The 144179-nt window shown below is 36.8% G+C and overlaps 1 protein-coding gene and 1 pseudogene across 1 annotated transcript; both read left to right on the forward strand.

The window, feature by feature from the left end:
* Positions 1–38636: 38636 nt before the first annotated feature.
* LOC124974122 (zinc finger protein 883-like) lies at positions 38637–102684 on the forward strand. The gene is made up of 7 exons (XM_047537636.1): positions 38637–38699; positions 39180–39306; positions 62770–63840; positions 64009–64185; positions 64270–64346; positions 74611–74740; positions 102254–102684. The coding sequence occupies exons 1-7, from the start codon at positions 38637–38639 to the stop codon at positions 102682–102684; spliced, it is 2076 nt and encodes a 691-aa protein (XP_047393592.1).
* Positions 102685–103174: 490 nt separating this feature from the next.
* LOC124974123 (inhibitor of growth protein 1-like) lies at positions 103175–104022 on the forward strand (annotated as a pseudogene).
* Positions 104023–144179: the final 40157 nt, after the last annotated feature.

Genomic DNA, 144179 nt, shown 5'->3' on the forward strand with positions numbered 1-144179 from the left:
GTTAAGTCATTTAGTTGTTGACTTTTCATTCTTTTCTGGAATGCACTCCATGCAATGAATTTTCCTCTTAGTACCACTTTCATACTGTCCAACAGATTTTGATATGTTGTATCATTGTTCTCATTGATCTCTAACAAATTTTTATCTCCTCCCTGATGTTTTCTGTTATCCATGATTTATTCAATAGCATATTATTGAATTACTCCAGGTGTTGGAGTAATTTCTTTTTTTTTTTTTTTTTTTTTTTTTTTTGGTGCTGGGGATTGAACCCATGGCCTTGTGCTTCAAGGCAAGCACTCTACTGAGTGAGCTATCTCCCCAGCCCCGTAATTTCTGTTTTTGATTTTGTGTTTGATTTCTACTCTTAGTCCATTATTATCTGATAAAACACAAGGTAGTATCTCTATTTTTTTGCCTTTCCTAAGGACTACTTTGTTGCATAACATATGGTGTTTTTTCGAGAAGGTTCCATGTGCTTGTGAGAACATGAATTCACTCATTGATGGATGGAATATTCTATGTATGTCTATTAAGTCTAGGTTATTGATTGTGTTGTTGTGTTCTATTGTTTCTTTCTGTGGTTTTTGTTTGGAAGATCTATTTAGTGGTGACAGCATTGCATTAGTCACCCAGAATTAATGTGTTGTGGTCTATTTGATTCCTGAAATTGAGAAAAAAGTGTCTGATGTACAAGGATGCACCACTGTTTGGGGCATAAATATTTACTATTATTATGGCTTCCTGATTTATGGTTCCCTTAAGCAGTATGAAATGTCCTTCTTTATCCTTTCTGACTAACTTTGACTTGAAGTCCACTTTATCTGATATAAGGATGGAAACCCCTGCTGTTTTACTGAGTCCATGTGCATGGAAGGTTTTTTTCCCATCCTTTCACCCTTAGCCTGTGGATGTCTTTTTCTATGAGATAAATCTCTTGCAGGCAGCATATGGTTCGGTCTTTCTATTCAATCCATTCTGCCAGGCTATGTCTCTTGATTGATTAGTTTAGGTCATTAACATTCAGGGTTATTTTTGAAATATGATTTGTATTCCCAGTCATTTGGGCTTAGGTTTGGTTTTTAATTTAGCTTGGTTTCTCCTTTGAGTGGGTTTTTTTTTTCTAAGGTAGTTCCTCCCTTTGCTGACCTACATTGTCATTTTTCATTTCCTCCTCATGGAATATTTTGTTGAGAACATTCTGTAGTGTAGGTTTTCTATTTGTTAATTCTTTTAACTTCTGTTTATCATGGAAGGATCTTATTTCATCTTCAATTCTGAAGGTTAGTTTTACTGGGTATAGGATTCTTGGTTGGCAACCATGTTCTTTCAGAGCTTGAAATATGTTGTTCCAGGTCCTTCTAACTTTTAGACTCTGAATTGAGTCATCTGCTGCTATTCATATTGGTTTCCCCCTATATGTAATCTGATGCTTTTCTCTTGTGGCCTTAAAAATCCTAGTTTTATTTTGAATAGGAGGCATTTTCATTGTAATGTGCCTTGGTGTGGTTCTGGTGTGATTTTGTGCCTTTGGTGTTCTGTAAGCCTCTTGTATTTGATTTTCCATTTCATTCTTCAGGTTTGGGAAATTTTCTGATATTATTTTGTTGAATAGGATGTTCATCCCTTTTTTTTATCTCTGTGCCTTCCTCAATCCCAATAATTCTTTAATTTGATCTTTTTATAATGTCCCATAGTTCTTGGAGGTTCTGTTCATGATTTCTTACCATCTTGTCTGTTTGGGCAACTTTATTTTCAAAGATTAAATATTTTGTCTTCATTCTCTGAGGTTCTGTCTTCCAAGAGCTCTAGTCTTTTGGTTATGCTTTCCATTGAGTTTTTATTTGGTTTATTATTTCCTTCATTTCAAGGATTTCCATTTTTTTTGAGAATCTCTATCTTTTTGTTGAAATGATCTTTTGCTTCCTGTAGTTGTTCTTTCAGCTTATTGGTATTATCATTCATTGCCTGCAATTCTTCTCTTATCTCTTCCTTTGCTTCATGAATCATCTGAATCATGTATAATCTGAAGTCCTTTTCTGACATTTCTTCTACCATATTGTCTTTAGATTCTATTAATATAGAATCTAGATTTGTTTGAATCATTTTCTTCCTTTGCTTTTTCATGTTGTTCATCTGTCTTCCTCTCTAGCAGTCAGATCTGGGGTATTGCAGTTTGCCCCCCCACACACACATAGGCTTATAGAGCCCCTATAGGTTTCCAAAACCTTTACTTTAAGGGGGAGATTATTATTTGCAGTGACCAATTCAGACAGTATGCATCCCTAGACCAAATAGCCCCTATGAGTACATTAACAATATTGTCATAATAAACAGAATGAGTTCAATTATTATCTTCAGTATAACACATAGATTTACAATAAGGTCTGGAGTTTCTAATGGAGGACAAAGTGGGTGCAGAGGGATGTATAATGTGGCTGTTAATGGGATAAAAAACTTATATACAGAAGTTCTAGGTAATAGAAATGGTGAGAATAAAATCAAAAGAAATTGGTTGTTAGCATGCAAAAAGGAGAAAGAGACTCTGAAGGAACAGGTATACCAAAGGAAAAGAGAGCAAGAAAAGTAAATAAATAAAAACTTAAAATTTTCCAATAAGGAGAAAAAAAGAATATCTACACTATAACAGTCATATAGTATTCAAACCTCCCAGTCTTCTGTAGCCTGATGCATGAGAGGTACCTGACATTGAGCTTCAGGTCTCCAACAGGTGTCTCAGGATGGGATTTGCCCCACCTAAAGATTGGAGCTTCAGCTTCCAGGATTATCCAAGATGGCTGCTCTGGCTTCCAAATGTGTTGGCAAATGGGGAGTTGCAGCTTGGGGTGTGGGACATGGTTGACTGTAGTTCCTGGAGGTGGGGTATGGTTGGTCAGGCAGGGCTCCTGGAGGTCAGGTGTGATTGGTGTGGTTGTGGGATCCTGGAGGTGGGGTGTAATCAGTCAGTCTGTGATCTGGGTGATAGGGCACAGTCAATTGGTTAGGTTTCCTGGCAGCAGGGAGCAGTCAGTCGATGTGAGTGCTCTGGAGGCAGGGAGTAATCAGTTGGGCTGAGGGTTCCTGGAGACAGGGCTCAGTCAGTCCAGGCTGGGGTCCTATGGGGCCTGGCTCTTGTCTCAAAATAGCAGTAGTCACAAGTAAGCACACCTGCAGGTACTGTCACAGTGAACTTCCAGGCAAGAGCAGGCAGCTGGCACTCCACTGGCAGTCGGCGATCAGTTTGCTGACTGTTGTCGGATGGGAGGTGAACCTCGCGCGGGGGGTGATGGATAGGTGTAAGGCAGGCAATGTATAGGCAAGAGGCAGGCACAATGCAGATGATAGGTGCCTGACAGTGAGCAATAAGCACTCAAAATAGGCATTGATATGCTGGGAGACTGCAGGAGATTACAGTAGACAAATGGGGTAAACGGCAGTGGACTGATAAGCAGCAAAAACTGCCTCACCAAGAAATAGATATCCTCTGCTTGAAACCAGAGTTAAGGACTGACAAGGAATGCAACCTCCCTCCAGTCTGCCATCTTGGATCCTCCTGCATTTGATGTTTTATAACTAAAGTAAACTGTTGTCAATAAGTTATATGTCCAATTTTGTGTGACTCTTCACACTAAAATTGGAATGTAAATGCATTTTTGGAAGATATTAAAGAGAGCCTGATCTGTTTAATGGTGATATTGTAAAATATGGAAGGATTCTGCCACTTTTTTTGAAAAATAAAGTTAAAAGCTGTCTCAGACTGTCTTAGATTTATGTTTTCAGATGTAATGTTGTATTGTGTTAGTTGTGAAGAGTCCTACCTTACCAGAGATAATACACTACCTCCCATTTACTCCATGTTAGAATGTCACCAAATCAATCTAGACATCAGCTTATTTAAAGTTGTGTTCAAAACATTGTTTTTTTAGTAAAGATTATTTTTATCTCAGACAGGGAATGTAATATACACCTAAAGGTTCAAGAATATAAAATACATTATCTTTAATTCATAGCCATCACAAAAACTGGACTTATTTTTTTCTGTGTTATTTTTATTTTGTATTTTACATGTAATCTGTACAGTATAAAATGCTTACTTCTAGTACTAATACTAACCCCAATTAAATGAAATGGGTATCTGTATATTCTGAAATTATAACATATTACTCTCTCTTTAAACAGGTGGAATTGTCTTGCCTTTTGTTTACACTCAAAAACATGGTGAACAATGCAAAAAAAGTAAAAGGGCCATGGAAAAAGAAGTCAGTATTTTGTCTTTTCAGTCTAAGGTTTTGAATCCAGGATTCAAAGAATGACTGGATCCCTTTCTGGACCCTACATCTCTGGTGAGTCACCTGATCTGCTGATAAGGGAGATTGAGAGAACTGTAGAGGACAGGAAACTGGCCAGTACACATTAAACTAAGAGATGGGTCAATGGCAATGGAAATATACCTGATGCATCCAAAAGAAGCCACATATGGTCAGCCAGACCTGGACCCATTCTGACAATTGGCACATCTTGTAGAGGAAAACTAAAGAAGCCAGGATGCTTGGTTCCTATTCCCCAAGAGTGATCTCTGAGGAATCTCAGTTGACATTTAAGAGTATATAAGACAAAGGTCAGTTTTGACCAACATGTTCTCAAACACCTGGCAAAAGAGTAAAACCTGAGCACAGTCCTACATGGTCATTTAAAAGGAAAAGCAATGGATTTTCATATAACTTAAGAGGTACACTTGTGTGAGTCCTACCAAAAGTAAGAAAAACTGGAGGTTTTCATGGAAATGTTCTTATGTAAGAGAGCCTAATAATAATGACAAGAGTTGTGAATTTCTCCTGAGTCAATTTCAGTCTGATTTCATAGACCTATAAATCTTCCTATCCTCCTACATTGATGAGTTTGATCTGGTTTTCACTGGTAAGTTTATGAGTTACAGTCCACATGGTTTTCGAAGACTGAGTGAAATACTAATTTTTTGTGCTTATTATTCACAAAAAGTAGTGATTTGCTGACCTGTTTATTGTGAACTTAGCACAAACCCTGGGCTATGTATTACACTCACATGCCATCTGCCACTGTGAATCTCTGGACTACTCTGATACTGAATGCCCTTAACTGTCCATGTCCCACCTGATAGAGAACAAGAACTTTGGGATATTTCCCTAATTTTTCCTGCTTTCAGGAGAAAAAAATATTGGAGATATTGTTGCCCACTTTCCATAGAAATAGAAGCTAGAAATTCACAGTTGGGCAATGTAACAGAGAATCACTTGATGCTTTCAGTATATCCCTTGTAATTTTCAAAAATTATATATATATATTTATATATATATTTTCATATAACTTAAGAGGTACACTTGTGTGAGTCCTACACAAAAGAAATATATATATTTCTTTTTCCCAACCATTTCTCTGATGTTCTCCCTAATCATCTTTCCTCTGAACTTCTCCCTGATCTTAACTCTAAACTTCTCCTCCCTGATCTTCTTTTCCTTGATCTTCTCTTTCCTGAACTCCTCTTCCTGAACTCATTTTCTCTCAATCACTTCTATAAAAATGCCAGTTTCTGATTATGGGCACAATCACAGTCATTGGAACAGGTGTCCCCTGCATTTCTACTTTGCTAGCAAGGCAATAACCCATCTTTTTCCTTTTCTGAAAAACATCCTCATTATTGGATTGACATATTAGGGACAAGAAATGATCTTCTGGCAACAACTTCACACCCACTTAACCCATCACAAATATCAAATTTTATTCAATAAGCAAATTAACAGCAACAAATTATGTGTACATAAGAGAGATTTTGAACAAGCTTCTGATTATTAGTTTTCACTACAATTTTAAATGGATATTTGAGGCAAATTTGCAATTTCTATCACAAAATATAACCATAACACCTCTCTATATAAAAAGGGGAGGGTGAGTACTATTTTACAATTTTTCATGGTATTTCCTTCCATTATACAGTTCCTAACCTACCCATCTTAAAATTTTGAAGCAATAAACTACATGTGGAAAATAGTAATTTATTTGGGGATACTATTGTTTTTATTTTAATCAGTTAGTTTATCCTCAGATACATAAGTTAGAAAAAAGGAATGAAAAGGGAGCATCTCAGATAAATAGGGATGTCAGTAGAGGAGAGGTAGGGGATTAAGATGGAGGTAGGGAGGTAATGCGAAAAAACTGGCCAATACTATTGAAAAATATACTGTATAAATTGTGGAGATACCATTGTGAATTCCATATTTATGCATAATTATAATGCACCAATAAAAAATGTAAATAAAAGACCAGAAGAGTAGAGGAAGGGGAACAAGACAAGGGAGGTAAAGAGGACAAGGGAAGTACTAGGGAATGAATTAGAGTAAAAAGTACATGCAAGGAGGAATATGTCACAATGAGACCCACTGTTATATAAAATTATATTGTAATGATATTACATAAAGCTAAAATATTAGAATTTTATTTATTTTAGTGTAGTGCAATTCCAGATAATAATAGCAATACTGTAGCAGCTAAAAGACAGATTCATGTTTCTTAATGTTTATAGGATAATACTATTTCAGATTGAGAGTTAAAATTTGAAGAAGTACACTATGACCCCTGTACTGTTCACTTTAGTATAAAGCTTTATTGGAATACTTGTTTTTAGCACTTGTGAGATAGACATTCTACCTTAACATCCATAAATGTTCACAATTTTTCTCTCTCAAACCCATAATAAAAATAATCATGTCAGTAATTATTTTATCTTGTGATGTCCAAACGCAGAAGTCCTCAGACCAAAAAGTGACTTCCATCCATTTGGTACATAGGGATCACAATTTTCTGGTCTTTTGTCAGGCATGTAGGAATTCAGAACATAAGTAAGCTCAGGAATGTACTCTCTCCCTTCTCAGATTCTAGCATTTCTTCTTTAAGCAGTTTCATTTTGGCAAGTTAATCTATGGTTCCATTTGTTTAGGCAAATAATATTTGAGAATTAAACTAAATAACATTATAGACCTTTACACAATAGCACCTGGTAGGTTTTCAGTAAATACAAGCTATCATTTTTAGTTGAGAACAGAAAATATTGTTACACTTGCTAACATCATTTTTCCTGATATCAGGAATGGATATCCTTTACACTTTTTGATGTAGAAAAATGACTATTGAAATGACTTTTTCTAGGTCAATAAATATTCAGGTTTGCGCATGATATCTAATTCAGAGACCTGAATAAAACATAAATATACAAAAGAGTTTCCCAAACAAAGAAATTTTAGTTTTTCTTCTGTTACCTAGATTTTATCAAGAAGGAAGATTTTTGTCCATCTCATTGTCTTCTAAGTATTTAAGTCTCAGACCCATCATGAAAATTCAAGCTGTCCATAAAATCAATTACCTGTATTAATGGCTTGATGGAAGTTCAGTAGAAGTTTCTGAAAAGCAGTTTTAGTGATGATTTTTCAAAAGGCAGCTACCATTGATGCTCACAGAGATGACAGATGATTTTGTTAACTGTATTCTTCCTGTTTTTATCTTAGCTAGCTTAGTTTAAACTGTTTTGGGTTCTAGGTTTTCAGAATTTTGCCATAATATATGAGAAAAAAGTTAATAAAATCATAAAATGTAAAATTTTAAATGACCTACACTTGTAAATATTATAATATCTTACAATCATGAAGCTGAAAATCATATAAATTGTATTTATCATGGTAAATGACATGATAAATTTCTCTAAGTTGAAGACATTTTTGAACATCTACTTTAATAGATATTTGTAAACAATATAGTATAACTTGGTAATTCCAAACACTTAAGACTTTAGAAAGTAACTCAAGTTGGAAATAACTCATGAATTTTTATAACCACAATAAATTTAAGTTAGGTATTTGATCAAAATGTATTACATACAGAAGACTAAAATACTTATGCTAAAATATTGAAAACAAAATTTCTATAAATAAAAGCATGAGGTTGAAATAGTTGCCCAAATATTGCAAAGAACTTCTTGGGATTTGGTATGCAACCACATTAAAACATACTTTTCTAGACACTTAAAATGAACACCAGAGACATTCTCTGACCATGCTTGTTTGCAAATATCCTATTATAACAAATCCAGAATTTTCTATAAAATTTAATAAATAAAATATCAATAATTTTGTTTGGTTTTTATCTTTCTAGAAATAATAACTTAAATATAAAACAGAATAAAACTAATAGATATGTGAACAGCAAGCCCTGTGGATGATATTCTCTTTTTTTTTTTTTTTCTTGTGGTGCTGGGGATTTGAACCCAGGGCCTTGTGCTTATAAGGCAAGCACTCTACCAACTGAGCTATATCTCCAGCCCAAGCACTGTGGATGAAATGGGAGAAGGCAACATCAATTCTGTAACATTTTTTGTCTTGGACCAGCACACAGTTAACTACACTGCCACTTCTAGGTATGAAGTGCTACTTTTCCTGTATTTGCTTGACTTCACCACTGTAATAATGTCTATGAAAGAAAGGAAAGATTCAATCAAATTTTCTTGCTATAATTTTTGAAACATTTCATTCTGATTTTGTTTCAACACCTTTGAAATGCACACCTAACAAAAATACTCATGCACGTCTTTTTTTTTTTCCAATAGACCTTTGAATTATTAACCATGAAATTCATGTGGCAATATTAGAAACACTTCATTCACTTATTTTGTTTTCAACAGTGATTTTAAAAAGGTTTAAAGTGCCAAATCAATTTGTCTGAAGGATAATTTTAGAAATAAGGATATCAAATAGAGTGGTAGGATCTTTAGAAATCTGACTCCTCTGCATCTCTCTTCTAATGGATTACTGCTTCTTTTACATATTGAGCTTTTAGACATCACAGTTTTTTTTTAACTTAAAGTAGACCTTCATTGAGGCAAATTTCATAACATATTTTGATTAAGTTTGAATAATTAGTTTATACTATTTGTATTTTTTAAATTATTCTTTTAGTTGTCAGTGGACCTTTATTTTATTTATATGTGGTGCCAAGGACTGAACCCAGTGCCTCACACATGCTATGCAAGCACTCTACCACTGAGCCACAGTGCCAGCACTACTATTTGTATTTTTAACCAAATGGTTTTTCATATACAAATAAAATGAATATTTTAAAAATTCAGTTTTCTAAATTGTCTCCAGTTTTGATTTGGCATCTAGAAATGTGTCAATGAACATCAAATTTAGATTTTGTTTGGTAACTAGTTTTTCAAGTCATATTACTACATGAGACTGTGGAGAATGTATAAAAATGAATATTCATGATCTTAATCTGAATGTATTTATTGGGACTGTTCATCTCAGGGTGAGTGTATCATTTCTCACACCTGTAATTTTCAGCAGCTCTGCCCCAGCTCAAGTGTTCATTTTACAGTTAAAGAGTAAGTCTTCATCACATCCTCTTCAGATTTTTATTCTTCTTTACTTCCCACTACCACTCAACTACCTGGGCAAAGTTCTGAAGTCAGATAACTATAATCCAAACACTTGTTCTTCTAAGAAAGGAGGAGGTAGCCACAAATATCTATAACCATATCAGGTAATGAGTGTATCATCAATGCTGTTATAATAATCCAGTAAAAATTTTTATTTCTTGCAGCACTTCAGCCTTTCAATGCTGTTGGAATGTGAAGTGATTTATTTGTACCTTCATTCACCCATGATGCAGGTACAGTGTACATGTGTCCTAGTGGACTCCAACAATATCATTGAGCTGTCATGAAAATGCCACAGATGTGTCAAAACAGAAATATATTTGTTCCAATTCTGAGTCTCTATATCAAGATGTCTCCCAGAATGGTTTCCTTTGAGACCCACACTTTGACATTTATATTGTCATCTTTTGGCTCTGCTGCATGACATTTTTTTCCTATTCTTCTGTATCCTTTTTGCTGGTTTTGACAAGGAGAAAATTTTAATTGGTTTAGGCTTTATACCAATTAACTGGATTAGCATTAACCTTGACTTTAGGAACCATTTATTTAACTGGGGATATAGCTCAACTGGTAGAGTATTTGCCTCACATGCACAAGGCCTGGGTTCAATCTCCAGTGACACATAAAATAAAAATAGAAATTAAAAGGTACCATATATTTAAATGAAGTCATAGTCTGAGGCACTAGGTATTTGGAACATCAACATATAAGATTTGGAGTTAGGATACAATAGAGCTGGTAATATATACTAGTGGGATGCTGAAAACAGACTCCTAGGAAAGGGAATACTGAATGAAGAGATGTGAACATGCAACATTTTAATAGATACAGGCACATAGCATCACAGATGGGCTGCTGAAGTTTAATTGGCACAAGAACACTCTGATTGTAGCAGCTTCTCTCAGTCAGGATTCTCTTGGTTTTCACATTTAAATGTTATTTTTTTTTTGTTTTTGGTTAATCTCTTGTCCATGAGGTAAATAAGATTGCATTGTTCCACTTTTTTTCAATTGCCCAACTGAAAAACTGAGTTACTTCTCAGTTGATTTATCAGTCACATAGATTATTTTCCTCCCTCAGTCCTACTCAGATTTTTTATCCCAAATTGTGCTTTCTTTCAGCAAGTAGTCTTGAAGTATTTGTCCCAATGTAGAACCTGGATTGAACTGTTACTGAAGACTTTCCTTAACATGAAAGAAGGGCAAACAATAGTCTTTCAATTCAGATGGAATGCCTGGGATGTTTTCGCTAGGCTCTCTCTTTACAATGGAGAGTAAATATTATTTCTCTAAACAAATATCCCCTCTATCAGGAGTAAAGCAGACTTTGAGAATCTTAGAAGGAATTTTGTACCATTCTGTCCTGGGAAGCTGTCAGTCTGACATATGATGCTGAGAAGTCATTTGATATCTAGAATCCTGTGTTTTCTCATCTCTACAATTGGATATTTTTAGAGGACTCATTTGAATCAAGGCTTCATGGAAGAATTGATATAAGTTGCTCCCACAACTGTCAAAACACCTTGAAATTACTCTTTAGATAGTGCTTAACCATTTTATGACATATCACCACTTTTTTTTTCAAAATATTTTAAACTTTTCATCAGGGTAATTCATGTCATCCACATGCCCAGACACAATATGCCAACTCTTGCTTGTCTGAAATCCAGAATCAATTTCTTTGATATTTTATGGTACTTCCAATAATTGTATGCCCTCCTTGGCCTGCTTTTGCTCTATGCCCTCCTTAAAAATTCTGCTTCATTACTCTGTAGTGTATGTCCCTCTTCATTTTTAAAACATAGGACTTGGTGGTCCTTTATATTCCTCTGTACCAGCCTGTTTTATAATTGATAAATCCTGATTTAAATTCCCACATATTTAACAGCAACCTATGTTTTGATATGTAAAGGGGTTTTGAGATAAATATTAGCTGGTGTGTGCTCTTGAGGTAAACCAAATCAGGATTCCCTGGATTCTGGAATGAGAGACCCAAGATGATACAGTTATATGAAAATGTTCTCTTTGTATTGTGCTATGTAATACACAGGAGTGGATTTTATATATATGTATCACATATCCTGCTGTTTTTGAATTATTGTCATTTTTTAAATCTGATGAGAATAAGAAATATTGCAAGCATTTTGTGATATGGTGGAGATATTTTGGCTTTGGAATCACATACAGTTTATCCTGAATCCCAGTGCACCTACTTATTGATTGTGGGAATACGGCCATAGGAGGAAATATATAATACATCTTGGCCAATAGATCTAACCTCAAATTGCCAAATAAGTTTGCATTTTATGTATTTAAACATCAGAGTCAGTGCTGTGGATGATTGCAGGCTATGTGTCCCTAACCCCTAGGCATCTTTGTTTTTCTGCTGTATGACATCTGCAGTGTGAAAAACCTGTGGCCAGTATGAAGTGAGAAAGAATAATCTACTTTTTTGACTCTTCCTGGTTAGTACTTCCTGTTCCCACTCAGGGTATTTTTTCTTCTAATTTGGGGCCTGAGGATAAATATTATTAGGGAACTCTATTCCTCAACACTAGCATGTAAAGCGATATACCAGTCCCTTTAAATCCCTGACATGAGGGGACCCATATCCCTCAAACCTGGCATGTGGCTACAGTAAAATGAAGTATGTTGGAGAGAGTCAAACTTGAGGTTGTAGTTCCAAAAGCACATGTTCTTCATTGGTAGTGTTTTATAAAACACATGGAGGTAATATTCTCAAAACCTTCATTATGTTATTAATATCAATTCCAACTCTTTCTTTTTATGCTATCAATATAAGTATTAGAAATATTTAAATTACCCTTGCACCTTAGGTATTGTTTTCATTGCGTATTCTTGCCATAAGGGGTTGTTCCATTTAAAGTTTAGTCTGTCTCCTAAAAAGAACAGAGAGCAGAATAGTAAAATAACATTTTATATTAATTTCCATTGTATTATTTTCATTCATGAATAATATACTGGTGTATATAATCCATAAACTGAAATGGCAACGTGCACCAAGTTAAATGCAAATGTTCTGCTGGTTGTTCTGTGGTTGCATTCCTCATCTGGAAGAAAATATTGTCTTAAAATAGCAGCAGCCTGAGGCTCTGGGCGTTATTCCCAGACCCGAAAAGAAAAAGAAAACTGCAACCAAAGGCCTATCATTCTGTCCTTATTCATATGCATTGGCCATTATTCACTGTCACTCACAGAGTAGGCTCCCTTTCTCTCATACCCCAGAGGCACGGTTTGAAGCCCTGTCCAATCAGGAGCAGTTAAAACTCTCCAATCCTGTGTACTGACAGGGAATTGGGGGTGGGCTTCCGCTGCCTTCTCCATTTCTCCCAAGTCCGCCATATCAGCAATTTAGTTCTTGGCTTCACTGTCCTGCTTCTGAACCCCAGGTTGCTCTGTTGTACAGGGGCTGAAGATCCCTAGGGAGAAGGACTGGCTCCTGCACACCCAGAAATGGTGAGTGAGCAGTGGCATCACGAGCCTGAAGAGGGAGGTTGTTGGAAGGGCGGGGACTGACTGTGGCAGAAATGAGAACTGACAGGCCGAGACTCTCCACAGTCTCTGGAGTCTGCAGGTCTGAGCCTTTCTGTGGGGCAGTGCACTCTTCATTCTACTGGTCATCCACGTGGAGAACATGTTAGTGGCAGAGACCACTCACTGCCTTCCTTATGCTTGCAGGACATCCTCAAATATTATCTCACAATTGTGTGTCTGTGGCCCAGCCTGTTGGTGATTGACAGGGGTCCCATTATTGTAATCAAATCTCCACATGCCATTTTCCTGCAGGAGAGCATCTGTGGTCTGTAGAGACTACGTTCCCTCCTGAGTTAGCTAATTTCCATTTTTACTTTTCTTTCTTTCTTTTCTTTCTTTCTTTCTTTCTTTCTTTCTTTCTTTCTTTCTTTCTTTCTTTCTTTTTCTTTTCTTTTTGTGTGTGTGCATTGCTGGAAGTTGATCCTTGGGATACTTTACTACTGAGATATATCCCTAGTAACTTTTATTTTTTTTTTATTTTGAGACAGGGTCTATCTTAGTTGCTGAGATTGTCTTATTATAGTTTGATTTATCTGGACTTTTCTATTGCAATTAAGTATATGATTTTTAAATACCTATGGATTCATATATGATTTAGTTTATAATATAATTCCTTGTTGAATATTGTAGTAGTGTAGTTTCACAATATACATGAATATCAGAAAATGAGAAGTACTCCTTTTGCTCTCATAATTGAAAAATTTCCTTGCTAAAATTATATATAATTTTGTGGATGAATTTGAGAACTTTATGGTTTCTTATCTCATTAAAAGTAAAGCATGTTAATTTTTTTATTATTACACTATAGTTATACATAATATTTGGGTTCATTTTTACATAATCATATAAGCATGGAATTTAGTTTGCTCCAATTCATTTCTCAGCAGTTTCTTTTGCCCTGCTCCTCCTAACTTCTCCTCTCTTCCATTTATTTATAGTTTTATAAATTACTGATTTATAGATACACATAAAAGTAGAATTTAATGTGATATATTCATATAGGCACATAGCAGTTTTACTGGGTACATTGTAGGTAAATTTAGGGGAAAATTGTCTTCCTTGTATTGATGAGTTTTTTCATCTACACATGGGATATGTGAGTGTTTCATGTGCTTCTGCTGATACTTATTTTCTTGTAAGTTGTACATATTTTCTTTCTAAACATGTATACATTTGAAATATCACATGCATATTGCACACATAAAACTTAAGTATGGTGTTTATACTCTTTCTTAAACAAATATACTATAACTAAAAATTTGACTGGCTCCTAGTAATCATTTTTCCCACAGATAATTATTTATCTCTTTCAAAATTTACATTCATGTGCACCATGCCCCTGGGATTGTTTGGTTGGTGTTTGGATGAGTACTCTTGTGTTCTTACCTGTTATCATGGTCACACATGCTGTAATTTTAGGAAGTCTGTGACAGTGAGCATCATATATCTTCAATAGCAAAAATTTCCACAAAAAATAATAAATTCCTTTAGTTTATGAATATTCATGTGTTTTACATCATCATCATCAATATTATTTTGTATGTGATGGAATTTTATGTCTAAATATTTTTAATATTCCTTTAGATTTTGAATTTTTATGATTATTGAAGACTTAGATATAGATATCCCCTGTATTAATTGGTAGTTCAAGGCATTTGCCTGCATTTCTTTTGTGGTTTCTGGCTTCAAAGTTAAGAAAATGTATCTAAAAAATGCAGATAGAATTGGATTTCAAGGAAAAAAATGGTTTTGCATTTAATTAATAAAAAAATTTACAATTTTATTCCCCTGAGTTTGTATTGTAGATATCTTGTATGTTTTATATTTGGAGGTTATTTCAAATGAAACTCCAGGGCTTATCTTTTGAAATTCTAACAGGAAATATAAATAAGAAAAATCTCACTTCCCTACAGCTGCAGGAAAATGAATATGTTTCCTCAACATCATTTTTAATGAAATTGTTGAATGACACATTCACAAAAACATCCACTCCTTCCTTGAAGATTTTTTAATGTTTTTGATAGTGAATCATGCATTATTTTATCTGGAATTTGGGCTTTAGTATAAAATCATATAGTATACGTTTTGGCATTCCAAGAAATATTCATTATAATCTATTGTTTTCTGAATGATATGTTGTAGAGATAGCAATAAATGGACATTTAGCTTTAGAAATAGTTACACATATTTTCTTTAAAATTTATGAGCCTTTTAGATTTATTTCTCTTCTGAGTCATACTCAGACTCTGGACCTGTGATGTGTTTTTTTTTCACTCTGCAATCTCCACACACTTACCTCATAAGTAATTGAGGTTGGTAGCTCAGTTTTTTAGAGTTACTTTACATAAAAGTAGGAAAAAGCATTTATGTTTATCCTGGGATGTCTTCTCTAGGTACACTCTTCAAAATGGAGTGAAAATATTTCTTCAGACACATCCTGTACATCAGGTGCAAATTAGCCTATGAGGAGCTTTGAAGGGATTTCATATAGTTTTCTCTGGGTAGTTCACTTTGTGTACCTGAGTAGCCATTTAATATAAAGAAACCAATGTTTACTCATCTTTATAATGAGAAATAATTCTAGAGAACACAGAAGGAAAATGCTTTTCATGAAGGCTAATGATACATGTATGTGCTATAGCCATACTTGACAAACCACCTGGAAAAAACTGCAGATACTAATTGTTTAACCAGTATCTGACACTCACCTGAATTTTCTTTCCAAAGTTTGTAATAACCTTTTCACTGTAGGCACCACTGTCATCCACATTCTCAGCATAAAAGGTTTTATCTTTCTTGTCTGAATTCCAATTTACAATTCACTGGTGGTTCAAGGTGGCACAACTAATTGTGTTTCCTTACACTACTTTTACTTTATGTCCCCAATAAAAGTGTGTTTCATTCCTCTATCAGCTATGTTTAGAAAATAACATAGAAACCTGTATTTTTTGCTGATTTGTACAAGAAGGTTTGGATTACTTCTGGCTGGTGTCATTTCTTGTTATAAACTGAACCAGATTTACCCCAGGTCCTAGAAATGGACCCCATAAACAATCAGGTATATAAAAAGGTTTTGTTTATATGGAATATATGTGCATATTCTATATATGCACAAATGTCAGGCAATTTTCTCACCTGCTTTTCTTTCAGGTGAGTAATACAATTCCATATCTGTATTTCTTCTCAGGTTCAAAAAACTGGAGAGACACTGCCCTGGATGAAAGCAGGGAGTTTTAAGCAGAAAGCTTCCAGACATAGATTTTTTTCCCTCCAAAGGCTGACCATGGTCCATTCCATTACAGAAAGCAAGCAAAGTATATTAAAATTATACACACACACACACACACCTTTAGAAATCCTGCTTTTATTTAATAAGAGACACTAACCAAGTTCTAAAATAATAAGAAAAAATGTAAGAGTTATGTGATGTGGAGGTGTTTGGGCTTTTAAATCACACACAATTATTTTTGTACTGGGGATTGTACCCAGGGGAACTTAACCACTGAGCAACATCCCCAGCACTTTAAAAAAAATTTATTTAGTGACAGGTTCTTGCTAAGTTGCTGAGTCTGGCTTTGAACTTGGCAATCAACCTAACTGAGCCTTATAAGCTGCTGGGATTATAGGTGTGTGCCACCATGAGTTGCAAGAAAATTCATATTGATTCCAAGTCCACTTGCTCATTTAGGGGTTTCCATCATAGGAAGAAAAGTATCATAGAGTTGCAGCTATGTCTAAGGCCAAGTTGCAAAATGAGGAGTTGATATTTAATCCTGAATCCTCACTGGCCACTCAAGTGGGGCATGTCAACAATAGGCTTTCATGTTTCTGAGAAATATTTTCAGCCACTATCTGAAGTCCTATTTGAGCACAAATATGCCAGCATTCCAGCACATTCCAGATTTTGTGGTGGATTGTGGAGAGGGAAGATCATCAGAATTGCAATTCCATGTATTGTTTTTCTGCATGAGGAGAGTTGTGATCTGTAATCTGTCTGTCTCTCAGCTCTTCCTTCTTCCTGAGCTCATTCTTCTGTTTTGGTGGGATGGTGATACTGTGCTTTGAACCCAGAGGTCCTTTACCACTGAGCTACATACCTGGTACTTTACATTTTTAATTTGAAACAGATGCTGAGTCTAGTTTTAAACTTTTACCTAGCCTCATGAGTTTCTAGGATTACAGGTGTGTGTGACCCTGGTTGAATCCTCCTGAATGTTCTAAATGTATGGAAAGCAAAATGGGAAATAATGGTGTGTGTGTGTGTGTGTGTGTGTGTGTGTGTGTCTGTGTGTGTGTATAATTTTAATATATTTTGCTTACTTTCTGGTATCTAGAATGGAATGGACCATGGCCAGCATTTGGAGGCAGAAAACCTGTCTCAGAGTTTAAACCTTTATATACATGCCAATAAAATCCTAAAATTTTAGTTCCCTGTTCATGTTTTCAATAACAACATTCCCCAACCTCAATATTATCAATTATTTTCCCTCATTACATTTCACAAGTCTTTTTTTTTTTTTTAACAGAGACCTAGATAGAACTTACTAAAAGGTTTGTTTTCTGGCTGGGTGCAATGACAAATGTGTAAAATCCCAGAGACTCAGTTGGCAGAGGCATGAAGGTTGCAATTCCAAGGTTAACACCAGAAATTTAGGTTGAGCATAGGCACTTTAGAAAGACCTGTATCAAAGTTTTAAAACACAGACTGGGTATGTGGCTCATATTTAACATGAACCTGTGTTAAATCCCCAGTACCATAGAAAAAGACAAAAGCAAAAACTTTTGTTGTTGTTAATATTTATGAGAATTTCACTTGATAGAAAAGTAGTGAAAAATCACTTGACCTTTGTGAAAATGACTCTCCAAGACCAGATACCTTGTCAAAATATATTTTTGTTGAGAGTTCCCCTGATGGAAATCATGTGAGAAAGTTCTCCTTCCTAGTCTCATATTTTGCTGGTAATGTGTTTCAGAACTCTGATATGAGGATCCCAGAGCTAGCACATCTAATGTTTCTTGAGAGTCTAGTGAATATCAGTACTTGGGTCTGATCTTGTTAGACAGCAGATTTAATTTAGGTGGTATAGTTTTTCAGGGAAGTAGCTGAGTGCTCTAAAGCTGGAAGAAATCTGGGGTACCATTCATCCAAAATACAATTCAGTCATTTCCTGACCTTGGCTTCTGTGAATACCCTACAGTGAAGATGAGAATGCAACCATTTATTTAACATACTGGTTTCAAATACTTTGGAAATACACCCAGAATTATTATTATTTTGTTAGTTTTTAAATAACTTCCAACTTTCAAGGCTTTTTAAGAATTGGTTTTACTAAATTCATTTCTAGCAATTTAAAGTGTTTATTTCTTCCATATCCATATAATTGAGGTACTTGTTATTCTTTCACTTTTTGAAGAAGTCATTCTAACAGTTGCACTCATGTCACAGAAGCTCTTGTAGTTGAATGGTGCACTAAATTATTATGCAAGTTTGTTAGAATCAGGGCTGCCTTATACTCATTGAATGAAGGTGATGTGACCCTATTTTAGAAATAATCAGGGATCTGTACTTTTATCCCTTTCTCTTCACTCCTGGCGGGAATTTTAGTCAATGGAAATGTTTGCATACCAATATGGAGCCTCTTCTTTGTGATATACTGAGATACACACATCTGTATTTGTCATTGCTCCCAAAGCCTAGAAGTTTATGATGTAATCCATTGAATGAAAAAATTTGAATTCCAGACAAATTTCTTACAGAAAGTATTGCTTAGTCCTTGAGTTATTAGTGAGGTGAGCTGAGGAAGAGGGTTCATAAAGTACTTCATTTCCACTTGGGCTGCCAGTCATGGACTGTATTTTGCTTGTTAACTCTTTAGTGCTGGGAAGATTGAAGCTCAACTGTTAGCAATAGCCTTTTGCAGATTATGCTGGAAAAAAGCTTTTAGGGAAAATTGGGACCCTTGAGATTTAACTCTTCTTCTTCCCTGTTCCCATGAAATAAAACCCAGGGCTTTTGCATTTTCCTAGAATCCACTCCTTTTCTTTGATCTTTATACTCATGTACATATAGACTATTTCTCTGTGTACACCAGTTAAATTAAAATTCAAACTACAGGGAATTTAGAATTAAATATGTTATATTTATGACCCTAAATGTCTTACTCTACTCAGGGTGACAGTAAATTTAAGTATTCCATGCCAGTTATAAGGATCACTGCTCAAGGAATGCTAATGTCCAAGTACAAACCAACATTTCCTACTCATCTGATGGTAGTTTTTTTGTTTTGTATGTCTCTAATTAATTTATAAGTTCAAGACAGATTCAAAACAGGAGTAAATATTGATTGGTGTATCCATGAGTGGATCAAGAATCAGGAGGTTCATATTTTGTTATATTTTTATAATCATTCCTCTTAAAATCTGCTTCCTGGTCAGTGGTACTGGGGTATCATTCAAGTATTACACACATTCTGCACACAATTACAACCAGTGATCTGGGCCTCTAGTTCTATTATCTACATTTTGGTTGGATTGTATCATTCATTCACATTGAATACTTTTCTTGATATGATTGTATTTTATACACCTTTTATTGCACTTAACTATAAAAACAATATTTAGATACATATGGATTTACCTAATTTTCTCTATTTTGATTTCTTGGTCTTTATAGTATCAAAATTTTATAATTTTATAACATATTAGTATCAGGTAATGATAACTGGTACTTTGCTTTTATATTTCAGAGTTCTTGACTAATATATATGTATAAAATTCCTGGGGCATTTTGGATGTTTTTGCATTGTTTCCTTCTTTAATTTCATTGAGGTATTATAGTTGACTTGGAGAAAATGGTCATCCTTATGATAGTTTTACCATCTATACATAAGGTGAGCAATTGCTTCTTTGATGTGCTTCTGTGTATTTTTATTTTCTCAAATTCTGCACATTTTTAAATATTCTTACATATGAAATACAGTATTCATGTGACAACTTTGTAATATACATATTGTTTTTTTTAGTATTTGTCAAATTGAATATGACAAAAATGTGTCTAGCTTCTAGAACCATTATTTTTCACAGTTTATTATTTATTTCTTCCTAAATATACATCCCATTTAACCATGCCCCTGGGTTTCAACTTAGGAAGAATATGGTTAAGTCTTCATATGTCCAGGTATTGTAATTTTAGTCTCTGTTTCTGGTGGTGATGTATCATGTGCGTTTGATTAAAAATAATTCTGCACATGGATAATAGCAGTTTAAACTATATCTTTTCTTCATGAGAATGGCTTTCTTCCACATGTTCATCAGTACTCTTTAACTTTGTGTATATGATGTGATTTTATTTTATATTACCTAATTTCTAAAGATGTGTAGTTTTTCATGATTATGGAACACTTAGACATTGCCTATTTAAAGTGACTGTTCAAGTCTCTTGCCTGCTTTTCTTTTTGCAGTCTGCATGTTTTTTCTTCTAAGTGTTTGATTATATAGTAAGCAATTAGGTAATTTGTCCTTGCACCATTTCATGGAATCATTTGATAAATGAAATTTTTATTTTAATACTATACAATTTATGAATTTAAATATAATTTTGTGTAATTTTGAAAAGAAATAACTTTTTTGTTGTTCTTTTCCCCTTTTATGATATTGGGGATTGAAAATGGTGGACTATTACTGAACTATATCCTCAGCTCTTTTCTAGATTTTATTTTCAGACACACTTTGTTAAGTTTCTTGACTTGGTCATAGACTTGTGATCCTCCTGCCTTAGCTTCTAGAGTACTGGATATTTCAGTTGTGCACCACCATAAGCATCCTGTCTCACTTTCTTAGATCAACTTTTGGATGCTTTATATTTTCTGTTAAATTTCACTTTTCATAATTTTTATATTTATATTTAGTATGTGAAAATGGGTTATGTGGTATGAGTAAAGGATACAATAGCATTTTTACTATCATACAAATATACCCATATCATAGCATCTTTCTTGGGAAAGAATATCATTTTTCCTCTTTCCTACACAACAATCTCTATGATTTAAAACTGTGTAAATAGCAAGAGACTTATTAAGAGGTTTGTCTTGAATTCCACCATGTATTAATTTTATCATGAGGTTTACACTGACTGCTTTAACTTTATAACATCAGTCTACTGTTGCATTATGGTGATTTGGTCAGTGGTAGACTTCATGTACAACAATGGAATAGATATATCAAAGAACCTTACCATTTAGTAGACTGTTCCAACTAGATTATTGTCATTACCCTCAGGTATTGGGAAACTAGCAGAATCATCTTAGAATGAATTTCCCAGAATGTATTCACATCCTTATATGTATTCATATATATGCAATTACATAGTATATAATTGATATAATTTTTACTTATTGAATTATTGAATTTACCAGGGTCTCTCTTAGTTACTAAGTGATTCACTAGGTTACTGAGGCTCTCTTTGAACTCTTTATTTTCCTGCTTAATCCTCCTGAGTTGTTTGGAATACGCGCATGCTCCACTACATCTGGCCCATTTACACTTTAAAAGCACCACTATTGACTTTGGTGATACTGTGTTATATTTATTTTAAATATCTTCTAATTTTACTCTTCTGTTTAGGATTTTCTTTGCTCTTATTTCTATAAAATTTATTTGTTTCAAACTGTTGAGATGAATGATTTGCTAATAAATTCATAGTCATTTTATGGATTACTAGTTTATTTCTCTGTATTTTATTTTTAACCTCAGCTTTAGATACATTACACATTTTTACAGTCTTATGGAGTTTTAATTAGCACATATTAACCTGTATATACCTTAAGTGTATACTTTTATCTTGTGGCATATGTACATATACATGAAGCCAGCACCAAAAGCAACAAAATTGTCATGTCCTTTATTAAAATATGTTCCCAGAAGTTACATTCCTTTTTTGCGTGATCTTCAAAATGTATAAATACATTCTACTGCCATGTACAAGTAATTAGAAAAAATAAAATAAATTAAAAATAATATCTTCCCTAATGTCCTTTTAAATCTCTTCTTTGGCTCTTCCTCACAGCCATTCATGGAATGAATTTTATTTTATTAAGCACAGCAATAATAGGCAATCATTGAAATTATAGAGTTCCTTGAATAACCACAAAGGGAAAATACCATGTACTATTGCTTACATAAAGAAATGGAGGGCTGGGGAGATAGCTCAGCTGGTAGAGTGCTTGCCTCACAAGCACCAGGCCCTGAGTTCGATCCCCAGTACCGCAGAAAAAAAAGAAAAAAAAAAAAAGAAATGGAACATTAATGGTGTTCTGAGAAAACCTTCATGCCCTCTTCCTCTTAGTACCCTTCCATAATGTCTGATGGTAAGTATTCTTTTCCTTTTCTATATAGTACTATTTATCCTTTTTTAAAAAAATATCAAATAAAAAATAAAAGACAAGCATTACTCCCTCTGAACATCTCAATGCAATAAGTGGAGGGCAAAGTGGAAGTTGTGAGTTTGTTCCTGACCCTGACCTCACCCCAGCCTCCTGCTCTCTGATAAGAGAAACTGTGAGGTAAATCTAGACATGAAGAAGGAAGAGGAGGGCTGAGGCAGAATTCAAGGCTGGGGACCACTAAGAAAGGCTACCAGAGTATACGTGGTATGAAGAAGCAAAAGAGTAAGTAAGGAGAGAAGTACAATGGTGACCAGAGGAAAGCTCAAATTGGGCAGGCCCGATGATGCAACAATGGGAGAGTTAGCAGGGAGTGTCAGCATCTAGACAGGTGAAAATGAGAAGGTTGGAATAAAGAGAATGGCATCTCTTATGCAGTTCTCCAAGCTACAAGCAGGTAAAATGTTTACACCCTAGTTTTTTTCCCACTCTCACTTTCCAAGAGGCATTCCATCTCAAACCCATTGGAAATGTTCTCCTGTTGTCACCTCATTTTCTGATTTCTGCCAATTGGAATTCACTTCATCTTCTTTCTTGTGTTCTTTCTCATCTTCTGCATATTGTTTATTTCCCTCTTCATACTCAGCAGGTACTATTTTCTCCTCAGCCCCCTTCTTAGCCTCCTCTACCACTTCTTTATTCTTCTCTTTCCAATTTGCTTTATCCTTCATGTCCTTAGTGCTAATTAGACAACTGCCCTATGCTTTTTCTGAGATGGTGCTGGGGCTCTGTATATATGGGAAAACTGGGTTCCGTCATCCAGGTTGAAGAGTCCTAACTTGCATAGTGTGGTGGCAGCTGGAGGAAACTGCCAGTGGTAGAGGGAGCAGTGTTGAATTCCAGTTAGAGCATTTTCATATAATCATTGTTTCCACTTATTTTCTGTCTAGGGGAATTATTAATGTTTCTTAATATGTGCCTGAGTAGATAGCAACTTGCCATTTTCCAAAGTAACTTTAATTTTTACCTTACCAGAGCAGGCCTAACAATTCCTATCACTTAACACCTCTGTGACCATTAGTTTCATGCATGTGAGTGATTGTTTTTCTTTCTTTCTGGTGAGTATACAATCATCTTTTAGCTTGCATTTAATGTCCTTAAATAGTATTGCTTTATATTAATATTCATTTTTTTCTCATTTTAATGTTTCCTCCTTTGTGAAATCTTTTGAAATTTCTCATTTGTGCTGTACTCTGTTGTGATGTATTTTTTCCCAAAGCAAATGTTGAGAGTGGTTTTCTCAACCTCTTGTGGTAGATGACAAGTGGTAATCACAGCACAAAGAAAGGAGAAACCTCCTTTCACTTTATGATGAAGCTGAAATTTTCAAGGACTGTACCTTGTTTCTTATCTCTATTATATAGTCTTATAACCTTTTATGTTAGGCAGTTGTAGGGCAGGGAGTGTCATGAGTCTCTTTTAATTTCTCACAGGCAGCTTGGAATTCTAATGTACAAATCAAAAGTTTTATTTATTCCTTTTAAGGCCTAATACAGGAGTTTACATATTAGTCCAAAATTAAGGACCAGTATCTGAGTGTTTTAGTCAGATTTTTTTTATGACTGTGACCAAAATTCTGTAGAAGAGCAATTTTAGAGAAAGAAGAGTTTATTATGGGGCTAACAGTTACAGAAGTCTCAGTTCAGAGATGGTTGGTTCCATTCCTCAGAGACTGGGAAGAGGCAGAATATGGCAGGAGAGTGTGGCGTATAAAAGCATCTGGGAAGATGGTGCCAGGAAGCAGAGAGTGCTCTGCTCAACAGGGATAAAAGATAATCCTCAAAGACCTGCCCCTAGGGATCTTTCTCCTCCTGCAATACCCTACATGCCTGGAGTTACAATTCCTTCCCTAACTGAGGCTTAATGCACTGAATAGGCAAGACTTTCAAAACCAAATCATTTAATATCTAAACCTCCTTGCATTGTCTCATGCATGAGCCTTTGGGGGACAACTAATAGCCAAATCATAACATTGACATTTACAGAAACCCATATACCCATCTCTGGTTCCTGACTTCTATAAGGCTTAAGATAGTCTTCTTTAAATCTGACATCAAAATTCAGGTCCATTATATAATCTGGAATCCCAAAGAGGTGACATGTTTACAAAACTCAACCATCTTAGTGGACACCTCATATCCCCATGACGTGAGGTGTTTTACTGCAACAATATAGTATTTGAAAATCTGAGTTCATAGTGGGGTTGGCTATAAGCATATAATCCTTATTTTGAGAAAGGATTTCATAACCACTCATAACCCTCAGCTAACAATTTTGATAGAATTCTATTAAAAAATTACAGAAAATTAAATCTCTATGTAAGAAAACCCAACAATACTGGATTGTTACTTTTTTATTGAAGTCCTGTCACTCAAGGTATTAGGAATACCTTATCAGAGGAATGCAAAGAAACTCATTTCTTAAAATTATTCTTAACAAGCCATTGTTACCTGGCATTACTAGTAGCGAAGTATATGGATTTGATAATATTGGATGAATATCTAAAACTATGTGCCTTTTAGCTCTCAGATCTTCTTGCCCAAATTAGTATGCATCAGTGGGTTTTTAATTTTTTTTAATGGAAGATTGGGTTATTGCAGGGTGTTTGGCAAGTACAACCAAATCCATCTTTTAAGAACTTGCCCTCAAGAGATTTCAACCCTATTAATACTTTACTTTTAAGGTTATATTGTTTCTCCATGGGGTATTGCCACTTCCTTAAACAAAATACTGTTTGAGAAAATATTTGTCATACTTCTCAGGGTCCCTTTGACCAATATAACCTTACTTGTTTATTTACTGTGACCTTGGATTGTACCCATGTATCCATATCCTCAGCACTTTAAATTCTTGTTTTTATTTTGAGTCAGGGTCTCACTAAGTTGTTTAGGGTCTTTCTATGTTGCATATGGTGATAATGAAATTGAAATCCTCTTGCCTCCTCCTCCCAAACAGTTGGGATTAGTGGTATATGCCACTGTGCCTGACTCAATCACTTAATTAAAAAAATCTCTATCACAAATTGATTTTTGTTTTTAAAAATTGAATATTTTTTATTTTTCTTTACATTACATTTTTTATATTCATGCACATAAACTATAAATGTCTTTTGTTCCAATTGATTTTGTTGTCTTCTTGTTTCCATTACTCTTCTCATTTATAATAACTGCCCTGCTCTGATAACTGTTTTAACATTCAAACTCTCTTTTGATCTTAATATTTCCTTAAATCTGAATCTCAGGTCAAATAAACTTTGGTAAATATTGAGCTCTACAACTTAATGGATACTTCATAAAATATCATACAAATGAATATTATTACTGCTATCCAGATTTCTTTTGGTTTTGTAAATTAAGATATGAAAAACTAGTGTTCTGTACACACTAAAAATAATTTAAAAATATTATTATTGAGGCAGGCAAGATGGTGTATTAGAGTGAGGCAACATTTCTGTTAGCTCACTTACCCAGAACTCAAGTGGTGAAAATAGTACTTCTTTCTGAGGCTCTGAATAAAAAATCTTGAGACTGGAGGGTCAATGTGCTCTTGCTAAACCAGAGACTGTTCAACTCATCAAATTGATCTAAAACCAGTTACCCTGATTTTACCAATCATCATAGGAGAACTGATCCAGGAGTCATCTTGAGAGTAAACACAACTATTCCAATGGAGAGTGGAAACCCAGATCTGGGAGATTATGGTTAGGCCTGCACAAACCTATCTGAGCCTAGCATAGACTTAACTGAGATTAACAAACACACGTAAAAGAAGAAACCAAGAGCATCTTTGCCTAGGTAAACTCCAGTTGCAGAGGTAGGGAGAACCCAACTCTCTCCAACACTTTGAGTCCTGTGGCTCAATGGATCTCATAAGGTCAACAACAATGAATCAGGTATTTGATGTGGTGAGTTTCAAGACACATAGCTCTCTGATTAACTGCCTGAGTGGTCCTGGGCACTTCCAAGACCACAGCACCCACCTTTCCCCCAAACCCATCCAGTTTGTCACCTGCTGAGTCCCTGGCTCCCACCCATTATAGTGCCCTACCTTTTGCTGGCACCTGACAGTTTTCTGACATCCAACTGCTCCTTGCCTTCCCTATCTGTCTGATCCCTGTGACCATAATCTGCCTGGGCCCTCTGGTCCCCAGAGACCCAGTATTGACTCCAAACTCACACCCTGCCCACAGCTTGACAGACTATGCCTGCAATTTCACTGCTTGGCACATAGCCCAGTTTGCCAGGCTTCAATGTCCCTGCCACTTCAGTCTTACCCAGGCACCTGCATTGCTCTCTGGCTCACAGGCTGGCCCAACCCAACATTTCACCACTTGTCATGCCCAGTCCATCAAGATTGACATCTCCCAGGCTTTAGAAGTATATTAATTCAACAATACCAGCAACTCACCACAAAATAAAGCAAACAAAAACTCACTAAAACTAAGTCCCTGCAACCAGAAACTCCACCATGGGACCTTCTCTCATAGAACCCAATGAAGAGCACACACTGCTAATGGGTGGACTGCTCCTCCCATTCCACTCCTTATCTGTCTCACAAGAAGAGAAGTTTAGAAGTCTTAGAACCTAGCTGGCAACTTGGTGAGCAACACAATAAAAAGTAAGGGCTCAACAGTCCACACCCCATACACCCACACTCAGTTCACACCTCAAGAAGAATCAAAATTAGTTGGGAACAGAGAGCAAACACATATGGTCACTGTTTGTCCAACACAGTCAAAATGACTCCATAATTTCTTAACTTTTCATCCATGTTTTTCACTTTTTTTATTTTTGGTTATGTTTTATTTTGTTTTTGGTGTTTTGTTTTACTTGAATATGTACTGATTTGTTCAAGAACAGTTATACATATAAAGACTTGTTACTCTTCCTAATTTCTAACCTTTTTGTCGAAGGATGTTATTTTTAAAGGCCAGTTTTTTGAGGGTCAAGGTATTCTATTAGCATAGTTTGATTTTGTTTTGTATAATTTCCACCACTGTATTCTCTGTTTTCTTTTCCCCTCTTCCTTTTCTATTGTTAACAACCAAATTCTCTCCCACTATTTATTTATATTCTTTCTTCTCTTTTTCTCTCCCTCTTCCTCATTAACATGACATCCTATGTTACCATTTCATCTTCCCTATTTACCCTTTAAAATTGCAAACATTTTCTACTTTTCTATCTCCTTTTTTCTCATACCAAAATGGATTCTTAACATCTCTTAATACTACTTGATGTATATAATGTCTTCCCCTACCACCAATGCCAGAACAGTAATTAATATGGCAGAAGTCATAGACAACAACTATTGTTTGACTTTGTGCCAGCAAGACATAATTTATGATTACTTACTATTTTACTAATGAAAATTGCTGACCCTTCTATTTCTATATATTATACCAAATAACACTGAAGATGTCAAAATAGGAGCTAAGTACCTAATCTACTGCTGTATATTTTTGGCATAGATTTTTACTATCATTGTCCTTTGCCCCCAAATTGTGGGGTGCTTATAACAGGGGCACTACAGACTGCTTTAGATCCATCCAGATAGATGGGTGGACACACACAATCAATATGAAAGATGAAGGAAAAATACCATATCAAACAATATAGATTACCTCAAAAAAACAGATTTCATTGATACAATGGAGGAAAGACCAGAGATAAAATTCAAAAAGTTCATGGTTCAACTGATCTATGAGGTAAAAGATGACAAAATAAATAATTTAAGAGAGAAAGTACAAGAAATTAAATATAACTTCAATAAGGAAATGTAGATCCTGAAGAAGAATCAATTGGAAATATTCAAAATGAAGGTATTAATAAAAAAAATTAAAAATCCAATGGAAAGCATCACCACAGACTAGACCACATGGAAGATAGATTATCAGGACTTGAAGACAAAGTATATAATCTTAAAAAAGATGGTTACAGATAAAATATGTTAAGGGATTATGAACAGAAATTTTAGGATAAAGACTCTGAAATACAGACAAAATTCTTCACAATCTTAACAGTAAAATAACATCAAAAAATTTCCAAAATCTTAAAATGAAAAATTAAATACAGAAAACATACAGAACTCCAGATATGCAAAAATTCAACAGGCCTATTGAAAGGAACATCATTTTGAAAGTGTCTAACATACAGAAAATAAAATCTTACAAGCAAGAGAAAAAGACTGGTTACATTTTTAGGAAAACCAATGCATATCTCAGCTGATTTTTTAACCCAGACCCTTAAATGTTGGAGGCTTTAAAGTAATATATAACAAACTCTAAAGAAAATGAATGCCAACCAAAAATACTATATACAGAAAATTAAGGTTTTGATTTGAAGATAAAATAAAAATTTTCCATGATAAAATTTAAAAGAATTCACAACTTAAAGCTGACAGTACAAAAAATACTTAAAATTTTTTCAAAAATAAGTGGAGAAAAAACAAAAAACCAACAGCAGAAACAACACTAGAATAATACTCAAAGAAAACTCAATTAAAGGTAAAAACTAGAAATAAACCAAAATGAGAGGAAATAACAAAGCATCTTTCAATAATAACACTGAACACGAATTGTCTAAACTCATCAAAAAAGTCATAGGCTTGCAGATTGAATTGTAAAACAATACCCAATTTTATGGTATCTTCAAAAGACTTACACATAAAGAAAGACATCCACAGAATGAAGATGAAAGTTTGGGGAAAATATATTGTTCATGTTGTCTTCCTAAACCAGCAGTGGTTTCTTTTCTCATATCAGATAAATTGGACTTTTAAGCAAACATAATCAGAAAAGATAAAGAAGGTCATTTTATTCTGCTTAAGTGAATCATACAAGAAAAAAGAGCAGTCAGTGATATTTATGTTCTAAAAGAAGCAACTACATATATCAAGCAAACTTTTCTCAACATCAAGGATCAAATAGACCAAAACACAATAATACTGTGCAACCTTAACACACCCTTCTCAACATGAGATGATAATCCAAACAAAATATAAAAAAAGATGCTACACAACTAAAAAAATCTAGACTTTACAGATATATATAGAATATTTAGTCCATCAGTGACTGAATATAACTTTTCCATAGCATGTGAAACATTTTGCAAAATATAATTAGAATTCAATGAGAAGACAAAAAGTAGAAAATATTCAAACACCTGGAGCCTAAATATTGCAAATCATTTTATTGAATGATAAACGGATTGCAGTATGAATCAGTGGTGAAATGAAAAAATACTTAGAAGTAAATAAGTAAGAATAGTGTTACAACATATCAAAAACTCGACCACTATGAAGGATGACATAGGAGGAAAGTTTATATTATCAAGCTCGTTTATTAACAAATAGTTTTACACCAAATAAATAAACTAACATTACATCTTAGGGTCCTAGACAAAGAAGAATAAATCCATAACAATATCAGTAGATCCCAGGAAATAAAATCAGAGTCCAACTCAATAAATTGGACATTATAAAAACAATTAAAAATATATGAAAAAAGTTCATTCTTTGAAACACTAAACTAATTTGATAAATTTTTAGCTCAGCTAAATATAGGAAAGAGAGAACACTGAAAAATTTTAAAATCCATGATGAAAATATTACAAGCCATAGTAAAATAGAGGGGAGTATCAGGAAGTACATTGTTTTTTATATTCCAATGTGTTAGATATTCCTAGATATGTATGACCTAACAAAACTGAATCAGAAGGATCTAGAAAATTTGAAGAGATCAAATTCTAGTAATAAATTGAAGAAGCCGTAAAAAATCTAACAAAAAGAAAAGTTTAGGACTGGATGAATTCTCAGCCAAGTTCTACCAGGCTTATAAAGAATTAATATCGATCCTCCTCAAATTTTTTCATAATATAGAAAGGTAAGAAATGCTTTCAAACTAATTCTATGAAACTAGTAGCTCTCTGATACCAAAATCAAAGACATATCAAATAATGAAAACTGCATGCTGATATCCTTGATGAACAGAGATGCAAAAAATTCTTAATAAAATACTGACAAGTTGCACACAAAAAAACATTAAAATGATAGTTCACCATGGTCAAACCCAAGATTGACATCATTCTAAATGGAGAAACTGAAGTCATTCACACTAAAAACAGGAAGAAGACAAGGATGTCCTCATTTACCTATTTTATTCAACATACTACTTGAAACCCTGGCTAGAGCAATTAAGAAAATGATAGAAATCAAAGTTATAGAAAAAAAGGTTATAGTTATAGAAAAGTTGAAGTTAAAGTTATAGAAAAAAATGTGCTTAAACTATTTTTTTCCGGGAACATGATTCTATATGAGAAAGTCCCAAAAACTCAAATGATAACTTTCTAGAACTCATGAAGAAATTCAGTAAAGTAGTGGCATACAAAATTAATACCCATAACTCAATTGAATTTCTATGCATCAATAATTAATCAGCTGCAATAGAAATTAGGAAAACTATTCCATTCACAATAACCTCCAAAATAGAAAAAAACTACTTAGGTATAAATCTAATAAAAGAGATGAAGTATCTCTACAATTAAAATCAATGAACAGAGCTACATTCAAAAAAAACTACATAGGTAGGAAAGCAAAAGGAACAGAATTGAAGATGCATAGATTAATTCTCCATAAATATAATTACCTTACATTACACAAAAGTGTTAAAAGTGCACACTGGAGAAAAGATAGCCTTTTCAACAAATGGTGCTGGGAAAACTGGAAATCCATATGTAATAAATTGAAAGGTAATAGCTATTTCTCACCCTGCATAAAAGTTAACTCTAAGTAGATCAAAGAACTACAAATTTAACTAGAAACACAGAACCTAATAAAAGAGCAGTTAGGCCCAGATCTCCGACACATTGATATAGGAACTGATTTTCTGAACGAGACTCTAAAATTAAAAAATAATAATAAATTAGATGGGACCAAACTGAATATATTCACAGGAAAAGAAACATGAAGACAGAACCTACAAAATGGGACAAGAGCTTTGCAACCTGTATATGTTGTCAATTTCTAGGATGTATAAAGAATTCAGAAATCTTAAACACACACACACACACACACACACACACACACACACAATAAATAAAGGGACAAAGAAACTGAACAGATTTTCTCAAATAATAGAGAAATGATCAACAAGTATTTGAAAAAATGCTGAACATCTTTAGAAATTAGAGAAATACAAATTAAAAGTGCCCTGAGATTCCATCTCAGTCTGGTCAGTATGGTAAGTATCAAGAATATAAGTAACACGTGTTCATGAGAATGTGCAAAAAACAGAATTCTCACACATCATTGGTGGGGTTGCAGATTTTTGTAACCCCTCTGGAAAGCAGTATGGATATTTTTCAAGGAATGGATCCATGATTTAAACCAGTGAACCCACTCCTGAATATATACCCAAAGGATAGTAAATGCAGCATACTACTGTGACACAGTCACATTAATATTTATAGCATCACAATTTAAAATAGTTAAGTTATGAATGCAACATAGGTGCTCTTCAACAAATGAATGGATAAAGAAATTGGGGCATATATGTACAATGCATTGTTAATCAGCCATAATGAAGAATGACTCCATGACTTTTACCAGTAAATGGTGGGATCTAAAGAATATTATGCTAACTGAAATAAACCAATTCCCAAATCCAAAGGTTGAATTTTTTGTTGATATATAAAATCTAAACCACATAGAGTGGTGGAGGATAACAAAAGTTCATAAGATTAGACAATGGTGAAAAAAAGAATGGAGGATAAAAGGAATAAGAAAGGCAGTAAAAAAATCTAACATAATTTTCCTGTGTATACATATAAAAATATCTAAGTGAGTTCCACCATCATGCCCACCCAAAAGACATAAATTCATGAAAATGGAGTCTACTGTCATGTAGAACTAAAAAAATCAATAAAATTAAATAAAAATAACAATTATTTGAAAAGCTACATTTTTATTCTGTTATAAATATAATACAACATATACATGTATCAAAACTTTATTGCTTAAATATGTATAATTTTTATTTTACATTTAAAATAAGTTTAATTTGAAATACAAAGCACAAACAAAATATTCAAATGGGGCTGTTGCTAGTTGATATTTTAATAACATACATAAATACCATAAAATATTTGAACTCAAATTCACTAGTAAATGTTTCCTTTATGTGGTCAACCTCATTGTCTGTCAAAATTTCTCTAATCCCACTATGGTCTTGGAGTAGCTAGAGAAATTTTTATATTTTCAGAAAACCCAGCTCTATCCCAGAACAACTGAATCAGATTCTTCATTTCAGTAATCTCTAATTCATTGTTGTACAATTATATCTGAGAATTCCTTGCATTTTGATTTATTGTACACAAACGGGGTACATCTTTCATTTCTATGGTTGTGCACAATGTAGATTAACACAATTCATGTAAGAAAACATATACATAGGGTGATACTGTCTCATTCTACTCTTTCCCCACCCCATCTTGCCCCATTTTTCTCTACACCATCCAAAGTTCCTTCATTTTTCTCTTCTTACTACTATCCACCCTCATTATATATCCTCATTCACTTATCAGATAAAACATTTGGCCTTTGGTTTTTTGGGTTGGGCTTATTTAACAGCATGATAATTTCCAACTTCATTCATTTACCAGCAAATGTCATAATTTTATTCTTTATGTCTGAGTAATATTCCATGGTGTATATATACCACAATTTCTTTATCCATTCATCAATCATAGGGCATCTCCATTGGTTTCACAACCTAGCTATTGTGACTTGAACTTCTGTGAATATTGATGTGACTGCATCACTGTAGTATGCTGATTTTAAGTCCTTTGGGTATCAACTGAGGAGTGGGATAGTTGGGTCAAATGGAGGGTCCATTCCAAGTTTTCTGAGAAATCTTCATATTGCTTGTCAGAGTGACTACACCAATTTGCAACTCTACTAGCAATGTATAAATATGCCTTTTTCACCACCTTCATGCCAACACTTATTATTGTTTATGTTGTTAATATTAGCCATTCTAATTGGAGTTAGAAGAACTCTTAGGGTCATTTTAATTTGCATTGCTCTAATTGCTAGAGATGATGAGCACTTTTTCATATATTTGTTGATCATCCGTATATCTTCTTCTGTGAAGCATCTGCCCAGTTTCTCAGTCCATGTATTGATTGTTTTCTTTGTATTTTTGTTGTAAATTTTTTAAGTTGTTTAAACACTTTGGAGATCAGTGCTCTGTCTGAATTATTTGTGGAAAAGATTTCCTCACACTCTGCAGGTTTTCTTTTAGCATTATTGTTTCCTTTGCTGGGAAAAAAGCTTTTTAGTTTGAATCTATCCCATTTATTGATTTTTGCTTTTATTTCTTGCACTATGTGGGTCTTGTTGAGAAAATCTGGTCCTAAGTCACCATGATGGAGATTTGGGCCAATAATTTCTTCTGTTGGTGAAGGGTCTCAAGACTAGATCCTTGATCCTTGATCTATTTTGAGTTGAGTTTTGCATAGTGTGAGAGAAAGAGTTTTAATTTCATTTTACTGCATATGGATTTCCAGTTTTACCAGCACCATTGTTTAATTGGCTATCTTTTCTCCATTGTAAGTGTTTGGCACCTTTGTCTAGTATGAGATAATTGTATTTATATGGGTGTGTCTCTGTTTCTTCTATCCTGTAACTTTGGTCTTCCTGTCCATTTTAGTGCCAATACCATGCTGCTTTTGTTACTCTTCCTCTATAGTACAGTTTAAGGTCTTGTATTTTGATACCTCCTGCATCACTGTTCCTGTAAAGGATTGCTATGAATTTTCTGGTTCTTTTGTTCTTCCACATGAATTTCATGATTGCTTTCTTTATTTCTATGATAAATGTCATTGGGATTTTAATTATAATTGTGTTAAATATATATAAGATTCTTGGAATATGACCATTTTGATATTATTTTTCCTATCCAAGAACATGAGAGATCTTTCCATCTTTTAAGGTCCTCTGACATCTCTTTTTTTAATGTTCATTGTTTTCATTGTAGAGATCTTTCACCTTTTTTTGATTGCAAAGTATTTTTTGAGGCTCTTTTGAGTAGTCGTTTTCCTCATTTCCCTTCCAGATAGTACATTGCTTATGAATTAAAATGCTTTAGATTTATGCATTTTAATGCATAAATTGATTTTCTATTCTTCTATTTTGCTGAATTCAATTATTAGTTCTAGAAGTTCTCTGGTGGATTTTTTGCATCCTCTAATTATACATCATGTCATTGACAAATAGAGATAGTTTCAGTTCTTATTTTTCTATTCATATCCCTTTAATTTCTTTGGTCTAATTTCTCTGGCTAGTATTTCAATAATGATGTTGAAAAGAAGTGGTGAAAGAGGAAATCCCTGTCTTGCTCCAGTTTAAGGTAATGTTTCCATTCTTCTCCATTAAGAATGATGTTGACTGTAGGCTTAGCATAAGTAGCCTTTACAATGTTAAGGTATGTTCCTACTCTCCCTATGTTTCCTAGTGCTTTGAGGATGAAGGGGTGTTGTATTTTGTCGAACACTTACTCTGCATCTATTGAAATAATTATATGACTCTTTACCTCTTTACCTTAAGTCTATTGAAGTAATGAATTACATTTATCGATTTCCAGATGTTGAGTCAATATTGCATCCCTGGATGAACCCCACTTAATCATGGTGCACTATCTAATTTATACATTTTTTGTATGTTATTTGCTAAAATTTTGTTATGGATTTTTTGCATCTATGTTCATCAGAGATATCAGTCTAAAATTTTATTTCCTTGATGTGTCTTTGTCTGGTTTTGGTATCAGAGTGATACTGCTTTATAGAATGAGTTTTGAAAGTTTCCCTCCTTTTCTATTTTCTGGAATACTTTGAGGAGTATTGGAATGAGTTCTTCTTTGAAGGTCTTGTAGAACTCAACTTAGAATAAATCTGGTCCTGGGCTTTTCCTGGTTCATAGGGTTTTGATGGCTTCTTGTATTTCATTGCTTGTAAATTGATCTGTTTAAATTGGGAGGATCATATGTCTCTAGAAATTTGTCAATGTGTTCAATATTTTCTATTTTGTTGGAGTATATATTTTCAAAGTAGCTTCTCATTATTATGTTTTGTAATTCAGTGGTGTCTGTCATGATATTTCCTTTTTCATCACAAATTTTTGTAATTTGAGTTTTCTCTCTCCTTTGTTAATGTGTCTAAGGGTTTATCTATTTTGTTTACTTTTTCAAAAAAATAACTTTTTGTTTTGTCAACTTTTGAATTGTTTCTTTTGTTTTGATTCCATTGATTTCAGCTCTGATTTTAATTTTCTGTCTTCTAATACTTTTGATGTTTTTCTGTTCTTCTTTTTCTAGCGCATTGAGATGTAATGTTAGCTCATTTATTTGTTGACTTTTTATTATTTTCTTGAATGAGCTCCATGCAATAAATTTTCTTCTTAGTACTGCTTTCATGGTGTCCCAGAGATTTGATATTTTGTATGATCAATCTCATTTACTTCTAAGAATTTTTTGGGGGGGTGCTGGGGATTTAACTCAGGGACTTGGTCTTGCAGTGGAAGCACTTTACCAACTGAGCTATCTCCCAGCCCAAGAATTTTTTTAAATTTTTCTCCTGATGTTTTCTGCTATCCATGCTTCATTCAGTAGCATACTATTTAGTCTGCAGGTGTTGGAGTAGTTTCTGTCTTTTATTTTGTCATTGATTACTAAATTCTTCCATTATGATGTGATAGAATGCAAGGTAGTATCTCTATTTTTTTTTTTTGGCACTTTCTAAGGGTTGCTTTGTGGCATATCATATGGTCTGCTTTAGAGAAGAAGACAAGTGCTGCTGAGAAGAAAGTGTAATCACTCATTACTGGATTGAATATTCTATTTATGTCTGTTAAGTCAAAATTATTGAGAGTTTTTATGAGTTCTATGCTTTCTTTGTTTAGTTTTAGTTTGGAAGATCTATGCAGTGGTGACAGCAGTGTGTTAAGTTCACCCAGGATTATTGTGTTGTGGTCTCTTTGATTCCTGAAATTGAGAAGAATTTGTTTGATGTACGTGATTGCCCTGTGTTTTGAGGCATAAATATTTATGATAATTATGCCTTCCTGATTTATGTTTCCCTTAAACAGTATGAAATTTCTTTCTTTATTCCTTCTGTCTAACCATGACTTGAAGTCCACTTTATCTGATATAAGGATGAAACCCCTGCTTCTTTACTGATTCCCTGTGTGTGGTAGTTTTTTTCCCCATTCTTTGACATTTTTGTCTGTCGGTGTCCTTTTGTATGAGATGAGTCTTTTGAAGGCAGCATATTTTTGGGTCTTTCTTTTTAATCCAATCTGTCAGTCTATCTCTTTTCATTGATGGGAGTAGGCCATTAACATTCAGGGTTATTATTGAGATATGATTTCTATTCCCAGTCATTTGGGTTTATTTTTGGATTTTAACTTGAGTTGGTAACTCCTTTGATTTGTTTTTCCTTTAAGGTAGCTCTTCCCTTTTCTGACCTACTTGCTGTTTTCCATTTCCTCCACATGGAATATTTTGCCTGGAATGTTCTGTAGCACAGGCTTTCTATTGTAAATTCTTTTTACTTTTGTATACCACGGAAGGTTTTTTTTCATCTTCAAATCTGAAGGTTACTTTTTGTGGGCATAGGATTCTTTGTTGGCAAACACTTTCTTTCAGAACTTGAAACATGTTGTTCCAGGCCCTTTTAACTTTTAGAGTCTGGACTGAGAAGTCTGCTGCTCTCCATATTGGTTTTCCTCTATACGTAATCTGTTGCTTTTCTCTTGTAGCTTTCAAAATCCTGTCTTTATTTTATTTACCAGGCATATTCATTATAAAATGAGTTGGTGTGAATCTGTTGTAATTTTGTGCATTTTGTGTTCTGAAACCCCCTTGCATTTGATTTTCCATTTCATTCTTTAGGATTGGGAAATGTTTTTCTATCAGGTCATGTAATAGGTTGTACATTCCTTTGGTTTGTAACTCTGTGCCTTCCTCAATCACAATAATTCCTAAATTTGATCTTTTCATTATGTTCCAGAGTTCTTGGAGGTTTCTTTCATTATTTCTTACCATCTTCTCTGTTTGGTCAAATTTATTTGCAAGATTAAATATTTTGTCTTCATTATCTGAGTTTTTTTTTTTTTTTTCCCCAAGGGATCTAGTCTATTGGTGATGCTTTCCATTAAGTATTTTATTTAGTTTATTGTTTCCTTCATTTCAAGGATTCCTGTTTTTTTTTTTTTTTGAGAATCTCTATCTCTTTGTTGAAGTGATCTTTTCCTTCCTGCAGTTTCTCTTTCAACTGCTTATTGGAGTGACCATTTGTTGCCTGCATTTGCACTTTTATTTCATCCTTTGCTTCATAAATCATTTTAATTATTTATATTCTGAAATTATTTTATGATATTTCTTCTACCATGCTTTCACTGTGTTCTCTGAATATAGAATCTGGGTTTGTTTTGAACAATTTCTTCCTTTGTTTTTTCATGTTGTTCATGTATGTTCCCTCTTCCCCTCTAGCAGTGCAGATCTTTGGTGTTGCAGTTTCCCCCCATAGGCCCCCATAGGCTTATAGTTACCCTCTAGGTTTCCAAAACCTCTTCTTTAAGGGGAAAATCAATATTAGTAGCACCCAGTACACATAATATGCAGCCCTAAACCAAATAGCCCCTTTGAAGACATTAATAATATTGTCATAATAAACAGAGAGTATGAGTTCAATTATTATCTACAGTATAACAGATAGATATGCAATAAAGTCTGAAGTTTCTAATGGAGGACAAAGAGGATGGGGAGGGGTGTAGAATATAACTGTTAATGGGATAAGAAAAGAGTATATAGAAGTTCTAGATCATAGAAAGTGTGAAAGTGTAATCAAAAGGTGTTGGTTGTTAGCATGACAAAAGGGGGAAAAGACTGAGAAAAGAGGTTAACAAAAGGAAAATAGAGCAAGGAAAGTAAAGAAACAAAAACTTACAATTTTTCAAAAAGGTGAAAGAAAAAACCTTGCAGTATAACAGTTATGTATTATTCAAAGCTCCCACTCTCTGGTAGGCTGCTGCATGAAAGATGCATGACAATGAGCGTCCAGTTCCCAGCAGGCATCTTAGGATGTTATTTGCCCTACCTAAAGATGGAAGATTCTGCTTCTGGGATAATCCAGGATGGACACACTGGCTTACAAGTATGTGGACAAATTGGGATCTGAAGCTCAGGGCATGGGTGTGGTTAGCCTGGTGTCCTAGAGACAGGGTGTTTTTGGTTGGAAAGGGGTAGTGGAGCAGAGTATGATCTGTCTGTTTCAGGGGTCCCAGAAGTGGGGTGTGGTCAGTTGTTTTGGGAATTCCGGTGGCAGGGTGCATTCAATTGGGCTGAGGGGTCCTGGAGATGGGGTTTTGTCAGTCCATCCACAGGTTTGACAGGTCCTATTGTCTCAAAATTGTGGCAACCACATGTAATGAAACCAGTGGGTACTGTCACAGTGAACTTCAAGGCAACAGTAGGCAACCAGTGATCCCTTGGTGGTCTGTAGTCAGTCTGCATGCCAACAGTAGACAATCACTTTTTCAACAGAGGTTCTCTGGGCAGTCCAAGGTCTGATCATTGACAGCCTCCTCCAGTCGATCCATGGTCCACAGTCCCTGTCAGATGAAATTTGGACTGCTCCCTTCTCCTCTGTACTATTTATTTACCTATTCTTTTTTCAGGAACTGTTGATGTTCAGGGATGTGGCCATTGATTTCACTGAAGAGGAGTGGAAATGCCTTCAGCCAGCTCAACAAAGATTATATAGAGATGTGATGTTAGAGAATTACAGAAACTTGGTCTTCCTCGGTATGTATAACTTCCCTTCACAATTTTTAATTAATTATGATTATTTAATTTTCTTCCCTTAATGAATATCTTCTGGGAACTTCTCTATAGGAATGCATTTCAGATTTGTGCTTTCAAGAAAAACAGGACACTTTTGTGTAAATAAATTGTTAGTGACATTCTGTTTAGTCTTTAATCTATCCCTCTCTGGGTATGTTATATATCCTTCACTTTAGAAACGTGATACTGAGAGTAATTCAGTGATATGAAATACTGTGGTCTACACTTATAAGAAGACACAGTTGAGAGGCCCAAAGTTTAAGGAAGAAGCCAAATTTCAAAATGTTGATGGAGAAGTTATCTAACAGAAAAGATTTTTAGAAGCTTAGGTTTAATTCTCCCATTATCATTGAATATGATCTGCCCTATGTTTATCATGTTTTAAAATTCTTTAAATCTTCTGTGTGTCTACAGTGATGTCCCAGTTCATTTAAGTTAACCACCCAACTCCCCTTTGCTAGTGAATGATAGAATGATCTAAAATGTTTTCTGTTATTTGTGGGTCTCCAGGTGATAATGTGCACATTTTTGGAGAAATATAGGTCAAGTCATTTTAATAAATTAATATCCTAAAACAGTTTAATATTATTTATATATTTATTCTTTAAAATTCACTTCCCTGTGTTCATTATAAATAAAATTTGTTATTGATTTTTTGTGAAATGAAAGTCATGTTTCACAATAAATGCTCTTTTGTGGTATGTAGTGATAGTTGCAGATTATAGTTATATGAAAGCATTTGTAAATAATATATCTATATTTGGTTCAATTTTCCTTTCCTTTATTCTTTCATTTTATAGACTACATTTCATGTTGTAGGAGACGTTTCCTCATTTCATGTAACACTTTTATTTTTGTCTATATTTTATGAATATATTTCCATTACATCAAAAATTAGGACATTGTTGGAATTAAGATATACTTATTCTGGTTTCTATTGTCAATAAGATTTATATGCTTTTACATTTTTATAGGGATAGTATACCTTTTTAAGTGAATTTTATGTTTTACCCATATTGATCTTTTATCATGTATATGTACATAGTAATGAAAATTTTTTATATGTGAATGTAATAGGGATAGAATCCAGGGGTGCATTAGTAATTGGCTACATCCCCAATCCCTTTCCATTTTGTGGGGGCATCTGGAATTCCATCCAGTGCTTGACAAAGATCCTCTGGAGGATGATTGCAAAGGCTCATCCTAAAAGGAATTGCCAGATGTTTTGCTCTGAAGCATGGTGTTTACTCTGCTGTGTTTTTCTTATAATATATTACTCATTTCATTCTGAACAGATTGCTTAAGGGGACGAGGGGAATACAACAAAAATTCAAGAAAATATTACCTACAATCTGAAAAACAATGGGTCTTTACCACTAACAAAATTAAAAATGATTTTGCAACTGTGCAATGAGTCCCTGAAAGTCTCTGGAGAAAATAGTTGTAGATCTGCCTTTGTCTCCAACAGGCTGGTTAAATTTTAACAATGGTTTTGTTCATGTGTAGTGGTGAGGTAAGAGAATAAGGTTTCACAACATTCCTTCCTTCCTACAAAGAATATGTCACCCCTATAATAAACGTTGGTACACAATTACAATTGGGACCGCTGGCCTAGTGTAACCCTTAACTCAGCAATTTAGATATTAACCAGATGGACCTAGTAGAGATGGTCACATGAGATTACTTGTCTATTGTTTTAACCCCGAGAATAATAACCACGAGAATAATAAGAATAGTCTTAGGTCACATAGAGTTTAGATATTAAGGAAGTAAATATTGTATTAGCTCATTGATGTAATTAGATATTCTTAAAACAATTGTGATTAGGTAAGGATAATCTGTAAGGTTGTTGTTTTCTGCCTATGCTTTGGAAACTTCTTTAATGTTAACCAAAAGACTGCCATTATAGCATGAAGAAAAATGTATATAAACCCAGCCTTCCCCAGAATAAAGTGGGATTGATTGCACCAGAACTAGAGTCTGTGTCTTTCATTCTCCACCCATCGCCGATGCTGTCTCCCCACACCCCGTTTACCAGTGTGGAACCCATGGACTCCTGCTCGGGCTGAACCCCGGCACTATTTATATTTGGGAAGAGGTTCTCACAAAGTTTTTGAAGATGGAATTGAAATTATTACCTCCCTTCCTCAGAATTACCATAGTAATTCTGGATTATATGCATGCTTTATATATATATATATATATATATTCATGAATTTATTCTGTTTATAGGATAAAGACCATAGCATTTTAAAGGTATCTTTCAAATATTTTACAATTCTTTTTTTTTATGTGTTGGTTGAAATTTTAATTGTGATCAAAACCACAAAACAGCACTTGCTCTTCCACCATATCATGCATACTGTTCAACAATATTAACTCAAATTGTCAAGTAATATATCGAGAGAATGCTTACATCTCAAAAATCAATAAATATACTTCTATGTAAGCAAGTGTTTATTTCTGTCTTTTCCTATCACTAATGTCATTCTCATTTCTGTTCAGAAGATTTTTTTGCATATTTGTTTCTTTGTTTTTAGTTGTCTTATATAAGTAGAGTTCTCCGATATTTTTCTTTGTGGTACAGACATATTTCAGTTAACATAATGTACTGAAGATTTATTCTGATTATAGATTTTGCAAAAATTTATTACTTTTAACTGGAAAAATATTCTGTAATTTCTATATTCCAAATTGCTCCATCCACATATTTTAATGGTTATTTGGTTGGCTTCCACATTGCAGCTCTGTTGATTAATGCTGTAATAAAATTTTTTGTTCAAATGTCTTAATTTGCTGTATATGCAAGGCTTTATTACACTCAGAATTCACTATGTTCATCTGTCTTGGTTGATGTCATTATTACCAATTAAATTTTAGAGTTTTTAATATTTTTAAATCATGAAACAATCTTCTCTCATTTTTTTCTATTTTGAATATATTTGATACATCCATAAAATTTGATATTCCAAAAATTTCTAGAATAAGTCTTTTCTAACTTTGCAAAGAATATCATTGGGAGTTTGAGAGATATTAACATGAAGTCACCAGATAACTTTGAGAAGTAAAAACATCTTTTAATTCAATCTTTTGATTTTGGAAAAATTTTATGTTCAGGACTGTTCAATCAATTGCAACATATGTGTGGATTTTTGAACATCCTTTCCACTTTAGATTTCTATCATTATACACTGATGATCAGAAAACAATTTTAGTATTTTTATATCTATTATTCTTTGGTTTATTAATTTCCTGTTGGTTGAACCACTTTCATATTACATTTCTATTGAAAACATTTAGTATGTAAGTCAAATTTGTTTAAATTATTTTCAAAGTATTTTGTTTTTTAAATTACAATTTGTTTCACTTTTTCTTACAGCAAGTGCATATTAGTGTCTCAAGTATTCAAGTGTTGATTTCTATTTATTTACTCATGTTAATCTTAACTTTTTATATCTTAGATATATGGTGTGAGTTGAAAGTATATCTATTCTTTTTGCAGTATTCTAGGGAAAGCTTTTTTTATCTGCATATAATGTTCTACTTTGTCTATTTTCAAAGTTTTTTTTATTAAAAATATATTTTATCTCAGATAACTTCTTGCTTTAAACTGTTTTCTATATCATAATTTGGCCTTCCCAGCTTTCTTTTGGCCAAGGTTTTATGTAACACTCTTCTACTCCTTGCTTCATTCTATTCATTTCCTTAAATTTAGAGTTCCCTGTAGATTGTATTATTTGTACTTCTTTTAGATTTATTATTTTTCTTTTTTAAAACTTTTATTCTTTTTTAGATATACATGACAGTAGTCTGTATTTTGACATATATACATACATGGAACCAAACTTCCCAGGTTTGTGGTTATATGCAATCTGGAGTTACACTGCTTGTGTATTCATATATAAACATAGGAAATTTATGTCTGATTCAGTCTATTATCATTCTTATACCCATCTTATACCATCCCTTAATTTTACTTGATTTAATCCAATAAAATTTTATTCTGTGTCCCCCACCTTATTGTGTGTTAACCTCCACATATCAGAGAGAACATTTAGACTTATGAAGTGATATTTTAGTACCTGTACATTTAACATTCATCAGGCACTTCTAAACATCTAGGCAGACTGGATATTTCAATTAAAAACTCAATTTGTCCAATATGTACATGACCATCTTCAAGGAACTGCACACATATGACAATACTTCTAAATTGAAAATGACTTTAAAATATGAGAATTCTGGTACTTCACCAACCCAGTGTGCTATAATGATCCAATTTTAAGAAGAAAATTCTTCCTAGGAATTTTAGCACAAAACATACAAGATTTGTTTACTAATTCTACTTTTGTCATACACTGGCAACCTCATTAACATCTAGAAAAACTAGGTTTAGATTACAACTTGTTTGTTCTTTATATACACTATGTACAGAGCAAAGTAAAACAAAACCCACAGACATTGGATCAATGGTTACTTTTGCCTAATTGTAAGCACACTGGCATGATGATCTAGAGAATCAGCATACAATGCTTATTACTCAACAGGTGTTTTGGCTATTGTCCTCTGCAAAACATTTCCTAGAAATATTCAAAAAACATAATTTACAAAATGTGTTATATTTTACCACTTCTACTTTGAACATTACAATATCTAAAAAGCCTCTATATCTAAAAAGTACTTACCATTGTCAACTATATATACAGGAATGAGGAGTAAAATGCATAAACCAACAATGGTTATAATATAAAAAATCTAATTTACATATAACCAGTCTGGCCCAGGACCCTCCCTTCTCAAGGTCAAGGTCTTCTCCATTTCCTATAACCCCGTGAATAAACGTGAACAATGTCATTCCTAGAGGTGGTCTAACAACTCCATTTAAATGTCACTTCCAGAAGACATTTCTGACTTTTTAAAACAAATGGGTATTTATGTAACATTATATTATAATAATAACATATATCAACAACCTGCTTAAAATTTAGAATGTACAGATGTAGTAAAAGTTTTAAATGGTGGGGGGGCAAATTGAGGGCAGCTGTTTCATAATATATACACAGGTCTTCTACAAATGCCCAGTAAATCTTCCTGAAGGAGGTTGGGCATTTCCAATTGGTCAAATAATTTGTTACCCTGCAGGGACTCTCTTTGATAGAACAATCACCAACTGTCCAAAGTCTCACCATTCCACCCATCATGTTCCACAGCTTTGCTCACCTTCTGGGATGAGAAGACTTTTGTTTGCCTTCTCAGGATGAGGTGTCATCTAATGGAGCCTGCACATAGTGGGCACAGAGGGCCCGAGTCTGTGCTGATTGGCCAAACTTTCTGTCATTCATTCACCTTCCTACTGAAATTGGAACTTTTGACTGACCACCATTCTTCTTGAAATACCTTCCAATGGTGCTATTCTCAGTGCAACTTTGAACATGATTGGACCAGGAGACCTGACAGCCAGGGATTCCTGGGTCTGGTGTTGGAAAGATAAATGTCACACTCAGGTTTTGCAGAGAGGTCTCCAAGTCTTTCACAGTCTAGGTCAACCAGTGAGCAGTCACAGCAGTAGTTCTGGAGGTTTGCAGGGCAGAGGCTATACCCTTTTCCTGGGTCCCCCATCTTACCCAGCAGCCTGGAACTGAGGGACACAGAATGTTCCTAAGTGTAGGTCATGCTCAATTTCTTGCTACTGACTTGGCAGTTTCTTCTTTTAGATTTAATTTTGCTAGTTAAGTTGTTTTGATTTGCTGTATAATAATGCATGCCGGGGTCCAGAGCTAGCAGGAGTCCATGGGTTCCTCACAGGTAAACGGGGCTCAGGGAGACAGCGTCAGTGATGGATGGAGAATGAAAGACACAGACTCTAGTTCTGCTGCAATCAATCCCACTTTATTCTGGGGAAGGCTGGGTTTATATACATTTTTCTTCAGGCTATAATGACAATCTTGTGGTTATTATTAAAGAAGTTTTCAAAGCATAGGCAGAAATTGTTTTTAACAAGGAACAGAAAATTATGAGAAAACAGTAACCTTACAGATTATCCTTACCTATTCACAATTGTTTTAAGAATATCTAACTACCTCGGTGAACTAATACGATATTTACTTCGTTAATATCTAAACTCTATGTGACCTAAGACTATTCTTAATATTCTCATGGTTAAAACAATAGACAAGTAATCTCATGTGACTATCTCTACTAGGTCCATCTGGTTAATATCTGAATTGCTGAGTTAAGGGGTAAAGGAGGGCAGTGGTCTCAATTGTAATTGTGTACCAACGTTTATTATAGGGGTGACAAATTCTTTGTAGGAAGGAAGGAATGTTGTGAAACCTTATTCTCTTACCTCACCACCACACATGAACAAAACCATCGTTAAATTTAACCAGCCTGTTGGAGACAAAGGCAGATCTACAACTATTTTCTCCAGAGGCTTTCAGGGACTCATTGTACGGTTGCAAAATTATTTTTAATTTTGTTAGTGGTAAAGACCCATTGTTTTTCAGATTGTAGGTAATATTTTCTGGAATTTTTGTTGTATTCCCTTCATCCCCTTAAGCAATCCGTTCAGACTGAAATGAGTAATATATTATTAGAGAAAACACCATGCTTTGGAGCAAAACATCCAGCAATTCCTTTTAGGATGAGCCTTTGCAATCATCCTCCAGAGGATCTTTGTCAAGCACTGGATGGAATTCCAGATGGCCCCACAGCTCCCCCTTTTTTATTTTGTAAAGTGAAGAGGCTTTCTTGGATTTTTATTTTCTTGACTAGTCTGAGGATTACTCGGAGGAGGACTAGAAGACAAAAAAATTAAAATTAAAATACATACTCCAATAAAGCCATATTGTAATATTGTATTTAGGAATGTACTATTAAATATAGTTGTTTTTATATTATGAAACATTTGGGAGGCCAAATTATCTGCTGGAACAACTGAGAGATGAGCCTGACTCAACATTCTTATTTGTAGTTGTAAAGCATTGATATCTGGTGCTATATTAGTATTATTCCAAACTCCTCTAAGGTGAGTTTTAACTTGTTCCCAATTAGTATTATTATCAACCTTTAAAGGAGTAATACAAATCCATTTATAATTAGCATGACATCTAGTGGTCATTCTAGTTTGAATATTTTGAATCTCATTTCCCATAAAGAGAATAGCTTCTTCAAGAGCATTAATTCTAGTTTCTAATTTTTTATCAATTTGTTCTTGTGCTACTAAAGCCACAGAGATATTATGAGATAAATCATTTACATGTGAAGCGGTATGAATTTCCTGTACAAGCGCTGTGGTCAAAAGATCTAAGGAAGTGATTATACTGATTAAAGCTGTTATTCCTAGGATCAAAGCTGCAACAAATCTTTTTGGTCTTAAAAGTTCATTAACTGTTTTTAAAATTTCAACACCTGGGTCATCATACCAAGATTCTGTAAGATTGACTGGCAATATAACATAATTAGGCTGATGTACAATTAAAAGCACCTTTAAATCTTTAGACATGGTTGAATTAATACAATTAGTAAGAGCACAATCATAACAATAAATGTTATAAGCTTCCTTATTTTTAGTGATATTGAAATTATTTATGGTAGACATAAGAATAGCACGAGGAGCATTTATACAAGCACGTACTGCAAAGTCATTAGGTTTACTTAGGTCTTTGTATTAATACTATATTAGTAGCTGCTAATAGTTTATACAAGTCAGGAAAGTAAGAGAATTTACCATTTATAAGGTCACTCTGATAGATGGGTGTTACCCATCCAGGAGTAAACCATCTATGAATAGGCTCATTGGTATGAAAAGGGTTAAAATTAAAATGTACTGTTTTATTTCATCTTATCTTTAACCAAAGTTTGTAATCAAAATCAGGAGAAGACACAGAATAATCTGTAATAGTAGTAGCAGAGCCTTGTGGCTTAAACTGTAATACAGTATGATGAAAACCACATTCAAACCATTTTGGGAAATCTGTTTCTAAATTGAGTAGATTCCAAGAGCTGTCTTTACGACTGTTAAAGTCGTCACATGGCTTAAAAGGAAGCGGTAAAGTCACTTAAATATTTGTATCATTATAATTAGCATATCCAAGTGAGGTTATCTCTAGGGACCATATATCTCTTTCATTGTCTTCTTCTGGAGAATCAGTAATATAAGTCCTATAACTTAAAGAGAGACATCCCAATGGCACATGTAGATTATCTGTACTAAAGCACATTGGTGTCTCTTCTGTAATTCCATGAAATGTAATTGTAAATGCTATTTTATGTGGTATTAAAGAATCTGAAATCCCTCCAAGTAGTTGAGGCTCATTAGTAAATACTTTAATATTAGATCTGCTCCAAGTAGTTGGATGCAGTAAGGGAGGATTTGGAAAATAGGTCCAGTAAGCCTTCCCTACATTATCATAAGCATAAATAGGCAGTACCTGAGTTGAAATGAGAGCAATCAATGCAAAAAACAAAGCCTCTGGGGTTTTAGGTTTTCCGGAGCTGTTCACCATGTGTTCAGCAGCGGTAGTCAGGCATTTCACTTGTCCCCAAGTCAGCAGGTCTGAGTTGCGAGTTGCGGATGATTGTGCAAGATGCAACTTTTTCATCTTAAATACTAGTCCGTTTTCGTCCGTCTGATTGGGTTGGTAAGGGATCCAATACTTTTTGTTCTTCCTCCTTTGAATAGGGCTCTTTGTAGTGATGTATTAATCTGTCTGGAATCCACAAAGTTGTTTCTGCTACTTGTGGAAATACACAAGCATAGCCTCGACCATGAGGTTAGCAAGACATCAGGTCTTCTCCATTTACCAGATAAAAATCTTTCCATTTTACTAAACTTTGTTTTGACCTTTTACTTTCCCAATGTCTCATCATTGCAGTATTTCCCTCCTTGTCAGTATTTAAATGATTTAAAACAAATAAAGCATGTTGTAAAATATGATGTGGGGAAGAGTATTTAAGCTCTCCCTCTTTTAACTTATTTATTTGTATTTTTAATCTTTGATGGTTCCTTTCTATTATTGCTTGTACTTGTGGGTTATAAGGAATTCCTGTAAAATGAGAAATATTAAACCTGGAACAAAAATCTTTAAATGGTTTTGATGTATAAGCAGGAGCATTATCAGTTTTTAATTTTTTAGGCATTCCTAAAACAGAAAAACAAAGGAATAAATGTTGAATCACATCCTTATAGGCTTCCCCAGTTCTGGCTGAGGCCAAAATAACATGAGAAAAGGTATCAACTGTAACATGAACATAAGACAATTTTCCAAATTCTGATATATGATTTACATCCATTTGCCATAAGACATTAGGTAAAAGTCCTTGAGGATTAACTCCCATCTGTGGAGAAGGAATAAATTTAGGACAAACATGACAATTTTTAACAATAGTTCTAGCTTCTTCTCTAGAAATATGAAATTGTTTTTGTAAGGCAGATGAATTTTGATGATGATTTTTGTGTGATATAATAGCTTCTTCTATAGCTGTTAAAATAAAATTTTTAGTTAAGTGATCAGCATGGGTATTCCCCTGAGCAAGGGGACCAGGTAATCCGGAATGTCTCCGAATATGACCTATACAGAAATGTGAAGTTCTGTTATGAATTAGATATTGAAGTTCTTGTAACCTATGTATAATTTTAGATGAAAAGGAGAGTGTTGCTGTTTCTATGGTTGGAAACAGTTTAACAATGTATAGTGAGTCGGTGTACAAGTTAAAGGGTTGAGCAACAGTCTTGAAAGCATAGATGACTGCTTCTAATTCAGTTCTTTGTGCAGAAGTTTCTTGTGTCCATAGAACTGTGGGTTGAGAATTAATTATTGTAACTGCTTTTCCATTTGATGACCCATCTGTAAATATTAACATAGCATTGTTTTTTTCTTATTGTATACAAATGGGATACATGTTGTTTCTCTATTTGTACATAGAGTCAAGGCATACCATTTGTGTAATCATACGTTTACATAGGGCAATGATGTTTATTTTTTTTCTTCCCCCCTACCCCTCCCACCCCTCTTTTCCCTCTATACAGTCCTTCTTTCCTTCATTCTTACCGCTCTCCTTATCCCTAACCCTAAACCTAACCCTAAACCTAATGCTAACGCCTCCCACCCCCCATTATATGTCCTCATCCACTTATTAGCGAGATCATTCGTCCTTTAGTTTTTTTGAGATTGGCTTATCTCACTTAGCATGATATCCTCCAATTTAGTCCATTTGCCTACAAATGCCATAATTTTATCATTCTTCATTGCGGAGTAATATTCCATTGTATATATATGCCACAGTTTCTTTATCCATTCATCAACTGAAGGGCATCTAGGTTGGTTCCACAATCTGGCTATGGTGAATTGAGCAGCAATGAACATTGATGTGGCTGTATCTCTGTAGTATGCTGATTTTAAGTCCTTTGGGTATAGGCCAAGGAGAGGGATAGCAGGGTCAAATGGTGTTTCCATTCCAAGCTTTCTGAGGAATCTCCACACTGCTTTCCAGAGTGGCTGCACTAATTTGCAACCCCACGAGCAATGTATGAGTGTTCCTTTTTCACCACATCCTCGCCAACACCTATTGTTGCTTGTATTCTTGATAATCACCATTCTAATTGGGGTGAGATGAAATCTTAGGGTAGTTTTGATTTGCATTTCTCTTATTAGTAGGGATGTTGAACATTTTTTCATATATCTGTTGATTACTTGTACATCTTCTTCTGTGAAATGTCTGTTTATTTCCCTAGCCCATTTGTTGATTGGATTATTTGTATTCTTCATGTAGAGTTTTTTGAGTTCTTTATAGATCCTGGAAATTAGTGCTCTATCTGAGGTATGGTTGGCAAAGATATTCTCCCACTCTGTATGCTCTCTCTTCACATTTCTGATAGTTTCCTTTGGTGAGAGAAAGCTTTTTAGTTTGAATCTATCCCAGTTGTTGATTCTTGCTTTTATTTCTTGTGCTATGGGCGTCCTGTTAAGGAAGTCTGATCCTAAACCAAGAAGTTGAAGATTTGGACCTACTTTTTCTTCTATAAGATGCACGGTCTCTGGTCTGATTCCAAGGTCCTTGATCTATTTTGAGTTGAGTTTTGTGTAGGGTGAGAGATAGGGGTTTAATTTCATTCTATTGCATATGGTTTTCCAGTTTTCCCAGCACCATTTGTTGAAGAGGCTATCTTTCCTCCATTGCATATTTTTGGAACCTTTGTCTAGTATGAGAAAATTGTATTTATTTGGGTTTGTGTCCATGTCCTCTATTCTGTACCATTGATCTACCTGTCTATTTTGGTACCAATACCATGCCGTTTTTGTTACTATTGCTTTGTAGTAGAGTTGAAGATCTGGTATTGCAATACCCCCTGCTTCGCTTTTGCTACTGAGGATTGCTTTAGCTATTCTAGGTTTTTTAATCTTCCAGATGAACTTCATAATTGCTTGCTCTATTTCTGCAAGGAACATCATTGGGATTTTAATTGGAATTGCATTGAATCTGTATAGCACTTTAGGTAGTATAGCCATTTTGACAATATTAATTCTTCCTATCCAGGAACATGGGAGATCTTTCCATCTTCTAAGGTTTTCTTGAATTTCTTTCTTTAGTGTTCTGTAGTTCTCATTGTAGAGGTCTTTCACCTCTTTTGTGAGATTGATTCCCAAGTATTTTATTTTTTTCGATGCTATTGTGAATGGGGTAGTTTTCCTAATTTCTCTTTCTGAAGATTCATCACTTATGTATAAAAATGCATTGGATTTATGAGCATTGATCTCTTAACCTGCTACTTTACTAAATTCACTTACGAGTTCTAAAAGTTTTCTGGTGGAATTTCCAGGTTCCTCTTAATATATAATCATGTCATCAGCGAACAGGGATACTTTGTGTTCTTCTTTTCCTATTCGTATCCCTTTAATTTCTTTGGTTTGTCTGATTGCTCTGGCTAGAGTCTCAAGGACGATGTTGAATAGAGGTGGTGAAGAGGGCATCCCTGACTTGTTCCAGTTTTTAGGGGGAATGCTTTCAGTTTTTCACCATTTAGAATGATGTTAGCCATGGGCTTAGCATAGATTGCCTTTATAATGTTAAGGAATGTTCCCACTACCCCAATTTTTTCTAGTGTTTTGAGCATGAAGGGATGCTGTATTTTATCAAATGCTTTTTCTGCATCTATTGAAATAATCATGTGATTCTTAACTTTAAGTCTGTTGATATGGTGAATGACATTTATTGATTTCCGAATGTTGAACCAACCTTGCATCCCTGGGATAAAACCCACTTGATCGTGGTGCACTATCTTTTTAATATATATTTGTATGCGATTTGCTAAAATTTTGTTGAGAATTTTTGCGTCGATGTTCATTAAGGATATTGGTCTGAAATTTTCTTTCCTCGATGTGTCTCTGTCTGGTTTAGGTATCAGGGTGATATTGGCTTCATAGAACGAGTTTGGGAGGGTTCCCTCCTCTTCTATTTCATGGAATAGTTTGAGGAGTATTGGAATGAGCTCTTCTTTAAAGGTTTTGTAGAACTCGGCTGAGAACCCATCTGGTCCTGGACTTTTCTTTGTTGGTAGGCTTTTGATGACCTCTTCTATTTCATTGCTTGAAATTGGTTTATTTAAGTTGTGGATGTCTTCCTCGTTCAGTTTAGGTAATTCATATGTCTCTGGAAATTTGTTGATGTCTTCGAGGTTTTCTCTTTTGTTGGAGTATAGGTTTTCGAAATAGCTTCTAATTATGTTTTGTATTTCACTCGTGTCTGTTGTGCTGTTTCCTTGTTCTTCCGAATTTTAGTAATTTGAGTTTTCTCCCTCTTTCTCTTTGTTAGTGTGGCTAAGGGTTTATCAATTTTATTTATTTTTTCAAAGAACCAACTATGTATTTTGTTAATTTTTCCAATTGTTTCATTTCAATTTCGTTGATTTCGTCTCTGATTTTAACTATTTCCTCTCTTCTACTACTTTTGGTATTGGTCTGCTCTTCTTTTTCTAGCGCTTTGAGCTGTAGTGTTAAGTCATTTATTTGTTGATTTCTACTTCTTTTTTTGAATGCGTCCCATGAAATAAATCTTCCTCTAAGTACTGCTTTCATAGTGTCCCAGAGATTTTGATATGATGTGTCTTTGTTCTCATTTACCTCTAAGAATTTTTTAATTTCCCTCCTGATGTCTTCTGTTATCCATTCACCATATAATAGTGTATTATTTAATCTCCAGGTATTGGAGAATTTTCTGTTTTTTATTCTGTCATTTATTTCTAATTTCAATCCATTATGGTCTGATAGAGTACAAGGTAGTATCTCTATCTTCTTGTATTTGCTAACAGTAGCTTTGTGGGATAAAATATGGTCTATTTTAGAGAAGGATCCATGTGCTGCTGAGAAGAAAGTGTATTCGTTCTTTGTTGGATGGTATATTCTATATATGTCTGTTAAGTCTAAATTGTTGATTGTGTTGTTGAGATCTATAGTTTCTTTATTCAATTTTTGTTTGGATGATCTATCCAGTGGTGAGAGAGGTGTGTTAAAATCGCCTAGTACTATTGTGTTGTGGTCTATTTGATTTCTGGAATTGAGAAGGGTTTGTTTGACGTACGTGGATGAGCCAATGTTCGGGGCATAGATATTTATGATTGTGTTGTCTTGTTGAAATATGCTTCCCTTAAGCAGCATGTAATGTCCTTCTTTATCCCTTCTGACTAGTTTTGGTTTGAGGTCCACATTATCTGAAATGAGGATGGATACTCCAGCTTTTTTGCTGTGTCCATGTGCATGGTATATTTTTCCCCATCCTTTCACCTTTAGTCTATGGGTGTCTCTTTCTATGAGATGAGTCTCTTGCAGGCAGCATATTGTTGGATTTTTCTTTTTAATCCAATCTGCCAGTCTGTGTCTTTTGATTGATGAATTCAGGCCATTAACATTCAGGGTTATTATTGTGATATGATTTGTATCCCAGTCAATTGACTCATATTTGTTTTTGACATGATTTTGTTTCTCCTTTATTTGGCTATTCCTTTAGGCTAGCGCCTCCTGTTGCTGATTTACATCGTTGTTTTTCATCTCTTCCTCATGGGATATTTTGCTGAGAATGTTCTGTAATGCTGGCTTTCTTTTTGTAAATTCCTTTAGCTTTTGTTTATCATGGAAGGATCTTATTTCATCGTCAAATTTGAAGGTAAGTTTGCTGGGTATAAGATTCTTGGTTGGCATCCGTTTTCTTTCAGGGCTTGGTATATGTTGGTCCAGGCCCTTCTAGCTTTTAGCGTCTGGATTGAAAAATCTGCTGATATTCTTATTGGTTTCCCTCTGAATGTAATTTGATTCTTTTCTCTCGCGGCCTTTAAAATTCTGTCTTTATTTTGTATGTTAGTTATTTTCATAATAATGTGCCTTGGTGTGGGTCTGTTGTAATTTTGTATGTTTGGAGTTCTATAAGCCTCTTGTACTTGGTTTTCCATTTCATTCTTCAGATTTGGGAAATTTTCTGATATTATTTCATTGAATAGATTGTTCATTCCTTTGGTTTGATTCTCTAAACCTTCCTCAATCCCAATAATTCTTAAATTTGGCCTTTTCATGATATCCCATAATTCTTGTAGATTCTGTTCATGATTTCTTACCATCTTTTCTGTTTGGCCAACTTTGTTTTTTTTTTTTTTTTTTCTTTATTTTTTCTTTTTTTTCTTTTTCCCCTTCCCCCCACCCCTCCCATCCCTCTTTTCCCTCTATACAGTCCTTCCTTCCCCCATTCTTGCCCCCCTCCCTAACCCTCACTCTAACCCTAAAACTAACCCCTCCCACGCCCCATTATGTATCATCATCCACTTATCAGCGAGATCATTTTTCCTTCGGTTTTTTGAGATTGGCTTATCTCACTTAGCATGATATTCTCCAATTTCATCCATTTGCTTGCAAATGCCATAATTTTATCATTCTTTATGGCTGAGTAATATTCCATTGTATATATATGCCACAGTTTCTTTATCCATTCATCAACTGAAGGGCATCTAGGTTGGTTCCACAATCTGGCTATGGTGAATTGAGCAGCAATGAACATTGATGTGGCTGTATCTCTGTAGTATGCTGATTTTAAGTCCTTTGGGTATAGACCAAGGAGTGGGATAGCTGGGTCAAATGGTAGTTCCATTCCAAGTTTTTTAAGGAATCTCCATACTGCCTTCCAGAGTGGTTGCACTAATTTGCAACCCCACCAGCAATGTATGAGTGTACCTTTTTCACCACATCCTCGCCAACACCTGTTGTTGCTTGTGTTCTTGATAATCGCCATTCTGATTGGGGTGAGATGGAATCTTAGGGTGGTTTTGATTTGCATTTCTTTTATTACTAGAGATGTTGAACATTTTTCCATATGTTTGTTGATTGTAGGTCTTCTTCTGTGAAGTGTCTGTTCATTTCCTTAGACCATTTGTCGATTGGATTATTTGTAGTCTTGGTGTTGAGTTTTTTGAGTTCTTTATAGATTCTGGAGATTAGTGCTCTATCTGAAGTATGATTGGCAAAGATTTTCTCCCACTCTGTAGGCTCTTTCTTCACATTGCTGATAGTTTCCTTTGCTGAGAGAAAGCTTTTTAGTTTGAATCTATCCCAGTTGTTGATTCTTGCTTTTATTTCTTGTGCTATGGGAGTCCTGTTGAGAAAGTCTGGTCCTAAGCCGACATGTTGAAGATCTGGACCTACTTTTTCTTCTATAAGATGCAGGGTCTCTGGTCTGATTCCGAGGTCCTTAATCCATTTTGAGTTTAGTTTTGTGCACGGTGAGAGATATGGGTTTATTTTCATTTTGTTGCATATAGATTTCCAATTTTCCCAGCACCATTTATTGAAGAGGCTATCTTTTCTCCATTGCATATTTTCGGCCCCTTTGTCTAGTATGAGGAAATTATATTTGTTTGGGTTTGTGTCCGTGTCCTCTATTCTGTACCATTGATCTACCTGTCTATTTTGGTACCAATACCATGCCGTTTTTGTTACTATTGCTTTGTAGTACAGTTGAAGTTCAGGTATTGCAATACCCCCTGCTTCATTTTTCCTGCAAAGGATTGCTTTAGCAATTCTGGGTTTCTTATTCTTCCAGATGAATTTCATGATTGCTTGTTCTACTTCTGTAAGGTACATCATTGGGATTTTAATTGGAATTGCATTGAATCTGTATAGCACTTTTGGTAGTATGGCCATTTTGACAATATTATTTCTGTGTTTGGCCAACTTTGTTTTCAAGAGTAATTAATTTGTCTTCAATGTCTGAGGTTCTGCCTTCCAGGTCTTCTATCCTATTGGTTATGCTTTCTTTGGAGTTTTTAACTTGGTTTATTGTTTCCTTCATTTCAAGTATTTCAGTTTGTTTTTTTTTTTTCAGTATCTCTAACTCTTTATTGAAATGTTCTCTTGCTTCCCGTATTTGATCTTTTAATTGTTGATTGGTACAATCATTTAATGCCTGCATTTGCTCTTTCATCTCCTCCTTCAATGCCTGCATTTGCTCTTTCATCTCCTCATTAGCTTCCCTGATCGTTTTAATTACGTACATTCTGAACTCCCTTTCTGACATTTCTTTTGCTGTGCTGTCATTGGGTTTTATTGATGTAGTATCTAGGTTTGTTTGGGACATTTTCTTCCCTTGTTTTCTCATATTGGTCAGCTGTCAGTGGGACCCTGAGATATTGCAGTTTTCTGCTATTGGCTTATAGTGTCCCCTTCTGGTTCCACGGTTTGGAGCTGGCTCTGTGCGGAAAGGCTCTCACTGTGGGCCTGCACCATGCAGCTGGCCATGTGGGAGGAGCCCAATGCCGGAGTGTGGAAGGCTACCTTGGGAAGACTCTAGCTGCCCTGCCCAGCTCCGATAAGCCACCTCTATCTGGGCCTGCCACCCGGACCGAGCTTTACCCAGTGGGCAGACTCACCTGTGGCTCTATTTCAGTCCGAGTCTCTCAATGCCTCCCCTTCTTAATTCCTGGGTTCTGGAGTGACTGGGGGTGCAGTCAACCTCTAGGCTACCATCTTCGATTGCCCCATGAAGAGAGCCTGCGGCCGGAGTGGGCAGAGCCACCTGAAGAGGTCTCTGACTGCCCTGCCCTGATCCCAGAGGCTTCTTGCAGATCGAAGCTCTCCGTTGGTTCGGGGGATTGTGGCTGGTTCTATGTAGAAAACCTCTCACTCAACATAGCATTGTTAATTGGAGTTGAGGAGCACCATTTGGGAAATATTATTTCTGTTTGAAGTAAAAAATGTAGTAAAGGATTATTGGGCAAGTGTAAAGAAATTTTTCCTGTAAAATTTAGAAATGCAATAGCCCATTGATCATCAATTTGTAATAATTGGTCAAATTGTTCTCTTGTGTAAGGAATAATTATTTCATGCATTTCACAAGCAAACAATTCTTTACTTCTAAATCTAGCCTTTAATACCAAAGAAGCTACCATAGTACAATAAGACATTTATATTTTCTTTCCTGATACTGGTAAGTGTATCCATTCAAGTGGATCATTTTGCCATAAACAACCTGTTGGAGTATGTTTCATTTTTAGCACAATAAAAACCCAAGGCGAGTTATAATTAATTTGTTGCAGGTAATGTTTTTGAATTGCAGTTTCAACAACTTGTAAGGCTTGTTCTCCTTCTTTAGTTAATATTCTACTTGAGTTAGGATCTGAATCACCCTTTAGTATTTCAAACAAAAGTTTTAAATCATTAGTTGAGAGTTTTAAATAAGGTCTAATCCAATTTATATCTCCCAATAATTTTTGAAAATCATTTAACGTTAATAGTTTGTCTTTTCCGATTTGTAACGTTTGAGAGCTGACACAGTCTGTTTTTATAGTTCTTCCTAGATAATTATAAGGAGGTTCCTGTTGAATTTTTTCAGGAGCCACTATCAGACCCCACCTCTGTACATCTTTAATCAAATCCTGTAATATTATTTGTAACAAATGGCTTTGAGAATGTGCAATCAATATATCATCCATATAGTGAATCATATAGCAGTCTGGATACTTTTGTCTACAATTAATTAAAGCTTGATCTACAAATTTTTGACATAATGTAGGACTATTTTTCATTCCTTGAGGTAATACTTTCCATTGAAATCTTTGATAAGGCCTTTATAAGTTAGGCGATGGTAAGCTAAAAGCAAAACGCCGTCTATCTAGTTTAGCTAAAGGGATAGTAAAGAAGCAATCTTGTAAATCAATGACTATAATATGATAGCCTTTAGGGACAGCCACAGGAGAAGGGAGTCCAGGCTGAAGTGCCCCCATAGTCTCCATTGTATTATTAACTGCTCTTAGATCCTGCAGTAATCTCCATTTTTCTGATTTTTTTATAACAAATATAGGTGTATTTCATGGACTATTAGATGGCTCTATATGTCCTAACTGTAATTTTTCCTGTACTAATTTTGTGGCTGCTTCGAGTTTTTCTTTTGATAAGGGCCGCTGTTCCACCCATACTGGTTGGTTGTCTTTCCAGATAATTGGGTCAGCCTGCCTGGTAACAGAGGCCCCTATGAAAAATGGGTACTTTCCTCCTGTTCATCAGTTAAAGTAATATTGAGTTGTTCCATTAAATCTCTTTCCCATAATGTAAAGGGGAGAGAAGGAGTAACATATGGTTGAAAAGTCCCAGTTTTCTCTTTGTCTCTCCAATGTAACATACCAGAGCTTTTTGCCACATTGGAGGCTAATCCTAGCCCCACCAAAGTAGAAGGGGATTTAGTAGTTGGCCAGCTAGGAGGCCAATCATGAGCTGCAATACAAGTTACGTCCACTCCTGTGTCTAGCAGTCCTTTAAATCTTTTGCCATTTATTTCTATAGCTTTCATAGGTCTTTGTTCTGTAATTCTTTGTACCCAGGCCACAGTATTAGTTGATCCAAAACCCCCTTTCCTTTCTGGGGCTAGTACTTGATTTGGAAGTTTAAGATAGGGTATTAACAATAACTGAGCAATTCTCTGTTGAGGAAAAATCTGTATTGTCTTATATGGGGTATAGACCATAATTTTTGTTTTTCCTAAATAATCTGAATCTACTACACCAGGTATTACCTGGGTCCCTGCTTTTGCTATAGAACTTCTTCCTATTATTAGGCCCATATGTCCCTAAGGCAAAGGGCCAAATATGCCTGTTGGGATTAAAGTAACCTCTGATTCTGGAGTAATAATTAAATGCTGAGAGGAAGGCAGATCTAATCCTGCACTTCCTGGGGTTCCTCTGGCCAGGTCATTAATTGTTGTCCTACAAATGGATTGGGGGATCCCCAATTGTTTAGAGGGGCCTGGGGAAGGCCCCTCATCTCGTTTTTTGGATAAGATTCATTGGCTTGAAATCCTGGATAATTTTGCCTTGACTGTTTTATAGGAGACATGTTTGAACCTCCTTGTCCTAGTCCATTAAGCAAATGACCATCTTTATGAAATCTGGATCTACATTCACGAGCCCAATGAAATCCTTTTTGACATTTAGGACAAATTGTTTTAGGAGGAGCTCCAGTTCCCCCAGCAGTATTCTGAGGGGCCACTGGAGCTGGCACAATTGGATTCTTAAGATTAGGACAATCCTTAGCAAAATGCCCAAGTTGTCCACAAGAAAAACAATTACCTTGAGGCTTGCCAGAAAAACCGGCAGTCCTAGAAGCATTAATGTTTTGATTAATACCTTTAAGATATTGTGAATAAGTTTTTTTCTTGTAAGGCAGCAGCCATAGCCATTCCTTGAATATGAGCTGGGCTACTGTCCATACAGGTTTTAATATAGTCTGAAAGAGAGCCAGTTCTTTTAATTGGTCTTAATAGAGCCTGGCAAGTAGGATTAGCATTTTCAAAAAACAATTGCTTCAATAATATTTCAGCCGCTTCTGAATTAGTAATGATTTTAGAAATATTTTCCTCTAATTTTGCTAAGAAGTCTTCATAGGGTTCCATGCTACCTTGTTTAATATTACTAAGAAAGGTCGTAGGAGCATCAGCAGAAGGCAATCGCCTCCAAGTCAACTGAGCAAATTTAGAAATTTTCTCTAAAACCTTTCTAGGAAGTTTAATTTGTTCTGCAAGAGTAAGCCAATCCCCTGTTCCTGTTAACTGTCCTAAGGTTATTCTATTTCTTCTTCTGTCCATCTGTAATTGTACAGAGGCTTTTGCTAATTCTTCATATTCTGTTTTCCAAAATAAATATTGCCCTGGTGTTAAACACAACTTTGCAGTTTGTTGCCAATCAAAAGGCGTCAGCCACTGTGAGCTCACATTCTCCACTAGCTGCAGAGTATAAGGGGAAGTAGGTCCTAAATCTTTTACAGCTGTTTTTAGTTCTTTTAATATTTTAAAAGAGAGAGGCTCCCAATGAGGCTCTCCTCCCTCATCTATAGCCCATACTATGGGGCAACAAATACTAACATCTCCCTGTTTTTGTGCCTCACGAACAGCACCTAGAAATCCTACCTTTTGGACTTTCCTTTTTATTTTATCTGGGGTTTTAGGAAGGGCCAGCACAACAGGAGCCACCAAAGGTGGATCCTCATTATGATATCTGAAAGCGGCTTCTTCCAAGTCCTCCTCATCAGATGGGGAGAGCTGATCAGGTAGACCTTTCTCCCTTTTGCCGTCTTCATCATCGTCTGATTCACTTTCACTTTCACTCTGAGTTTCCTCCGTATATTTTTTAACCGAGGCTGTCAGCCAAGGCTCCTTTTCTGATATTTCGTCTGGTGATCTTACCCTTTTACTTAGCTGCTCACTTTCATGTCTAGGGTCTAAACAGTCCCTAAAAAGATTCCACAATGCAAAAGCGTCCGTGGGGACTCTTTCATTGCAATATAATCTATGATGTGCATGCATAGCATCACCTACCTTTTTCCAGGTTTTAACATCTAAAGTATCTTGTTCAGGAAACCAAGGGGCACATTCTTGCACAAAATGAAAAAAAATCTTTTTAATTGAGCTGTTCTTACATGTGTTCCTCTTTTAGTTAATAAGTGCTTAGCAATATCAATAAATAATGCTCTTTCTTTGCTTTCACTACCTCCCATGGTAGCTGTTCTGTCTATCCCTGCCTATCCTTTCTCGGCCTTCTCTACCAAGGGGTCCGCGGCACCCCAGACAGGATCCTAGCTGTCTCAAAAAGGAAAGAAATTAATAATATATGGGGAGTTTACCTTAGTGCCCCACGTTGGGCGCCACTTGCCGGGGTCCAGCCCTAGCAGGAGTCCATGGGTTCCTCACAGGTAAACGGGGCTCAGGGAGACAGTGTCAGTGATGGATGGAGAATGAAAGACACAGACTCTAGTTCTGGTGCAACCAATCCCACTTAATAATGGGGAAGGCTGGGTTTTTATATATTTTTCTTCAGGCTATACTGACAATCTTGTGGTTAATATTAAAGAAGTTTTCAAAGCATAGGCAGAAATTGTTTTTAACAAGGAACAGAAAATTATGAGAAAACAGTAACCTTACAGATTATCCTTACCTATTCACAATTGTTTTAAGAATATCTAACTACCTCGGTGAACTAATACGATATTTACTTCGTTAATATCTAAACTCTATGTGACCTAAGACTATTCTTAATATTATCGTGGTTAAAACAATAGACAAGTAATCTCATGTGACTATCTCTACTATGTCCATCTGGTTAATATCTGAATTGCTGAGTTAAGGGGTAAAGGAGGGCAGTGGTCTCAATTGTAATTGTGTACCAACATTTATTATAGAGGTGACAAATTCTTTGTAGGAAGGAAGGAATGTTGTGAAACCTTATTCTCTTATCTCACCACCACACATGAACAAAACCATCGTTAAAATTTAACCAGCCTGTTGGAGACAAAGGCAGATCTACAACTATTTTCTCCAGAGGCTTTCAGGGACTCATTGTATGGTTGCAAAATTATTTTTAATTTTGTTAGTGGTAAAGACCCATTGTTTTTCAGATTGTAGGTAATATTTTCTGGAATTTTTGTTGTATTCCCTTCATCCCTTAAGCAATCCATTCAGACTGAAATGAGTAATATATTATGAGAGAAAACCCCATGCTTTGGAACAAAACATCCGGCAATTCCTTTTAGGATGAGCCTTTGCAATCATCCTCCAGAGGATCTTTGTCAAGCACTGGATGGAATTACAGATGCCCCTGCAAATGCATTAATAATCTATACAATTTTGAAAGTGAAGAACTCACTACTCCTACCTTGTAAGTTGTATTCTATACTCCTTAAATGTATATTTTTTTTACTAATTTTCTTAATGGTTTAACACGTGGGTCACTGCATTTCATTGTGGCATGCTTTGATTCCTCTCACACTTTCCTTTATATAATTTTATTCCCACTTCCATATATATATATATATATATATATATATATATATATATATATAATTGGTTTTTCATTTTTCACAGGATCTCACTAAGTTTCTAAGACTGCATTTCAAGTCACGGTCCTCCTCGCTCAGCCTCCATATTGCTAGGACTACAGATTTGTACACTATGCCTGCCTCTCTCAGACACATTCCCTTGAGAAATTCTTCACATACAAAATTTATGCTTATTTATATTAACAATTTTTGTCTGAAGTTATCTCACTAAACTTCCTTTAAATGATTATTTAGCATTCTTTGGGTAATTCATAACTCACTAATCTAATATTTTGGTTTTTACTTTGATTAATCCCTCATTTCCTTTTTCTTTATGTGTGGTATTATTTTAAATTGCTTTGTACATTAAAAAAATGTCTCTATAAACAGTAGTTTGTAGAGCCATTTGTGAAAACCATGGGAAAGTATTGAAATCAATGAAAAATAGTCAAGTTTCAAGTGACATCCTTGATATTCCAGCAAATTGGGAGGACATTGGAAAAGATTTCAAGTTTGAGGCAGGTCACAGAAACTTAGAAACAACATGTCTCAAACAATTTGTAAAGGGCTTGTATTGGAGTTGAGTTGTATAGCACCTTTTGGCTTTGTCCCAAGCAACACATATAAAAAATAAATAAAAGTAGAATGACCTCACGATTCAGAAATGCAATAATCTTCAAATAAGCGAGAAACATTGGTGTATGTTTTATATTTTCCTTATTCTACTGAGAGTGAAAACAGTTTATAGTTTTTTTTCCTGATTGCACAATACTATATAAGACAGGAGGAAAGAATTTAGTAGATAAAAGTAAGATACAATCCTTCCCTGTATTTTATTGCTCTCTGTAGAAATACAGTCATCTTGGATATTGTACTCTCTACAATAATTTGTGTAATTTTTACAACATATTTGTGACTGTACATATTTCTGTAACATGTTTCTGAAGTAATGGTGGCCTTGGTTTACTAGTCTGCTACACTGCTGATGTCCTGACATTGCTAACTCTGCTATACTTTTCTGTTATATATACAAAATATATTCATCCCAGTCTAGTAAGTAATTTTTTTAAACTTTCATTTATTTCAGCAATGATATCTCATAATACTGAGGAATTTTCACCAGACCTGGGAAGAAGACATATATTTCAAAAAGTGATTAGTGGAACATGTGGAAATTGTGATCTTGACCATTTAGAACACAGGATAATATGGAGAACTTTAAGTGAGAGTGAACATCAGAAATTAAATTATCAAAAACCATGCCTTATTCAACAGCAGAGAACTTATACTGGAGAGAAGTTCTGCAAATGTAAAGAATGTGGCAAAACTTTTAATGCAAAATCACACCTTATTCACAATCAGAGAGTTCATACTGGAGAAAAACCCTACAAATGCTCAGTATGCAACAAATCTTACAATGCAAAATCATACCTTATTTGCCATCAAAGAATTCATACTGGAGAGAAGCCCTACCAATGTAAAGAATGTGGCAAAACATTTGGTCGAAGATCACACCTTATTCAACACCAAAGAACTCATACAGGAGAGAAGCCCTTCAAATGTACAACATGCAACAAAGCTTTTAATCACAAACCACACGTTATTTGCCATCAGAGAATTCATATGGGAGAGAAACCCTACAAATGTAAGGAATGTGGCAAAGCTTTCTATCAAAGAACATGCCTTACTCAACACCAGAGAATTCATACAAGAGAGAAGCGCTACCAATGTAAAGAATGTGGCAAAACTTTCTATCATAGATCATACCTTACTCAACACCAGAGAACTCATACAGGAGAGAAGCCCTTCAAATGTACAACATGCAGCAAAGCTTTTAATGACAAATCATGCCTTATTTGCCACCAGAAAATTCATACTGGGGAGAAGCCCTACAAATGCACAGCATGCAACAAAGCTTTTATTGTAAAATCATACCTTAGTTTCCATCAAAGAATTCATACTGGAGAGAAGCCCTACCAATGTAAAGAATGTGGCAAAGCTTTCTGTCAAAGATCACACCTTATTCAACACCAAAGAACTCATACAGGAGAGAAACCCTTCAAATGTACAACATGCAACAAAGCCTTTAATCACAAATCACACCTTATTTGCCATCAGAGAATTCATACTGGAGAGAAGTCCTACAAATGTAAAGAATGTGGCAAAGCTTTCTGTCAAAGAGCACACCTTACTCAACACCAGAGAACTCATACAGGAGAGAAGTCCTTCAAATGTACAACATGCAGCAAAGTTCTTAATGACAAATCATGCCTTATTCGCCACCAGAAAATTCATATTGGAGAGAAGCCCTACCAATGTAAAGAAGGTGGCAAAACTTTCCATCAAAAATCAAACCTTACTCAACACCAGAGAACTCATACAGGAGAGAAACCCTTCAAATGTACAACATGTAACAAATCTTTTAATCACAAATCACGCCTTATTTGCCATCAGAGAATTCATACTGGAGAGAAGCTCTACAAATGTAAAGACTGTGGCAAAGGTTTCTGTCAAAGAGCAAACCTTACTCAACACCAGAGTACTCATAGAGGAGAGAAGTTCTTCAAGTGTACATAATGCAATAAAGCTTTTAATGACAAATTGCACCTTATTTGCCACCGGAGAATTCATACTGGAGAGAAGACCTACCAATGTAAAGAATGTGGCAAAGCTTTTAATTAAAAATCAGACCTTAGTCACCACCAGAGAACTCATATTGGAGAGAAACCCTACAAATGTAAAGAATGTAAAATATCTTTCTATTGAAGAGCATGCCTTACTCAACACCAGAGAATGCATACTGGAGAGAAGGTGTACCAATGTAAAGAATGTGGCAAAGCTTTTAATGTAGAATCAAACCTTATTCAACATCAGGGAATTCATACTGGCGAGAAGCCTTAGGAATGCTCAGATTGTGACAAAACTTTTAATAAAAAATTATGACTAATTAACCACCAGGGAAATCATACTGAAGAGAAGTCCTACAAATACAAAGATTATGATGAAGCTTTTAATGGAAATGGCTACATTTCTCACTAGCAGAGAAATCATACTGAAAAGGAGTCCTACAAATAAAAAGAATGTGGCAAACATTTATTTGTCAAAATTTATTTTTAATTGTTTCCAATTAGTTATATGTCACAGTAGAAAACATTCAGAAAAATTGTACACAAAAGGAGTATAAATTCTCCTTCCACGGCTGCAAGTGTTGCAAACACAAAGGTAGTATAATCACACAGGTATTCAGGATAATAATGTCCAGATCATTTTACTGTCACTCCCCTCCTTACACTGATTCCTTTCCCCTTACTATCTTCTGCACAATCCAAAGACTCTTTACTCCACCTACCCCCGTGCCCATTATGGATCAACATTTACCTGCCAGGGAAAATATTTGACCTTTAGTTTTTTGGGTTTGACTCATTTTACTTGTTGTGGTATTCTCTAGATCCATGTATTTACTATAATATGCCATATTTTTCTTTGTCTTTAAGTCTGAATAACATTCCATTGTCTGCATATACTACATTTTCTTTATCCATGCATATGCTGAAGAGCATCTAGGTTGGTTTAGTTATTGTGAACTGAGCTGCTATAAACAATGAAGTGACTGAGTCACCATAGTATGCTGGTTTTAAATCCTTTGTGTGTTTATACCAAGGAGTGGGATAACTGGGTCAAATGGTGGTTTCATTCTGAGTTTTTTGAGAATTCTCAATAAAATATCCAGAATGGTTAAATCAATTTGTAGACCAAGCAGCAATGTATGAGTGTACCTTTTTCCATATATCCCCAAGACATATTTTTATGTTTTATTTTTAAAATTTCTCATTGTAATAGGATTGGAATAAAATCTTCAAGTTGTTTTGAGCTGCATATCTCTAATTGCTAGAGTTTATGAGCAATTTTTCACATTAGTTGATCATTTGTGTTTTTTCTTCTGTGAAGTAGTGATTTAGTTCATTACCCCATTTATTGATTTTGTGTGTGTGTGTGTGGTTCTGGGGATTGAACCTAGGGCCTTGTGCTTGCAAGGCAAGCACTCTACCAACTGAGCTATATCCCCAGCCCTGATTGGATTAAGTTTTTGAGTTTTTTTATATATCCTTTACATTATTGCTTTATCTAAAGTGTATATGGCAAAGACTTTCTTCCATTCTGTAGGCACTCTCTTCATGTTACAGATTGTTTTCCTTTTCTGACAAGATGTTTATTTTGAGTCCATCCTTTCAAGGTTTCTTGATTCTACTTCTTGTGCTTTCGGAGACTTGTTAAGGAGGTCAGTTTCTAACCTGAATAGGTGGAGATTTGGTCCTACTTTTTCTTCTATTATTTGAAGGGTCTCTGTTTGAGTGCCTACATTTTATTCACCTTTTAGTTGATTTTTCCACAGGGTTAGAGATAGAGTTTGATATCATTTTCCTACATATGAATTTTTACTTTTCCCAGAACCATGTGTTTAATAGGCTCTCCTTTTTTCAATATATGTTTCTGGTGTCTTAATTTAGTATGAGAAAAGCCTATTTACTTTGGTTTCTCCCTGTGTCTTCTGTACCATTGTATTAAAAGTCTATTTTGGTACCAATGCCATGCCATTTTTGTTACCTTTACTCTCTAGGTCTGCATTGTTATCCCTCCTGCTTTACTCTTCTTGGTATGTATCACTTTGGCTATTCTGGGTCTCTTGTTTTTCAAATAAATTTTATGATTGCTTTTTCAAGTTATCTGAAGAATGTCATTGGTATTTCTTTAGGAATAGCATTAAATCTGTAACAGTCTTGGTAGTATAACAACTTTGACCATATTAATTTTGCCTATTAAAGAACATGGGAAATCTTTCCATCTTCTAAGGATTTTCTCCATTTTCTTATTTGAGATTCTGTAGTTTCCATTGTAGAGGTCTATACCATTTCATTAGGTTGATTGTCATATTTTTTGCAGTTATTGTGAATGGACTAGTTTTAATAATTTCTCCTACAGTTGTTTCATCACTGATGTATAGAAATGCATTTGCTTTATGATATTGATTTTATACCCTGCTATTTTTCTGAATTTCTTTATTAGGTGTAGAAATTTTCTGATTGAGTTTTTTGGTTTTTTAAATGTAAAATTCTGTCCTTGGGAAATAATGATATGTTAAATTATTTTTTTCCTATTCATATCCCTTTAATTTATTTCATCTGTCCAATTGTTCTGGCTACAATTTCAACGACTATGTCAAAAAGAAGTGAAAGAGGGTATTTGTGTTCGCTTCCAGTTTTTATGTGGAATGCTTTATTTTTTCTCTATTTAGAATGATGTTATCCTTTGGTTAGCATAGAAGACTTTCACAATGTTGAGCTATGTTACTACTATCACTTGTTATTCTAGTGTTTTAAACATGAATGGATATGCATTTTGCCAAATGTACTTTCTCCATCTATCGAGATGACAATATGATTCTCATCTTTAAGTCTATGAAGTAAAGGCATCCCATATGCGTAATCATATATCTACACAGGGTAATGGTGTTTGATTCATTCTGCTATTTTTCTTCCCCCCACCCCTACCACCCCTCCTTTCCCTCTATAGAGTCCATCCTTCCTCCATTCTTGACCCCATCCCACCCCCAATTATGTGTCATCATCTGCTTATCATAGAGATCATTCATCCTTTGGTTTTTTGAGATTAGTTAATCTCACATAGCATGATATTCTCCAATTTCATCCATTTGCCTGCCTATGCCATAATTATATTATTCTTTATAGCTGAGTAATATATATATGTATGTATATATATATGTATATACATGCATATATATATGTATATGCATGTATATACATATATATATGCATGCCACAGTTTTTTTATCCATTCATTAAATGAAGGACATCTAGGTTGGTTTCACTGTCTGGCTACTGTGAATTGAGCAGCTATGAATATTGATGTGGCTGTATCTCTGTAGTATGCTGATTTTAAGTCCTTTGGGTATACGCCAAGGAGTGGGATAGCTGGGTCAAATGGTGTTTCCATTCCAAGCTTTCTGAGGAATCTCCACACTGCTTTCCAGAGTGGCTGCACTAATTTGCAACCCCACCAGCAATGTATGAGTGTTCCTTTTTCACCACATCCTCGCCAACACCTATTGTTGCTTGTATTCTTGATAATCGCCATTCTAATTGGGGTGAGATGAAATCTTAGGGTAGTTTTGATTTGCATTTCTCTTATTAGTAGGGATGTTGAACATTTTTTCATATATCTGTTGATTACTTGTACATCTTCTGTGAAGTGTCTGTTCATTTCCTTAGCCCATTTGTTGATTGGATTATTTGTATTCTTTGTGTAGAGTTTTTCGAGTTCTTTTTATATTCTGGAAATTAGGGTATTATCTGAAGTATGAGGGGCAAATATTTTCTCCACTCTGTAGGTTCTTTCTTCACATTGCTGATAGTTTCCTTTGCTGAGAGAATGCTTTTTAGATTGAATGTATCCCAGTTATTGTTTCTTGTTTTTATTTCTTGTGCTATGGGAGTCCTGTTAAGGAAGTCTGATCCTAAGCCAACATGTTGAATATTTGGACCTTCTTTTTCTTCTATAAGATGAAATGTCTCTGGTCTCATCCAGGGTCCTTGATCCATGTTGATTTGAATTTTGTTCATGGTGAGAGATAGGTGTTTACTTTCATTCTGTTGCATATGGATTTCCAGTTTTCCCAGCACCATTTGTTGAAGAGGCTATCATTTCTGCATTGCATATTTTTGGCACCTTTGTGTAGTATGAGAAAATTTATTTATTGGGGTTTTTGTCTATGTCCTCTATTGTGTTCCATTCATCTACCTGTCTATTTTGGTAACAATGTCATGCCATTTTTGTTGCTATTGCTTTGTACTATAGTTAACGTTCTGGTATTGTGATACCCCCAGTTCACTCTTCCTGCTAAAAATTGCTTTAGCTATTCTGCATTTCTTATTCTTGCAGATGAATTTCATGATTTCTTGCTCTATTTCTGTAAGGTACATCATTGGGATTTTAATTGGAATTGCATAGTATCTGTATAGCTCTTTTGGTAGTATGGCCAATTTGACAATAATAATTCTGCCCATCCAAGAATACGGGAGATCTTTCCATGTTCTAAGGTCTTCCTCAATTTCTTTCTTCAATGTTTTTTTTAGTTTTCATTGTAGACATCTTTTACCTCTTTGGTCAGATTGATTCCCAAGTATTTTATTTTATTTTATTTTTTGACTATTGCGAATGGAGTTGTTTTCCTCATTTCCCTTTCTGATGTTTCATTGCTTGTGAATAAAAATGCTTTAGATTTCTGCATGTTGGTTTTATAGCCTGATATTTTGCTTAATTTATTAATGAGGTCTAGAAGTTTCCTGGAGGAATTTTTTTGTATCCAAATAATACAGAATCATGTCATCAGCAAATAGTGACAGTTTAAGTTCCTCTTTCCTTATTCATATCCATTTAATTTCTTTAGTCTGTCTAGTTGTTCTGGCCAGAGTTTCTAGGAAAATGTTGAATAGAAGTGATGAAAGAGTACATCCCTGACTTGTTCCCGTCTTTAAAGGGAAAGGTTTCTGTTTTTCTCCATTAACAATGATGTTAGCCATGGGCTTAGCATGAATAGCCTTTTCAATGTTCAGATAAGTTACTACTATTCCTATTTTTTCTAGTGTTTTCAGCATGAAGCTGTGTTGTATTTTGTTGAACACTTTTTCTGCATCAATTGAAATAACCATATGATTCTTATCCTTAAGTCTATTGACATGATGGATTATGTTTATTGATTTATGGATGTTAAACCATCCTTGCATTCCAGGGGTGAACCCCACTTGATCGTGGTGCACAATTTTCTTAATATGTTTTTGGATATGGTGTGCCAGTATTTTGTTAAGGATCTTCACGTTTATAGTCTTCAACATATTGGTCTAAAATTTTTTTTCCTTGATGTGTCTTTGCCTGGTTTGGGTATGAGGGTGATATTAGCTTTATAGAATGAGTTTGGTAGGGTGCCCACCTTTTCTATTTCCTGGAATACTTTGAGAACTATTGGAATGATTTCTTCTTTGAAGGTCTTGTAGAACTCGGCTGAGAATTCGTCTGGTTCTGGGCTTTTCTTGGATGGTAAATTTTTAATGGCTTCTTCTATTTTGGTGCTTGATATTGAACTGTTTAAATTTTGTATGTCCTCCTGGTTCAACTTGGGAGGAGCATAAGTCTTTAGAAATTTGTCAATTTCTTCAGTAGTTTCTGTTTTGTTGTAATACAGATTTTCAAGGTAGCTTCTCATTTTTTTCTGTATCTCAGTGGTGTCTGTCATGATATTTCCTTTTTCAACATGAATTTTTGTAATTTGAGTTTTCTCTCTCCTCTTTGGTAGTGTAGCTAAGGGTTTGTCTATTTTTTTTTTACTTTTTTGAAGAACCAACTTTGTGTTTTGTCAATTTTTTGAATTGTTTCTTTTGCTTCAATTTCATTGATTTCAGCTCTGATTTTAATTATTTCCTGTCTTTTACTACATTTGCTGTTATTCTGTTCTTTTGCTAGGACTTTGAACTCTAATGTTACGTCATTTAGTTGCAGTCTTTTCATTCTTTCCTGGAATGTGCTCCATGCAATGAATTTTTCTCTTAGTACCGCTTTCATAATGTCCAGAGATTTTGATATGTTTTTTCGTCCTTCTCATTAAATCTAAGAACTTTTTATCTCCTCCCTGATATTTTCTGTTATCCATGTTTCATTCAGTAGCCTATTATTTAGTGTCCTGGTGTTGGAGTGATTTCTGTTTTTTATTTTATCATTGATTTCTACTTACAGTCCATTGTGATCTGATAGAACACAAGGCAGTATCTCTATTTTTTTGCATTTCCCAAGGGCTGCTTTGTGGCATAACTTATAGTCTATTTTTGAGAAGATTCCATGTGCTTGTGAGAAGAAAGTGAATTCACTTATTGATGAATGGAATATTCTATGTATGTCTATTAATTCTAGGTTTTTGATTGTGTTGTTGTGTTCTATGGTTTCTTTGGTTGGATTTTGTTTGGAAGATCAATCTAATGGTGACAGCAGTGTGTTAAAGTCGCACAGAATTATTGTGTTGTGGTCTGTGTGATTCCTGAAATTGAGAAGAATTTGTCTGATGTACAGGGATGCACCATTTTTGGGGGCATAAATATTAACTATCAGTATGTCTTCCTGATTTATATGGTTCCCTTAAGCAATATGAAATGTCCTTTTTATCCCTTCTGACTAACTTTGGATTGAATTCCACTTTATCTGATATAAGGATGGAAACTCCCACTTTTTTACTGAGTACATGTGCGTGGTAGGTTTTTTCCCATCCTTTCACCTTTAGTTTGTGGATATTTTTTTCTATGAGATGAGTCTCTTGCAGGCAACTTATGGTTGAGTCTTTCTTTTTAATCCATTTTGCCAGAGTATGTCTTTTGATTGATGAGTTTAGGCCATTAACATTCAAGGTTATTATTGAGATATGATTTGTATTCCCTGTCATTTGGGCTTAGTTCTGGTTTTTTAACTTGGCTTCATTTCTCCTTTGAGTGGGTTTTTTTCTAAGGCAGTTCCTCGCTTTGCTGACCTACATTATTGCTTTTGGTTTCCTCCTCATGGTATATTTTGGTGAGATAATTCTGTAGTGTGGGCTTTCTATTTGTAAATTCTTTTAACTTTTGCTTATCGTGGAAGGATTTTATTTCATTTCAATTCTGAAGGTTAGTTTTGCTGGGTATAGAATTCTTGGTTGGCAACCATGTTCTTTCAGAACTTGAAATATGTTGTTCCAGGCCCTTCTAACTTTTAGACTCTGGGTTGAGAAGTCTGCTTCTATTTTTATTGGTTTCCCCCTATATGTATTCTGATGCTTTGCTCTCACAGTCTTCAAAATCCTATCTTTATTTTGAATACTAGGCATTTTCATTATAATGTGCCTTGGTGTGGATCTGCTGTGATTTTGTGACTTTGGTGTTCTGTAAGCCTCTTGTATTTGATTTTCCATTTTATTCTTCAGTTTTGGAAAATTTTCTGATATTTTTTCATTGAATAGCTTGTTCATTCCTTTGGTTTGTATCTCTGTGCCTTCCTCAATCACAATAATTCTTAAATTTGGTCTTTTCATGATGTCCCATACTTCTTGGAGATTCTGTTTATAATTTCTTACCATTTTCTCTGGGCAACTTTATTTTCAAGATAAAATATATTTTCTTAATTGTCTAAGGTTCTGTCTTCCAAGTGGTCTAGTCTTTTGGTGATGTTTTCCATTGAGTTTTTATTTGGTTTATTTTTTTCTTCATTTCAACAATTTCCATTTGTTTTTATTTTTATTTTTTGAATATCTCTATCTCTTTGTTGAAATTATCTTTTGCTTCTTGCAGTTTCGCTTTCAACTGCTTATTCGTATTATCAATCATTGCCTGCATTTTCTCTCTTATCTCATCCTTTGCTTCATGAATCATCTATTCATGTATAATCTGAAGTCCTTTTCTGATATTTCTTCTACCACACTCTCATTGGATCCTATTAATATAGAATCTATATTTGTTTGTATCTTTTCTTCCCTTGTCTTTTCATGTTGTTCCTGTATCTTCCCCTCTAGCAGTGCAGATCTGGGGTATTGCAGATTCCCCCCTATAGGTTTATAGTGGCCCTATAGGTTTCCAAAACCTTTTCTTTAAGGGGAGATCAATATTAGCAGTGCCAAATTCAGACACTATGCCATTCTAGACCAAATAGCCCCTATGAGGACATTAACCATATTGTCATAATAAACAGAATGATTTCAAATATTATCTTCAATATATCAAACAGATTTGCAATAAGGTCTGCAGTTTCTAATGGAGGAAAAGAGGATGCAGTGGGATGTAGGATGTAGCTGTTAATGGGGTAATAGAAGAATATACAAAAGTTCTAGATAATAAAAAGTGTGAGAATATAATCAAAAGAAATTGGATGTTAGCATGCCAAAAGTGAGAAAGAGACTCTGAGAAAACAGGTATTCAAAAGGGAAAAGGGAGCAAGAAAATTAGAGATAAAAACTTAAAATTGTCCAATAAGAAGCAAAAAGAAAATCTACAGTATAACAATCATATACTATTCAAACCTCCCAGTCTTCAGTAGCCTGAAGCATGAGAGGTACCTGACAATGAGTTTCAGATCTCCAGCAGTTGTCATAGGATGGGATTTTCCCCACCTAACAATAGAAGCTATGGCTTCCAGAATTATCCAAGATGGCCACTCTGTCTTCCAAATTGTTGGCAAATGGGAACCTGCAGCTTGGGGTGTGGACATGGTTGGCTGGAGGTCCTAGAGGCGAGGTGTGGTTGGTCAGGCAGCGGTCCTGGAGGTTGCATGTGTTTAGTGTTCTTGTGGGATCTTGGAGGTGGGGTGCGATTAGTTGGTCTGGATTCCAGGTGATAGTGCACAGTCAGTTGGTCTGGGGTTCCTGGCAGCAGGGAGCAGTCAGTCGATGTTCAGTCCCTTGATCAGCACCCAAAATTAATGCAACTGGAGTCCTGCAGCATCCCCATCTATGGTCACCTGGGCTGAACCTTGCTACCCATCGCCTTCTGCTGGACTGAGGATCTTTTGTACTTAATGGGTCCCAGGGTGTTGATCAGGAGCACTCCCCTCTGGACTCCCCAGGGCCCCCAGTTCAGGGGGCCCTGCACCGTCACTGATCACTGAGGGCCAAGTGTCCCAGGTACCCAGGTGGGCAGGTTCATGGTGGCTGCCCCTCAGTGGGAAGAAAGTCAGCACGGGTACAGTGGGGCTGAGGAGCGGTATCAGGAGCCCTCGAAGGGCAGAGGGAGGCTGTTGGGGGACAAACACTGCATAATGCTTCTTCTCTGACTGTTGGCCTTAAATTTTTTAAAAATACTATTTCTGAATTGTTCATGGAAAATGCCCCTAATTTAGTACAATTTTGTTATCTTACTATTCTTCTTAACATCTTTAGGAATATATAACTAGTAAATATTCAAAAGTGTCAATGATCAAAATAGGAGCTAAGAATGTGGTCTTGGAAATCAGACTGCATGGATTTGAATCCTGTCTCTGGCACATCATGGCATGTGTCCTTGAGCACATGACTCAGCTTCTCCAAATGAAATCTTCCATCCCTCTGAGGACATAAATCATATCTTTGTCTGATGTCTCCATACTGTACATGCTACCTCCATGTTATTAGATTTTTGCAATATCACAAAATTTTTAATCAAATAAGCTTTTTTTTTTTTTAATAATGGTACCAAAGCATATGGATAGTGATGCAAAGGAGGCACCAGGGCATAAAACATTAAGAATGGATTATCTTCAGTACTTTGTGGCAACACTGAAGCTACCTAGGAAAAATCACTGGGGGGTGGTGGTAGTGTTTATGGTTTTAAACATCCATTGGGGATCTTGGAACATATCCTTGGTGATCAGGGGCAGGGGCTTCTATATTATTACTTTTTTGTGTTTCCAACAAAGATAGGGACACTGGTGGGATTATTCTGTTGTTAGTTCAAGCAACTTTAAGAAAGCAAAATTTTATTTTGTATATTTGATTACCCTCATGCCATCTGTAGGTGTAAAAATATTGCCTTAATCCTTTTGTGAATGAGTCCAAATTCTTAATAACAGTATGTAGAAAGGAACTGATGAATTAGTAATGAAATTCTGTGAGATAAGTTGTTTCTTATGTAGATTTTAGAGATATCATCTGAGTCAAGCATGGTGGCACACACCTGTAATCCCTGTGGCTCAGGAGGCTGAGGCAGAAGGATCACAAGTTCATAGAAAATTCCTGGTATGTTCTTGGTATGGAACTAGGAGTGAGAACCTTATCTTCTCCTTGCTTCCTTTCCTTGCTTTACGCACTAACCTTGAATGTGAAAACTATTCTTGTAAACAAGTCTCCTAGATGTTGTTTGTCCATTTCAAGATCCTGTATTTGCAGACAGAGAAAGTACCGGTGATCCAGTTCATCTTTCTTGTGCTCCTGAGAAAGGATGGTGGTGATGATGGCTATGGAAGGAAGGGTCCCACCCTCACAGTCTGGGTCAGAGAAGAAGGTATGCAGCAGCAAAAACAAACATTTTTCCTCTGTGTCCTCCATGTGTGTCTCATGCTAGAATATTAAAGCTATGTAATCTACCTTTGTGTGTGACTGCACTGATGCACATGTATGCATCAGAAAACAACTACACCCATTTGATTTGTTTGACTTTCATAATTAGATGTGATAATTTTAATTTGATAATTAACTAATGTTGTTCCCATATTTTAAAACCTCTTAGAGTGTAAAATTATTTGACTCTTGCTGTGTCTCAAGTAAAATAATACTGATTTTCAGTGTATGACTTGTAATGAAAATAAATTATCTCACATCAAAGAAATGAAAATCCAAGTTTTTGTCTCCAAGTGGAGTAGTTTCAGGTGGAAAATATACAAGCTGAGTCTTGTTTCACAAATAACTTTACCCCTTTTAACATATTTAACTAAAGAAAATCTTTAAGAAACAGGATTTATGCTTGGGACCTATCTCCTTTGTTTCATGGTTTTGTTACTTTACTGTGAATCTGTTCTATTAGAAATTTCTGCTGGTACTGAAGGATTCATATACCACCAAAAAGGATATGTGGAGGAAATAAAGACTCTTTAGACCATATGTCTAGAACTTGTGTGAGTGAGTGTAGGGTAACCACCTTAGTCTAGTTTGTCCTAGATTGTCTCAGTTGTAACAGTGAATGTTTTCTTAGTCCCTGGGCAAACCAATGTGTTTGGCCACCCTGCCTGTTTATAGATCCTGGGGGTAAAAAAAACTTGCCTTTTTGTAATTGTGTCTTTTTTTTTTTTACTACTGTTAAATGTTCTATATCTCAAAGGAAGTAGGGGAAGTAAAAAAAAATCTAAGATTATCTAACTATCCTATAAATGCTAGGCAAGGCTGAAATATTTTGTAAACAGAACTCAAATTTTTTCAAAGCATTTCTGTTAGTAATGTATCATTGTCACTACTAAAAGAACTTGCTATTGATTCCATTTATACAACATTATTGAAATATGGAAATGGCAGGTTACTGGGCATTAGTGAAGTAATGGAGTGTCAAAATTTAGTGGATTATAGAAAGGCAGATCAAAGGAGTCTTGTGTCCATGAAAATCTCTGTCTTGACTCTGTCACATCAGCATTCTAGTCAGGTGTCCAGTGTTGATTTTACAGGCTGTTAGAGCTTAAGGAAAATATGTAAAGGGCACACAGGTCTGTGAATTATTATTACTTAAAACTGTTTATGAATCTGCAGTTATTCAAGAGCTTGGAGAATAAGAATGGGAGCAGAAACATAACACCTTTTAGCACTATTAGAAAACATTATTACAAAAGACTAGATAGTTCCTAAAAGGTAACTCCTGTAGAAATTATTTGTAGCTGTTCTTTGGTCTGGCAATGTATTAAGAACTTTAAGACCATAGATGATCATTATAGGTGACAGCAGAGTCACTGCTTAATTCCTGTTTGATGCTGTGCACTCTAAGTTCAGCATATCACTATTTCAAAACTGCAGAGACTTCTGAGTACTCCTTAGGGATGTAATGCAAATCCCTCAAGCTCTAAAGTGCTGTGAAGTGAAGTAAACAGGAAGCCATAGTCAGTTCAGTTTGATGATGCAGAACCTGGCTCAGACAACAAACCAGGTTCACATTTCAGCTCCACCTCTTCTTGTTTGTATGATCTTTGGCAAATCAATTATTGTTTTGGACTTTATTTCTTACATGTAGTATGAGATCAAAGAAGTAAGTTTTGTCTCTATAATAGGGCTGTTATTAAGAATAAATGAGACATTGAGAACACTTCATAAGTTCTCTGCAGATGCCAAATTTGCTTCTGTATTTACTGGAAGCATGTATATAGTGGTGCATGGGAACAAAGAGATAGATTTTATTTTGCTTTCAACAACTGATTTTTAGAAAGCTTCTTAGCTTTTCATGGCTTCATCTCCTGCAGAATCTCAGTATGTCTGAGTAGATGACAGGTCAACAATCTTTCAGATTCCAATTTCCTGGATAATGAGGTAAACATTTAAGAGGCAATAAAGGCAGGGATGAAATCACAGCCTAAAATCTCCCAGTACTCAATTTAAATTTTGTCTCTGCCTCAGTTCTGAGCCATGCATTGCTCACTGCTCATTTATATCTTGTTCCCTCTGCTTTCCTACAAGAATGGGGTTTTGTTCTGAACATCATGTGCAAATCACAATTACTACTACTTTTCTGTTTCTTTTGTTACTACTACTGCTAATCTACTCAAACTACTGTCCAAGAGGCAAATCTACCAGTGTCCCCACCCTCTGCCTGTCTTGTGTTTCTCCAGTTAAAATTTTATTGGAGTACATCATTGATTTGTTCACATCTTTGCTGAGATTCTTTTACAGTTGTATGGGAATAGTTGAGAAGTTGTGGAAGAGACCAAGCAGCCTGCAAAACCTAGATATTTGCTATCTTGTTCTTTGAGGAACATTTTTACTGACCCCTCATATAAGAAAATTATAAAAGTTGTGCCCTTCAGCATCCTGTTTTCCCTCCCACCTGTGAGGATTATATGGTCTGAATTTTCCTTCTTCCTTTTCCTGCTGGGTTGTATTCGGTTGTTTATACATGGTATTGGCATCAGATCTGCCATTTTGCTGCCACCATTATTCTCTCCACACACACAATTTTACAACCTAGATTGTTAGCCCACAAACTTCCTGGTAAATCATTGGTCAGATTGTTATTAGTCCACAAAATTCTACTACCTAAGAATAGCTCCCCCACTGTTCTCTCTCTGTCACCCTTGTATGCACTCTGCCTGTCTGCTTAATTAAATCTTTTGTGTGAATTTCCCACATCAGGAATGGTTTCTGGGTGCTTTAATTTGTGCCATGATTTGGATGGACTTTTCTACTGCCACTTAGGTGAGTGGAATCCCATCTCTTGCACCAGACCCTCTGATGCTGGTCTCACTTTCCATTCACCCTGACATTTCCAACTTTCATTCACATCCACCACCAGCTTCAGATTGGTACATTTTCCATAGCAGACTCCTATGCTGACCAGAGATATGACTGTTTGTTATGTAGTGCCTTGAGGAAGTTGAGGAGTGGGGGCTCCCCCAGCCATGACTTTTACAGTTATGACTGGCCTCCTTATTTGACCTTATATGATGGGTGGATCCCCAATGTTTATGGTGCAGATTCTCTCTCTGGGTTGGGGCTCCTCTTTAGTTTTTCTCTCAAAATTCATGCCACCAGTCTTTAACCCCCTTGCCTTTTGCCTGGCACACACTGATGGGGGTGACAATTCCCATCATTGTGCTGCCTCCTCATCTCCAGTCAACTAGTCTGTGACCTTGGGATGACTTAGATGCTGACTTGGCTATTTATCAGTCTCCACCTTGGGATCTGGGTCCTCCATTCTGGCAGATTCACCCCTGAGATATCTACTAGATAGTCTTAAAACTCTTCATCTGGCCTACAATGACCAAAACTTATTCACTTGTGTAATGATATTTGGCCACAGTATCCTTCAGATAATCAATCAAAATGACCACTTAATGGCATACAAATTCTGTGAATCTTTGTTCTTACTTGAAATCTGATCACCTTCTTTTGGCTTCTTCTCCCCTGCTAATCCCTCCTCCTTCTCTGACTTTGACCCAGCTAATGATCCACCCCTATACTGGTCTCCTACAGCAGAGGCCCAATTGGCCCCTGCTCCTCTGCCTCTTTTGCCCATCTCTGTTTTGACTTCTGCCCTTTCCACCCAGTCCTCCTGCCATGAGGTTCAAGCACATGTTCTAGCTCCCCTATGGGAGGTGGCTGGTGTGAAGGAAGTAATCAGAGTTCATATTCCTTACTTACTCTCTGATCTTTCCCAGATAGACATGTGGTTAGGCTTCTTCACCTCCAACTCTGCAAACTTCATTAAGAAATTTTAGTATCTTACCTACTCTTTTGATGTTAGATTTAAAAGATGCCTTTTTCTGTATACCCTATGTTATGGGGCTCAACTTAAGAACAGACCGATCACCACTGAGAAGTCCAAATTTGAGAGTCTTTATTAAGCTGGCCAGCTGACTGTCTCACACAATGCCCCAAAAAGTGGCTATTGGGAGAAGAGCCCCAGCCACAGGGTTTTAGGGGATTTTATACCAAAAATCACATCAATCATAAGTGTCTGTTGCTATGATTCAAAATTACAAACTAACATCATGAGATCATCGACAGAGGAGGAAGTGGGTCAAACTGACCCTTACCTAGGTACAAACTAAAGAATGGTTGCTAACATCCACACAATTACTGTTTACATGGTACATTGGTTACTACATAGGAGTTGCCATTGTATATTATTAAACAAGTCGCACCAAGTATCTGATAATGGGTACAGAGGTGGGGTGCTCCCATGGGAGAAGCTTATTTCCTACATAACATGGAGTCTCAGAGCAAAATAGAGTCTGTTTAGTTATTTCCCTTAGAGTCTGGCCTATAACAATCTCATGGAGTCAGATCTGTCAGCCCATCACACCCTAGACTCTCAATCATGATTTCTGGTTACCTTTAAGGAACCAGAGAGTGGATCTTAATTTACCTAGAAAATGTTCCTTCAAAGATTTAACAATAGCCCTCACCTGGTCAGTCAAACCCAAGCTAAGAACTTAACAAGGGTTAATAATCCCAAGGCAGCAATTTCCCTTGCAATGGAGTGTAAGCTAGCAGACTCAGCTAGGGACCAATCTGAGACATGAATGAAAAAAAATTGTCCATTTTAAATTTCTGGACTGAAACACAGAAAAATGGTTTTAAGACTCTCTCTCTTTCTCTCCATCTCCCTCTCTCTCATTCTCTCTCCCTCTCCTCTGACTTCCACCTGTCTTATTCTCCATCTCATAGTATAATTAGTGGCCATTAATATTTTTTCTAGGACTCTTGTTTTTCCTTAAATGGTATATTTTTTGAGCTCATAATTTTGATCTTACTTACCTAGATTAATGCTTTTCTTATCAGTTCTATTTTTTATTCAAATTTAAAGTTTGTTTTTTAAAACATCTATAATATTTCATGGAGATTTACCTACAAAAAACTACAAGACCTTTTGTTATGTGTATATTGTGTTGTTTGATATTGTCTTGTCTGTCTATATATGTGCATCAAAATATCATGTACATATCAAAATTGACACAAATAACAAGCACTCATGAAATTACAGTTTAGAAAATCGATCCAATTACCTTTAATTCATGTGATTTTAAAAGGTTGAATTTAAATTGGGTAAACAAATGAAGGTAAAATGTGTTTAAAATCACTTAATGTTGAGGGCCGTCTTGGACAAGATGGCACCTGGCAGTGAGTCAAAGGGCACTGGATACCAAAATAAGGAAGTACCCAAAAAGGTTGCTTGCCTACTAGTTCCTTGGAGACTTATGACGTGTTGACGCCAGGCTCTAGGATTGGCTATCTAATATCATGCCACATGTGGACAGCTCGTGATTCATATAGTGCTATACTGACATTCTTCTGCATGCTCTCCTGTGTGAGAGAAAGCTTTGCTATAATTGGCTGATAAGCTAGGAGCCTGGGGGAGGAGAGAGGGAGAGGGTAGAAGAAGGGAGATAGTGGCAGAACAAAGGAGGCAGGAAAACAGGGAGGACGCAGTAAATATGGTCAACTAAAGATTGGTGGTGTCTCCTTTCTCTGTGCTGGTTCTGCTGGATGGAACAAATGGTGACATGCATGAGGAGCTTCTTCCTCCCTCTGTGACCTCCCACGTAAGTAACTTAAGGTAAGCTATAGAAAAACTAAGTAACTTTAGGTAAGCTGTAGGAAAACTGTAGGATAACCCCGGTAAAGGGAGGCCACATAACCCTGGTGAAGGGAGGCTGCATAGCCCCCGGTAAAGGGAGGTCTCATAACTCCAGGATGGGGTCACAAGTGTCAAGAAATCAAATGATAGGAATCATACAAGATGTACTTAAGGCTAATGGAAGTGCCATAAAACGATCTACTGTAACAGCATATGTAACTACACTGGCCAAGGTTAGTCCTTGGTTTTTGGAAGAGAGAGTCCTAAATATTCCACAATGGGAACATGATAAAGAGGATCTTATTAAAGCAGAAAAGCAATCCCCATTACCTAGAGGCACTTTTCCCATGTGGCAGCTCATTAAGGAATGTCTAACTTTTAAAAAAGGTAAAATAATAACTTTAGTAAAAAAAGGAAATATGTGTCTGGAAGAGATAAAGAAACAACTAAGTGTAACTTCTCATAAAGAGGAAGAAGAGGAGGAGGGACTTACTGGGGAGGAAGTAGAAAGAGCATCAAGGACACGGTTGCCCCCATCAGTTATATCAGGAAGGAATACCAATCCCTTCCTGGAGGCAGCTGCTCCCCCTCAAGCAGCCTGCCCCCTATATCCCCCAAAGTACCCTTGGGAGGAGTTATCTCATGCTATAAATCAGATGGGTTTTTCACTGCGAGGAGAAGAAACCACCCTTAAGGAAACCTCAGCAGTCCCACAATTTGTCCCTGTACTAGAGGACCAAAATAGACAAAGATTCCACCAACCTCTGGATTTCAAAACAGTAAAAAATTTTAAGGAGGCAGTGGCTACATATGGTCCAAAGGCCCCATTTACAATTAGTATGTTGGAGTCAGTATCGGGGCTAAATCTAGTGCCGGAAGATTGGGAAAGGTTATGTAAATCTGTGCTATCAGGGGGGCAGTACCTAGTGTGGAAAACTGCATGGCAGGAAGCCTCATTAGAAACAGCACACTGTAACGCTGCCACAGGCTTTCCTCAAAGAAATGTAGAAATGCTAACAGGAGAAGGAAACTATGAAGGTATTCAACAGCAGATTATTTACGATCCTGGGGTGTATGCACAAATTGCTGCTGCTGCCACTAAAGCCTGGAAGTTAATTCAAGGGTCAGGAGATTTACAGGGGCAGTTGTCTAAGGTGATTTAGGGGAGTAACAAACCATTTGCAGATTTTGTTGATAGACTAATCCAAACGGCTGCTAGAATATTTGGGGATTCAGAACAAGCTATGCCCTTAATAAAACAATTAGCTTATAAGCAAGCAAATAGATAGTGTAAAGAAGCTATAAGACCATGGAAAAATAAAGATTTAAGTACATATATAAAGGTCTGCAGGGATATCAATGATGCATTACAGGATGCATTAATGATGTCATTACAGGACAAGTAATAGCTGCTGCTCTTCATGGGCCAAATCAGGGGCAATCAAGAGCTAAAGGAATAATATGCTTTAAGTGTGGGCAAGAAGGGCACTTCAGAAAACACTGCCCTGAAGGACCCATAGAATTAAAGCCCAGGGGAACACCTGGACTGGAGAACAAGGGACAAATCAACCTGCCCCAGGTTTATGTCCCCAGTGCCAGAAAGGAAGGCACTGGGTGAGATTTTGTACATCAAGATTTGACATAGAGAGAAATCCTCTTCCTACCCAGTCAAGAAATGACTGGGGGGCCCAACCCAGGGCCCTCAAAGATACAGGGCCTTTCAGAATCCCATAGTCCATATCCCCACTCACAATCCTTTTCGACTCTCTCCTCATTGTCCTGAGGAACATCAGGGAGCAGGGGATTGAACCTCTGTGCCTCCGCCTGACTCATTCTAACCCCAGAGATGGGAGTACAAATGGTCCCCACGGGCATACATGGACCACTCCCTGAGGGCACAGCAGGATTATTATTGGGGCGGAGTTCCACAAGAATTGCCAAGAGTCATTGATTCTGATTATACTGGAGAAATTAAGATTATGTTATCTTTCCATCGAGGGGTATCTGTTGTTTCTCTAGGAGATAAAATAGCAAAAATATTGATATTGCCTAGCCATCATGGGACTTTTCCCAGTTCACAAAGGACTGGAGGAAACAACAGGTTTGGATCCACAGGATTGAGTGTCTTATGGGCACAATCAACAACAAATAGACCTATGCTTAAATTGAAAGTTAATGGTACTACCATAGATGGTCTAATAGACATAGGTGCTGACACCTCTATTATAAGTCAGAAAAACTGGAGCAAATCATGACCTGTTACAGCATCCAGTACTACCTTACGGGGACTTGGATTTGCCCAAGTCCCATTACAAAGTTCAGCTGTTTTATCTTGGGAGGACCCTGATGGGAAAAGGGGACCATTCCAACCTTATGTATTAGCTCACCTGCCTGTCACTCTTTGAGGAAGAGACATTTTAACACAGATGGGTGTTGTCATTTCTTCCTCAGTTGAACAAAATATTTCCTGTCTAAACCCAACCGTTTTACCAGTCATGGTGGAACAAGGTTATATCCCTGGAAAAGGACTAGGCAAGAATCTACAAGGTATGACCTGCCCCATTCAAGCCAAAGGACAAACAGGGACTGAGGGATGGGGTTTTCTGGAGGGGCCACTGAACCATTAAGGATAATATGGAAATCCAATAATCCTATCTGGGTCCCCCAGTGGCCCCTTTCTAAAGAAAAAATAGAGGCAGCCCAGGAAATAATCAACAGTTGAAGGAAAATCATATCATTCCTCCCACTTCCCCTTGGAATACACCCATTTTTGTCATAAAAAATAAGTCTGGGAAATGGCGACTCTTGCAAGATCTGAGAGCCATAAATTCCAGTATGCATATTATGGGACCGGTGTAACTGGGTCTCCCCTCGTTAACTGCTCCTCCAAAACATTATCATATCATCTCTATAGACATAAAAGATTGTTTCTTTTCCATTCCTGTGCATCCCGAGGATAGCCCTCTATTTGCCTTTTCCATTTCCTCTTTGAATAATGAAGGGCCTAATACTAGATACCAGTGGGTGGTCCTTCCCCAGGGAATGGCAAATAGTCCCAGTATGTGTCAAATATATGTTGGGCAGGCTATATCACAGATTAGACAAAATTGTAAAGGACTTTATTGTCTCCATTATATGGATGATATTCTTTTGGCTCATAGGGAACAGGAGACCTTATTAGGGGTATTTGATGATATTATCAAAACCCTAGAAAAATGGGGATTACATGTGGCCCCAGAAAAGGTGCAAACCCGCAGCCCTATTACCTTTCTAGGACATCAAATATTAGATACCTGTGTTAGGCCACAAAAAATTCAATTAGCCACAGGAAAGCTTAAGACTCTAAATGATTTCCAAAAATTATTTGGTGATATAAATTTGATAAGGCCAAATTTGGAAATCACCACTGGTCAACTTAAGCCTCTGTTTGAAATTCTCCAAGGAGATTCAGACCCTACATCCCCCAGAAATTTAACTCCTGAAGGTAGAAAAGCCTTGAGGTTAGTAGAACAAGCTTTAGAAAATGCTCATATTGATAGAGTTGATCTATCCTTGCCTTTTAGCCTCATAATGTTAGATTCTAAATATGCTCCTACAGGTCTATTGTGGCAAACTGGACTCCTGATATGGATCCATTTGCCAGTGTCCCTAAAAAATGTTGTTTCCCTGTATCCTGTGATGGTGGCAAATCTAGTTTCATTAGGACTTAAGACAGCCCTTCGAGTTTTGGAGTTCATCCTCAGACAGTTATTGTCCTGTACATGGCAAAACAGATTGAAATAGTAGTTAACAGTAATGAAGATTGGGTAATTGTCTATCGTTCCACCATGTCCACATATGATAATCACTTACCAAGTTCATCTATTGTCAGCTTCTTCAAAAGATATCCTGTTATTTTCCCTCAGGTTGTTAAGGCTCAATCTATCCCAGCAGCAAATACAATCTTTACAGATGGCTCCTCCGGCACAGCTACAGTAGTTTCTGATAAAGTACAGACTATTATTACTTCTCATAAGTCTGCTCAAAAAACTGAACTGGAAGCAACTATAACTGCCTTACAAACATTTCCTGAGAAACCTTTAAACATTTTTACTGACAGTCTCTATATTGCCCAGCTTGTGCCCCGACTTGAGACAGCTGGACTCATTAGTCCTCAATCTACCTTACAACAGTGCTTTTATCAAGTACAAACTCTTCTGTGGGCTCGCAAAGAACCTTTATATATAGGCCATATCAGAGCACATTCATGCTTACCTGGGCCTTTAGCTCAAGGAAATTCTACTGCAGACTCAACTACTCAAGATCCTCATGTGTTTAACATTGTACAAAAATCAATTAATTTCCATAAAGATTTTCTTGTCAATGCTACTATTCTCAAAATAAAATATAACATTACAAAAGAACAAGCCAGAAATACAGTAAAACAGTGTCCTGCCTATGTGCCTCATTTATCTGTTCCTCATTTTGAAGTCAATCCTAGAGGACTCCTTCCAAATCATCTATGGCAGATGGATGACACCCATATCCCTGAATTTGATACTTTAAGATTTGCACATGTAACTGTAGATACCTACTCAGGATATATATTTGCTACCGCCCATACAGGGGAAAAGACAAAAGATGTAATCAGTCATTGCCTTCAAGCCTTTGCTACTATGGGAAGGCCAAAATCATTTAAAACAGTTAATGGGCCTGCTTATACTTCTTCATTTCAACAGTTTTGCTCAAAGTTTAATATCTATCATTCTACAGGATTGCCCTATAATCCACAAGGACAAACTATCATGGAAAGGGCTAATCAAACATTAAAAGTCTGCTTAACTAAACAAAAAGAGGGAATAGGGGCATTAGCCCCTCTCAAGAATAGACTTAACCTTGCGTTATTCACCCTCAATTTTTTAACTTTGGATATATGGGCTGTACTGCAGCTGATAGACATTTTAGTGAAAAGTCTGGTGGCCATCCACAAGCAATGTGGAAAGACATCTTGACTGGGTCCTGGAAAGGACCTGACCCAGTATTAATTTGGGGGAGAGGATCTGTTTGTGTTTTTCCTCAGGACCAACAACAACCTATCTGGGTCCCAGGTGCTTGGAAAGCACTATCCATAAGAAAGAAAATGGCACCGAAACACCAAATGATGGTGATGGTGGTATGCCTGCTGTTGTTAGCTCTTCCTAAAACTTTTGGGGATATACCACCCATGGCACACAAGTTTTCCCTCAATTATTTCCTAATACAGAACTTCTAGGTATTCCTTACCTACCAGCTTGTTCCACTATAAAGCCACTTATTACTAGTCTAAACTTCAAGTTAAGAGAGAGTCTTTTCTTCCTCTGGTTAGCCACCTCAGAAACTGCCATAAAACAGGGAGGCAATCTCTCTCTCATTCAATAAGGTACAGTCAAAAGCAAACCTATATAAAGGGAAGTAATACACCTGTTTATAGTTATACAGGGTGTGAGGCCAATTACTCTTCCTTTTATCAGGTTTTCCCCCCTACTCCTGTATGTGTCACGTCTCCATTTGTGTTCATTTTGTCTAACAGTTCTAAGTTTAATATTAACATTACTAATAACAATGATAATGATACTGAGGTCCTTAATTGTGTTATGTGTTAAGAGTGTTATGTGTCTAGTTGTTGGGATGTTTCACTATTTCCTCTGGCTGTGATTGCCAGGATTCCAAAATTCATTCCAGTCCCAGTGACCTTAATTCATAGTGAGTGGAATTTCCTACCCATGAAAGCAAAAATATATTTTGGTATCTCAGCCATTATAGCCATCGCTGTTGCTGCGGTGGCTGCTGTGGCTGCTGCCACTGCTGCTGGACTTGCCCTAGGAACTGCTATTCCTACTGCTCACGCACTCAACAATCTGTCACAAGCCACTGCCGAAGCATTGACAGCCCAGGAAAACATCAATGCATATCTCGCCACGGGAATCCTGATTCTAAACCAAAGAGTGGACTTACTACAAGAATAAGTGGACATGTTGACTGTAAACACACAGATGGGCTGTCTAGTGCATGCCCAAGCACTATGCATTACCCCAATACCCTATTCTAATATTACTGCTGCTGCCAATCCAAACAGCTTGGTAGCATGCTTAATGGGACATGGACTAAAGAGTTTACTAATTTGACTACCCTATTAAGAAATTCTATATTTGTGGTAAATAGTACTCAGGTCAAGGTCCCAGGTATGCCAGAAGCCATTAGTTTCTCACAGTCAGCGTTACAATTTGGTAAACAATGGATGGGAAGTTTTGCTATGATGGGATTGTTGTTCTTGCTGTTATTATTGCTGCTCAGATATCTGTTGTCTCTAAGGAGTCATCAAAGATGGCAAGCCTTAGTGGTATGGCAAGCCCTTATGGCCATGGACCAAGGCTCTGATCCTCAGATTTGGCTCTCCCAATTATAGGACTGGTAGTCAATGACAGGTAAGCACAGGGTGGACTTTATACCAAACTAAAACAGGGATCAAAGCATGCCAACAGCTCTTTGACTCCCAATGATGGGTAAGGATAAAGTCTGACTCTGGCACCTAAGACAGGCACAGTTGCTGTCCTTTTCTTTTTATAAAAAAGAGGGGGAGACTGTTGAGGGCCATCTTGGACAAGATGGCACCTGGCAGTGAGCCAAAGGGCACTGGATACCAAAATAAAGAAGTACCCAAAAAGGTTGCTTGCCTACTAGTTCCTTGGAGACTTATGACGTGTTGACGCCAGGCTCAGAATTGGCTATCTAATATCATGCCACGCGTGGACAGCTTGTGATTCATATAGTGCTATGCTGACATTCTTCTGCATGCTCTCCTGTGTGAGAGAAAGCTTTGCTATAATTGGCTGATAAGCTAGGAGCCTGGGGGAGGAGAGAGGGGGAGGGTAGAAGAAGGGAGATAGTGGCAGAACAAAGAAGGCAGGAAAACAGGGAGGACGCAATAAATCTGGTCAACTAAAGATTGGAGGTGTCTCCTTTCTCCGCGCCAGTTCCGCTGGACGGAACAACTTAACTCACAAGTCTGTCTAGGTGGTCAAACAAATAATATGTTGATGTCTATAAAATGTCTAATCCATTGTTTCTAGAACTTTTGTCTAACAGAAAAGAGATGGCAAATTCTGTTCAATATACTTGTCTGATATTTGGAATTTTTTCCAGTAAAATAATTATATTTGACATATATGGGATTACTCCAATATGTTAGAGACATGTGATTAATTTACACAGTTAAAATGCTAACTTAAATACCATCTATACTCTTAACTCATTAAATTCCAAGGGATAACATGGTAAATAAAAAGGGTTTATAAATAAAAAGGGTTTATAATTGCTTTTGTCATCACTAAAAACAAGGTTACTAGTAGTTACGTCTTAACAGGTACAATTCTATATACAGAGGGGATCCAAAAGTTCAACTGTGTTTCAATTACAGTACTATAAATAACATAAAATATTTTATCATATTAAAATGGAGCAGTTTATCTAAATTCAAAAATTTTATGAGAGTTGTTTCAAAATGTGAACAAAAAGGGATCAACAGATAGGAAAGTAAAAGTTTTTAACTATGGAAATATATTTAGTAGAAGGAAAAATGTTTCTGGGTAAGAATGTCTCTGTGTGATAAAATACATGAGGTAGTTAGTGCTAAAGAAGTCTGTGTGTAAGTGAAGGACAAATTTTGATGAGTTTTTATGTAATTAAGTTGATTAGATCTATGTGAGACAGTCTGTTAAATCTATTTAGGGTTTTTCCCTAAGGTCAAATATTAATGGGTTAATATAAACCAATGTTAAATCTATATGTTAAAATGACAAGGATTTCTTTAAAACATTAATTTACTCTTAACATTGTGTCTGTTAAGTTTTATTCCTTAGAACAATTAGTTCTAAAACTTCGGTTTTATACAATTATGGTTAAACAACAATCGTTGGAGTATTGTAATATGTTAACGAGTTTAAATTTTTTTTAAAAGCTAAACTTGTTTAACATAAAAATATCAAGGTAATTGTGAAATGGACACTCTTCTTTGAATATTAGATGTGTTCATATTTTCCAGGTATACACATCTTTAAAGCATAAAATTTATCATGTTGCTGTTTTCCAATCTAAACTTGTCTTTAATTGTAATTTTAAACTTATAAGAATCATAAATTTTATTGGGAACTTATTTATATCATTTAATGTTCTATAACAGGACCTGTTGTCATATGGTATATGGAAAATTTATGTTACTTTTTACACTGAGATAAAAAAATTAAATGTGAATGTATTTCTAAAAGTTATTGAGAGCCTGATTTATTTAAAGGTTAATATTGTGAAACATGAAAACATAAAAAACATTGTGCCATAAAAAAGGAATGTTAAAAGCTCTCTCAGTCTCTCCTTGATTTATATTTTGCATATAATATCATATTATGTTAATTAACATTCATGTAGACTCTGGAAATAACATATGTAAACTTTGTAAAATGATGTTTAAAGAGGAGGCAAAGATCAACTTCAGAATTAGAACAATTTACCTAAGATTTGTGAAGAGCCTCACCTTACCTGAGATAAGGTTCTGCCTTCCACCTTACTATATATTAGAGTGGCTCCAAAATAAGGCAGACTTCAGCTTATTTAAAGTTATATTCAAAAGTTTGGTTCTTATTGTAGGATCACTGTGATCTCAAACAGGGAATATAATACATAGCTCACACAAAATTCAAGATACCTATTACACAAACTAAATATGTTTTTACTATTGTTAATTCCATTTTGTATTTTCCTTGTAAACTCTATAATTGTTGCCTGATATATGTTTTCAAGAAATACTGCTTCAAGAGCAAACAACCTAAATTAGAGATAATAAGCCATCACCTATAGGACAGATAAAATAGACCCCAATTAAGTAAAAGGGGTTAAATGACTGTGAAGTCATAAACATTAAAGTTAAAGCCCAGTACTCTTCTTCATGATTGGTTTGACTGGCTTACTTGATATTTAAGATCAAACTTAGAGATTGACATTAAAATACAGGTGCCAAGAAAATGAATATTTGACACTTGTCCTCTGAGTCAGCCTGAATCCAGGGAAGGGGAAAACTTCTCTAAGGGGCTTTGTAACTCTGGGCAACATGACCTTCAAATCAGGGATTAATGAAACCACTAGAGGATGAAAAACCAATCAGTGCACCTGCTGCAAAGAGGATTGTCAATGAAAAAGGGAGACATCCCTGATGTTTCTAAAGGAAACTACCTCATCAAGGAGATCCTACCTAGCAAACGGCACTAAAAGAGTTAATAAGCTGCTCTCAAGTTCTCCATGAGTGTTCCCTTTGGGAACTCAGCAAACAGAAACAAGGTCTGTTTGACCAGCTTGATCTTGAACACCTAGAAAAACCATTAAAACCAAAACATAACCATTCCTGGGCATTTAAAAGAATAAACAATTGTAAAATGTAATTTAAGATGTACACTTGTGTTAACCCAAAGAATAAGTAGGACTGGAGACTATAAAAGAGATTCTTAGGCAGGCAGGGGTGCCTGATAACTATCAAGAGAAACTGCCTGAGTCAGAAATTTTTGGTTGTTTCAAGACCTACAGATCTATTTAAACAGGACCTTTCCTGCTAAAATTGCCTAAAGAAGTTTCTACAAGATCATACACACAAGTTTACCAACCAGTCAATCAACCACTTCTCCTTCAAGACTACCAGGCCCTAACACCCAAAGGAGATACCTGCAATTCACTGTTGACACCTCTGACTCCAAAAACTGTGCTCCTGCCTGAAGCCCTCCTTAATTTCCTTTTTACAAGAATGAGACTCTTCACTCCTCACTAACAGGAAGATGCTACAGAAGAAAGACAATTGTCCCACTCCTGGTATCTATAAAAACAAAAAGGGATGAATATTAGCATCAGATCTGCCATTTTGCTTCCACCATTATTTTGCTCCCCCACACCATTTTACAACCTATATTGTTAGCCTGAGAACTTCCTAGTCAGTCATTGGTTTCTTATCAGTTGTTGGTCAGATTGTTATTAGCCTATAAAATTCCATTACCTAAGAATACCTCCCCCACCATTCTCTCTTTCTCACCCTTGTGGTCAGGCACTCTGTCAACTTAATAAAATCTCTTGGGTAGTTCACACATCAGAAGTGGCTTCTGGGTACTTTCAGGTAGGATGATCAAAGATGTGTTAGACCTTATGATATACACAATAAACTGAATGAATCACAAAATGATTATAATATCTTTTAAATCAGTAAAGTTTCCATAGTATATTTCTGTAAAATATTTTTTAAATGATAAATTCATAAAAATAGAAAAGGCTTAATGGTGGCCATAAGTAATGGGGAGGGCAGCAGGAGAAAATAGGTGTGACTCAGTGGTCAGCATGAAGGGTATTTGTGATGGAAATGGTTTATACCTGAGCTATATCATCTTTAATGTCACAGAGTGAACCCTGGAGGGTTCCATATAAAGTGAGCAGAGAATGTCTCTCTTTTTCTTAACACAACTCCATATAAATCTATAATTGTTTAAGAATAAAATTACCCTAATTGAATAAATAAAACTTTAAATTATTGAACCATACTGAACTGATATACAAGTGATTATCATTCTAAAATTATCCAAATTTTCCTTAGAAGTCTGGTAAAGCAAGCAAAAAAAATGAAAAACTGTAAACAATAATCACAAGCAGTACTTTCTAGATAGTTCATAAAAATGTCTTCCAGGAACACAACTGGTTTGACATCCATGTTTTTCTCAGTAAATACTGTTTTCCTCAAGTTAATTATACATTTCAATACTACATCACAGTGCACAATGTTCCCATGAAAAATACATGCACATTCATTTTCTATAAATTAATGAAGTTGAAATTATGTGCTCCTTTAGAAGTTCAGGAGGAAAACAATAATCTTGAAAATATTTAACCCTTAATATTTTAATGGAGCTTGTAATGATACAGGAAAATGTGAACAAAAAGTTTATCTTTAATTATGGTGAATCCAAGAATAACTGAATTATTCAATCCACAGATTCCATTTTACAAATGATTCAATTCTTTCCTCACATACTAAATAATTAAGCAAAAATGATTTTATAAACTTTTATAAGTAATGGAAGAGTTAACTCGAAGTAGAGTAATTTGTTTTTTATGTGGTAAAACATGAAAGTAGGAATTTATGAAAGCCTGAGGGAGAAAAATCACTCTAAAACACAAACTTTAATTTAAAAGTTATTTTGTCACACTATCTGACCATAATTGAGTTCAGACATTAAAAATATTATCAAATGGAAATCACTGACTCATCTAAATCACCTTCACCTGACCCAGAACAGAGTCAATACTGGCAACTTCCATCAAACCCAGAGTAAATAGCTTCTTAGTGTGGCAGTATTTGAAGATACAGGTACTGAATATACTACAGTTAATTTTTCTAAAGCAGTTAGCAGCAAAACAAGTTCACTCATGCATTTCCAAGACTCCACAAAAGAAAAGTATTAATAAATTTTTAAGAGCAAAGTTCTGTGAATGAAGATGCTTCCTAGCAGGCTTGGTAAATTTCTTGGGAAATTCAGATTTAGGTTGGAAAGCTCTTGCACAAGAGATTGCATCTCCATTTTCAAAAGGTCATTTGAAATCAGCAGATCCTCCTTCCCTATTTAAGAGCTCACCTCTGTTTTCTAAATAGACATGAACAGAGGGAGAAACAGTGGACTGGCAAAGCTGTGGATGCTGAAAGTTTTGCTCCAGAGATTACACAAAACCCACTTGGGATTGGGAACCAGGTCTTGGGGGACATGGAGGACAGGGCCCAGTGGAGAGGACTGAAAGGGTGGTTCGCTGTGACTGGCACTTGACATTTGAAGTCCAATGAATGTTAGTCATCTTTAGATAACAAGTCGGCATTGCTGAGGCTCATACACTAATCAACCCACCATTACTCAGAGGAATGGGACGAGTCTCCAGCATTCTTTGATGGAGCAGAGGGTGGAGTTGCAGCTTTAAAAGTTTTTAATGGCTTTGATTAAGGAAAACAAAAGCAGTAACATGGCGTACACTCAGTAGCTCATTTTTCCTCTCATGAATGACTTGTGGATTAAAGGCACATCATATTAACCCACCCATGGCCTCCAGACCTAGTGATGCTCCATCCTGACCCAGTGACTCCAAGGAAAAGGCAGGGATCCAGAAGCTCATGCTCACCAAGTTCCTGGTGTTGCATCCCAGAGCCCAACCCTGATGGAGATCCACCAAGCCTATACCCACCCTATGCCACTCAGGGGGCACCCTGCCTTGTATCCCCCACCCCATCCACAGAGCCTGGTCCTCAAACAGGCCAGTGCCCCATAGTGACATGAGTGTCAAGCACACACCAACTGTTCTTTATATAAATAAAGATTGCTGGCATAACTCTTTAGATCTGCATCTCCATCAGAAAGCAGAGCTCCACCTGATCCCAGCTTAATCTTCAAGGTCTGTGTCTGTGAATCTTTATTTTTCAATGCCCCTTCATCCCTTGACAGACCAGAGAGTTTTATTTGCACCCACCCAAGTTTCCGGGAGCGGACATGACTTTGATAAACCTTGTTGCATTTATAAAAATCTTGGTCATCTTCAGAAGGACAGTAAGATTTTTAAAAAAGGGGGACTGCAAAAAAAGCCCAATCAGAAATGTTCAATGTGTCATAAAGGATTTCATTGGGCTAATCAATGCAGATCTAAAACAGACATGTCAGGAAACCCAATTATGGGTCACCTCCTGATAAAAGGTCAAAGAAAGAGGAACCCTTCTCATCTGCAGATGCAGATATCTCCTTCAGAGATGTTTCCAGTTCAAACAGAAGCTCCTTCCACAAACACTTTTATGCTACTAGAGGGATTAGATTTGATTACTACTGAGGATGATCACATATATCTCCCTGGGGAAGTTTATAAAATTCTTACCCAAACTCAAGGATCTCTACCTAAAGGTAACTTTGGTTTAATTTTGTCCCACTCTCACAGTGCTAAAGAATAAAAATCTATAATTTCTGAAGTGAATGATTCTGAATATACTGGTGTAATAAACATTCAAGTTTGGTCTCATAGGCCTTTAATTCTCCACAAAGGATCCTCCATAGCTCAATTAATTGTCATTCTTATATTACTGCCCAACAACCCCTAAGTGAAAGAAGAAATACACAATTTGGTTCCAGTAGTATAGGAGCATGTTTACCTATTACTGAAAATAGATAAAAATTAACCCTTTGTTTAAATGAGCAGTCAATCACGGGGCTAATGGACACCAGTGCTAACACCAGTTATACGTGTCTCAATGTGGCCTTGTGCATGGCCCTTTCAGAGGGTAATCCTTTGGGGCATCAGAGGAAATAATAAACAGGTGTCTAAAAGGTCTCTATGTTTGCAATGCTTCACCCCTTCCAATCCACAACAAGTTATTACTCATATTCAGCCATATGTTTTGACTATTCACTTTCCTATAAGGGGCAAAGACATGTTACACAAGTTACAAATGCCTATGGAGTTGCCTTTTTTATAGTTTTCTCTGTGGAATAGACTACCTTGACATGAAGGTGAAAGATCACCACTCCTGTCTGGGTAGAATAATGGCCATTGTCTAAGGAGAAGGTGGCAGCTGCAGAAACTCTCATTCAAGATCAGTTAAAATTGGGACATATTAAAACTTCTACCAGTCCATAGAATACACCCATTTTTATCATAGACAAGTAATCAGAGAAATGGAGATTATTACAAGATTTAAGAAAAATTAATAAATGTATAAAAATATGGGTCCACTTCAATGAATTGATTGCCTAATCCTAATTTAATTCCTCAAGATTTTTCTTTATATTTAGTAGACTTAAAAAAAAACTTTTTTTATCTCTTCCTCTCTTTCCTGATGATCAAGAAAAAATTGCCTTCAGAGTTCCTGTTTTCAATCACCATAACCTGCTGATAAATATCAGTAATAAGTTCTTCCTCAAGGTATGTTCAGTAGACCCATATTATATCAACATTTTGTGATTAATGCTCTTCAGTGTTTCTGACAATTATTCATACATATTCTTGTTTACCATTACATGTATGATGTACTTATTACTGGGTCAATACTTACAGAACAAAATTTAAGTAAAATGCAGCACATTCTATTACAATCTGGCCTCCACATGGCCACAGAAAAAATTCAACAACTCCCTATTAACTAATAAGAATGTAAAATACTCCAATTTTATTCCATTCTTCATATTGCAAAACTGACACTTTCTTCCAAATTCTTCTTAGTTCATATACAGCAAATTTTAAGACATTTTAATTGGGCTCCACCATATATTTCTTTAACTACTGATATGCTGTCACCTTTTTTTACCTGCTGAGAAATCAACATAATCCCTTCAGTTTTTCCAGTTAACTCCTTCACTCACTGCAGCTCTTCAGCATGTTAATGAGAAATTATTTACAGTTCTTATAGATAGGCTCCCAACACTCAATGTTATTTTATCTCTAATAATCTTCACAGGAAAGCCTTATGCCTTTACTGCAGTTGTTGCCATTTATAATAAAATCTTCTAGGTAATAGAGTGGTCATATTCTCCTCACTTTTCAGGAAAAAGTGTTCTACATTATGCTGATATATATGTTCAATTTATCTCAGAGAGTTGCCATCATATTTTATCTCTAACAGGAACAGATATTCATGTAATTTATCTTACTTATAGAAAGACTTAACATTTACAGTTTTACAATTCATATTCTCAAGCTGTCTTAACTAAATTTTTAGCCCCTATTACTTTTTATGCACCTCAGGATGAGTGCGTTTACTTGTGTCAAGTTTCTCATGCTCCTTCTATAATCTCCTCCATTCCATTTTCCAGTGGGATTACTGTCTACACTGATGGAGGAAAACAACAGGGGTTAATATCTATATTCACTGATAAAAAATGGACTGATTATCACACATTGCCTCAACCTCCTCCTCAGGGAGCAAAATTAGCTGCAATTATTTTGGTTTTTGATATGTTTCCCACAACATTAAACATCACCACAGATTCTCAGTATATAGCCAAACTGATACCTCATATTTTCTCTGCAATTCGGTCACCTCATTTGGACTCTAATGTGTTATTCCTGCTTACTATTCTTCAATCTCTTTTACAGGATTATACAGCTGTAGTATTTCTTCCTCATATATGTAGCCACACTGATTTATGGACATCTCACTGAAGAAAATGCTCATGCTGATGCTGCTATAAAATCGCTTTATCCTCTCTTTTGAGATGCCATGGTATCACACAATTTTTCATCAAAATGTTCATTTTTTTAATGAAAACCTTTTCTGTTTCCTTTCAACAGGCCCATATCATTGTTAATAATTGCTCTCATTTCAAACCCTTTTTTTTCTCCACTTGGGAAACAGTAAACCCTTGAGGTTTATATTATAATACACTTAGAAAGATAAATATAATTCATTTTTCTCATTTTCACCCCTATTTCTTTTTACATGTTACCACAGATACATCCCCAGGCCTTATATGTATCAGTGCACCTTGTTCAGAGATGGTCTCAGCCTGTATCTCTCATGTGCTCCTTTGCACTGCCACCATGGACAAACCTTACTGTTTAAAAACTGAGAATGCCCCTACTTATACTTCTAGTTACTTTGCTAACTTTTGCAATCAATGGAATATAATTCTATCCTGTGTTATTCCTCACAATCCTAATGGGCAGGCTTTATTTGAACGTTCACATCACACACTTTAAACATGACTTTTAAAAGAAAACAATAAAGGGAACATAGTCTTGCTCATGTTAATAATGCTCACAATATTGCCTTGTTCATAACAAATGCTCTTAATGTACAGTATGAAGATAATGCACATCATTGGTCCTCTGTCTTGGACAGGTACTTTTCCCCTAAGGAATTCCTACCAAAGATTTAGGTAAAATACCAAGTTCCACCAGATCCAATATGGCAGGACCCTGAACTTTTAATTACATGTGGAAGAGGATAGGCTGCTGTTATTTCTCCTACAGGTCCTGTCTGGATTTCTTCCAGATGTGTGAGATCCATCAATCATCATGAGTTGGCATCAAGGACATCTCAATGTGATTCCCAAATTCTATTTTACTGTGGACCCCATTTCAAAGAAGGAATATCCAATAAGAACAAGAGGCCCAAGAAACTCTGTTTTCTAATCATCTAGTGACTTGGGGGATATAAATATTTTCACTATATCTTCTCAGCAATTTCTACCCCAGATGGATTTAGAATATACCCTGGAAAAGTTGGTTACAGTTCTGTTTGCCAAACTTACCCAGAATTCCACAATTGTACTGACTATTATTGTGTTATTTCTGTGTGATTGTATACTTGTTGGTGGTGCCCAAGTACTTAGGAAAAATTGCTAATTCTTTTGAAATTTGTATCAATCTATTCTTGATAATATGGCAGCTATTGATTACTTGCTGATGTCACATCATAAGGGATGCCAGAATTTAATAATTTGTGTTGTTTCCTTTTAACTAATAATAGTAACCCCATTTAAAGGTAATTCGATCATCTTGAGGACATTGTAAAGAAGGTGCAAAAAGAGGATGGAAGATGGGATATTTTAGATTGGCTAAACTCATGGCTACCAAATTTTACATAGATCAAAGAACTTTTTATTGGATAATATTTATTGATATTTGCCTTATTATACTGTGCTTATTTTTGCCAATGTTTGCCTTGCTTTCTCCCTCCATCTTCCTTGAACAGAAGATAAGTCATGTTTATTCTAAAGGCCATACAAAACAAAAATGGAAGTTGTAGGGATTTCATATCAGTCAATGTACAGAGGAGCAAAAGTCTTTTCAGTTGAGCAAATGCCTCAGGATGCAATAGATGCTCTGTTTGAATGACTTAGAAATGCTCTGCAACTCCTCAGTTCTTGAGGCCTAGAGACATTATCTTATTATAATAACCATTGATCTTACTGAACTCCAAGAAGCAAGCAAGTTATGTGATCTGGACATGAACAAAGATAACTGTAATATGTAACCTAGTGTAACTTAATATGACCCTGGAAAAGATAATACACTGAACTGGCTTTCCCATGAGAGCCACTTCTTGCTTTTCACTATCCTGCATGCTTGCCTCTTTGTTAGCTCTCCTCTTAACCCATATAGCTGGACCCCAATTAACCTTTACACACCAACCTGCAAGTATAAGCAGGAAAAAAAAATGTGGGGAAACTGAGGCCTGAAAACAGCAGCAAGTGATCTCCAGCACTGTTGGTGGTGCAAGCATGAGGTCACAGAAGCCATTTCTCAACATTCAAGTTGCCCAAGGCCAAGAGAACACCTCTGGGGAGAGAGACAAAGTGCATCCTCCAACTGGAGACTGCAGCCTCCATGCCCTTCATACCTGCCATGCCCTAAGCCTGCCCCTTCCACTTTGAATAGAGTTGCTCTCCCATCTTTGATTCTCAGGACACAGAAGCACTGGAAACCTACTGAGGCCATTTCCAGAGTGGAATGGATTGCAGTTGAATGATTGAGATCCCGGATATGAGTTTCACTTACCTCACTCCATTGAATCTTGAGAGAAAGAGCTGCAAATGTAACATGCGGCAGGTGAATATTGGATGAGGAATTTTTTTCCTGTCATGAAATATCACTCCTGGAACCCCAGTCACCGTGAGCCATCACCACTTCACTTTGCCTGTTTAGATTTACTGATATTATCTGACTGAGTTGCTGAGTAATTCCATAATTTAGGGAAAATAGTTTTGCCCAGGAGGAATAACTTCCTCTACCCCCCCCCATAAATGAGATGGTAGGCAAGATCCAGATTCTCCACTGGGTTGTGACTTTTACCCAGATATATCCAGATTAGAAGTTTTCCAAGGAAAATGTCAGGAGGAGAAGAGGAGTGAGGAAGGAATCAGCATATTGTGATTGGAATGGCTAAGGTTCCAGTCGTGAATGATCCCAGAAATCTCACTTTCTCCTGACAACCTGAGCATATTCTGATTCCCATATGCCTGTCTCTCCTCCTGTCCCCTGTCCTCCATGCTTACTGACATTATTTTCTGCTCACTGATCAGCTACAATCCTTTTCCTCCTTCATTAGACAGTGATAAACATTTCCTCTCATCATGCATCCCTAGATTGCGGTCTTGAGGTGCACTAAAGTTTCCTTGCAGGATTGCTGTGAAAAGAAAGATGAAGAATTCCTTGGAAATTCATTGGCTTTGTCTGGGGCTGGGTTTTCTGCAGATAATTTGACAGAGTCAGTGTAGTAGAGGATCTAGAGGGTACCTAAAAGGTCTCCTCTGGAGCTGAAGAAATAGTTTGTTTTGGAGAGTATTTGCCTAGCAGGCACAAGGGCCAGGGTTCAAATATCTGGCCCCTCAAATGGTGAAAAAAAAGAAAACCTCTGTTTTATATGCCAACCCTCCCTCATCTCAACTTTTTCTCCTCATTTTATCCACTGAATTTCCACAGTAGAACGGGTACCAGTTGGACATGAAAGCCTTTTCCAATCAGAACTTCAGCATGAAGCTTCAGTGAAAGTTAGCAGTGCTTCCCCGTTAACCTGCATTTCTAAAGAGAACATGTTCCTTGACATGAGACAACTCTCAGGAACTCATAGGTTAGATCATTCTCACGAGTAGGCTCATCGGGGTATATCATCAACAAGTTCTTGAAGAAGACAATGCTCACCAGGTTGCAATGGCAGTAATTTCAAAATGACAGCTGCACTAGTCTTTGGCAATTATCATGCTTCTTGGGAACATTCAAGACTACATGGAAGTGAAGTGGACTTGCACACATCAGCACTTTCCATGTGAATCTCAATGTCATCTGGAAAAGCAAAAGGTGAGGGCCAAAGATAACAACCCTTGGCCCTGGCTTCTCTCAGTCAGTTTTTCTTTGCATCAGATTGTAAGTGACTTGAAGTCAAATTGTATGATTTGGGGATGAATACATGTTAGCTCCTGCTGATAGCATTCAAAACATAGCAGCATCTAATATTATCCAGTGGAGAAACTGGGGAAACATTGTCCATGGAACAGGGGGAATTTGCAATCTAGTCTTCTAGTATCATTGGAGGTCTAGTGTCAAGAGTTGTAAAGACCTTTTATAGAATGTTGTTAATTTTGATGGAGATCCTGAAGAGATGCAGTGTAGAATTGGTGAAGGATATAATGTTCTCATATGCACCATAGTTCTGGGAATGAGTGGACTGTGCTTTTCAGGGTCAGGAGTGACCCTGCAAATAAGAAGCATTATTTAAAAGAAGTCACACTGAAAGAAAAAAGCAGAGACATTAGTCATGTGTTAAATGCTACAGAATATCTGTTATATTATAGGGTATCTTATGGATATTGTATTAGTCATAAAGGCCACAGGACAGCTAATTTATGAGTTTTAGATGCTACTATATGGATATTATGTAGTATTAAAAGGTCACAACACAGTTATTTCTATAGCTTCATGCAGCATGACTTCCTCAAGAAGATCACAAAGGGGACACACAGAATTAGAAACTCCCAATGAGATACCTGAAAGGCCCTGCCTCTGCCAGGTAAGCACAGTCAGTACTAACATTACATTCCCCTCTTGGGCCTTAGATGACAGAGATGCTCTCCGCGTCTATGACCTGCCTCCTGAGACCCACAACTCAGGATAAATATGAATATTAAAGGTAAAACCAAATAGAGAACAATGTAAAAAGTACTGAAAGGCCCTCCTCAACAAGGAAGGTCTGAGAAACTGTTTACACCCAAAGTCTATAGGGATAGGAATTCAATGTCATTTGAGATTATGGATGGGGTCCTGGAAGATGAGAGGAAGAACTGAGAATCCAAAGGAAATGCAACTGCACTTAGTGATAGCACACTAGTGTTTGTTCTTCATGACACCTTTTCTAGGATGTTAACCCATCTGAGACAGTGCACATAAATCATATCAATAGAAAAATGAGAATGAGTCTACCTGGGAAATCTCTGCACTTTCTTTGTAATTCTTTATAAAGATAAAATTACTCAAAAATAAATCCTTAAGACATGGTTATGTTTTCAAACACTTGGTTGTTTATACAATTATAATTGCTGATAACTGACATTCTAACTAGTTGTGTATTTTACTATGAACCCAAAAATTATTTTAACAGAAAATTAAACCACTTCATCTAATATATAATTCAAGATAACACCACTTTTACAGGTTTTATGTTGAAATAAAAACACACATAGGTCAACTTATATTTTTATGTTGTCACTAGGTACTAGGTGTGGCTTCTAAAAACCTGACCACTTGCACTAGAGGATAAAATAACATTTTAGAGACTATTTCAACTCATGACTGAACTTCCTAAAAAGAGGGATTTTCCCTGTGCCTGGGTCACTTATCCTAAAGAATCAATATCCATTTTTTATTTCTATTCATACTCTTTAGCAGTAATAAATTCAAATTGTCATTTGACAAATAGTCAAAGACAAGAAAAAGATAAACAGGAGTGGCAAGCACAGTTGATGATGCCTAGTGAGAAGAACAGGTTAGAAGGACACCAGAGACCATCACCTCCACAATGCTCTGCAGGAAGTGGAGAAACTGGGGAAACATTATCCATGGATAATATTAGATGCTGCTATGTTTTGGAAAATTACTTTTCCTTTTAGAAATCACAAACCATTATTGGAGGTCCAAACTCTTGAATGGTTCCAAATTGAGTTGAACTTCTAAGTGATTTTATTATCACTATCTGGTCATAAAATTTATGATCACTAAAAGATCCAGGTGCTGGGGATGTAGTTCAACAGAAGAGCAATTGTCGAGCACGCAGGAGGCCCTGAGTTCAACCTCCAGAACCAGAAAAGGAAAAGAAAACATGTCTTATTTACATAATCATGTACAAAATGAATAATCACTTCTTTTAACAAAACGTGTTGGACCTGAAAGAGTGGACACTCTCAAAATAAAAATATTCTCAGAATGGATCACACAGCTAGACTATCATAAACAGTAGTGCCTCATCATAAAGCATGTTCATATTAAGCATACATCAAAATAAGAACGCCTTTACTGACTGTTGACAAGAGAAAATGGATATGATCTAGCTTAGGAAAGGACACATTAGAAGCATATAATACATCAAATTCTCCAGGACAAGTCAGGCAAGTTGGCAACAAGTGCTGTTACTGCAGCACGTGGCAGCCTAAGGAAGGGGGATGACATATTTGGGACCCACCTGGGCAATTAGGCAAGACCCTGTCTCAAAATAAAACATTCAAATGGCTGGGAATGTATGTAGGTCAGTGCTTGCCTTGGACATGCTACGATGGTCACTTGGTTCAATTCTCACTGCCAAAAAAATGGTGCAGGCCAGACATTTGATCATAGAACAGGGCAGAAGTCATTATGCCAACCTCCCAAAATGATCAAACAAATTTGCACTATGTTCAGCTCATAATATAACATGTCAAACCCCTGCTTCTACTCATTCAAATTTGATAACCATTTAAATATAATAAAAATTGTACGTGCTTTGTTAATAAATTCAACAAATATGAGAGGTACACATGACTTTGATCAGAAAGCCATAGGGGCACTGGTGGTATGATAAAACCCAGTCATGGCACTTCCTGTGACAATAGACCCATCCCCTTGATGGCAAGGAATAAGAGAAAAAATTTCTGATGAATATACAACTTTAGGAAGACAAATGGATACACTTTCTAAGTTTGAATGTGTCTCCACCAGCTCTGAAGCAGCCAGACACCAACACTGGACACTATGCTGAGGCCTCCAGAATGCTGGCACATGTGGAGTGGGCAAGTCCAGACCTGCACTATGCATCCATCTATCCAATACCAGCACTGCCTGAGAGCTGGGCACGTGCAAAAAACATCGGTGGCCTGGGCATTTCCTGCATGGATCCGCTGAGTGTGGACTCCCCTTGTCTGAGTTTTAAACCATGCGAGATCTGCTTTAGGGACCACAGAAGCCTGTGGGGAGGAGATCCCCAGAGAGCAAAGCACTGCTTCTGTCCCTCATGTCCTTGTTTGGGCACTGGCGAGCACGAGAGGTGGCGCGGTCTGGTGACAGTTGCTGTGGAGGTCCTGGGGATGTGGACTCCTCCATGTCCCCACTGTGCCCCAGGGACAGGGCCTCCTGGTGCCAGGTGTATTTAGTTTGCTTTCCTGGGTTGGGGATGATGCCTTGCAGGGTGAGTTTCAGGAGGCCTTTTTGGAGAATGCTCACTAAATGGTCTGAAGTGCTCAGGGCTTTCACATGATGGGGTTGTTTTAAAGTGTCCACTTTGGAGACAAGTGTGGCTTTGCCCTCCTAGCTGGGATCCCCTACCTAGCATGGCAGTGAATGGCCCTTGACTCTCAACCCTTGATCCTCTCTGGGGTGTGCCCTACTAGGAGCTGCCCACCCACCCCCACACTGTACTAGACCAGTGAAGGTTCATCTGGGAGCCCCCTCCTCCATGGTCTGCTAGTACATGCTGGGCACTATGGCCTGGGCAGGTGCAACTTCTGGCCAGATGGGTGGGATTCCTGGGAGAGCCAGGGGTCATGGGAGAACAAGAGCTCTGCATTTTGTAGATCTGATTTTAGGGGGAGGGGTGCAGGAAGCAGAAAGTCAAGCAGAGTGGAGGGGGCTTCAGTCTGAACCATGCTGAGTTCTGCCAACAGGAAGCAGATCCACCTGGTGAACTATGTGGAGGATTACCTGCCCTCTATTGACTCTCTGCCTTTACAACTGAAGAGAAAAGTCTCAGTAATGCAGGAAATTGAAGCAAAATGCCAAGAAATCCTGAAAGAACTGGATGAAAATTATGAGAAGTTGAAAAAAGAGACAGATGGTGCTCAAAAATGCCGAGTGCTGCACTGCATCCAGAGAGCCCTGATTTGGTGCCAGGAGCTGGGCAATGAGAAGATTCAGATCCTGAGTCAGATGGAGGAATTGGCAGAGAGCCAGACTAGACAAGTGGACAGTCATGTGGAACACTTTGAGGCACCTCATGAGACCAAGGACACCACTGGCAACAGCTGCAAAGCTGGCCAAGAGAAGACAAAGAACAAGACAGTTGCACAGGCAGAAAGCTGAATTACAAGCATACCCTGTGGCCACTCAACAATGTGAATCAAAGTGATGAATATATCTAATAACAAGCATGACCTTGATGACATCACCTCAGGAATACTGAAGGGAAAGAATGCAAAGACCTCAAAGAACAGGCTTCAGGGCCAAAGCACAGAAGGAAGCAAACCCTGAAAACTTTCCCAGCAATGAAAATGAGCCAACATACTGTCTCTGCAATCAGGTGGCCTATGGAGAAATGATACCTTGTGGAAATAGCAAGTGCCTTCACCAGATGGTTCTACTTCTCCTACTTGGGACTCAGTTACAAGCAAAAGGGCAAATGGTATTGTACCAAGTTTCAGGGCAGAAATGAGAAAATAATGGGCAAAGCATTGCAGTGGTCCAAAAAAAAAAAAAAAAAGAAAGAAAGTCTTTAAGAGGTACTTTGTGCAAATTCTCTAGTAGAACAGAATCAGCCTATATGCGTATGGCATTGCCACCTATGTTGAGGAGTGTGAATTGTCAAATGTATATTTTCAAGAAATGTTAGAAAAGGTGCAGTTACCTTCTTTTGGAGGGCAGTGATTCTTTCAGCATTTTGCTTTCACTGGTCAATTGTGAGAACAGTGGGCTGTGGATCAAAATTTTAGGATCTACAAATTATAGGTTTGAATTAAACACTTTAAAAAAAGTGTCCACATACCTTCCTGAAATCCTGCCCCCCACCTTGATTGTAAGTGGTTTCAGAGTCTGAGACTTTCACCTTGGGTTCCTGATTTTGGACCTTCAGTTCCCTGAGACCTTGGTCTGATTGGGGGATGAATCTTTGAACAGCCAATGTGTGCATCACACTCAACAAACAGAATATGCTGTGCACTATTAGTGTGCTCAAGCATCCTGCAACACATTACCTAAAGGAAAGACTTCTGAGGAGGAGAGAAATAATGGTATGTTGATCAGGCAGCTAGGAAAGCCCTGCCACTAGTGATCCTGATTGAAGACTACCTTTACAGGTTTCCTCAGGTACATTAGAATTATAACACCCTCGATACCCAGGTTACTGTTTTCCATGGAAAATGATCATGTACACAATGTTTATAAAGGACACACTAGCAAGGTCAAAGCTTCAAATCATAAAATAACTTAAGAACCAAATTGTTGCTTAGGCATCCAACCATTCAGCTCAACATGATTTTGAGTCTAAGGTATGAATGCATGCCGAGGGCTCTGAAGGTCTACTCATCGATCTTCTGTAAGTGTAGTTATGGGTCACAGATTCATGTAGTCCCATCTTTGGCTCTCTTGCCTTTGCCTAGAGCATTCCTAAGTGATGGATTTGAAGAACAGTTTTACAGAATTTGTTTTCTGCTATTCCAAGCAGGAATTTTAGCACATGAAAATATCTTACCATAAACAAACTAAGTACAAATACTAATTAATTTAAGTTAGGAAGAGGGCTAAAGTCATTGAACATCTGTTTTGACTTGCCTTCCTTTCTTCATATACTTTCTTTTTCCCTTGTGATATAGCACTTTTTCACAACTAGATTCCTACTGAATTACCAATAAATCAGTTTTTTTTCTCTTATTCCTTTTTGTTGTAATGGGGATTTAATCCAGGGTCCTTTATATGGGAGGCATGCGCTCTACAAACCAAGTTATATCTCCAGTCACTACTTTATTTTTAATAAGGCTAGTAGTATGTACTTTGATAATAAAAAGTATCAGTGTTATGAGAATAGCTGGACTGCAAGTAATCAAGATAGCAGCTCTTTATCTTTCTGGGGTACACATACCTCAGGGGGCCACCCACCTTTACCCTCAGACCATTTCTGACTGTGTCTCCATTTAACACTTTTAGCATGTAATTAAATCCTTGTGTATGTGTATTGCTACTGTTTGTAACCCATAAAGAGTGGGTGCATTACTAATGTGTCCACTCTTTCTCCCTACAGCCTGCTACAGGGTTTGCTACAATATTAATATTTTATGCCCATTTCTTGCTACATTAATACCCATTATTGAATTGTAATTTAAATTATTTAATCTACTAGAATCAGAGATCTAGTTAGACTTCAATGTAGGTGGCCCATGGATAATGTATTCTTAGAGTTCTTCATCCATTGTTAGAGCAACTCTGGTCCTAGCCATAGAGGAAACCCTTGCTCTAATTCTTCATACTGGGTGACTTCAATTTTATTACTAAGCAGAAAATACTCCAAGAGTGTTATACTTGTTTTGCACTCTGTTGAAAGTACTGTGTAAGCAGAAGCCTTGTTATATCAGAAATACTCTATTAAATGCATAAGGCATTCAGAGAATGTTCAATGAACTTACCATGTTCAACATATAAAACTGCTTTCATCATCCTTTGGGTTCACGCCTCCTGTAGGCATGACATTAGCACTAGCATATTTTTTTCAGCCTCAAAGATGAGAGGTCTCCATGTGTTGTCAGTATTGCCATAAAACACTGAGTACTTTCCTGACACCTGTTTGGTTTTTTGTTTGTTTGTTTGTTTGTTTGTTTTGCTTGCTAGACAATCACTCTATCAACCGAGCTATATCACCAGCTTGCTATTTAAGTTTTAAAAATAATTAGTAATTTCCTACCACCTGTGCTATGTAATAGGTTCTGATCCTGGTTTGTAGAGCTAAGAGGAGTTTGTTTCTTGTCTCTCATTTTTTCCACAGTGTCTGGTCAAAACCCAAAGTTAATATCCTACTAAATGTGGAAGTGGTTTATTCTGCAGTTTTATTTATTTGTACTGTTTTTGTTGGGTACATCACCTCTACCCTCTCCCCAGCCCAAAAAACAAAAACAATAACAAAACAGTGAAACAAATACTACTGCTTAAAGAATAATCTTCAATGTAGTTAATTTCTCTATTTGAAAACAGAAACAGCACATCAGCATTTCCTTATTAATTAAAAAAAAACATTTAGTTTGTTGAGAAGATGATAATTGTATTAAGCTGTGAAGGCTGCTACAAGGAGATACCAAAAACTGGGGATCTTATAAATAAATTTATTTCTCATGACTATGCAAACTAGGAATCCCAAGATCAAGGGATTCAGTATCTGATAGAGCTTGCTCTGGTTCACATACAGCCAGTTTCTTACTGTCCTCACATGGTGAAATGGGGCAAGATAGCTCTCCCCTAATGACCACACAGTGAACATACCTTATACCATCACAGTGGTGATTAGGTTTCAACATGTGTGTTTTAGGAGAAACACACACTTGCAGATGACAGCAGTAAGGCTTTATACAATAAAATGAGTTTGAAAATGAAGGACTAAGTGTAAGACCCCAGATTCCAAAAAATGATAATCCACCAGGCATCACCTGCCTTTAAGCCCAGTGAATCAGGAGACTGAGGCAGGAGGATTAAAATTTTGAAACCATCCTCAATAACTTATCTAAAACATAAAATATGACTGGAAATATAGCTCAGTAATAAAGTGCCCTTTGGTTTTATCCCTATTACCAAAATAAGCAATAACTATATGTCTTTATAATTTATAAATTGGGAAAATTAAAAGTGATACTGGGCCAGGTACAGTAGTACATGCCTATAATTTCATTTACTTGGGAGAGACAGAGACAGAATGATCACAAGTTCAAGGCCATTCTGGAAAATTATAGTGAAACCCTATCTCAAAAACAAACTAACAACAACAAAAAAAAAACCTGAGCATATAGCTCAGAGGTAGACTGTCCTTAGGTTCACTCCGCATTGTCACACACAAACAAAAAAAAATCTTGGAGTTGACAAAGGCAACAGAGAATCCTCTAATTTGCTGAATTCTTTGTCTATTGGAGTTTAATTTTAAATTGTAAATGTCTTTTTGGTACTGTTTCACTGTTTTCATTTGAGTGATTATATATTGAGAAACCCTGCAGTCAAAACTCCATATCAGGGGTTAATAGAATAAGAGTAACTTATCCCCTAGAGAAAAGTGAAAAAGATAGATAATGCTTCAAACCACGGTTCTAAGAAATGTGATCTGGGACCAGTGACATCAAATTTTGAAGGAACTAACTAGTACAAATTCTCAGGACCAACTTAGCAAACCTTCTGCATGATTCTCATAACATGTTGAAGACTGAGATCCATTAGTTCAAACCACAAACATTCAAGGGTTTTATTTTTATATAAAATATGTGATTCATAGATAAGAGACTGAGTAGAAAATAGGCTTGCTTTTGCAAAAATACTCCATTTAAAATATTGCCAATGTCTGTAATGGTTGAGGAAATTGCACTTATTGTTCAGAGATATACTGCAGTATTTCTTGCTCTGTGAAACTTTCTTAAACCTCTCTGCCACAGAATGCTGTTGTTGCATTGCTGCACATGGTTCCTGGTGACAGGTACCTTGTGTGTTTGTGGATATGACTGAGAAGACTACAGAAGCAGTCCTCTCCCCACAGGAAGAATGCCCTGAGCTGTATGCATGACAGCTGCTGTACGGGGTCTTGACTGTTAGTAGGTGTTCTTTGTTTTTCTTTTTTTTCCTTCTGAAGCTGCTCAACCAAAATACCAAGTGGATAGCAGACTTCTGTGGTTTCCAAGTATTTTGTACCTCTATTATCTGAAACTCCCTAACACTTTCAGAAAAGGTGACAAAGTTTATGTAATGTTATTTTACAAAAAGTCTTTAGAAATAACAACCTGGACTTAGAGTGAAATCACTTAGAGTGAATATCACCCTTGCTAGACACATAACAAGTGCAAATATACACACTTTGCTGTAGCCTACCACTTCTTGCACAAAAAGTATTCACTGTAAAATACTGAAGAGCAAAAAAGTTTTATCCAAAAGTTTTTTTAACTCCTTAATTCAGTAACAATTGGAATCTAAGGAATTGTATTGCAACTGAAAATAAGTTATGTCAATATACTTTCCTAAAATCATTTAATCTTAAGTGGATACTTCAGAAATTCCTGCCATGTTTAATGTTAAAAATAAACATTGGTCTGGGGAGATAGCTCAGTTGGTAGAGTGCTTGCCTCACAAGCACTAGGCCCTGGTTTGAATCCCCAGCACTGCAGAAAATAAATTAAATAAATAAATAAATAAAATGTGTTTGTACAGTTCATATCCAATTGGGTATTAACTCAACTATAATCTCTAATGACTTTAAGTCATAGTATATTTGCATATGTAATAAATATACATAATGTATATCCCTCCTTTTTACTTCATCTTACAATACATTATCAAACACATTTATATGGTTGTTTTCAGTCTTCTTTCTCAGTTTGTAAGAATTCACTTAAAAATACCTTGCCTGATAAAAGATGTTAGCCACTGCTGATGCCTACATCTGCTTTTTCCTCTTCAGCTGGGTAAGTCATTTTAATAAAGAAAGTGTACAGATAATCCCTTTGCTCACTGAAGTCACAAGTTCCTGATTGTATGTTAATGTGGTATTAAATTAGAAATTATATTTAAAGTGTACAAAAGTCATTCTTTTTAAAACTTATTTTTCAAGTAGTCTAAGAGCTGGGAGGACAGAAAGAAGAGAAAGGAATTTAAAGCCATCTATACCACTCATTCTTCCTTTACTCAAATTCACAGGCTAAATTAACCAGTTCTGTTTCTTCTTCTTTTTTGTTTTTGATAGTGCTTGAGATAGGACCCAGGGCTTCACCTTTGCTAGATGAGCACCCTACCCCTGGACTACATCCCCAGTTTATTTTTAATTTTGAAACAGGGTCTCACTAAGTTGTCTAGCTGACTTCAAACTTGTGATGGCCAGTCCTTCTTATTCTTTGGTATCACCTGCCTATACTATCTTGTTATTGCTACTCTGACAGCTGTGTTCTCATTTAATTTGTGTTGACATTTCTGTCCAAATAGGTTTTGAGAAGGTTATCAGTAGCACAAAACCTAGCACAGTCACCTGCTAGTGATGGTCACACAGTTGAAAAGTAGTGAGTGAAATTTCCACAATATGCAAACTATCAGGGAAAGAAGAAAACATATAGTTGATTGAGTCATTGAACAACTGTGTATTACATTGTAGGATGTATTGGGCATGAGGAGAATTAGCAGGTAGTGAGTCTTAAAAGACCCATGTCTTGGAAACAATGTTTTAAAAAGCTATATTCAAAATGCAAGATGCCATTAAGAAATACTAGTAGAAACTTTGAATTAATTTGGTCATTCCCTTATGTTTTACAGAGAGATTATTAATTGTAACTTGGAAATTATACAATATTGAATATTGATAGACTAAGTCTTAAATAACAAAAGTATTAACAAATTAAGATTTTTATAGACCAAAACCATTTCTAATTTAATTTCTAGAATAAAGAAAATGATGACTCTGACTAAAATTATGATTATTCTTCTATGGTTTTAAACCAATAAAGATATTCTTTATTATAAACTAAATTTATCAAAATCATAGTAAGTAGGTTGGGATGTAACTCAGTGTTAGAGTGCTTACCTAGCATGTGCATGCCCTGGTTTCAATTCCTAGCACCACCAAATATATACATATAAATGCTTTTTATTTATATAAATTTTAATTTTTGTTTTCTGCATTACTAGGGTATGAACACAGGGCACTTTACCACCAAGCTATATCCCAAGTCCTATTTGTATTTATTGAGTCAGGGTCTCACTAACTTGCCACCACTGACCTTGAATTGGTAATCCTCATGCCTCATTTTTCCTATTTGCTAGGATTACCAGCACACACCACCATACCCATCTTAAATTAATATTTTCAAAGAACTCAATTTCAATAAATATCTCTTGACACTAGATAACACTAATATTGTACATTAATCTCTGAGATAATTCCTGTCTTCATAAATTAGTATTCAAGAAATGCATGGAAACAAGTCATTCATGATATAATATTAAGGGTACAGATAATTTGTTGTTGCTTCACAGAAGTGCTTCATGTCAAAATTCAACTCTGTACCAAGATTGGACATTTTGATAGAACATTTGAATTTCAGACATGATAAGAATGGTCATTTTAGAGACACAAATAGCAAACAGTAATGCTGACAGCCAATTCATAGTGTGTTTTCAAAGAACAGAATTTAATCTTACTTAGTCAAAAGTTATAATATAAAGAGGATAATGGAAACAAAGCCTAGAAAAGTAGACTGGTAAGTATGAGGTGGTGATTAGAGTGCATGCAGTAGGCAAAAAGGAGACAGAACTCCGTGTTCCTTTTTTAAACTCACATTTGAATTCTGAATTAAAGGTGATGAATTCCTTGGTCAATAGACCCATCTTTTCTGGTCAGGTATTGATGCACAATATTAAGGCCAGGCACTGAAGTGAAAAGTCTCAGTATATATTCCTTCTGTTCTGAAGGGGTTGATAAGAACAATGATTATGAAGAATTGACTGGGATCAACTGATCTTCAAATAATATGTTTTTTTATTAAATTTTGTAAATTGAATAGTCTGTTAAAATAATACTAAAAATAGGAGTTATGACAACAAATTTATTTTTAAGCTAGGATAGAGATTTTTAAATCAAAAATCCTAAAGCAAAATCTTAGGCTAAATAATGCCATTCCTCTTATCAAAAAATAGTGGATAAATCAGTGTATTTTAAATTCTGTATTCTTTCAAGCAGATTTTACAGAGGTTGTCCAGCACCAAACTTTCTGGACACATAGGCAGTATTATTCATGTTGAAGTTCATGACTCAATGACAAATGCAGGCCAGAAAGCACAAGTGATTGGACCCCAGGGCTCCCACCACCTCTGCTCCCAGAACTAACCACAAGTCCATGCATAGTGAGCTTCAGGTGTGGTGGCCACCCTCTGTTCTTTCAGTCACCCCAGTAAAGCCCTTTTAGCAGTCCACACCTCTTTAGTGTCACACATGTCTTCTCTGTCTCCATTGTCCTGTGACCTACCCTTTCCTTTCCTGGTTCTTCCATGTGTTTACTAGACCTAGAACTTGCTGAGGACTATGTTAAAAAGACCAGAAAATAAAGGAGTACATAAAAAAATTTCTCATATAAACTCAGTTATATTTCCCTCCAGAAATATTTATATTTAGACTGCACATAAAAACTCAAGCTCAAATTCTTTTAAAGAAATTAAAAATGATCATCACTTATAGGCAAGTTGGACCTCCACAGTAAGGTATAGCTAAATGTAAAGGCAGGAGTTTCATTTCCTCACCTTCCTCAATTACTAATTAAAAGACTGACAGGTGAGATATATCTCTGAAATTTTAATTTATGTTTCTATTCCATACCTTTTACCTTTCCCTTAATCCATTTTAGCAGGAATGTTAGTCAACTTTCCACTGCTGTGACAAAATAACTAAAGTAAGTTAACTTAAAGGAGACAAAATTTATTTTTACTTCTGGTTTCAGAAAAATCATCATACTTGGGCCCATGGCAAGGCAGAACATGGCAGTGAACACAGAGCAGAGCAAAATTGCTCAGTTCATGGTGACCAAAAAGCAGAGGCAAGGTACCCAATAGAGCTTTAAAGATTATACCCTAAAAGTCCTAATTCCTCCAGTTTGGTGCCACCTCTAATGATTTCACCCCCTCCAATAGCCCATGAAGTTGTAAATTCACCAGGGGATTAATTCATTATGAGGTCAGACCCCTAGTGGTTCAGTCACCTCCTGAAGATCCAAGCTCTGTACCCTGCTGCATTGAAGACCAAGTCTTCAAAACAAAAGCTTTAGGGACAATCCAGATCCAACCACATTAACAGTAACCGAGTTGTATGATTTATCACATGGGAGAAGATTCCAAGTTTTTGACATGGAAGAAAGCAAACCTTTTATGGTAATGGCCCTCTATTCCCTCCTCAGTTAGAAATGTAAGAGAAGATTATGGATGCATTGAGTACCAAAACCTCTTTCTGACAAAGGGCTGGAAGATGTGTCTGTGTCTCCAAGTATGTGAGAAGAACTCAGGAAGATGTGCTGACTCCAAGCATGTGAATAGACCTCAGGGGAGAGATGCTTAGTTCACCTAGGGAGGCAGGACCTTCAGATCTTGGGTTTCTGGCTTTTACCACATTTCTTCATACCCTAACATAAAATGTAATCCACAGAATCTCCAGAAGTAAAGGACTCTCATCACCAGTGATGGTGGGCATTTCACAACATCTGACTCCTGACCAACAGAGCCTCTTCCATGATTTGATCATATGTGAGAGCCCAAATCACCACCATCCCAATTCTGGCTGTTGAAACTTGACTCACACTTGCCAGTCAAGCTCTGTGACATTGAATTAACTCCCTTTTTAAATTTATTTTGTGATGAGTTCTTGCTGAGTTGCTGAGACTGTCCTCAAACTTGTGATTCTCCTGATAAAGTGCCCCTGAGTTCCATCCCCAGTACCAATAGGAAAATTGTATGTATTTATCTTGCAGCTGTATATCTTAAATACTAATCAGGAACTAAGAGTCTGAGTGTTTCATACATGCACATTAATGGACTACTGGCATATTGTGAAAATTAATTGTCATGGCTGTAGAGAGAAAGATCACATTTCAGTATAAAACTAACACTTGCAGGCTTGCAGATTCTTCTTTGGCTTGTTGTCTCTGAGCTATTTTGCAACTCTGTAACCTGCCTGTTTCTGCTGCCTACCGGAAAATTGGACTGGATCCTGTTCTTTCTCTCATTTTATGAGGTCTTACCAAATTTTCAGTTCTTCTCAATTCCTACTGTATTTGACTAAAATGCTCCAAATACTTCCATATTTTTCCACATTCTTTATTTAAACCTCTCAGTCACTGAGCATAGTGGCTCATGCCTACAATTCCAGCTACTCAGGTTGCTGAGGCATGGAGATTGCAAGTTTGAGACCCTCCTGGACAATTTAGCAAGACCTTGTCTCAAGTTTTTTCTGTTTTCTTTTTATTTGTGTGTATGTGAGAAAGAAGGTGTAGAGTGCTGGGGATGAAGCTCAGTGGCAGAGTGCTTGCCTGCTAGGAATGAAGTGCAATCCCCAATGCCATAAAAACAAGGACTTAAAAGCTGTCTCTCCATGTCTTACATGTATCTAAGTTGTTCTATAGCTGGCCTTTCCCCTGAATCTGAAGAATCCCTGAGAGCTGAGGCTTGCTTCTAATCATATCAGAATTATCTGGATCAATGACAGTCAGCATGCATGCTCTGTAGTGTTTCCAATTCTGTGCCTAATTCTGTTATTGCCACTGTGTTGAAGACCACAATTCTGGTCAACATGGCATATTTTAGGTTTTCTTAGAACTGGACAGTAGTTGGTGAGGTGATCAGTCTATTTCACTTTTCCCATTCTGGCCATCTTCAGAGTCTGATTGTACCACAGCACATCCTTTTTAGTTTGCATTACAGGCTGGAGCCTAGAGTTGATGACCTCCAGACCCTTGTTCTTCTCTGTAGCACCATCTTCCTCCCTTAGGTATGGATGGGCCCCCAACCAACTGCAGCACCTAACATGACCAGAGAGCTAGGGGAAAAAAACTTTATTGCCTTTGAAAATCCATCTCAGTTGCTTATTTATTTCCTTTCCTTTTTCCCCGTGTATTTTATTGGTGTATTATAATTATACATAATACAGATATTTTTTTTTTTCAGTACTGGGCATTACACCAGGGATGATTTTCACTGTACTTTTTATATTTTAATTTTATATTGTATTTTATTTTTATATTTTGTTTTTATTTTTATATTTTATATTTTATTTTGAGACAGGGTTTCACTAAGTTTCTTAGGGCCTCACTAAAATGCTAAGACTGACCTTGAACTTGTGATCCTCCTGCCTCAGTTCCCTGAGTTGCTGGGATTATAGATATGCACCACTAAAATCGGATTCTTTCCTTTTTGCTTTTCTCTCCTTTCCTTTTCTCTCTTTTTTTCTGTGGAACTGGATATTGAATCCAGGAGTACTGTACCACTGAGCTACTTCTCCAGATTTTTTGTTTTTATTATTAATCAATTAATTTGTTTAAATTGCCCAAACTGAACTCAAACTCATGATCCTTCTTCCCTAGCCTCCTGAGTAGCTGGGATTTCAGTCATAAACCACTATTCTGCATCAGTCCAGTTCTTTCTATCTTTGGGTCCCTGTGCTAGCTTGCCTAGTGCCCTGTGCTCCTGGCACAAAGGCCAGTTTATCTTTCAGGGCACCCTAGGATTCCCCCACAGAAAATCACTTCCTCCTGCACACTGCAGATTTCGTGCTGCTGAATATCACCTCTTCATAAGACCTCCCCAGTTTCTTCAATTGAGGCTGCTGCTTCCCCAGTGTGGTCCTGGGACACAATTCCAGTAACTCCTTGTTATGGTTTGGATCTGGAATATCCCCCATAGGTTCCTGTGTTGATAGTCTGACTCCCACTGCAGTGATGTTCAGAAGTAGACTTTGGGGGGCTCTGATTTCATTGGATTAATTCATTGATGGAGTCATAGCTGAATGAACTACAGGGAAGTGGAAGGGAACGTAGGGGTTGTGCTGGGTACAGTGGCACACACCTGTGATCCCAGTAATATTACAAGCTAAAGCAGGACTATCACAGCACCTTCAGCCTTAGCACCTTAGACCCTGTCTCAATTAAGTAATTAATTAATAATCTGGGGGTATAAGTCAGTGGTAAAACACCTCTGAATTCAATCCTAGAACTAAATACAGAAAAATAAAAGAAAAGAACTCAAGGAGAGGGGACTGTTGAAGGGAGTGTGTTTTGTGGGTGTGCCCCTGGGGAATATACCTTGTCCCTGACTTTTTTGTTTCCCAGTTACTGTGAGTTGAGCAGCTTTGCTCTGCTCTCCCATACTCTTCCTTCCTCTCCTCCCACAGGTCCAGAAGCACTGGAGCCAGATAACCATGAACTGAAGTCTGTCATCATATCCTCACCTCTGACACTCACATAATAACCTACTGTAGCCTCTTACACTCACACTTTGTCTCTGACACTCATAATATACACCCCTGTGACCACTGACACACACAAAACACTCTCACTATGACTTCTGCCACAATCACAATATTTTCAGTGTGACCTTTCAAACTCACATAGTATCAATAATGGGGACTCTGATACTCAAATAATACACTCACTGTGACCTATACTCACCCAAATTACACACTGTGGCCTTTGACACTCACAGAACACCTTCACTATGTCCTTTGCTAATCACATACTATCCTCACTTGGGGTTTTTCACTGATCAAAATATTTTTCTATGGCCTCTGGTTCTCATATTGTATCCTCACTTTGCCTATGACACTGACATAATACCTTCATTGTGAACTCTTATGTCTATTTTTGCCTCTGAATCTCACAAAACACTCTTACTGTGACATTATCTACTCATATAATATCCTCATTTTAAAAATAGGCATTCACATAATAACCTCTTGTGGTCACTGATACTTATGTAGTATCCTAAATTGGCCTCTGGTCATGATATAATATCCTCAATATGACCTCTGACACTTAGTAACCCACTGTGACCTCTAACACTCATAATGTCCTCAGTGTGGCTTCTGACATTCATAATTTCCTCACTCTTGGCTCTGTCCTTCACAGAATATCTTAATTCTGGCCTTTGACCTTCACAAAATATCCTAATTCTGGGCTCTGGCAATCACATAATTCCTTCACTGTAGCCCCTTACACTGATATATCACCTTCATTGTGGGCTCTCACACTCATAATACCCACACTGTTGCCTCAGAATCTCACAAAATACACTCAATGTGACTTGTGACATTCATGTAATACCCTTGGTTTGCTCACAGGCACTCACATAATACTCTCCTGTAGCCACTGAGCTAATAACCTCACTGCTCTCCCTGACCTGAATATAATATTCTCATTTGGCATCTTATACTCAAATAAAACCCTCTTTGTGGTCTAAGACACTTATATAATATCTTCAGTGGTGCTTCTAATACTCATATGATACCAATACTGTTGCCTCTAATATTCACAAACTATACTCACTGCAGCCTCTGACATTTATAAAATATCCTGAATTTATTTCATCCTCATTGTGACCCTTCCCATTCACATGCCATCAATATGGCCTCTGATGTTCATTTTAATTCCTCACTATGTCCTCTGAAACTCACATAATGACTTCACTGTGCCTTGTGAGCATCATTTAATATCCTCACATAGGCTTTGACACTGATATAATATCCACCTAGGTCCTCTGATACTCACACAGTACCCTTCCATGGCCTCTGACACTGATATAATACCCTCACTGTGTACCCCGACAATGATATAATACCCACACTGTGAGCCCTAACACATGATATTTTAACTTGGCCTCTGAAACTAATATTCTCATTGTGACCTCATAAACTCATATAGTAACCTCACTGTGGACTCTAACATTGACAAAATATACTCAATGTGACCATGGAAATTCATAATAGCCTCACTGTTTTACTCAGTTACTTTGGTGCTGTGACTAAAAGGATCTAACCAGCACAATTGTAGAGGAGAAAAGGCTTATTTTTGGGGCTCACAGTTTCAGAGGTGTGTGCCCATAGAAGGTCAGCTCCATTCCTCAGGGCTCAAGGGGAGGCAGAACATCATGGCAGGAGAATATGGCACAGTGAATCAGCTCACACAATGAACAGCACAGAGAATGCTCTCTACTTGCCAGATACAATACATACCCCAAAGCCAAGCCCCAATTTCCACCTCCTCCAGTCACACCTTCCCACTCTGGTTTTCTCTCAGCTAATACTTATCAGGGAATTAAATCACTAATTGGTTTTAGACTCTCACAACCCAATAATTTCTCCCCAGAACATTCTTGTATTTTCTCACATGTGAGCTTTTGGGGGATACCTCACATCCAAACCATAAATTTCCATCCCTGCCCCCAAAAACTTCACAATGCAAAATACATTTTGTCCATTTCCTAGAGTCTACATGTTATTAACAGTTCTGAGATTGCTAAAAGTTAAACTCCAAATTCTTCCCTGAGGCTCAAGGCTATCTTGTATTTTGAGCTCCTGCAAAATTGAAAGCAATCTACAAGTATCCAACATATAATGGTACAGAGTAAATATTTCCCATTACAAAATTAGGGGCATATAAGGAACAGGACCAAAATGAGACTGAAATCCAACTGGGCAAACAAGTCCTGAAACTCCACATCTGTCATCTGGGGCACAAGGCATTATGATGCTCTGAGGTCTTGTATAGTTCCCCCCTCCCATGACCTTTTAGGTACAGCCCATGTAGACTTGTGCCTTGAGTCTGCTGGATTCCTGCAGATTTCCTAGGATAGTGTCCCATGTTACTGGCATTTCTTAACTTCAGGGATCTCCACTGTACTTTGGATTCCTCTTTACATCTGTACACTTTGATTTCTCAGGGGGTGCATTTAGGGACTCTGATGCTGCTACACTTTGAAGGACTCCCAGGCCTTCCTTTGAAATCTTGGTGGAAGCCTCAATGAACCCCTAATTTCAGCATTGTGCATTCATGCAGAACCAGCACCTCATAGTTGATGCCAATGTCTGCCACCATCTTCAACAATAGCCAAGTCTCCGGGAATCCTTACTGCAGCAATCTCTGAGTCTCTGGGTGGCTGAGCACATTGAAAAATCTTCCTAGCCCCCCTTGTGCAAGTAGGGTGTCCCACTGGTCTCTTAAGAGAATTTTCAACTTTACTCCCTGAGACTGATATGGGTGTGGTCTTGCCAACTCTTGAGATGCCCTCAAACCATCTTTGTTATTGTCTCTAGGTAAGTCTTTAGCATTTCTTTAGGGGAAGTAATGTCTTTAACAACTGCAAGTTCCTTAGCCCTAGTTTTACTATAGCCTTTCAATTCCCAATTTTTAAAATATTTCTGCTCTGCTTTCTGCTCCTGAATACCACAATAAATTTGGCTAAAAAATTTATGCCATAATTTAGAAATGATTTGGGCCACAATGTCTGTACAATTCATAGAGTTGTACAAGTCATAGGAAATATTGGGGCCATAGAATTTAGAAAGACCATAAAGAATACACACATAATAGATGTTACAGAGATAATAGAGGTTACAAGATGACAGAGGCACAGGGATTGTATGATATGCTCTTCATAGAGGCTACTGATGCCATGGAGTTTACACAGGTCAGGTCCTTTAGGCTGTTCAGGACATAAGGGTTACACAGTTTATTCTGTTTTTCACAGTTCCTAGAGTCAACTGAGGTCATCAAAGAATTTTCAAGGTTCTACAGGTCAAAGAGACTATTCAGAAAATTTAAGCATTGCAAGCCCTAGATGCTATGTGGGTCATACAGGTTGAGATTTTCAAAGAGGTTACTCAGTTCATAGAGATCCCTCAGGTTATAGATAGTATGCAAGCAATAGAGGCTACTCAGGTCATGGGGGCTATTCAAGATGTAGAGGATATACAGGTTATAGATGTCTCTTAGGTAATAGAGGTAAATAGGACCATACGAGCTACATAGGATCTACTAAGTTCATTTAGGCCACTAAGGTCACAGATGATACTCTAGTCTTATAAGCTCCTGAGATTATAAAATATATGCAGATATAAAATATATTGATAATAGAGCACACTCAGGACATAAAATCTTCATAGAACAGAAGATCCTCAGATCAACAGGGTGTGCAGGTAAAAGATATCATTCAGAAAAAAGAGGATATGTAATCATAGAAGCTATGAATGGAATAGAGGTTTTGTTGGTCAGGAAGTTATATAACTCATAGGGGCTACTAAGGTTGTTTAAGTTTCTCAGGTGAAGAAACTACTCAGCTCATAGTGTGGCCTTTGAAGTCAACAAGGCTACTCAGGCCATAACTACTGCACAGGTCATCTAGGCTACTTAGGTCAAAGAAGTTAAATAGATTACAGAGTCTATACAGGTCACAAAGGCTATGCATATTACAGATGTTATACCAGTAATAGATACTACTCAGTACCAAGAAGCAACATATTCACAAAATCTTCTCATGCCACAGAAGCTGACAAGTGAAAAAACTCAATTATGGGTCATCTGAAATATGGGAACCCTTATCATCTGAAGATTCATATGTCTATTTCAGAAATGTTTCATATTCAAACAGAATCTCTGTACACAAATCCTTTCAAGACACTAGAAGGAATTCATGGGTAATTATGATTACTACTAAGGATGCTCAAGTAAATCTCCCTGGGGAAGTATATAATGAAAGATGAAATGCAGGATTTGTGTCCACTACCATCACAGCATGTTTACCTATTACTGAAACTAGACCAAAGTTAACCTTTCTTTTTAAATGAGCAGCCAATCACAGGGTTATTGGAAACCAAGGCTGATGTTGCAAACTTACCCCTCTCAATATGGCCTCATTTATGGCCCTTACAAAGGGCCACCCTGGGGCATTGGAGGTAATAATGAGCAGGTGTCTACATGTTCTCTATGGTTACAATGCTCTGTCCCTTCCAACCCTCAGCAAGTTATTACTCATATTCAACCTACATATACAATTACAAATGTCTGTCAAATTGTCTTTTCTGTAGGGACCTCTGTGGTTCTGATTGCCTTGACATTAAAATGGAAGTTTACCACTCCTGTCTTGATAGAAAAATGGCCATTGTCTAAGGAAAAGGTGGAAATCCTGGAGGCCCTCATTCAAGAACAATTATAACTGGGACATATTGAACCCTCTACCATTCCATGGAATATACCCTTTTTATCATAAAGAAGGAATCAGGGAAATGGAGATTATTTCAAAATTATTACAAAACTAATAAATGTATAAACCTATGTGTTCACTTCAATGTGGATTGCTTAACCCTAATCTAATCCCTCTGGATTTTTCCTTATATGTAATAGACATAAAAGATTTTTTTACTACTCCTGTCTTTCCTGATGATTGAGGTAAATTTGCTTTCACGGTTCCTGTATTCAATTATCATAAGCCTGTTGATAGATATCAATGGACATTTCTTCCTCAAGGTATGTTAAATAGCCCAAAGTTACATCAACATTTTGTGAATAAGGCTCTTCAGCCTTTCTGAAACTAATCCCACATATTCTTATTTATCAGGATATGGATGATATCTTCATTGCTGGACCAATACTTAACAGAAGATTCTTTAACTAAATAGCAACACTTTGTATTACAATCTGACCTCCTTATGGCCACAGAAAAAAATCCAATGACAACTCCCTATTAACAATTTAGGACACAAAATACTCCAATGTTACTCATATTCCAAAATTGACTTTTTCTTCCACATTTTCCTTAGTTCATTTGCATCAATTTTTAGGGCATTTAAATTGGGCCCAACTGTATATTTTTTTAACTACTGATATGCTGTCATCCTTTTTTCAGATGTTAAAAAAGCAACATAATCCCACCAGTTACTTTCCAATTAACTCCTGCACTGGCTTCAACTCTTTGGTGTGTTAATGAGAATTTATCTATAGTTTTATAGAGAGACTCACAACACTCAATGTTCCTTTATCTCTAATAATCTTACCGAAAACCTTATGTCTTCACTGCAGTTGTTGCCATTTATAATCAAGGCTTAAGTATAATAGAATGTTTACACTCTCCTCAATTTTCAGGAAGAAATGTTCTCCTTTATGCTGATATGTATGCTCAATTGATCTCAGAGAGTCACAATTGTATTTTATCACTTACATCTATCTTTTACATTTAATCTTAAAGGAACAGATGTTCATGTACTTTATCTTATGGAAAGACTTTACATTTACAATATTTACAATTTTCTTTATCAAGCTACCTTAACTGACTTTTTAGCTCCTATTGCTTTCCATGCACTTCTAGATGAACACCTTCCCTTAATGTGTCAAGTCTCTCATGCTCCTTCTATAATCTTCTCTATTCTGATTTCCAATGGGATTTCTGTTTATACAGATAGAGGAAAAGAATGGGGTGTAATATTTATATTCACTGATAAAAAATGGACAGATTGTTACACATGACCTCAAGCTTCTCCTCAGGGGGCCAAATTAAATGCAATTACTTTAGCTCTTTGTATGTTTTCCATTGCCTTAAGCATCATTACAGATTCTCAGTGTAATGCAATATAAAGCTGATCCCCCAACCTTTCTGCTGTAGCCATTTCCCCACCTCCCAACTAATTGTCAGTCTGTGAACATCCTAGCTAGCTATTGTTTCATCAGTCAGATTGCAAGTATCCTTCTCCATTATTGGTCCCCTGTTAGCCTGGCAGAATTCAACTGCTTAAGGAGAGCTTCCCTGCCATCTTTTCTCATGTTTTCTCTTTCCTACTCACTTTCTTTCTCTCTCCTCCTTGCTTTTCACACTCTCTCTTGCATGCACCCTTTCTCTTTTCCTCTCATTTTTTCTCTTGCACTGCAGGGAGACATTCTGTTTACTTAATAAACCCTCTTATGCCAATTTCCATGTTTGGCGTGGTTTTTGTGGGTTTCTTACATTGGTGCTGTGACTCAGAATGGCTCTTCCACTGTCTCTTAAGCAAATGGAACCCCATCTGACACCCCAGTGTCCCCCAGACCCAGCCTCACCTTCCATTCTGCCTGGATGCTCTTCTCTGCTCTGCATCTATCACCGGACCTCAGGTTGGTGAGTCCCCTAGGTGGTTTCCCTTAGGCCAATTTAAACACGCCTCTGCTGACCTGAGAAGTGACTATTGAGTATCTGGGACCATTGAGGCAGCTGACAGGTGGGGGTACCCCCAGTCACAACTTTTTTAATTACAGCTGGTCCCCTTAGTTGGTCTCATCTGCCCGGTGGGTTTCTGATTTTATGGTGGAGATTCTCTCTCAGGGTTGAGGCTCATCTTCATGCTCACACTCGCACTCAACCTCAAAAACCCTGACATCAGGTCCTCAAACATCCTCAACTTTTTTCAAGCACACAGACTGATGCTTGTGTGATGACACTATCACTGTGCTGCCTCCTCATCTCTGGTTGACTACTCTATGACCTCAGGATGCTGGGGCACAGACTCAGCTGTATTAGTCTCCACCATGGGATCTGGATTCTTTATTCTGACAGATTCATCCTTGGGATGTCTATTAGACAACTTTAGAACCCTTCATCTGCCAGCTTAAAGCCATCAAAACTTAATGATATTTGGCCACAGTACCCTTTAGATAACCAATGCAAAATGGTCACATAATGGCACACAACTTTTGTGAGTGAGCAGGCAGATGAAAAGGAATTCCTTATCTTCAAGTCTCTTCTTTCTTGCTTCTTGGCTCTTCCTGCAAACTCAAAAACTTCCTTTTGGCTTCTTCTCCCCCTCTTAATCTCTCCTCCTCCTCTGACTTTGACTTAGCTCTGTTTCTGCTTCCATTCCCCTGCCTAGCCCACCTAGTCTTCCTGCCAGGAGGTCCCACATATGCTGGTGTGGAGGGAGAAACTAGCCTAACAGTAAGTGGAATGCCCCAGTAAGAAGTATGATGTAGCAGCCCCATTCCTAAAAAGTAGTGGGCGATAATGTTTCATAATTTTCTGCATCCTGAATTGAACCAGGAAAAAGGGTTAAAATGCCCTAGGCATCAAGTTTCTGCTAGAATCTGTTAGCCCCTTTCGGATTTCAGTCAAGGCTTACATTGAAATGTAAATGGAGGAAGCCAGAATGCTCAGTGGGAGACCAGTTTCAAACCCAAAGAAAAAAAGTGCCCATTTTAAATTTCTCCCTGGCTGCAACACAGAACACTTTATCTCTCCCTTTTACCTCTTCTCTCTGTCCTTCTCCTTCTTGTTCTCTCATGATATAATTAATGGCCATTACTTTTGTTTTTCTTAAATGCTATATTTTTGAGCTCACAATTTTCATCTTTAAAATTAACTCACAAGTCTCTAGGTGGTCAAACTTATAAAATTTTGATGTTTATAAAATGTCTAACATCAATTTTTCTAGGACTTTTCTTCAAGAGGAAAGAGACACCAAATACTATTGGTACATTTGTCTGATATCTTGGTTTTATTTACACTTGTTTGATATCTTGCTTTTTTTTTAATAAGATGAGTGAATTATTTTCCAGGTATAATATTCTATTATAGGACCTGTCATCAATAGGGTATATGTAAAATTTGTTACTTTTTACACTGAGAGAAAAAATTAAATGTAAATGTATTTCTAAAAGTTAGTGAGAGCCTGATTTGTTTAAAGGTTAATATTGTGAAACATGAAAGCATTTTGACAATTTGCCACACAAAAGGAAAGTTAAAAGCTCACTCAGTCTTTCTTTAATTCATGTTTTAGATATAATGTTAAATTGTGTTAACTAAAGTTCCTATAGACTCAGGAGTCAATATCTGTAAACTTCTTAAAATGACATTTAAGAAGGAGTATAATGTGCAGTAGCAAAAATGTGACAACAGTGACTGATATTGGGGTCTCTGACCTCATGACTGTAGCATGCCTGGTGCCAGGGAGTGTTTCTGTGCAGGGCACAAGATGCCTAAATACTATGCAGTACCCTCCTTGGGAAGGCTCTATACAGGAGTCCTATCAGCTCTGATATTGATCTTAGGCACACAACTCTTGGGCAAGAAGGAATTCTTTTGCTAGATAACCAGTGTTTCATCAGCTCCCTTCTCTGTTTCCTGCCTACCTTACAGTAACTTTGAACAGTGGACTTCCTTGACAGCTACACAGAGCTCCCAATATTGTGCTTTGCAGCTGTGAAAAAGTTACATAGATGTCCTGGTGTCTGTAAGTTTCCTGAAAACAATGAATAATGATTACAGAGTATTTAATGTAATAACATTTTACCTAATAAGACATATATAAATAAAGATTGCTTATATAACTCTTTAGATCTGCATTTCCATCAGAAAACAGAGCTCCATCTGATCTCAGCTTAATTTTCAAAATCTCTGTTTATAAACCTTTATTTTCTAATACCGCTTTTCCCCCACTGAACTTGAGAATTTGGTCATGCTGGTCATGGCAAATGAGGAAAAAAATTAGCTTCAGGTGTAGAACATTGTAAGATTTTTGAAGATCCCCACCATACCTGAGATAAGGCTCTGACTCACCCTGCTGCATGTTAGAATGGATCCAAAGTAAACCAAACATTAACTTATTGAAAGTTGTGTTCAAAAGTTTGATGTTTGTTGTAAAGATTACTGTGATCTCAAACACAGGATACAATGAATAACTCAGCCAAAATTCAAGATAGCTATTACACATCTGAATGGTTTACTCTTGGTGATTGCATTTTGTATTTTCCTTGTAAACTCTAACTGTTGCCTGATTAATATTTTGCAGAAGTGCTGCTTCAAGACAAGGCCTTTGCTTTTGTGTTAAATATAAGTGTTCATAATATTAAAATGTTAAAAAATGAATAGGACACATAATATAGACCCCAATTAGATAAAAGGGGTAAATAATTGTAAAGTAATAGACATTGAAATTAAACTCCAGCACTATTACATTGCGACTGGTGAGACTGGCTTGCTGGATGATTAAGATCAAACTTAGAGATTGAAATTAAATACAGAAGCCAGGAAAAGCCAGTATTTGGGTCTTGCCCTCTGTCAGCCTGAATCCAGGGAACAAGAGGAATTTTCTAAGGAGCTTTGAAACTCTGGGTCACATGACCTCCCAATCAGGGAGATTTATGAGGTGACTAGAGGATGAAAAGCCAATCAGTGCCCCTGCTGCAGAGAAGGGTCATTGGAAAAGGGAGACATCCGTCATGCTTCCAAGGGAATCCAACTCATCAAGGAGACCCTGCCTAATGGACGGCACTAAAGCTAAGCCTCTCAAGTTCTCTATGAGTGACCCCTGTGGGAACTCATCTGACTCTTTAACAGACAGGAACATGTCACTTTGACCAGCTTGATCTTAGACACCTAGCAAAACAGATAAAACCAAAATATTGCCATTCTTGGGCATTTAAAAGAAATAATACTTAAATGTAACTTAAGATGTACCTTTGTATTAGCCCACTAGAATAAAGACTGGAAGCTACAAAGACAGATTCTTAGGCAACTGTGACTGATAACTATCAAGAGAAACTGCCAGAGTCAGAAGATTTTAGTCAGTTTAAGGTCTACAAACACAGGTAGTCTTAATCTATGTTTGTTAGTAACAGAAATATAGAGATCTCTACTAAATGTTGTGTTTACATCCCTGATAACCTGGACAAAGTTAAAGTTCCCAAATAAAGGTCTTGTTTGCTCCAGCCATTTTTTTTTTTTTTTTGTGGTACCGGGGATCGAACTCAGGGCCTTGTACTATGCAAGGCAAGCACCCTACCAGCTGAGCTATCTCCCCAGTCCTGTCTCCAGCCTTTGTTAGGCCTTGTTATGGGAACAACTTCTCAGTTATTTTACCCCTGGTGAGGAATAATTGACTTCTGTCACCTTCAGGATATTCATTGGCATGTTCCAGATTCTGCAACATTTATATTGTATTAATCTCATATCAGTGCTCATGTCATTTTGTTCTTCTCTCATAGAAGCACCCACCCCCAGATGCCTTTACCATCTGTGCTTCCCCAACCAAACTTCTACCATGAACCCCTCATTGATCCAAATTCTAAAAAGGGAACTCCAAACTGATTTCCCAACATTGTCCCCTTCCAGTTCAAAAAAGTCAGAGCAGTCATCACCCCCCTTTCCTTACAGCAGTAAAGGAGTTCCTAAAATTAGAGGGGGGGGATGAAACCAGAATTGGGGACAGGCAGTTAGTTTAGAAATACGGGATTAGTCAAATCAAGGAAATGAAGTCCATGAAAGCCATCTGCCTATGGAAGTCTGGAAGTTGAAGGCTGCCCCAGAGAGAATGGACTTTTTGCATCTCATCTGAAAAAACAGCCCTAGTCACTTAGGTAGGAAGGAGAGATAAAGCAGGAAAGAACTGGAGAACAAAAGATTTTCTTATAAAAACAGAAATGGGGGAATGTAATATAATACAAAGCTGCTCCTCTACCCTTTCCACTGCAGCCATTTCCCCACCTCCCAACTAATTGTCAGTCTGTGAACATCCTAGCTAGCTATTGGTTCATCAGTTAGCTTGCAAGTATCCTTCTCCATTATTGGTCCCCTGTTAGCCTGGCAGAATTCAACTGCTTGAGAATAGCTTCCCTGCCATCTTTTCTCATGCTTTCTCTTTCCTACTCACTTTCTTTCTCTCTCCTCCTCACTTTTCACACTCTCTCTTGCATGCACCCTTTCTCTTTTCCTCTCATTTTTTCTCTTACCATGCAGGGAGATACTCTGTTTGCTTAATAAACCCTCTTATGTTAATTCCCATGTTTGGCATGGTTTTCATGCATTTCTTACACTCAGTATATAGCCAAACTGATTCCTCATATTTTCTCTGCAAATTTGTCACCTCATTTGAACTCTAATTTGTTATGCCTGTTTATCACTCTTCCATCTCTTTTACAGGATCATACAGCTCCAATATTTCTTGCTCACATATGTAGCCACACTAAGATTTCTGTACCACTCACTGAAGAAAATGCTCATGCTGAAGGTTCTATAAAATCCTTTTATCTTCTCTTTTCAGATGCTCTAGAATTACACAATTTTTCATCAAAATGCCCATTCTTTAATGAAAGCATTTTATATTTCCTCTTGAAATACCTGCTTCATCATTAATAATTTATCTCACTGCATACCCTTTTGTTCTTTTTGGGAAACCATAAACTCTCAAAGTTTAGATTCTAATAGTCTTTGGCAGATGCATGTAATTCATTTTCCTCCCTTCCACTCCTATTCTTTCTTAAATTTTATCATAGATACATCCCCAATGCACATTGTTCAGAGAACGTCTCAGTCTGTATCTATCATGTGCTCCTCTTCTTGCCACCAAGTTAAACCTCATCATTTAAAAACCAACAGTTCCCCTGCTTATACTTCTAGCACATTTGCTCAATTTTGTAATCAATAGAATATAATTTTGACCCATGGTATTCCCCACAATTCTACTGAACAGACCTTAGTTGAACATGCACACCACACACTTAAAATATGCCTTTTATAACAAAACCAAAAAGGAGGACCTAACCTCACTCATGTTAATAATTCTCTCAATATTTTCTTGATAACAGTGAATGCTGTTAATGTAGAATGAGATAATACACATTGCTGTTCCTCTGCCTTGGACAGATGCTTCACCCCTAAGGAACCACTACCAAAGACTTATGTAAAATACTGAATTCCACCAAACCCTACATGGCAAAACCCTTTAACTTTGTTTACATGGTGGAAGAAATATGTTGATACTCTACTCCTATATTTTCTGTCTGTATTCCATGTGTGGGAGATCCATCAATCATCATGAGTTGGCATCAAGGACTTCACAATCTGATTACCAGATTCCATTTGATACTGGATGGAGTGGACCCTGATTGAAAGAAGGAAAATCCAAAAAGGACAAGAGGCCCTAGGGAACCCTGATCTTCTAATCATCTAGTGACCTGGGGGAATATAAAGATTTTAATAACATCTGCCCAACAATTGCTAGGCCAGATATGTTTAGAATGTGCCCTGAAAAATTTGGTTACACCTCTCTTTGTAAAACTTTCCCAAATTTCCACACTATGCCGGCCAATATTGTGTTATTTCTCTGTTATATTCCTGTTTTTTGTGGTGCCCTGTATAGAAAACTGTTCCACCTTTGACTTTTTGCAGTCATTATAACATTTGTGTTCACTTAGCAGAAATTGTTAGTTCTTCTGAAACTTGTATCCACCAAGATGTACATATGGGAAGCATACTGGGATCTGTTTCTTACATGTGGTGCTTAAACCTCTAACTCTATCCCAACTAATATGTTTCATGAAACTCATTTTTGTCTAAGTAGATTAATAGCATTTATCCCCTCTCCTCAGGATTTAATAGGCCACCATCCAACTGAACAATTACATAAAAGGTTTATATACTTAGATAAAGATAGTGATGATTTTGTTAATCTATTGTCTAAAGCAGAATTTGAAGCTTTAAAATTCTCTTTAGTTGGTATTCCTGCCCTAGCAGTAGGGGTTTATAAACAGACAATGGGGCTGACCTGTGCTATGGTAAAAAATATAAACTACACATCAAGGGCAATTAGTAAGGGTTAATGAGGAACAAAAACCACACTATCAAGCTATTCTTGATAATAGAACTTCTATTGATTATTTGCTGTTGTTATATCATAAGGGATGCCATAAGTTTAATAACTGTGTTGGTTCAATCTAACTGATATCAGTAATTTCATTCAAAAGAAATTGGATCATCTCAAAGACATTGTAAAGAAGGTGCAACAAGATTATGGAGGTTAGAATTTATTAGATTGACTAACCTCATGGCTACCAAATTTTACATGGATCAAACAGCTTTTCATTCGAGGATATTTATGGACACTTACCTTATTATGTTGTGCTTAATTTTCCAATGTCTGTCTTACTTTCTCCCTCCACCTTCCTTAAAGAAAAGACAAGTCATATCTATTCAAAATGTTACACACAAAAAAAACTTAGAATTGTAGTGGTTCAGGCCATGAGAAATTACAGAGTAGCCTGTGTCCTTTGAGTGAGCACACACCTCAGATGATGAAGACCTTCTGTTTCTCTGGCTAATATGTTTCATGGAACTCATTTTTGAAACATTCTGCAACTCCTCTTTCCTTCAGCTGTTTTATTTTTATAAAAACATTTGGTACTAGTGGACTCTGAGAAGCAAGCAAGTTATATCTGCATATACACAAACTAACTGCGCTAATGTAACCTGATCTATCCCTGGAGTAGATAATAAAATTGAACTGGCTTTCCCATGGAAGCCACTATTTATTGTATGCTATCTTGTAAGCTTGCCTCTATATTTGTTCACCCCTTAACCTTTACATTCACAGTTGTGTAGGGAGGGCCCTCTGAAATAAATTAAGTAGAACACATAAATTTTGATGGGAATGATAATACAGGGGATCTCTCAGGGTTTTGAGGAGGGTACTCAAAGAAGTATCACAATGAAACTCTGACTTTTATAGTTGTGGCCTTTGAATGAATTCACAGATTTTTGGTAAATGGTGTTTAGTACCTGAGATGCATACATAGATTTTTTTGAGATTTGTTGAAAGGGCATTTTGAGCTTTATATGGGGGACTCTTGATTGGGGTATATAGGAAAGGTACACTTAAGGGAGTATTAAGAACTCACTGAGGTGTAGAGGGATATATTTCTAAAGTAAGTAAGGAGAGATCTCTGTGATTAAGGGGGAGAACAAACTGAGATTTTAAGGGATGGCTCTATGAGGTGTGTAACAGAGCCCTCTGAATTGTAAAAGTAGGACAATCTGAGAAATGTAGGGAGGCACTGTGTGGTGTTATTCTCTGAGTTTTGTATGGATTGCTCAATGATGCATGTAGGAAGTGTTTCTCAGGTGTGCATGGATGAACCTGAGTTGCGTAGTAAAGTGCTTGATATAAGTTGGTTTGTCTTTCTGAGATGTGTAGTTAAGTGTCTGTGAGGTGTGTGTGAAGGGAAGGAATCTCTGAAGTTTGTTGTTCAGGATCTCTGAGGTGTGTAGGGAGCTCTCAATTAGGTGTGCAGAAGGTATATATGAGGTGTTATAAAGCACTTTTCCCTGTGTAGTAGTGCAATTTCAGCTGTGTAGTGAGGGCCCTCTGAAGAAAATAGAGATATCCTTCTGATACAAGTAGAGAGAACACACTAAGGTGTCTGTTAGGACAGTAAAGGAAATCTCTGAGCTGTGTAGGTAAAACCCTCAAAGGTGAGTAGGGACAGCTTTTTAAAGAGTAGTGAAGTCTATCTGAGATGTGTGGGTAGGGTTTGCTGAGGTGTGTAGCACACATGTGAGGTTTAAATTAATATCTGTGGCATTTTTAGGGAGTACGTTCTTGGGTGCATAAGGAGGGCTTTCTGAGTTGTTTAGGTGGAGGAAGTGTCCTTAAGGTGTGTAAGGATGGGATTTTGAGTTCTATATAAAGTGTTCTTGATATGAGTAGAGAGAAAATTTTCAGTTGTTTAGGGAAGTGTGTTTGAAGTGTGTAGAAAAGGTTCTCTGAGGTGGGAAAGTGGGTTCTCTTCATTTTATAAGGAGGGCTCTATAAGTTATGATGGGTGGATCCTCTGAAGGATGTAGGAGGGCTTTATGAGTTTTGTAGGAGGGCTTATTGACATGAGTGGGAGTGATCAATTAATTACACGTGTTTGTGGTGTATATAGGAGGCCAGTAAAAATAGCTTCATGACAAGTGTAGTGAGGGTTTTCTGATGTTAGTAGAAAGGTTCTCTGAGGTTTTTAGAGAGTACTTAAAAAGGAGTATAATGAGTACTCACTTAGGTCTGTAGGGATGTGTCTCTGAGGTGTGCAGGTACTTCTCTTGAGATGAGTAGTGAGGGCTTCCTTCAATGTACCAGGAGGGTACTCTGAGATGTATAGGGGGGGTTCTCTGATTTTTGTATGGAGCAAATTCAAAACTGTTAGTGTATAATTAGTGTGGGGTGATTTCAAAGAAGTACAGTTTATACTCTCTGAGTTATGTAGGAAAATCTCTCTGAGGTGTGTAGGGACTGCTCTTGAGGTGAGTATGGTGGTACACTTTAATTTATATGAATGGTATACTGAGGTATGTAGTGTAGGCTCTTGAGTTTGGTAGCATGCTGCCTCTTAACTGTGTTTTGTTAGCTCTATGAGGCATGTAGGATAGTTCTATGATGTGGATTAAAGGGCTATAAGACATGAGTTTGAAGGTCTTCTCAGATGGCTTGGGAGTGCTCACCCAGGTGTATAGAGAGTGTGTGCTGAGTTGAGTAGAAAGGGCTCAGTGAATTGTTTGTAGGGTCTTTTGAAGTGAGTAGTGAGAACTCTCTCAGATAAGTAAGGAGGATAACTAAATGTAGAAGGGAGGGCCCCATGAGGTTTGGAGGGTTTTCTATGTGGTCTGAATTTAGAACTTGCTAAGATGAGTAGGATGGACCCTCTGAGCTTTGTTATGTAGGTGCTCTGAGGTGTGTAGTGAGGGCTCATTGATATGCAGAGGGATGGCACTCTGGTGAGTATAGGGAGGTCTTTCAGAGATGTGGAGGGAGATTTTTGTTATTTCTGTAGGGAGATCTATGCAGGGAATAAGAGGACTGTAAGACTCAGTAGAAATGCTATCTCAGTTTTATAATGAGGGTCCTCTGAAGTGAAAAGTGAAATCTCTCTGATATGAGTAGGTAGAACATCCTAAAGTTTGATGGGAGGGATACTTGAGGATACTGGAATCTCTGAGGTGTTTTTGGAGGACTCTCAGAAGAGTATCATGTGAACTCTCTGACATTTGTAGTGATGGCCCTCCGTTGAATATGGAAGGCTTTTAGGTGAGTAGTGAGGGCTACATGAGATATCTATGTCAGTTTTTCTTGAGATTTTTTGAAAGAGCATTATGATATTTGTATGGAAGTCTCTCTGAGATTTGTAGGGAAGACTCTTGATTACAAAATATACAGAGGGGGTTCTGAGGTAAGTGTTAAGAATTTGCTGAGGTGTGTATTGATGGAATTTAAAGGTGAGTAAGGATAGATCTCTGAGATAAATAAGGAAGACAAACTGAACTCTGAAAGGAGGACTCTAGGAGGTGTGTAACAGGGGCCTCTGAATTTTGAAAGTAGAGCATTCTGAGGTGTGTATAGGTGCAGTGTTTGGTGTGTAGCATCAGTTCTTTGAGTTGTTTGGGATTGGTAAATGTGTGTAGGAAGGGTTTCTGAGGTGTGTGTGGGTGCCCTCTGAATTGTATAGAAAGTGTACTTGGTGTGAGTAGGTAGGGCTCTGAACTGTGTGTAGAGGTGACTGTGAAGTGTATATGAAGGGATCTCTGAGATATGAAGGAAGGGCTCTCTGTGGTTTGTCATATACATGCTCTGAAATGTGTAAGAAGGTCTTTATTAGGTGTTCAGGAGGAATCTATGAGGGGTGTAGGAGGGCTTTTGACTGCATACAAGTGCTATCTCTGTTGTTTAATTAGGGCCCTCTGAAGTGAATAGGTGGATCAATTTGATATGACTACCTAGAACATACTGATGTATAATGAGAGTGTTCTTTGAGGATAGTAGAGGCAATCTCTGAAGTATTTAGGGTAGTCATTCAACAGTGTATCCCAAGAGGTTGCTGAGGTGTGTCACTCCAACCCTCAGAGATAAGTAGGGAGGGCATTTTGGTGAGTAAAGTGTTCTGAGTTGTGGAGAAATTTGATTTGCTGAGGTTTGTGAAGTTTGAATTAACATCTCACTGTCATTTGTAGGGAGTACTCTCTGGGGTGTAGAGGGAGGGATTTCTGAGTTGTTCAAGTGTTAATCAATGAAGTGTGGAAGAAGTGTTCCTAAAATGTGTAAGGATGGAATTTTGAATTGCGTAGGTAGGACTCCTGATGTATGTAGGCAGGGATTACTTAAATGTGGATGAAAGTGAGTTTGAGGTGTGTAGGAATGGTTCTCTGAGGTATAAAGGCAGGTTCTCTTTGTTGTGTAGGAAGCACTCTCTGAAGGGTGTAGGAGGGCTTTATTAGGTTTGTAGAAAGGCTTATTGGTGAGTGTAAATGTTAAGTAAGTAAAAGAGATATTTGCTGTATATAGAAAAGACTTCTGAAGTAAGTCAAAAGTGTTCTCTGGGGTTTGTAGCATAGCTCTCTGAGGTATTTAGGGTAGGCTTGCAAAGAAGTATAAATATTATAAATGGACTTTGCACACTTGCTGTCCGGCATCTACAAAGAAAGTGTGGTTAATCCTGTCTGGGATTGGCTGTGGTGAGGAGTTTCCTTTCAGGGCCTGCCTCTGAGGTCCCAGTCACAACACTGTTCCTTTGGTACCAAAAATCCCACCACGGCTTGCTGTGTTCCTTCTGCATGATAAACCAGACCTCAATTCCCTGCTATTCCTAGCACAAAGGGTGGAACCTGGGGTTTGCCTATTCATTCTCTATACAGCCTCCCAACTGACCACTCTTGAGGCAGAAGCCCTCATTTTGATCCAAAGACCACTCAATTCATTCTTTGAAGTTATTCCTCTTTGATATCTGGCTGGAGATTTTCATACCAATGAAGTCAGTATTGGGGACAGGCAGGTAGTGTAGAAATGGGGAATCAGGTCAAATCAAGAAAATGAAGGCCTTGAGAGCCATCTGCCTCTGGAAATTGGAGACAGTTCCTGGGAGAATGGAATGTTAAGGATCTCCGGAGCTCATTGATTACCAAATTTACCTGCCTTAATGCTCCCTGGGCCCTTGCCTGGTTGAATAACTTTGACCCTCCCCCCTGCCACATCAGATTCTTACTTTTTACATCTCATCTGCAAAACCAGGCCTAGTCACATAGGCAGGAAGGAGAGATGGGAGGGAGGAAACTGGAGAACAAAGGAGATCTTAACCTATAAAAGATGTAGGTGTGCTCACTTCTTGGGACTTTTGAGCATCAGCCATGGCCCCCTTCTCCCTCCTGGGAGAAGTTTGTATCATTATTACTTTTAAAACAAAACCTGCTTAATATGCTTGCCATAGCATGCTTCTCTACTGTTCAAACTTCAACATTAGAGGGAGCAGAACATGTCACCAGTAAACGGCGGTATCAACCACAGAAGGACAGAAGTGTGTCATCCATGGACATATGTGGTTTCCCTTTCTGCAGGCCCGGTTGAATCCAGCACGTACACAGCACCTAGGTTACTTGAAGGGTAAGGTTATTATATCCCAAAAAAATCCACAATTATTACTTGGTATTCTTGGTATTTTTATGGTTCCTGGTTCCCGCTTATCAGTTCCTGATTGTTCAGGCACTCCCTGGGACCCGATGATCTATGCTTTCCCAACCGCCCTATTCTTTCTTAACCTAGTTATCAGTTTAATGACCTCCAGGTAGGCCGTGCAACCTTCCCAGGGGGGGTTTGATAGAGTGTCCTAGGTCATGGGTTTAAGACAAAGAGCTGGGGCCTTTCATTTCCCCCCTTTTTCTTTATCATGGATAGAATCTTATATCCATTTGTCCATCCTGCCTCGGTTATGCTGATGTTCTAAAAGTCCCAAGAAGTGAGCGCACCCTACATCTTTTATAGGTTAAAGTCTCTTTTGTTCTCCAGTTCTCTCCCCCCTTACCTCTCTCTCCTTCCTGCCTTCGTGACTAGGCCCGGTTTTGCATAAGTGAGAAGCCAAGGGCAGGGGGAGGGCCAAGGTGATTCAGGCAGGTAAGGGCCCAGGGGGCATTAATTAGCATCTCCTTGCTTGCAGTCCTTGATAAAGGCAGGTAAATTTGGTCATCAATGGGCTCCGGAGATCCTTGACATTCCATTCTTCCAGGGGCAGTCTCCAACTTCCAAAGGCAGATGGCTTTATGGCCTCCATTTCCTCGAATTGACCCGATTCCCTATTTCTACACTAACTACCTATCCTTAATTCTGGCTTCATTCCCCCCTTTAGCTATAGCAACTCCCAACTGCTTTAAGGAAAAGGGGGCGTCGGTCGTTCTGGCTGCTTCGAAGCTGAAAGGGGGCAGTGAGGGGCAAGCAGTTTGGAGTTCCTTTTTTAAAAATCGGGTCAATCGAGGGGTCCAAGGTAGAAGTCTGATTGGGGAAGAGCAGGTTGTAAAGTCATCTGGGGGTGGGTGCTTCTATGACAGAAGAACAAAAAGACATGAATACTGAAATGCAATTAGTACAAAGTAAATGTTGCAGCATCTGGAACATGCCACTGAGTATCATGAAAATGACAGAAGTCAATCTCTCACCAGGAGGTGGAAGAACTGAGAAATTGTTCCCATAACTAGACCTAGCAAAGGCTGGAAAGGACAAGGCCTTTATTTGGAAACTTTAACATTGTCCAGGTTAGCTACTTAAGTCATCTGATTTTGTAAAATATCCCTTTATTGGTATAACCTGTGTTTAGTAGAGAGCTCTATACTTCTGTTACTTAGGGCTAGGTAATCATACAAGCAAACATAGATCAAGTCTACCTGTATAGCTTAGGAAGGTCTGCAGGCCTTAAACTGACTAAAAACTTCTGACTCTGGCAGTTTCTCTTGATAGTTATCAGGCACATTTGCTGAAGAATCTTTCTTTCATTTGTAGCTTCCAGTTTTTATTCTAGTGGACTAACACAAGTGTACATCTTAAGTTACATTTAACTGTTATTTCTTTTAAATGCCCAAGAATGGTTATATTTTGGTTTTAACTGTTTTGCTGGGTGTCTAACATCAAGTTGGTCAAATTGACCTGGTTCCTGTCTTGTTAAAGAGTCAGCTGAGTTCCCACAGGGGCCACTTGTAGAGAACTTTAGGGCAGCTTCTTAGCTCCACCAGTGCCATTGGTTAGGTAGGGTCTCCTTGATGAGGTGACTTCCTTTGGAAGCATTAAGGGATGTCTCCCTTTTTCCATGACCCTCCTCTGCAGCAGATGCACTGAGTGATTTTTCATCCTCTAGTCTCAACAATCTCCTTGATCAGGAGGTTGTGTGACCCAGAGTTGCAAAGCTCCTTAGAGAAGTTCTCTTATTCCCTGGGTTCAGGCTGACTGAGGGCAAAAGATCCAAATACTGGTCTATCTTGCCTTCTGTATTTAATTCCAATCTCTAAGTTTGATCTTAATCATCCAGCAAGCCAGTTTCACCAGTCATAAAGTAAGAGTACTGGGCTTTAACTTTAATGTCCATAACTTTACAGTTATTTACCCTTTTATCTAACTGGAGTCTGCATTAGTTCTGGAAGTTACCACTATCTGTTCTGATATCTGTTACCACTATCTGTTAGGTGATGGCTTATTATCATAAGTTACCTAGGTTGCGTGTTCTTGAAGCAGCTACTTCTGCAAAACATTAATAGGTAACAGTTTTACAAAATGAAATTAGCAAGAGTAAAAATATATTCTGCTTGTATAATAGCTATCTTGAATTTTGACTGAGAACCACATTATATTTCCTATTTGAGATCATGGTAATTTTACAAAAAAAAACCAATCTTTTGATTATAACTTTAAATAAGCTGAAGTCTGACTTACAAATAAATAAGCTGGAGTCACTCTAACATGCAAACATGCAGTAAGGTGGGAGGCAGAGCCTTATCTCAGGTAAGGCATGGCTCTTTACAGACCTTAAGTGTTCTAATCCTACAACTAATTTTTGCCCCTTTTGCCATGACCAGCATGACCAAATTTTCAAGTTCAGTGAGGGTCAAAGGAGTATTAGAAAATAAAGGTTTATAAACACAGATTTTGAAGATTAAGCTGAGATCAGATGGAGCTCTATTCTCTGATGGAAATGTAGATCTAAAGAGTTATGTTAGCAATCTTTATACATGTCTTATTATTAAGTTAAAGACTATGTAAGCATTATTCTTTGTTTTTAGGAGAGTTACAGAGACTAGACCATCTATGCAACTTTTTCCCACAACTGCAAAGTGCAATGTTAGGAACTCTGTGTAGCTCTCAAATAAGTCCACTGTCCAAAGTTACTGTAAGGTGGGCAGGAACTAGAGAAGGGAACTGATGAAACACTGGTTATCTAGCAAAACAATTTCTTTCTGCCCAAGAGCTGTGTGCCTGATATCAATGTAAGAGCTGATAGGACTCCTGTACAGAGCCTCCCCAGGGAGGTTACTGCCACAGCAGTTAGGCATCTTGTGCTTCTACACAGGAACACTTCCAGGCACCAGGCATGCTACAGTCATGAAGTCAGGGACCCCAATCTCAGTCATTGTTGTCCCATTTTTGCTATAATGCATTATACTCTTTCTTAAATTGCCATTTAAGAAGTTTATATATACTGATTTCTGAGTCCATATGAACATTAGTTAACACAGTCTAACATTATATCCAAAACAGGAATCAATCAAAGAAAGGCTGAGAGAGCTTTTAACTTTTCTTTTGTGTAGCAAAATGCTTTTACCTTCTATAATATGAACCTTTAAACAAATCAGGCTGTCAGTAACTCTTAGATATACATTTACATTTAAATTTGAAGTTCTTTATCTCAGTGTAAAAAGTAACAAATTTTACACGTACCCCATTGATAGCAGGTCCTATAATAGAACATTAAATGATAGAAATTGATCCCCAATAAAATTTACTCTTTATAAGCTTAAAATTACCATTACAGACAAGTTTATCTGGAGAATAGCAGCTCGATAAATTTCCTGCTTTAAAAACTTGTATACCTGAAAAATATGAACACATTTAATATACAACTAGAAACCATTTTACAATTACCTTGACACTTTTTTCTTACCAAATTTAGTTTTTTTAAGAAAAATTTAGACTCTGTAACACAGTACAATACTTTAACAGTTGTTTAACCATAATTGTATACACCCCAATTTTTAAGACTAATTGTTCTAAAGAATAAAACTTAATAGACACAAAGTTAAGAGTAAATTAGTGTTTCTAAGAAATCCTTGTTATTTTACCATATAGATTAAACTTTGGTTTATATCAGAACATTAGTATTTCACCTTAGGAAAAACCTTAAATAGCTTTAGCTGTCTCACATACATACAACCAACTTAGTTACACGCAAACTTGTTGAAACTTGCCCTTTACATACACAGACTTTCTTAGCACTTACTTAGACCCTCATGTATTTCATCATACAAGCACTTTCTTACCCAGAAACATTTCCTTTTTCCTTTTACTAAATATATTTCCATACCCAGAACCTTTTATTTTCTTTTTCCTATTTGTTGACCCCTTTTTGTTCACATTCTGAAACAACTCTTATGAAATTTCTGAATTTAGATAAATTGCTCTATTTTAATAAGATTAAATAGTTTGTTGTTTATAGTACTCTAATTGAAACACAGTTGAAACTTTTGGGACCCTTTGTATATAGAATTCCACTTGTTAGGACATAACTCTTAGTAACTTTGTTTTTAGTTTAGTGATGACACAAAGCAAGTTTAAACCCTTTTATTTACTAACCTATGAAAACACCAATAAGGTTTAAGTATGATACCCCATGGAATTTAAGGAGTTAAGAGTACTTGATGTTATTTAACAATTAGCATTTTAACTTTGCAAATTAATCAGATGTCACCAACAAACACATTTGAGTAGTCCCATACATGTTAACTCTAATTCACTTATTCTGTAAAAACCAAGAAAGCAGGCAAGTGTCCTGAACAGTATTTGCTGTCTCTTTCCTGTTGAAGAAAAGTCCTAGGAACAATTGATACTAGACATTTTATTAACATCAATATTTTATTTGCTTGACCACCTAGAGACTTGTGAGTTATTTTCAAAGACATTTTACTTTCATTAGTTTACCCAATTTGAATTGAACCTTTAAATTACGTGAATTAAAAGTATTTGGATCCATTTTAAAAAATTTAATTTTTATGCGCGCTTATATTTAACACAAAACTAAAGGCCTTGTAATATTCATCTCCATTGCAATGTAGCAGATGTTTAAAAATAACTCGAGTTGGATAAAAAGAACTGATCAAAAATCATTAACCTAGGTCTGTAGGATCGAGGGTGAGACTCAGAGGGGTCACCATGGATTGCCCCATTTCAGTCTTGCTGGTAAAAAGAGGAATTTAAGAAACAGGCACACAAGAAAACATAGACCAGACAACAGATTACAAGCGCTGCGCGTCTTGGTCGGAGAGTGCAAGCCCCTCCGGCCAAAAACAAGTCCCGACGAATCGAGCACCAAACAAGTCCCGACGGATCGGGCACCAAACAAGTCCCGACGGATCGGGCACCAAAACCCCTAGGACGTCTCCCAGGGTAGCAGGAGAGAAGTCAGAGTTCGTCAACTCCTTCTCAGACTGCCCAAACTACAAATGGAACACGCGTGCCCCTACAAAGTACAATCGCTGCGCTTCAGAACGAACAAGACAAAGCAACTACACAAGACAGACAAAGACAGACAATAACCCCCTGCTGGCCAGCTTAACTTACCTCCCAGAGTATTTGGCCGTTCCTCGGGCAGGGGTTTGGGGTGTCGAGGGGAAATCTCGGTGGGACCTCCAAATGAAAGACCCTCAGACCCCCTGTCCAAGGAAGAACTCACGTGATCCCTGGCTGCAAAAGCAAGAGGCAGTTTATTGGTTACACAGGCGCCTGCGGGTGCACAGCAAAACCTCAGCCGGAGCTTCGGTGAACTGGCACACCGGGTTTTGGGGTACAGGTTTTTTATAGGGTAAAGGGGCAGGTTTCGCGCGCACGGTAAGCAACAGATTTCCTATTGGTTATCAGGTAATCTTCAAGCTCCTGCAAGTTGAGTGCTGGGAAGATTTCAAATACACAGTACACATCCAATGATTAATCTATGACATCTTCTCCATAGGTTGGGGAAGCCAAAAGGGATATTTTAGCACAGAAACAGTAGTCAGAGTGTCAAGGGAAAACAGAACAAAAGATTTTCCTTTCAGGGACTGGGGAGATAGCTCAGTCGGTAGAGTGATTGCCTTGTAAGCACAAGGCCCTGCGTTTGATCCCCAGCACCAAAAAAAAAAAAAAAAAGATATTCCCTTCATATACTCAGGTGATATCACACATGCACACATAAACACACACACAAATATATATGTACACCACACATGCACCAGCACACACACACACACCACAAACACACACACACAAATACCCCTGTTTAGTGTGGAGTTACCAAAATGTAAATCTGAGTGGTGGGGTAGACTCCACTCACTTGTAATAGCCTCTCCTGTCTCACCTCTGGTCTCCTTGGGAAAAATCACCAGAGTTTTTGAAACACAGCATTGATCCATTGCTTCCACACCATAAAAGTTCCCTACTCATAGTTTTTCTAATACCTGAGCATCCCCACATCAGGAGGCAACAGGAACTCATGCCTCTGAGCTTGCTGTCTCAACAAAAATGAGTGGAATAGGACTGTATCTGGACTGTGAGTGGGCTAGCTATCAGGTTCCAGGTGTGTGTGTTCCATTGCCAAAGAAATGAGATCACTTCCTTGGGGACTGTTTATCTGAGACCATGTCTCATGTAAGATATTTCCAAAGGCCCCATGCAATGTAGACTGCTCTTATCTTCCCATGACATATGCACAAGTAGACAAAGTTACACCAACATACACTGGTTCAGGTCCCCAAGCAGGCCTAGTGTAGCAAGCTCTCCTGGTTTGGGGAGATAGATCTTCATTCAGACCCATCCCCTCTTTCTGCTCATGTGTGTGGTCCTGAAGAAGTCATTATAAATTGCAGGGCCTTAATAGCTTCCCCACATCTCCAAGGATTATTCTAGCATCCACTTTTGAAGTTGTCAGCAGATAATGAGCACATACATAAATGTACTCCATGGGAAAACCTAACACTAGAGTCATGTGTTGCAATGCACAAACATACAGTTGAAAAAAGAGGAAGGTGAAGAACAAGGATGACATGCAAATCTACTATGACATGAGTCCCACAGTGAAAGAGAGTAAGTGAGCTCCTCTCTTGGCCATGTTTCCACTCTGCACCAATGGAAGGTTTTGATGGTTGATTTACAGAGATAGCCTCCCCATGATATAGACCTGAAAATGCTTCTTGTGCAATGTAGAATTGTCTAAATGTCTCTTCCCATTGTATAATATGGTTACACTATAAAAGACCCCAAACCCCACAGCATCCCAGTGACAAAGGTCTGTAATTCCCTACCCATTTAGTGAATCTACATCAGCATCTGGTTTCAAAGAAACAGAAATCAGCAAGGGTCATGAGATTTCACTTTAAAGGTGGAGACATGGAAAGTTTTATTTCTAAATGGTTCCATATACCTAGAGCATAAACACTGTTGGGATTCTAGAGCTTTGTAGAAAAATTTGGTGTGGCAGCTGGCAGGTGCTGGGGGACACTTTCAAGTGGCAAGAAACTGGAATTTCTGGACTTCCATTTCTAAGTGCCTCAAGTAGGTGAAAATATTTTGGTTATAAAATTCACTGATACACATGTTATATCAAGAAGAAAGAATGATGTTAATTGACCAAGAGTTTGCCCAATAGCTTGGTCATAACCATAGGAGAGGACTTCATTTTCTCCATGTCTTTAGGGAAAGACTACATTGCTTCTTTCAGAGGAGCACAAAGCCACGTCATTTTGTTTTTTGTGTAGATAAAGACAGAGTTTTCTCCTATACTTCCAACTAAAATTTGGAAAGAAGGCCCCAGCAGTAAAAACAAAGAAGCATCTCAGAAGGCAATATTGTTTAAATACCTAAGGCTACTGGAGTAGAGAGAAGGACATACAATATAGTTTTGAGGACTGAAAAGAGAATAGGACACCACTCCTTGCACAGAATACTCACTAACCAAATGCATCTTCACTCAGTTGCCTGTACTCATTGTTGAATGAAACACAAAGTGATATCTTTTCCTTCCCCTAAGAAACTTCAAGCATTAAGTAACCATTATAGGAGACTCAGGACTATCTTCCTTGTGCACATGGAGCTAAGTTGCTGCTCATTACATTCACACCAAAGGTGAGAGACTGATAATAGTAAACTGGCCTGGAAAGACTTAAAAATCAACACACATATGCACAATGGTACTTTGGGAAGGTTCCCAGAATAGGTCATTTCTAGCTGCTTTTTTGTTCTTTGACATTTACTGGGAAATAACAAATAGGGATGAATCAATGGAATGAATGTCTGCAACTATGAATGGTTCTGGGTTTGTTACACACTGAGGCTCTAGTCAATTTGAAAATAGAAAATGGTCCCTGGTTTTTAAAATGGTAGAAGACAAAAGCATGGATATTTCTCACTTCACTTCCTATTCCTTCAGGCATTCATCTTATGGCATTAGGTGATAACATTTCCTATTCCACTAACTTACTTCATGGAGAAGAAAGAACCATGAATTTTTCATGGCATGCCGGATGAGACCATTAAATAGGCCAAAGTTCCATCAGTTTCCATGTCACTATAAACAACCATTACTGCGGAGGAGTCTGGAATTCCATCCAGTACTTGACAAAGAACCTCTGGAGGATGATTGCAAAAGCTCATCCTAAAAGGAATTGCTGGATGTTTTGCTCTGAAGCATGGTGTTTTTTTTCTGCTGTGTTTTTCTGATAATATATTACTCATTTCAGTCTGAACGGATTCCTTAAGTGGATAAGGGGAATACAACAAAAATTCCAGAAAATATTACCTACAGTCTGAAAAAAAATGGGTCTTGGCCACTAACAATGTCAAAAATATTCTTGCAACCATGCAATGAGTCCCTGAAAGCCTCTGGAGAAAATAGTTATAGATCTGCCTTTGTCTCCAACAGGCTGGTTAAATTCTAATGATGGTTTTGTTTATGTGTGCTAGTAAGGTAAAAAAATAAGGTTTCACAACATTCCTTCCTTCCTACAAAGAATATGTCACCCCTATAATAAATGTTGGTACACAATAACCGCTGTCCTCCTGTAGCCCTTAACTCAGCAATTCAGATATTAACCAGATGGACCTAGTAGAGATGGTCACATGAGTTTACTTGTCTATTGCTTTAACCACAAGAATAATAAGAATAGTCTTAGGTCACATAGAGTTTAGATATTAAGGAAATAAACATTGTATTAGCTCATCGACATAGATATTCTTAAAACAATTGTGATTAGGTAAGGATAATCTGTAAGGTTGCTGTTTTCTGCTTATGCTTTTGAAACTTCTTTAATATTAACCACAAGACTGCCATTATAGCCTGAAGAAAAATGTATATAAACCCAGCCTTCCCCAGAATAAAGTGGGATTGATTGCACCAGAATTGGAGTCTGTGTCTTTCATTCTCCATCAATTGCCAACGCTGTGTCCCCGCGCTCCGTTTACTTGTGTGGAACCCATGGACTCCTGCTAGGGCTGGACCCCGGCAGTCAGATCTTTTAATCACAGCAGAAAAAAATCTGACTAATACAACTCTGTAGCTTACATGTCCTGAATATCCTGTGCATATCCTTATGGCCTACCCATTTATTAGTCTAAATGACCTTAGTAATCAATATAAAATTTATAGCCTCAATGACCAGAGTTGCCTCTATGACCTGAGTAGCTTCTATTATCATTTCAGTATTTATGTCCTGAATAGTCCCTATTGCCTGATTCCCCATTATGACCTGAGTAGACTTTATGACAAGAGCAGCCTAAACCTCCTATGTAGCCTCCATTACCTGAGTAACCTCTGTGGCCTGTGAAGCCTCCATGGCCTGTGCAGCCTCTGTCACTTGCATCACCTCTATGGCTGATTATCCATTTTGACCTAAGTATAATCAATGACCTGCTTAGTCTCTAGGATCTGAGTAGCCCCTATTACATTGCCTAATGATTGAGTACCTTCCACTGCCTACACACCCCCTATGATGTAAGTGGAATAGATGAACTGCTTAGCCTTTATGACTTGTGAAACCACTGACTTTGAGCATTCTAAACCTGAGTACAGTCTATGGTCTGAAGAGCTTCTATCAGTTATGTAGTTTCCATGACCTGCATGCTCCTTAGGACCTGAGAAGCATCTAAACTATGTAGCCACTGTAATCTGTGTCTATTTTTTTGTCATGTATAGTCAAAATAACCTTAGTAGCCTCTGTGACCTGCATAGCCTTAATGGCCTGAGTAGCCTATATTAACACAATGTCTGCTATGACCTCAGTAACCACTATTATCATCACATTCTGCATGGCCTGAGTACCCTTGGTGTACTGAATAATCTCTCAACTTTCATTTTTCTTACCACCTGAGTAGTTG

The sequence above is a fragment of the Sciurus carolinensis genome, unplaced genomic scaffold, assembly GCF_902686445.1.
Source record: "Sciurus carolinensis unplaced genomic scaffold, mSciCar1.2, whole genome shotgun sequence".
NCBI classification, from domain to species: domain Eukaryota; kingdom Metazoa; phylum Chordata; class Mammalia; order Rodentia; family Sciuridae; genus Sciurus; species Sciurus carolinensis.

Excerpts from the sequence above, each read along its gene's own strand:
- LOC124974122 (XM_047537636.1), top strand. The coding sequence starts at position 38,637 with ATGGACACACTGGCTTACAAGTATGTGGACAAATTGGGATCTGAAGCT. Across the intron at positions 63,841-64,008 it reads GTCCTACAAATGTAAAGAAT|GTGGCAAAACTTTCCATCAA; the intron begins GTGGCAAAGCTT and ends AATGTAAAGAAG. Across the intron at positions 64,347-74,610 it reads CCTACCAATGTAAAGAATGT|ATCCTGTATTTGCAGACAGA; the intron begins GGCAAAGCTTTT and ends GTCCATTTCAAG.